Source organism: Heteronotia binoei, chromosome 19 (genome assembly GCF_032191835.1).
Source record: "Heteronotia binoei isolate CCM8104 ecotype False Entrance Well chromosome 19, APGP_CSIRO_Hbin_v1, whole genome shotgun sequence".
Classification (NCBI taxonomy): domain Eukaryota; kingdom Metazoa; phylum Chordata; class Lepidosauria; order Squamata; family Gekkonidae; genus Heteronotia; species Heteronotia binoei.
In genome coordinates, this window is record NC_083241.1 from 2,073,864 (window position 1) to 2,184,939 (window position 111,076).

At 49.9% G+C, this 111,076-nt stretch overlaps 3 protein-coding genes across 3 annotated transcripts; 1 reads left to right on the forward strand and 2 right to left on the reverse strand.

The window, feature by feature from the left end:
* Positions 1-9,701: 9,701 nt before the first annotated feature.
* On the reverse strand, positions 9,702-29,544 carry LOC132587741 (uncharacterized). Its single transcript, XM_060260097.1, has 4 exons — positions 29,452-29,544; positions 23,597-23,634; positions 17,471-17,537; positions 9,702-11,066 (listed from the first exon to the last, which is right to left on the reverse strand). The coding sequence occupies exons 1-4, from the start codon at positions 29,525-29,527 to the stop codon at positions 9,844-9,846; spliced, it is 1,404 nt and encodes a 467-aa protein (XP_060116080.1). The 5' UTR covers positions 29,528-29,544; the 3' UTR covers positions 9,702-9,843.
* Positions 29,545-38,239: 8,695 nt separating this feature from the next.
* Positions 38,240-71,388, forward strand: ANP32A (acidic nuclear phosphoprotein 32 family member A). The gene is made up of 7 exons (XM_060260140.1): positions 38,240-38,507; positions 58,029-58,178; positions 58,298-58,420; positions 64,712-64,913; positions 67,351-67,448; positions 68,006-68,066; positions 69,780-71,388. Exons 1-7 carry the CDS (start codon positions 38,454-38,456, stop codon positions 69,839-69,841), a joined length of 750 nt encoding a protein of 249 aa, XP_060116123.1. The 5' UTR covers positions 38,240-38,453; the 3' UTR covers positions 69,842-71,388.
* An 8,390-nt stretch (positions 71,389-79,778) lies between these two features.
* Positions 79,779-106,584, reverse strand: LOC132587947 (coronin-2B-like). Its single transcript, XM_060260360.1, has 11 exons — positions 106,569-106,584; positions 104,084-104,229; positions 95,879-96,028; positions 91,032-91,196; positions 88,818-88,934; positions 87,959-88,063; positions 87,006-87,102; positions 85,730-85,842; positions 82,898-82,988; positions 81,227-81,366; positions 79,779-80,120 (listed from the first exon to the last, which is right to left on the reverse strand). The coding sequence occupies exons 1-11, from the start codon at positions 106,582-106,584 to the stop codon at positions 79,983-79,985; spliced, it is 1,278 nt and encodes a 425-aa protein (XP_060116343.1). The 3' UTR covers positions 79,779-79,982.
* Positions 106,585-111,076: the final 4,492 nt, after the last annotated feature.

Consider the following 111,076-nt stretch of genomic DNA (forward strand, 5'->3'; position numbering starts at 1 on the left):
CACATAAGAACATAAGAGAAGCCCTGTTGGATCAGGCCAATGGCCCATCCAATCCAACACTCTGTGTCACAGAAGAACATCAGAGAAGGCATGTTGGATCAGGCCAGTGGCCCCTCCAGTCCAACACTCTGTGTCACATAAGAACATCAGAGAAGCCATGTTGGATCAGGCCAGTGGCCCCTCCAGTCCAACACTCTGTGTCACATAAGAACATAAGAGAAGCCATGTTGGATCAGGCCAGTGGCCCATCCAGTCCAACACTCTGGTCGTTTTTGCACTCACCTTAATCAGCAGCGACAACCCTCTTCACCGCGCAGGATCTGCGCGGATTAACAGAAACTGGTTTTTGGCGGTTTCCGTTTGCGCCGCAAAAGCGCCGGGACTTTCCGGCTCTTCTGGGTGCTCCACGGCAATTAGTGTGAAATCCGCGCAGATCCTGCGCGGTGAAGAGGGTCGTCGCTGCTGATTAAGGTGAGTGCAAAAACGACCTCTGTGTCACAGAAGAACATAAGAGAAGCCATGTTGGATCAGGCCAGTGGCCCCTCCAGTCCAACACTCTGTGTCACATAAGAACATAAGAGAAGCCCTGTTGGATCAGGCCAATGGCCCATCCAGTCCAACACTCTGTGTCACATAAGAACATAAGAGAAGCCATGTTGGATCAGGCCAGTGGCCCATCCAGTCCAACACTTTGTGTCACATAAGGACATAAGAGAAGCCCTGTTGGATCAGGCCAATGGCCCATCCAGTTCAACACTCTGTGTCACATAAGAACATAAGAGAAGCCATGTTGGATCAGGCCAGTGGCCCATCCAGTTCAACACTCTGTGTCACATAAGAACATAAGAGAAGCCATGTTGGATCAGGCCAATGGCCCATCCAGTCCAGCACTCTGTGTCACATAAGAACAGAAGAGAAGCCATGTTGGATTAGGCCAATGTTCCATCCAGTCCAACACTCTGTGTCACACAGTGGCCAAAACAAACAAACCACCAAGTGCGATCAGGAGGTCCACCAGTGGGGCCAGGACACTAGAAGCCCTCCCACCCCACTGTGCCCCCCCCCAAACACCAAGAATACAGAGCATCCCTGCCCCAGACAGAGAGTTCCAACAATACACTGTGGGTGGCTAACAGCCACTGATGGTGAAAGGTGAAAGATTTCCAGGTGAAAGAGGATGTGAAAGACCACTGGAGACCTGAGATCCATTACAGTTCCTGCCAGTACAGTCTGAGTAGGCAAGATGGATCAAGGGGCTTTGCTCTTTGCCCTTCGTTTCTTGTTCAGGATATTTCCACCCCACCTCTCATGAGATCTGTCCAGAGTCATAAAAATACTCAGCAGCTAAGGTTAATGATCGTGTGATCTTGGATGCAGATGGAAGAAACAGAGATTCCCTGGAAGTCGCACTCTCTTCGCATGGCTGAAGTTTCATCACTTGACGCCTGAGGTCCTGAGCAGATGCCGGCTCAGATAGCCTGCTTGGTTAGAGGGCCAAGTTTGGCAGGGGCTCCCAATCGTTTTGATCTTGCAGGCACCTTTGGAATTCCAGCACTGTCTGGCAGGCATGGCCACAAAATGGCTGCCACAAGAGGTGCTGCCAGCCACAAAATGGCTGCCACAAGTGGTGCTGCCAGCCACAAAATGGCTGCCACAAGAGGTGCTGCCAGCCACAAAATGGCTGCCACAGCAATGCATTTAAAAATCTCCACAGCCCATCAAAGAGAGCCAGTTTGGTGTCATGGTTAAATGCACAGACCCTTATCTGGGAGAACTGGGCTTGATTCCCCACTCTTCCATTTGCAGCTGCTGGAATGGCCTTGGGCCAGCCATAGCTCTCACAGGAGTTGTCCTTGGAAGGGCAGCTTCCGGGAGAGCTCTCTCAGCCCCACCCACCTCGCAGGGTGTCTGTTGTGGGGGAAGAAGATAAAGGGAGATTGTAGGTCACTCTGAAATGCTGATTCAGAGAGAAGGGTAGGATATAAATCTGCAGTTGTCTTCTCCTTCTCCTCCTTCTCTCCAATAGCTAAAGAAGCCTGCTCTGTTCAATGGCGACAGTTGTAGGTTCACTCATCCCAGCAGCAGGGACTCCAGCGTCACAACCCTCTGCTGGTCGGTACCTCTCTTGCGAGGCCCTTAACCACTGGGCACCACTCTCCTTAGGAGAAGTCCTGCTGCCTCACAGAGTTGACGTGACCAACTCTGTTCCATCTTTACCTTTAAGAATCAACTTTCCTCCTCTGTGATTCCCAGGCGGAAAATGGCCGCCCTCCTTTTGCAGTAAGCACAACGCTTGAATGCTTTAAAAAAAAAAAACACGCCCCTTTGAGCTCACAAAACCTGATGACCTTATCAAGATTGGATCGCGTCCCGCCCATGCAGCCTCAGTGTCCTGCTGGGCCTTTGTTTGGTCATCAGAAACATGGGAGGCGGCAGAGTGGGGGGGAAGAGTGTCTCTTTTTTGGTGACAAGACCTTTTCAGAAATCTCTGAGCAAATCCAGCTTGTCAGGCAACCCTGTGGGTGAGGTCGTACTGCAAAATTGGGGCTGGGGTTGCTATGGGAATGTCAAAACCAGACGTCCATTTGCATTTTGCACTTCAGGGGGCAGAAGCGAGCGCCAGACGCAGGTGCCAGCTTGGCATCGGAAGGCAAGGCCACTTCAGCCTGATTCATGGTGAGAAAGAGGTGGAGTGTGGGGACGGGTGCTAGAGTTTTAGCCAGGGCTTTTTCTGAGCAGGAATTCACAGGAACGCAGTTCCAGCTGGCTTGGTGTCAGGAGGTGAGGCCTAATATGTAAATGAATTCCTGCTGGGGGGGTTTTCTACAAAAAGCCCTACGTGAAACAATGGTGATATCAGGGGTGTGGCCTAATATGCAAATGAGTTCCTGCTGGGCTTTTTCTGCCAAAAAAAGCCCTGGTTCTAACACAAGAGACCTGAGTTCTAATTTGTGAAAAACCCTAGGTAAGGGCAAGGCTGCCTCGGTCTCAGTCTAACATGCCCAGGAAGTTTGCAATGGCCACAAATAAGAACTATAGCACTCAGCTCACTTTTTAAAAAAGCATTCAGGAAGGCATATATGTATAGATAAGACAAACTGGAGAACCGGTAGAAACTGAAAGAGTGTTTAAGATAACTTTCTTGCACAGAACAAAGTTCGAGTCTAAATGCAAACGGCTGTCTGGTCTTGACATTCCCATAGCAACCCAACCCACAGTTTTGGAGTACGACTTCACACCGGGTTGCTTGACAAGCAAGATTTAAGACAAGCAAGATTTAAGTTTTATCCCTCCCAGGTATAAGCTTTCATGTGCCTGCTTACTTTTTCACACAAAAGCTCATACCTTGAATAAGAACATAAGATAAGCCATGCTGGATGAGGCCACTGGCCCATCCAGTCCAACACTTTGTGTCACATAAGAACATAAGAGAAGCCCTGTTGGATCAGGCCAATGGCCCCTCCAGTCCAACACTCTGTGTCACATAAGAGAAGCCCTGTTGGATCAGGCCAATGGCCCCTCCAGTCCAACGCGCTGTGTCACATAAGAGAAGCCCTGTTGGATCAGGCCAGTGGCCCCTCCAGTCCAACACTCTGTGTCACATAAGAACATAAGAGAAGCCCTGTTGGATCAGGCCAATGGGCCCTCCAGTCCAACACTCTGTGTCACGTAAGAACATAAGAGAAGCCCTGTTGGATCAGGCCAATGGCCCATCCAGTCCAACACTCTGTGTCACATAAGAGAAGCCCTGTTGGATCAGGCCAATGGCCCATCCAGTCCAACACTCTGTGTCACATAAGAGAAGCCATTTTGGATCAGGCCAACGGCCCATCCAGTCCAACACTCTGAATCACATAAGAACATAAGAGAAGCCATGTTGGATCAGGCCAACGGCCCATCCAGTCCAACACTCTGTGTCACATAAGAACATAAGAGAAGCCTTGTTGGATCAGGCCAATGGCCCATCCAGTCCAACATTCTGTGTCACATAAGAACAGAAGAGAAGCCCTGTTGGATCAGGCCAATGGCCCATCCAGTCCAACACTCTGTGCCATACAGTGGCCAAAAAAATTACACACACACAGACACACACACATATATACACACACACACATACACATATATATACACACTGTGGCTAATAGCCACTGATGGACCTCTGCTCCATATTTTTATCTAACCGTCTCTTGAAGCTGGCTATGCTTGTAGCCACCACCACCTCCTGTGGCAGTGAATTCCACATGTTAATCACCCTCTGGGTGAAGAAGTACTTCCTTTTATCTGCTTTAACCCGACTGCTCAGCAATTTCATTGAATGTCCACAAGTTCTTGCATTGTGAGAAAGAGAGAAAAGTACTTCTTTCTCTACTTTCTCCATCCCATGCATAATCTTGTCAACCTCTATCATGTCAACCCGCAGTCAACGTTTCTCCAAGCTAAGGAGCCCAAAGCGTTTCAACCTTTCTTCATAGGGAAAGTGTTCCAACCCTTTAATCATTCTAGTTGCCCTTTTCTGCACTTTCCCCAATGCTATTACTCTGCATTTAAGGACCCCTCAACAAGACCCCGATCGGAAGATGGGAGGGGTGTTGCAAGAGAGGGAGCCCGAAGGTGTTGCAAAGAAGGGGTGTGCCCTTTGCATCCTGACCTCCCCCTCTTTGCAATGCCCCTCCCACCTTGAGACCTCAGGGGTCTCCATGACTGCTTCTGTCTGACCAAGGAGGCTTTGTCTCTCTCTCATACTCCCGAAGCCTTGTGGATCTTTAAGATGATACTGAACACAACTCTTGCTCTGGGTGCTGTTTTTCCTTCCAGCCCTATAATGCACTGCAGAGGCTCTCTGCTGTGACGCAAACTGGGACATGGATTGTGTAAATTGTTCCATGGGGGGTGGGGTGGGGGTGGAGGGCCAGAATGCCCTTTCTATCTAGCCTGTTAGGGATGCCATCCTCCAGGTGGGACCTGGGGTTCCCCTAGATTTACACGTCATCTCCAGACTGCAGAGATCAGTTCCCCTGGAGAAAATGGCTGCTAGGGAGGATGGACTGTGCGGTCCCCAGGCTCCAGCCCCAAATCCCCAGGAGTTTCCCAACTTCAGTCTGGCAACCCCCCCTCCCTCCCCCATGGCTGGAGGGCACCTGGCAGCCCCACCTAAAGTAGGCGACACATCTTTACTGTTTAAAGGCAAACTGCTTAATGGCTGCTTCCTCTCTTGCAGACAAACAAAGGGTTGCAGAACATGCAAGCAACTGCGCAGAACATCAACGCATTTCTTCAAGCAACATCTTGATTGGCCAACAGAAGGGTTACAAGACCATTTTGTTTTACTGATAACGGTAAAAAGGTAGTCCCCTGTGCAAGCACCGGTCATTTCCGACTCTGGGGTGACGTTGCTTTCACAACGTTTTCACGGCAGACTTTTTACGGGGCGGTTTGCCATTGCCTTCCCCAGTCGTCTACACTCCCCCCCCCCCCCCAGCAAGCTGGGGACTCATTTTACCGACCTCGGAAGGATGGAAGGCTGAGTCAACCTCGAGCTGGCTACCTGAAAACCCAACTTCTGCCGGGGATCGAACTCAGGTCGTGAGCAGAGCTTGGACTGCAGGACTGCAGCTGACCACTCTGCGCCACGGGGCTCTTCATTTTACTAATACCTCCCACAACTTTTCCCAGTCTAACTGAAGTCTACCTTAACTGGTTACAAGGTTAGCTAGGTAATTTCCTGCTTACTAACAACAACAGTTAACTCTGCAATGACTGAAGGCACAAGCAACTTGTAAATACCCCAACAGGTCTCCATTCCTACTTGTTCTGGATGAAGGGCGCTGGAACCCTCGAAAGTGCAGACCCCAAATATCGTGTTGGTCTCTCAGGTGCTGCTGGGCTTGATTCTTCCTCTTCTGCTCCAGACCCAAACAGCTCCAAGACACACCACCTGCAGAGGAAAACAAACATCACCCCACCCCACCCCAATGTTACCTGCCACTGTTGTTCCAGAGGCTTCTGCGTCCAGCCCTGAAGACGCTATTTCTGGAGCACTTTAGAGACAGGAGGCCGTTCCAGTCAAGACAAGAGCCCCGGAACAGGTGCTGCTGACAAGCGGTCTGCCGGAAGTCGTGCGGGACCACGGCACAAAAAGCAGGGCCGCTGCCTTGTTGCTGGGGGAGAAGATCTCATTCCGCCTTTCCAGCGCAGCTTTCTTCCTAGGACCAACCCATCCGGTAGTGTTTCATCTATCCTCTGCCTTCATTGTCCCGCTCTGGGCTTGCCACTGTGCTCCGTGAGATGATTAGACCGCTCCAGATTAGACTACTGTAGCGTGGTCTGCAAAGGGCTGCCTTTGAAGGCACTTCAGAAACCTCGGGCAGTCCACAATGTGGCCGCTACACTGCTGACGGGGTTGCTCTGGTCAGCACATAAAACGTTGACACTTCGGCACCTGCGCTGGCTTCCGGTCAGTTTCCACTGCCAATTCAAAGTGTTGGTTTCGATCCCCGAAGCCATAAATGGCCTGGGATGAGACCAACTTACCTGCGTGGCCACCTCTCCCAGTATGACCCCCTCTCCCCCCTTGCCTCCTTCGATCATCGTCACAGGGCCTCCTACAGGTTCCTGGCCCCCAAACTGGGGGTTGACAGGGCCTATTTGGCAGCTGCCCCCTTTTTCTGGAACCAGCCCCCGGGGGGTGTTTAGGCTCAGGGATCTCCCAGCATTCTGTGGGACGCGCAAGGCTGCTTTGTTTCATGCAGCCTTTGATCAACGTTATTGACCGGGAGTGGGAGACTGGCCACGATCCTTCAGATTGGCCTGTTGTTTAAGTGGATGCTTTAATTGGCTTTATTGTATTATACTTATTTGTTTTGTATTTGAGTTTATTCAGGGGTCGTTTTGTAGAAAAAGAGGTGGTGGAGCTCATCCAGGGATTGTTATGCAGCTGCACCTACTATTCAATGGACAAGGAGGTGAAACTCTCAGAAGGAGGAACTCTCAGAAAGGTTCAGGAGCTGTGCTCCTGTGAGCTCCCACTGAATCTGAGGCCGGAGTTTATTGCATGTTAAATGTTGTAAGCAGTCCAGAGTTCCCTGTGGGAAAAGGGTGCAGGGCATTAACCAACCAACCAACTAAATGAATCCATTTTCCATTCCCACATTGTCCACGACTGCTTCATGTATTGCACAGTTAATTTACCGGGTGTGGGGGGGTGTTGTTTTGCTTTTGCTTCAATGAACAGGGCTGATTTCTGCAATACAAATCCACAGGGCTTTTCTTGGTAGCAGGAACTCCTTTGCACTTAGGCCACATCCCCTGATGTAGCCAATCCTCCTGGAGCTTACAGTAGGCCCTGTAAGAAGAGCCCTCTAAGCTCTTGGAGGATTGGCTACATCCGGGGTGTGTGGCCTAATATGCAAAGGAGCACCTGCTAGAATTCCGTCCCTGGGCCACACACTCCTGATGTAGCCAATCCTCCTGCAGCTTGCAGCAGGCCCTGGAAGAAGAGCCCTGTAAGCTCTTGGAGGATTGGCTACATCCGGGGTGTGTGGCCTAATATGCAAAGGAGTTCTTGCTACACGCACAAAAAAAGCCCTGCAAATTCCTCACATTCCCACAAGGGCTTTGGACCACCTGTGCGCTGAGAGTTCCAGGCTTCTCAGGCACCAGAAGTCCAATCCTGATCGTTCCCAAGATGTCTATAGAGAAGGGACTTGTGCTTCCCCTTCCCTGGAGCCATTTTGCCATACCTGCTCAGGGAATGCAGCATTTGCCCCGCGGGGAAACTTAGATGTCGTTATACGCGCTTTCCCCCGTGCAGCAATCAGCAGCCGCCGGCGCTCGTTTCCAGATCAGGAAAACAACACGGCGGAGAAAGCATAAACACCTTCTCCCTGCGTGCTCCCAGCCTGCTCCCCCCCAACTCCCAGCACACGTAAGGTCCTCCAGGGTCCTTACGGTAGCCACAAGGAGGACTGTGTACCAGGTCAGCCTGCAACGATCAGCAGCAAGACTGGCCCTTTCGGTTCCTGGTTGGCTGCTACCCTGATGCCCAGAGGCAAGTTGAGCCGAGCCCCAAAAAGCAGTGCAGGGGCTGTCCACGAGCACCAACAATGGCCACGCATGCTGGGTCACCCATCACCTCCTCCTGCGTCACTGCTGGCTGGAAAGAGGCCGAACGGCCCCGTGGGAATTCCAGTCTGGAGGTTCCTTTCGGCTCAGCTTGCACCCGGGATGTTTTAACATCTGGGTCTGTCCCAGCAGTGATGACCACAGACACAGATACAGGTGACTTCCCTCCCCAAAGGACAGAAAATGTTCGTGGAGGATGGGCCTATCAACATGTCAGAAAAGGCAAGAGGGGAGCCTCCACCTTCAACAGCTGGGCAGCTCTGGTCCCCAGGGAGACAAGGGAGAGCTAATCCTGCTGGGACCACTTGTGAACTTTCTAGAAGTTCTAGCTACCTGCTGGGAGTAGAATCTTTGACTCAGATGGGGATAGAGTTGCCAAGTTCAATGCAAGAAATATCTGGGGACTTTGGGGGCGGAGCCAGGAGACACTGGAGTGGACTGAGTATCAAGGTCGTGACAAGCATAACAGAACTCCAAAGGGAGTTCCTGCCATCACATTTAAAGGGACCGCGCACCTTTTAAATGCCTTCCCTCCGTTGGAAATAATGAAGGATCGGGGCACCTCCTTTGGGGGCTCATAGAATTGGACCCCCTGGTCCAATCCTTTTGAAACTTGGAGGGCATTTTGGGGAGAGGCACTGAATGCTATGCTGAAAATTTGGTGCCTCCAGCTCAAAAACCAGGCCCTCCCAGAGCCCCAAATACCCACAGATCAATTCTCCATTATACCCTATGGGAATCGGTCTCCATAGGGAATAATGAAGTGCCCAGCGGACATTCCGCCCCCTGCTTTCTGATGACCCTGAAGTGGGGAGAGGGCCTCCAAACCAAGGGATCCCCTGCCCTCATCTGGGGATTGGCAACCCAAGATGGGGAGGTGCAGTGGCTCAGTGCTTGGCATGCAGAAGGGCCCAGATTCACACCCGGGCATCTGAATGCATTAGGCAGGAGGTGATGTGCCAGATTCCTACCTGGGGCCCTAGAGAGCTGGTGCCAGTCTGAATAGATGCCTCTGATTCAGCAGAAGGCAGCTTCAAGCGTGTGATGACAGGACTCTGATGCCTTCACATGGTTGAGGCCAACCTAGGAGGTAGCCTCACCCAGGGGTGGCCAAACTGTGGCTTGGGAGCCACAGGTGGCTCTTTCACACATTTTGTGTGGCTCTTGAAGCCCCCACTGCCCCGTCGGGCCACTTAGAGAAGGCATTTGTTTCTTTAAATCACTTCTACAAGCCAAGCCAGCCAGAGTCTTGGTGAATGCATTTAAAGTTAAAAGTTGCTTTCTTTCCACCTCTCACTTCCTCGCCCTCCCCCCGTCTGTTTGTTTTCTTTCCACCTACCTTCCTTCCTGCCTTGTGGCTCTTAAATATCTGATGTCATGTTTTGCGGCTCTCAAACATCTGACATTTATTCTACGTGGCTCTTACATTAAGCAAGTTTGGCCACCCCTGCTCAAACGCAAGACTTTTCTCCAACAATCTTTAACGATGTGCTTCAGTAATTTACACAAACGAAGTGTAAATTCCAACTATAAGTCTCTCAGAGATCAGTTCAACCGGAGGATGAAAAATGAAAGAGAGGTTTTTATTTATAAATAAAACATTTAATTCCAGACCTGGAAATGCCTACAACGCCCAGGTGGGCTGTAACAAAGGGGTCTCTGATCAGACGTACGTTCGATGAGAAACAGTCACACTGCCAAGGACCAGACGGATCTTTCTTCTTAATGGACTCTCTTTCCCTTCGCCTTCATGGCTTGGTTCATGAGCTCCATGTCTTCCTTCAGCAACTGCTTTAGGGCTCTTTTGCTCTGAGCTTCTTGACTGTTACAGAAAACGCTCTTGATGGCATGGAGGACCCCCAGGGCTCTCTCGACGATGTCCTCCGCCACTTTTTTATGGGCCGTGTTCTTTGTGAATGAAGTCAGATGGGGACTAAAACCATACAGCAAGTTAATGAACGCTTTTAGCTTTCCCATTTCCTCTTGAGCGTCTTCGGCCTTTTCGGCGAGAGGCTCAGGAGGAGGTGATACCGGATGGACAATAATGGTCGGTGCAGGTAAAGGTTCTGGCGCAGGTGTGGGCGGGAGGAGGATCTCCTCCTCTCGTGCAGGTGGGGGGGTGGAAGGCAAGACCGGGTGCTCCTCTTGAAGCTTCTTCTCTGCTTTTTCCGTTAACTCCAGAGCCTCTTTGATGTAGGTTTCTGCTGTCTGAATGTACTTGTAGAGGTTTCGATCTTCTTTCACAAAGGAAGGGGTGCTCTTTAGGGTTTCGATCAGATTTGCAATCAAGCCCAAGATATCTCCTGCAGCTGGTTTCTCCTTCGGCGCCTTACCAGCTTTGCTTTCCGGATGCTCCGCTTTTTTAGTGAAGGTATCGAGTATCCCATTCAGTTTTTTAACATTTTCCAGAGACTGCTCCAGATTCGATAAGGCTCCGTTGGTCAGCTGATCAAAGTTCTTGACGCTTTTCTTGGTCGTCGTCTTTTCTAAAACGAGGGAAACACTAACCAACGGTTCTTCTCTGGTGGTCTGATCAATATGCAGAAGTACAGGTTCACCTGTGGCATTTTTAATTTCTATAACGTGTGCTGGGCTGGCAGGGGTAATTGGGTTGGTCACGACAACCGTTTCTGACGTCTCCGATTCTTCCTTAGGTGTTGGGCTCAGGCTGACCTCAACGGTGTGAACCATTTCTGGCTGGGAAGGCTCTGGAGCGGTTGTCATGACTACCGGTGGTTCTAGGACGGTTGTCACAACCGCCGGTGGTTCGGTTGGCAGGGCGATGGTCGGTAGGAGGATGGTGTGGATGGGGTGTTGTGCTTTCACTGTTGGGATGTCTTGCACCATGTCTTGCAGGACGCCCACAAGGTCATGCAACGTTTTTTCTTCCTCCTTGGCTTCTGCCTTTTCCTTGGCTTCCGCCTCTTCTTCTGATTGGGAATTGTCTGTAAAACATAGATCCTAGAATCATAGAGCTGGAAAGAACCTCCAGGGTCATCTAGTCCAACCCCTGCACAATGCAGGAAATTCACAAAAACCTCCCCCTAAATTCACAGGATCCTCATAGCTGCCCGATGGCCATCTAGCCTCTGTTGAAAAACCTCCAAGGAAGGAGAGCCCACCACCTCCTGAGGAGGAAGCCTGTTCCACTGAGGAACCGCTCTAACGGTCAGGGAGTTCTTCCTAATGTTGAGCCGGAAACTCTTCTGATTTAATTTCAACCCACTGGTGCTCCAGCCCTTTAATCATTCTAGTTGCCCTTTCTGGAGAAAGTCCAGAAAAGGGCAACTAGAATGATTAAAGGGCTGGAGCACTTTCCCTATGAAGAAAGGTTGAAACGCTTGGGGCTCTTCAGCTTGGAGAAACGTCGACTGCGGGGTGACATGACAGAGGTTTACAAGATAATGCATGGTATGGAGAAAGTAGAGAAAGAAGTACTTTTCTCCCTTTCTCACAATACAAGAACTCGTGGGCATTCGATGAAATTGCTGGGCAGACGGGTTAAAACGGATAAAAGGAAGTACTTCTTCACCCAAAGGGTGATTAACATGCGGAATTCACTGCCACAGGAGGTGGTGGTGGCCAAAAGCATAGCCAGCTTCAAGAGGGGTTTAGATAAAAATATGGAGCACAGGTCCATCAGTGGCTATTAGCCACAGTGTGTGTGTATGTATAAAATTTTTTGCCACTGTGTGACACAAAGTGTTGGACTGGATGGGCCGTTGGCCTGATCCAACATGGCTTCTCTTATGTTCTTATGTGACACAGAGTGTTGGACTGGATGGGCCACTGGCCTGATCCAACATGGCTTCTCTGATGTTCTTATGTGACACAGAGTGTTGGACTGGAAGGGCCACTGGTCTGATCCAACATGGCTTCTCTTATGTTCTTATGTGACACAGAGTGTTGGATTGGATGGGCCATTGGCCTGATCCAACATGGCTTCTCTTATGTTCTTATGTGACACAGAGTGTTGGACTGGATGGGCCATTGGCCTGATCCAACATGGCTTCTCTTATGTTCTTCTGTGACACAGAGTGCTGGACTGGAGGGGCCATTGGCCTGATCCAACATGGCTTCTCTTATGTTCTTATGTGACACAGAGTGTTGGACTGGATGGGCCATTGGCCTGATCCAACATGGCTTCTCTTATGTTCTTATGTGACACAGAGTGTTGGACTGGATGGGCCACTGGTCTGATCCAACATGGCTTCTCTTATGTTCTTATGTGACACAGAGTGTTGGACTGGATGGGCCGTTGGCCTGATCCAACATGGCTTCTCTTATGTTCTTATGTGATTCAGAGTGTTGGACTGGATGGGCCGTTGGCCTGATCCAACATGGCTTCTCTTATGTTCTTATGGTTCTGGTCCGACCTTCTGGGGCCACAGAAAACAATTCCACACCCTCCTCTAGACAGCCCTTCATGTCCTTGAAAAAGGTGACCCTATCACCTCTCAGCCGCCTCCTCTCCAGGCTAAACATGCCCAGCTCCTTCATCCTTTCCTCATAGGACTTGGTCTCCAGACCCCTCACCATCTTCGTCGCCCTTCTGGGAAGCCAAGAAAGCCAAGCCCTCTTGAAAGCCAAGAGCATGTGCCATCTCCTGCGGCCTGGGGCGGTGGGGGGGGGGGGGGCGCAATGCATGACTCATTAATTAAAATTGGAAAAAGTGATTTTCCCCTTACCCTAATTAATCCTCCCCGCAACTGCTTTAGCTTCGAAGCGGCCAGAAGTTTACGGCATCCTGAATGGGATTTAGCCAGGGGATGCAGTCCTGTGGGAATTGTCTCATCGTGTTCCCAGTAACCTTTCCCGTTTCTCATATTTCCCCTGACTGGTTTGTCCGCTCCTTGCAGGGGGAAGCTCTCCAGAGAGGCGTAGCTCATTCTAGGCCCATCCTTCCTTTCAGCCTCTGAGCTTCTTCATTGGGTTGGAGGTGTGAATCCCACCACACCCAATTTCTTTGCCAAGCCTATTTCCTCGCCAATGGCCATTCTCCCCAGAAGTGGGAATAAGACTGCACTCCCATTTCCAGGGGAGGGGTGGTGCCTTAACCAGCCCGTTAAAAACCCCATGGGACAGGAAACCCACCCGTGGCACATTTCCTGTGAAGCTTGGAAAGGGAGTGTCCTAATCTGAGTGCATTAGAATTTCTTTATTCTGGAAGCTGTTTGCAAGTCCACCTCTGTTCTTGCACTCAATCTCGCCCTCTCTTTCTTTCAGCCTCACCCCTCCTTTCTGGCGATCCTTGGGTCCTTTAATCAGCAGTCTGAAGCCCTTCTCTTTCTAAATAAAATTGGTTCCACCACCACCACCACCCCAAACCCTGACTACCTTGGTCACTCTGTGAAAATCACAGCTGCAACCAATGTCCCCTCAAAGCTGAGTTAGTGAGCTAGCTCACAGATTTTTAGCCTCCAGCTCACAGAGTTTTGTCTTCACTCAGGAAGGAGGGCCCCTGAGCACACTAATGGGTGCAGGAGCTCACCACTTGAATGCCAGCAGTTCACAAAGTAGGATTTTTGCTCACAAGACTCTGCAGCTTAGAGGGAACATAGGCTCCAGTCTGGGGTGTATTTGTATGCGGCCAAAAGAATGCAAAAAAGGAGAACAGAGATTGACCTGTCGAGCTCCTTAAAGGACTGCAAGGAGACAGGCTGGTGGCAGCAACTGGAGGGTGCTTTGTGCGGGCGCATCCCGCTTATTAGCAACCACAGCTCGGTGAAGACTGAGACAGGCGGGTAGCAAGCTGGAGCTCCCTCTGCACCCCCCTCCCCACCTGTATCTGACCCAATCACAACAACCCCTCGCTGGCATGGGCACCCTCCTCTGCAAGAGGCTCTTCCCTTTTTTCTGTAACCGCTGTTCACCTGCCTGGAGTGCTGCACAGATCCTGGAAGGCGAGAAGCACGGCTAGTGACTACTGGGCCTTTAGTTCTCTCTTTAAAAAAAAATTCAGAACCATTTTTTTTAGCATATTGGGAGTCTCTGAGTATGCAGAAATCCCTCTCTTGTCTCTCTTAAATGCCCCCCCCCAGCTACACCAAACTGGTGTAGAGATTAAGAGGGCAGACTCTTATCTTGGATTCCCCACTCCTCCACTTGCACCTGCTGGAATGGTCTTGGGTCAGCCATAGCTCTGGCAGAGGTTGTCCTTGAAAGGGCAGCTGCTGTGAGAGCCCTCTCAGCCCCACCCACCTCACGGGGTGTCCGTTGTGGGGCAGGAAGGTAAAGGAGATTGTGAGCCGCTCTGAGACTCTTCGGAGTGGAGAGCGGGATATAAATCCAATATCTTCATCTTCCTCACAGGGTGTCTGTTGTGGGGCAGGAAGGTAAAGGAGATTGTGAGCCGCTCTGAGACTCTTCGGAGTGGAGAGCGGGATATAAATCCAATATCTTCATCTCCCTCACAGGGTGTCTGTTGTGGGGCAGGAAGGTAAAGGAGATTGTGAGCCACTCTGAGACTCTGAAATTCAGAGTGAAGGGTGGGATATAAATCTGCGGTCTTCTTCTCCTTGTCCACGGACAGTCCTGATTTAATGTCCTGCTGATAAGAAGGACCATCAACGTTGCTGTTTAGAAGGAACAATAATGAGCTAATCCAGGTCCCAAAAACATTCTCCTCAACCTTCAATAGGGCCACATTGAATCTCCTTACCCCAGTTTAGTACCTGCAAGTATTTATTTCTGTTTAGTTCACAAGGAGAATTGCAAAGGCCAAACAGGGCAGTGCGACTGAAGGCATCCGGTCTTGGAGAGAAGGCGAGGAAGCTGAAGGGAGGGGTGTGGTCTTCCGACGCATAGAAGAAGGGGGGGGGAGAGTGGAGCAGGAGGGAGGGAGGAGGAGCAGGAAAGTCCAGCAGGGAAATGCGGCTGTGCAGTGGAGGTGGCCCAGCTGCAGCCCAAAGCTGGAACAAGCCACTTCCCAGAACTTCCACGGAAGGGAGGCACTCTCTGAGGGAAAGGTCTCTGGCTGGGGGGTTTTCAGTTTGGAATTTATTCCTTGCCCAGAGTGGGAAAGCAAGGAATGGCCATCAGGAGCTCATTTGCATATTAGGCCACACCACATGGCCTTGGATCACATGACTGCCACATGGCCAGCCCAGGGCTCCGGCAGAAAAAAAAGCCCTGCCGCCGCTACGTTACCTAAACAAGTTCCCTACAGAGAGGAATCAAGTACCTTAAATGGGGTCCCCCTCTTGTTCTTCTGCTCTTAGGATCACAGGTAAGACCCAAAAGTGTCCCCTGAAAAAAGAGCAATCATTGGTATCTTCCTTCTTGCCAACAGTCTGGCTTGGGTAGGATCCAAGAAGTTCCCTGAGGCAACGTTCCCTTTACTTAGTCCTGCCCGCTAACCACACGCCCTGACCCAAGGCCATTCCAGCAGCTGCAAGTGGAGGAGTGGGGAATCAAAGCTGGTTCTCCCAGATAAGAGAGCTCTGGCTGACCCAAGGCCATTTCAGCAGCTTGCAAGTGTCGGAGTGGGGAATCCAACCGGGTTCTCCCAGATAAGAGAGCTCTGGCTGACCCAAGGTCATTCCAGCAGCTGCGAGTGGAGGAGTGGGGAATCAAACCCGGTTCTCCCAGATAAGAGAGCTCTGGCTGACCCAAGGCCATTCCAGCAGTTGCAAGTGGAGGAGGGGGGAATCAAAGCCGGTTCTCCCAGATAAGAGAGCTCTGGCTGACCCAAGGCCATTCCAGCAGTTGCAAGTGGAGGAGTGGGGAATCCAACTCGGTTCTCCCAGATAATAGAGCTCTGGCTGACCCAAGGCCATTCCAGCAGCTGCAAGTGGAGGAGTGGGGAATCAAACCCGGTTCTCCCAGATAAGAGAGCTCTGGCTGACCCAAGGCCATTCCAGCAGTTGCAAGTGGAGGAGTGGGGAATCCAACTCGGTTCTCCCAGATAATAGAGCTCTGGCTGACCCAAGGCCATTCCAGCAGCTGCAAGTGGAGGAGTGGGGAATCAAACCCGGTTCTCCCAGATAAGAGTCTGCACACTTAACCACTACACCAAACTGGGATCACCATAAATCAGCTATGACCTGACAGCAAGAAAAAAATCGGCCAAACAAAAATCTATGTTTAAGATGTGCCTGTAGCCAGCTGACCACTCGGCTGACTCTCGTGATGCTCCATGTGGTCTCCTACCCCCACCTAGGTGTATCCCAGAAGAATGGTCCATGAATTACATTAAAACCACTAGAAACATGGTATAAAGATATAAAGAAGGGTCACCGAAGATCCGCGTATCTGGCAAATATTACTGTGTACAAACTTAGATCAGCATTTCCAGCTCTGCGGTTTCAGACCATGCCAACAGAATGTCTCCTGGGGCGATACTCTAAAACACCTCAGGAACAGCATATTTGTCTATGCAAAACTTCTGTGGAGGACCTCTTCCATCATGTTATGGTTTGCCCACTGTATTCAGAACCTAGACGCACGTTTCTGACTGAAATAACAGATCAATTGTATATGGCTTCTAATAAGGATTAACTAATATTTCTGTTGTCAGATGTTGCCTCTACGGTCTCTTATAAGGTAGCACTTTTTGCTTTGGCTGCTAGGAAAATCAGGGCAACGGCAGTACCCAGGTAGACAGTAAAATGATGTGGTTAACTGGACAATTAGAGCCTGATTATGGAATCACGGGGACGCTGTATGTAACATGGGAATAATCTAAATCTGAATGTGTTAATTTTAGAGTCCTTGACTGCTTTTAACTTGTAAATTGCTGCAATCGTAATGGCCAATGGCTTTGTGCAATAAATGTTACTACTACGCTAGAAACATGATGTCCTGTATAAGAGGCTTAACAGATGCACCTTAACAGAAGGGGGGAAAGGGCAGAACTAAGGCAAACGCCACAGAGGACTAATTCAGCCCCCATGATGCAAGCAGGGCTGCCCCACTGAAGCTCAGCACATTACACCTCTTGTTTTGGACCCATGGAAACAAATACATGGGTCCGTCGTCCCACCAATTGGCTCCTTGTACTTCCAAGAAGAAGAATTGCAGATTTATACCTCGCCCTTCTCTCTGAATCACAGACTCAGAGTGGCTTACAATCTCCCATACCTTCTCCCCCAACAACAGACACCCTGTGAGGTGGGTGGGGCTGAGAGGGCTCTCACAGCAGCTGCCCTTTCAAGGACAACCTCTGCCAGAGCTCTGGCTGACCTAAGGCCATGCTAGCAGATGCAAGTGGAGGAGTGGGGAATCAAACCCGGTTCTCCCAGATAAGAGTCCATGCACTTAACCACTATACCAAACTGGCTCCCACTAAAGGCCCTTAAGTGCCAGAAGCTTCATAGCTGATATGGAAAGGTGAAAGGAGAATTCTTACCCTGATCCTTGGGGCTTTCTTCTGTATTTGATGAAATCTGCACGGCCGCAGTCGGGCGCATGGATATCTGAAAAGGAAAATGCCTTGCTCAGGGAAGCAGCCAGTTTCTCATCACTTGGCATATATCTAAATTAAGTTTAAAAATTAAAATAAATAGTACCAGGGCAAAATAAATTACATCCAAATGAGAAGAAAATCAAAACTATGGCCATGTTTTAGAGAGCTCATTTACAAGTGCCCAGCACAAAGATTAATATATTTTCCCTCTGCAGGGTGAATATGGGATGGTTTACATTCAGATGAAGACTCCATGTAGCTTTTGGCTCATTCATAGAATCATCGAGTTGGAAGGGACCTCCAGGGTCATCCAATCCAACCCCCTGCACAATGCAGGAAACTCACAAACACCTCCCCCTAAATTCACAGGATCTTCATTGCTGTCAGATGGCCATCTAGCCTCTGTTGAAAAACCTCCAAGGAAGGAGAGCTCATCACCTCCCAAGGAGGAAGCCTGTTCCACTGAGGAATCGCTCTAACTGTCAGGAAGTTCTTCCTAATGTTGAGCTGGAAACTCTGTTGATTTAATTTCAACCCACTGGTTCTGGTCCTAACTTCCGGGGCGATGGAAAACAATTCCACACCATCCTCTATATGACATCCCTTCAAGTACTTGAAGATGGTGATCATATCACCTCTCAGCCATCTCCTCTCCAGGCTAAACATCCCCATCTCCATCAACCTTTCCTCATAGGACTTGGTCTCTAGACCCCTCACCATCTTCGTCGCTCTCCTCTGGACCCGTTCCAGCTTGTCTATATCCTTCCTAAAATGTGGTGCCCAAAACTAAATACAATACTCCAGGTGAGGTCTTACCAGAGCAGAGTAAAGCGATACCATCACATCACGTGATCTGGACACTAGACTTCTGTTGATAAAGCCCAAAACTGCATTTGCCTTTTTAGCCACTGCATCACACTGTTGACTCATGTTCAGCGTATGATCCACTAAGACCCCTTGATCCTTTTTGCACATACTACTGCTAAGACAAGTCTCCCCCATCCTATAACTATGCACTGGATTTTTCCTACCTAAACACAGAATTTTACATTTATCCCTGTTAAAATTCATGTTATTGATTTTAGCCCAGTTTTCCAGCCTGTCAAGGTCATCCTGGATCCTATTTCTGTCTTCTTCTGTGTTTGCAACCCCTCCCAATTTAGTATCAACTGCAAATTTAATAACCATTCCTTCTATTCCTTCATCCAAATCATTGATAAAGATGTCGAACAAAACAGGTCCCAGGACAGATCCTTGAGGCACTCCACTTGTCACTCCTCTCCAAGAGGATGAGGAACCATTCACAAGCACTCTTTGGGTGCGATCTGTCAACCAGTTACAGATCCACCTAACGGTAACAGGATCCAAACCACATTTTACCAACTTGTCAACAAGGATAGTATGTGGAACCTTATCAAAAGCCTTACTGAAATCAAGTTAAATGATGTCTACAGCATTCCCCTGATCCAGCAAGGTAGTCACTTTCTCAAAAACAGAGATCAGGTTAGTTTGACACGACTTGTTCTTGAGAAAATCATGCTGGCTCTTAGCAATCACATCCATTCTTTCTAAATCTTCCAGGACTGACTGTTTGATGATTTGTTCTAAAACTTTTCCAGGTAGACGTCAAGCTGACAGGTCGATAGTTACCCGGATAGTCTTTTTTCCCCTTCTTGAAGATGGGGACAACATTTGCACGCCTCCAATCTTCCAGCACCTCTCCTGTTCTCCAAGAATTCTCAAAAATAATAGCCAGAGGCTCAGAAATTACATCCGCAAGCTCTTTTAGAACCTTTGGATGCAATTCATCTGGCCCTGAGGACTTAGTTTCATTTAAAGAAACTAGGTGTTTATGTACTACCCCTAGGCTGATCCTAGGTTGGAACTTCATACCTTCCTTATATGTTCTGTTTTTGCCATGTTGAGCACCGTTTCCCTTAGAAGAGAAGACTGAGGAAAAGTAGGAATTGAGCAGTTCCGCCCTCTCTTCATCACCTGTTACAATTTCACTTTCTTGCCCTCGCAATGGGCCTACCGTGTCCTTGCTCTTTTTCTTACTTTGAACATAAGAAAAGAACCCCTTTTTGTTGTTTTTAGCATCCTTGGCCAGCCTAAGCTCCTACCGAGCTTCAGCTTTCCTAAAAGCCTAAAAGCTTCATCCACTTCCAGTACAGAACTGCTCTGTCAGTTGTTTGCTAGCAAGCTTCAATTAGCTATTCAGGCTCTGAGCTCCCTATTGCCAGTCATCAACCAGCACCAAGAACAGAGTTACTATAAATAAATCCAAAACGTTAATCAACATGGCCTCATATTAGGATCCTGATGCCTTCCTAAAAGGTTCCAGCAATTCGCATTCCATAATTGTACCCTGCTTTCTATGGCAGAGCAAAGCAAGAAGGGTAAAGAGCATGACAGTGTTTCCCTCCAGTCCCAACCAGCGTTCCCTCTAAGTTGAGTTAGTGCGAGCTAGCTCACAGCCTCCAGCTCACACATTTTTTGTCTTAGCTCAGGAAAAACAGCCCCAGAGCACAATAATTTATGCAGGTAGCTCATGAAGTAGAATTTTTGCGCACAAGCCTGCAGCTTAGAGGGAACAGTGGTCCCAACCAATTTGTAACCTCCCTTTAGTCTCAATGAGAAAGGGGGGGGGGGTCTGTGAATTAAGCAGCTGAAAGAAAACAGGAATCTTCTGACTCGTCTGCTGGGTCAGGCCTGCAGAGGCTATTTCCACCTTCTAGCCTTGCCCAGGTGAAAGTGGTTTGTGGAGCTGGGAGAGGCAGAACCTGCAGTAGAAGGCAAGGGGAGAGACAGTTTCCTGGGGCTTCAGTGAGTGCAGGCAGACAATCCATCCTCCCCCAGTGTCTGCCTCTCCCAAGTCCAGCTGCACAAGCACATCTGGCCTGGCTGAGTCTAGACAGAGTGAGATGCAAACTATTCCCCTCTAACTTTGCCTACAGACAGTTCCATTGCCCTCCAACAACTTGCCCAGACGGGCTTGAACTTGAAACTTCCTGAGAGTGGCTTTGTGAAAGATCAGCGTGGTAGGCCTTTTCCATCCCAGGATGGTTTTAAACCACTGAATATATGTGGGGGAATAATTTCAGACAGCATCCTGTCTATCCACTGCCCCATTTTAATTCCCAAGAAGCTCAGGGTGGTACACATGGCTTGCCTGTCCTCCATTTTCTTATCACAACAACCCTCCAAGGTACGTCCAGCTGAGAATAACTTCCCAAAGTTATCCAGTGAGCTTCATGGCTGAATACTGGTTGGACCCTAGATCTGTGAGGTCGTAATCCCAAACTCTAACACCACTACATCCCTCTCACACCCACCTTTCACCAACAAGATTTTCAAGGTATAAGCATTCGAGAGTCAAAGCAATGGACAAAGGGAGTTCTGTTTGACAAAAGCTCAGACCCCAAAATTCTTGCTGGTCTATAAGGTGTTACTGGGCCTGAGTTCTGCACATAAAAACATAAGAATATAAGAGAAGCCATGTTGGATCAGGTCAATGGCCCATCCAGTCCAACACTCTGTGTCACACAGTGGCCATAAAAACCAAGTGCCATCAGGAGGTCCATCAGTGGGACCAGGACACTAGAAGCCCTTCCACTGTTTCTCCCCCCAAGCACCAAGAATACAGAGCATCACTGCCCTAGACAGAGAGTTCCAACAATAAGCTGCGGCTAATAGCCACTGATGGACCTCTGCTCCATATGCTTATCCAATCCCCTCTTGAAGCTGTCTACGCTTGTAGCCACCACCACCTCCTGTGGCAGTGAATTCCACATGTTAATCACCCTTTGGGTGAAGAAGTATTTCCTTTTATCAGTTCTAACCCAACTGCTCAGCAATTTCATGGAGTGCCCACAAGTTCTTGTATGGTGAGAAAGGGAGAAAAGGACTTCATTCTCTGTCTTCTCTATCCCATGCAGAATCTTGTAAACCTCTATCATGTCACCCCACAGTCGACATTTCTCCAAGCTAACGAGCCCCAAGTGTTTTAACCTTTCTTCATAGGGAAAGTGTTCCAACCCTTTAATCATTCTAGCTGCCCTTTTCTGCACTTTTTCCAATGCTATGATATCCTTTTTTGAGGTGCAGTGACCAGAATTGTACAGAGTATTCCAGATGAGGCCGCACCTACCCTTTGAAGAAGAAGAATTGCAGATTTATAACCCGTCCTTCTCTCTTAATCAGAGGCTCAGAGCAGCTTACAATCTCCTATATCGTCTCCCCCCACAACAAACACCCTGTGAGATGGGTAGGGCTGAAAGGGCTCTCACAGCAGCTGCCCTTTCAAGGACAACTTCTGTGATAGCTATGGCTCACCCAAGGCCATTCCAGCAGCTGCAAGTGGAGGAATGGGGAATCAAATCCAGTTCTCCCAGATAAGAGTCCACGCACTTCACCACTACACCAAACTGAAGCTATCACTCAGCTCTCAGCACTGTCTAAAGCAGTGGTCTTTAACCCATGATGCAAGACCCTCCGGTGGGTCACAATAGGGTTGCCGGGTCCGACTCAGGAAATATCTGGGGACTCTGGGGGTGGAGCCAGGAGACTTTGGGGGTGGAGCCAGGAGCCAGGGTGTAACAAGCATGGTTGAACTCCAAAGGGAGTTCTGACCATCACATTTAACAGGAAGTGTTTCCTTTAAATGACTTCCTTCCATTGGAAGCCGCCTCGGTGGGGAGGGCGGGATATAAATCAAATAAAATGAAATGAAATGAAATAATGGAGGATGGGGCACTTTCTTCTGGGGCTCACAGAACTGGAACCCCTGGTCCAATTTTTTTTTGAAACTTGGGGGGGAAGGGGATTTGAGGAGAGAAACCAGATGCAGAAAATTTGCTCCCTCTACCTCAAAAGACAGCCCCCCCCTGCCCCAGATACCCATGGATTGATTCTCCATTATACCCTATGGGGACCAGTCTCCACAGAGTATAATGGAGTGCCCAGTGGGCATTTCCTTCCCCACCCTGCGTTCTGATAATCCTGAACTGGGGGGGGGACCTCCAAACCAGGGGATCCCCAGCCCCCACGGGGAATGGCAGCCCTAGGCACAAGCCTTTTCAGAGCTGCCGGGTTTTGGAAGGATCTCTTGCAAGTGTGCGTGCATCAAGAGCAACAGCCCCATATTACCTCCCTTTGTTTGCGTGCATGCATATGGCCTAGGACCTGCCTACCTTAGGGACCATCTCTTCCCATATGTTCCCCAGAGAGTACTGTGATCTGGCTCTCAAAATCTCCTTGTAATCCCCGGGCCAAAGGATGCCCGGTTGAAGTCAACCAGGGACAGGGCCTTTTCAATCACAGCCCCTTGCTGGTGGAACCAGTTACCGGAAGAGGTCAGGGCCCTGCGGGATATTGGACAGTTCCGCAGGGCCTGTAAGACAGTCCTCTTCCGGTTGGCCTATAACTGACCGCTACCAAAATACCAAAATACTGAAGGAAGTCTATAGATAGCACACTGTTGGACTGATGTATTGATTTTAATGTTTTAATTATGTATATTGCTATTGTATTTTAAAATTTGAATTTTACTGTTACTGTTATGTTGTGAGCCACCCTGAGCCCGCTTCGGTGGGGTAGGGCGGGATATAAATCAAATAAATAAATAAGCAGATGGACAAGGTGCGGCAGAAAAGGTTTTTTCATATTGACTCGTTCCTCACGACTATACATCTCCTGGTTCCTTCCTGTCCCCGCCTCTCTTGGTCCACTGCCCATGGTTCCGGCCTCAGAACGAGTGAGGTCCCAACTCTGGCTCTGCCTGCTCAAGCATCACATGACTTCCTGTCAATGACTTCCCGTCTGCCCCCAAAGTCTTACTGGTCTCTAATGTGCGTCTGGACTCAGATCCCACTCTCCTGCTGGAGGTCAACACGGCTGCCCCTTAAAGCATCTTATCAAGAAATTACTTCCTCTTCATTACACTGGCAGAGACAAATGAGCACTAAAATCCACTTTTGCCTTCAATCCTGCTCAGAAAACGCCTTGCATTAAACTAGACAACTTAAGAAAGATAACCCAGTTCCGAGTTCTTAAAAATAAAAAAGGTACCTGCAATACTTTAACATTTTCGTAAGTATGCTGCACACCTAAAAACAGAGAGAAAGAGAGAATATCAGAAACTGTCACACAGCATAATATTCTGAATTAACTTTACATTGGGTGAGGCAGACAGAGGGTAGCTCCCGGCATTTCATATTTCATATCCAGTGTAAGCCTTTGAGATGGAGAGACACAAAAATTCTCACAAACTGCACATTTTTGGCACCTGCTGTGAAACAGGTTTGCAGGTCTCCAGGGCACCTCTGCCAAACTCTCAAAATACTGACAGATAAATTGCAATCTCAACAGTTGTGCTGCCCACAAAGCCACAAGAAAATCACAACTAAACTGACAACCTGCAGAATTCAGTAGCGTTCTCCAAGAACGGAACAAGAATAATGGTTTGTACCACCGAGTTGTTTTGAAATATGAAAAAAAAAAAATTTTCAGGTCGCAACATCCTCACGTTGGACTTTCCAAGCAGAAATAAAATAAACAAAATTCGAAGCAAAGTTTTATAAACACTGGAGCACCCGTGGTTTGGTTTTGGGTTTTTTTGCAGTAAAAAAAAAGAATAGATCTATTTTGTCACAGTGCCCTTATACATTTCTTCAGAAAGGTCTATAAGAATACAAATAAAAACAAGAGCATGTGAAAAGTGCATAAATATATACAGAGCCAAACAGGTATACACCGTACACTGCCAAAGGAACTTTGTATGCCTTTTAAAAATTGTTTCCATGAGATCCGGGCAGAACACAAATTCCATCCAAGTAAATAAAATAATAAATAACATGAGCTTTGGTCTTCAATTTCATTTTATATCTTTTCCAAGTATGCTTAAAAGATACAAAAGGCTTAGGATTTTGAAAAGTAATGTGATTTGTTCTGTAATCTCAAGGCCTCTGGCAAATTTTGGAGCCACAGAACAACCATTTTGGTTTGGTTAAATACTCAGCAGAAAGGTCTTGGGGAATGATACAAAAACAGGCTGGTGTAAAACAGTCTCTTTTAAAAAAAGAAAATCCATTCACACGGAGTTGGCAGGAAACACTCACAGACAACAGCAGCTGTCAGTGAACAAATTATCTCATTTCATCCTGTAAAGGGTGCAATATATAGCAGCACCTAGAGCAGGGGCGGCCAAACTTGCTTAATGTAAGACCCACGGAATAAACATCAAATGTTTGAGAGCCACAAAACAAGAACAAAGATTACACATCTGTCTTTACTAAAACTCTTAATACTTTATTTGCACACAAAGATAAAATACTTATGTATGCATTTTATGACATGACCAAACTAGGATACTTAAAAAAAAAAAACAAGCTGGGAGTAACAGGCCCCAAAAGACCAGCATAGGGAAAGGTTAGGGAATTATTTTTTTGTGCCAGTGGGAGAAGGAAACACACATGTACCATATAAATCACTGACCACCGTTCGCATCATAATGCATTTTTCTTTGCTTTGACACCAAGGCAGCAAAGGGTAAGCAGTTTATAATCTTTTAAACTTTCCCCCAAAACTGTTACAAAACAACAGATTATGTTGGAAGGACAGACTGGTGGGAGACCTCCTCCTCCTTCCTTGTACAGAAAGCTGATGTATGCCATGAAACAGCAAACAAGGTCTTACAAAATAACAGGAAGGAGCCTTGTTTCTGAAAACAAACAGCACCTTTAAACTTTTTAGGATGATTAAAGAAGGAACAAAACTGTGCCACTCCTAAACCAAAAATGACTTTCTCCTAATGGAAACTGCGCTGCCATTCAACTGAAGTGGTGTAAAGCTTCCTGGTTTTCATTTCCCTTACTTAACCCTGAAAATATTGTGCAAGCAGACAAGTTCTGTAGGCAACATATGCTTAAATCACCACCTTCAGACAGATCACCAGCCCTTTTTCTTCCTTGATGTGGTTTTGTCAGCCTAAACTAAACTGCGACAGGAAAGCATGGCTTTTATTTATTGCACTTATTCAAACTGTTTATCTTGCTTCTCCGTGAGGATCAAAACAGCTTATAAAACTACACAGAACATATCATTTATCAAAATTACGCAGAAATAATTAAGCTGGAATGGGGTGGGGAATCACAACAGACCAAGCCAAAGTTCAACATGTAGAAGAGTGGGCATTACTGAATTCCAAAACAGCAAAAAAACCCCAAAGAATTTCTTCAGAAAGTCATCCCTGAAAGCAATGTTCCCTCTAAGCTGCAGAGTCTTGTGAGCAAAAATTCTATTTTGTGAGCAACTGGAAGGCCTTGAATTCAGCAGCAGCTCACAGGAGCAGTTCTTGAACTTTTCTGAGGGTTCCCCCTCCACCTCCCCACCTATCTACCTTTTGCATTGAATAGCAGGTGCAGCAGCATAACAACCCCTGGATGAGCTCCACCACCTATTTTTCTACAAAATGAATGCCCCCTGGCTACTGGCATTTAAAGTTGTGAGCTTACTGCATCAATTATTGTGCTCTGGGGTCATCCTTCCTAAGCGAAGACAAAAACGTGTGAGCTGGAGGCTAAAAATCTGTGAGCTAGCTCCCACAGCCTCAGCTTAGAGGGAACACTGCCTGAAAGGTAGCCAGCTAAAGTTACATTAAAATCAGGGTAAATCCACAAATAGCAACTCAACCAAAAGCACAATGGGACAGAACATTCCTTCATCTGGAAACTAACAGCAAGGGAGGCAGGCAAATCCCACAGAGAGAGAGAGAGAGAATGCCACAAATGAGGAAGTCACTTTGAAGTAGGTCAAAACAAACGGGAAGTTGATCTGCATCTTTTAGCGCTGGGCAGGGCATATTTCTAGGATGGAAAACCACCGCCTTCCCAAGATTGCCCTGTATGGCGAACTCTCCACCAGCCATCGAAATAGAGGGGCACCAAAGAAGAGGTACAAGGACTCCTTGAAGAAATCCCTTGGCACCTGTCGCATCAACCATCACCAGTGGTCTGACCTAGCCTCAGATCGCAAAGCATGGAGGCACACCATCCACCAGGCTGTCTCTTCCTTTGAGAACGCACGCATAGCTGGTCTTGAGGACAAAAGGAGATTGAGGAAGAATCGCACTGCTACAGCACCAACCCCAAATCAGACTTTTCCCTGCAGCCACTGTGGCCGGATCTGCCTGTCCCGCATTGGTCTTGTCAGCCACCAGCGAGCCTGCAGCAGACGTGGACTACTGCACCCTTCTTAAATCTTCGTTCGCGAAGTCAAGCCGAGAGAGAGCACAGGGATCACAGGGTTACTTGTCCCATGAGCCATCAACGCTGGCTGCAGTGCTGGGGAACTGCTGGAGTTTCTGAATAGGTCTTCAAAGACAGCCTCAACACACAGCATTTCACAGTAAATCAGAACAGTGTGGTTCATCTCAAAGGTCTAATTTTTCCCCCAGTAAGGGAATCCACGTGGGAATCCAAATACAGAGCAGCAAAAGTCTTCATCTTGTCCACACACAGCATCAGTTTGTTCAGCCTGCCTCTGCCTCCAGGTACCTGTTTGTCCCCAAATGCGCCCCGTTTGACTAAGAGGCAAAGGGGAAAGAGCTGAATGTTACCAGAATGGTAGCGGCCAAAGTGAAGGCACCAGACCCCAACAGCCACTGGCTTCATGAAGGTATCAAGAAGCACACAGGACAAAACAGGAGCCTGCAGTACAGGTTAAACTGAAACCTTGATCTCTACCTAGGAGCAGAACTAATGTAATCCTGTGCCCCCTGCTATACTGCCAATAGATCTGGACGGATGAACAGGATAGCACTTGTTCTCTCTCTCAAAATATAGGCTGTTGATTACATCCTGACTTGGACAGTTCAGGCAAGCCCAATCTTATCACATCTCAGAAGCTAACCAGGGCCAACCCTGGCAAGTATTTGGATGGGAGATATTCACTCTCATGCCAGACTCACCTTGTGAATGTGAAGCACAGTGCTGTGAAAAAGCGGAAAGTGTACTTATTGAGATTTTTGAAGCCGGAAAAAGCTTATGTGCGAAACGGGACATTAAGCCGGTTTTGCCTGTAGCTGTACAGGTTGAGTGGAATTAAAAAAAAAACTGGATGTCACTTGGAATTTATATTACTACCTTTGGTGGAATATTACAAACGTGTCAATTGTAATTTTGTCCTTTTGAAGTAATACCTGTGTGCCTGGGCACACTTTGAGAAGTAAAATTCTATTATTACATTGGAGAACTTTTGTGCATCACTGGAGTATTTGTTTGACATCGTGAAGAGGCATTTGCACACAGAGCCTTTGGAGTTTTAGTTTCGAACATCCAGGTGGAGCCTGCAGAGCACCTGGAATTGCAGGAAATCTCCAGACTACGGAGCACTGTTCCCCTGGAGAAAATGGCTGCTTTGGAAGGTAGGCTCTACGTAGGGTCGCCAAGTTGCGGGTGGGGGAGCAAAGAGTTGCTAGATCCAGACGGGAAATTCCTGGAGATTTGGGGACGGAGCCTGGGTTGGGCAGGGACCTCAGCGGGGTGCAATGCCACAAAGCCCACCCTCCCAAAGCATCCCTTTTCTCCAGGGGAACCGCTCTCTGTCCCTTGGAAATGAGCTGTCATTCCAGGGGATCCCCAAGTCAATGTTCCCTCTAAGCTGTAGAGTCCTGTGAGCAAAAACGCTACTTTGTGAGCTACTGGCATGAAAGTGCATCGATTATTGTGCTCTGGGCTAAAACAAAAAGGTGTGGAAAAGGAAAGGTCCCCTGTGCAAGCACCAGTTGTTTCCGACTCTGGGGTGATGTTGCTTTCACAACGTTTTCACGGCAGACTTTTTACGGGGTGGTTTGCCATTGCCTTCCCCAGTCTTTTACACTTTCTCTCCAGCAAGCTGGGGACTCATTTTACCGACCTGGGAAGGATGGAAGGCTGAGTCAACCTCGAGCCAACTACCTGAAAACCCAGCTTCCGCCGGGGATCGAACTCAGGTCGTGAGCAGAGCTTAGGACTGCAGTACTGCAGCTTTAACACTGGCTGGAGGCTAAAAATCTGTGAGCCGGCTCACGCTCACTCAGCTTAGAGGGGATACTGCCCCAAGTCCCACTTTGAGGTTGGCATCGCTATACATTGAGACCCTTCCACTCCACCCGCCCCCCAAGAAAACCCAACCCTCAGTTTGCAACCCTCGAAACGAATTCCTGTCGCCTGGAGACGGATGGTCCTTCCGGGAGATCTCCAGGTCCCTCCTGGAGACTGGCCAAAGTAACCCCCAGGCCATGGGGAGGCAGCCTGGCCCCTCTCAGCCAACCAGCCCATGACTCCCTCTGAGGGTTGCAAAGTACAATTCAAGAAACATCTGGGGACTTTGGGGGTGGAGCCAAGAGACTTTGGGGGTGGGGCCAGGAGACATTAGGGGTGGAACCAGGAGACTTTGGGGGGTGGAGCCAGGGGACATTAGGGGTGGAGCCAGGAGACTTTGGGGGGTGGAGCCAGGGGACATTAGGGGTGGAGCCAAGATGAAGGCTGTGACAAGCATAACTGAACTCCAAAGGGAGTTGTGGCCCTCACATTTAAAGGGACCGCACACCTTTTTCAATGCCTTCCTTCCATAGGAAATAATGAAGGATAGGGGCACCTTCTTTGGAGGCTCACAGAATTGGACCCCCTGGTCCAATCCTTTTGAAACTTGGAGGGCCTTTTGGGGAGAGGCACTGGATGCTATACTGAAAATTTGGTGCCTCTACCCCCCAAAACAGCCCCCCCAGAGCCCCAGATACCCGCAGATCAATTCTCCATGATTTCCTATGAAGATAAATCTCCATAGGGGATAAGACATTCCCTTCCCCTCTGCCGGCTTCCGGGCGACCCCGAGGCGGGGGGAGGCCTCCAGACCGGGGGACCCCCCCTCCCCCCCTCACTCACTCTGGGCCCGGGGGGCTCCCGGGTGGAGGAGGCCGAGCAGGGCCCAGAGCAGCAGGAGGCGGCGGCGCCGGCCCATGGAGGCGGCTCGCGGAGACTGGCGGCGGGAGAGAGAAGCAGCAGCAACCGTCGCCGCCCCCGCGCGCTTCCTTCCCCCCGCCCCTCCCCGCCCCTCGAAGGGCCTGCGCGGCCTAGCCCAGCCCCGGCCTCGCCTGGCCCCGCAGCCCGCCTCACAGGCGCCGCTCCCCGCTCCGCTTTCTGCGGCACTGCCGGCCTCCCGCTTCCCTTCCCTCCCCTCCCCTCCCTCAGCGGGCTTCAGGGCCGGCGCTGGGCCAGAGTCCAGCAGCGGATGTTATTGTGCTCTAGGGCCATTTTTCCTAAAACAAAAATATGCGAGCTGCAGGCTAAGAATCTGTGAGCTAGCTCACGTCAACTTAGGGTTGCAAAGTCCAATTCAAGAAATATCTGGGGACTTTGAGGGTGGAGCCGGGAGACTTTGGGGGTGGAGCCGGGAGACTTTGGGGTGGAGCCAGAAGGCTTTATGGGTGGAGCCAGGAGACATTGGGGGTGGAGCCAGGAGACTTTGGGGGTGCAGCCAAGAGACATTAGGGGTGGAGCCAGGAGACTTTGGGGGTGCAGCCAAGAGACATTGGGGGTGGAGCCAGGAGACTTTATGGGTGGAGCCAGGAGACATTAGGGGTGGAGCCGGGAGACTTTGGGGGTGGAGCCAGGAGACATTAGGGGCGGAGCCAAGATCAAGGCTGTGACAAGCATCATTGAACTCCAAAGGGGAGTTGTGCCCATCACATTTAAAGGAACGGCACACCTTTTCAATGCCTTCCTTTCGTAGGAAATCATGAAGGACAGGGGCACCTTCTTTTGGGGCTCATAGAATTGGACCCCCTGGTCCAATCGTTTTGAAACTTGGGGGATACTTTGGGGAGAGGCACTAGATGCTGTACTGAAAATTTGGTGCCTCTGCCCCAAAAAACAACCCGCCCAGAGCTCCAGATACCCCGGATCAATTCTCCATTATTTTCTATGGGAATAAATCTCCATAGGGAATAACAGAGTTCCCAGCAGCCATTTCCCTCCCCTTCCCCCGCTTTCTGACGTCCCTGAAGAGGGGGAGGGCCTCCAAACCGGGGGATCCCCTGCCCTCACCTGGGGATTGGCAACCCTACGTCAACTCAGCTTAGAGGGAACACTGCTTGAAGGCCTTTGATTTTTTTGGGGGGGGGGGCAAAAATACCAAAAAAAACCCAAAACCCCACACTGATGGGCCTGCCCATGGAAGATGGTTCTTATTGTGTTGTATTAAGTGCCCTAAGGGTCTATTTTGGGGAGGGGTAGACCTTCCTTCCAGATAAAGGAGACAAGAGCCAGAGTCCAGCATAGGGTTGCCAAGTCCAATTCAAGAACTATCTGGGGACTTTGGGGGTGGAGCCAGGAGACTTTGGGGGTGGAGCCAGGAGACATTGGGGGTGGAGCCAAGAGCAAGGGTGTGACAAGCATAATTGAACTCCAAGGGAGTTCTGGCCATCACATTTAAAGGGACTGCACATCTTTTTAAATGCCTTCCTTTCATAGGAAATAATGAAGGATAGGGACACCTTCTTTTGGGGCTCACAGAATTGGACTCCCTGGTCCAATCTTTTTGAAACTTGGGATGTATTTTGGGGAGAGGCACTAGATGCTATACTGAAAATTTGGTGCATCTATCTTAAAAAACAGCCCCCCCCAGAGCCCCCGATACCAGCGGCTCAATTCCCCATCATTCCCTATGGGAATCGTTCATGGAGGTGCATGATGGCTCTGGGGGTGGGGCTTCCCCCGCCGGCCAGCTGGCTGGGGGAGGGGGGAAGCCTGTAAAACCGGGGGATCCCCCTCTGGGACCTGGGGATTGGGAAGCCTAGTCCAGCACCTCCTTAAAGACTAACAAAATTTGTTGGGGTGGGTGGGGGGGAAGAGTACTACTGGACTCTACTATTTAAGAGGAACATATTTAAAGAAAGGTTAAAGCGCTTGCGGCTCTTTAGCTTGGAGAAACTGAGGGGTGAGGGGATAGGGGTTGACAAGAGTATACATGGGGTAGACGTCCTGCTTTGCAGAGGCTGCCAAGCTATTCGGCCTAGAAGTTAGTCTGAAGAAGACAGAAGTTCTCCACCAGCCTGCACCCCAGGAAGATTATCACCCTCCCTGCATCACTGTGGGTGAATCAGTACTGAAGACAGTCCAGCAGTTCAGCTACCTGGGGTGCATCATCTCCTCAGATGCTAAGATCGACAAGGAGATTGACAACAGGCTGGCAAAGGCAAACCGTGCCTTTGGCCGACTGCACAAAAGAGTGTGGAGCAACAAGCATCTGAAAAAAGGCACAAAGATCAATGTTTACAAAGCGGTTGTGATGACAACCCTCATCTACGGCTCCGAATCGTGGGTTTTATACCGTCATCACCTGCGACTCCTTGAGCGCTTTCATCAGCGCTGCCTTCGCACCATCCTCAACATCCACTGGAGTGACTTTGTGACCAACACTGAAGTCCTCAAGCGGGCGGAGGTTACAAGCATCGAAGCACTGCTGTTGAAGACGCAGCTGCGCTGGGCAGGGCATATCTCCAGGATGGAAAACCACCGCCTTCCCAAGATTGCTCTGTATGGCAAACTTTCCACCGGCCATCGAAATAGAGGGGCACCAAAGAAGAGGTACAAGGACTCCTGGAAGAAATCCCTTGGCACCTGTCGCATCAACCATCACCAGTGGTCTGACCTAGCCTCAGATCGCAAAGCATGGAGGCACACCATCCACCAGGCTGTCTCTTCCTTTGAGAACGCACGCATAGCTGGTCTTGAGGACAAAAGGAGATTGAGGAAGAATCGCGCTGCTACAGCACCAACCCCAAATCAGACTTTTCCCTGAAGCCACTGTGGCCGGATCTGCCTGTCCCGCATTGGTCTTGTCAGCCACCAGCGAGCCTGCAGCAGATGTGGACTACTGCACCCTTCTTAAATCTTCGTTCGCGAAGTCAAGCCGAGAGAGAGACATGGGGTAGAGAAGGTAGAGAAAGCATTTTCCCCCCCTTTCTCACAAGAACTTGTGGACACTCAATGAAATTGCTGAGCAGTCAGGTTAGAACTGATAAAAGGAAGTTCTTCGCCCAAAGGGTAATTAATACATGGAATTCACTGCCACAGTAGGTGGTGGCACCTATATGGATGGTGTCAAGAGGGAATTGGATAAACATGGTGCAGAAGTAGCTATTAGCCCCACAGTATAGATGGGACTGTCTGGGGCAGCGATGCTGTATATTCTTGGCGCTTAGGAGGGGGGCAACAGTGGGAGAACTTCTAGCATCCTGGCCCCACTGGTGCATCTCATGACAGTACCTGGGTTTTTGGCCACTGAGTGATGGGCCATTGGCCCGATCCAACATGGCTTATGTTTATTATTCTAACCATGTTCGTTTGCTTCAGACCGACAGCTGCCCACCCAGATCTAATGAAATTTGTGTCAGGGTAGGAGCTTTTGGGAGTCACTGCTGGCTTCAGATAAATCTTGATGGCTCTGTCAAGTCTGTCTGTAGCAGTAGAAAAGAGTGCGAATCCAGCAGCACCTTCAAGACTACCAAAATTCGGGACAGGCTTTTGGGAGTCACTGTTCACTGCTTTAGAAGTGAAAAAGCAAGCAGTGACTCATGAAAGCTCCTACAATGCCCCAAATTTCGTTAATCTTGACGGTGGTGCTGACCTCTTGCTCTCATCCACAACTTTATTTCAGAAGCTGGCAGGTTTCATTTTTGTGCCCCGTCCCCAACACAGACCCTTAGGGCACTAAATATGATAAAACCAAAAATAAAACCATCTTCTTCTTGCAGGCCCACCTATGTGGGTGACAGGCTTCAGGGTTTTTTGTCACCCCCATCAAAGACTCAAGTAATTTAACACAATGAAACTGAAAATTTATTATTAAGGGATGAATGGGCTTTCCCAAAAGGTAAGAGCGTTGCCTTTTCATACATGGCTGTTAGGCTTCTGCTGCTTCCCAAAGCGTTCCATAACTGCAGAATTGTTAAAATTAACAGAAATGGGAGGGGATGCCATTAAATGAACAGGATACCATTTATAGTGGTGAATTTGCAACCGAAGCGAGAAGCATTTTGCAAGGACCTCGTGTTTCCTTGAATTGCTGCTGGATTTTACTTCTAAATTCAGCATTGCTTCTTTTGTTTACACGACTTCTCTTTTTCACGAAGACTTCTCATCCTCTGTGCACATTGCGTTGCATACGTTAGTGCTAACGGTGCTAAGAAGGGAAGTCTAAAAACCCAAAGAGAACTAAGAAACATTACAATAATATTAAAAACCAACGATGCACAGCGTCATCTCTGAAGTCAAGTTTATTGCGAAACGTCAGTGAGACCTTCTTTAATAGTTTTTTTCCAGAAATGGATTGGTATGCTCTTTTGAGGAGGGCCTCCCAACAGGCCTCGCACCATGACCACTTGTAAAGTCAGTAAGGTCCACAGCGACATCCAGTACCACATCCACTCAGTGACCCAGTTCTGCTGGAACAGGCGCATGTTTGCCGGAGACCCCAGTGAAATGGAAAGAGAGATGGAAGCAGCACCCACAAGCTACTCATTCGAAGATGGAAAGACATTAAGTTGGATCCAGGTAGATTTCTTTACCTACCATAACTGCCTCCTTAAATCCCCTGGTACATATGGCTTTTGTCAAGACAGGTGTCACAATTTCCCACCAGTAATTGTTTTTTTGGGAGAGGTGTGTGTCAAAGGGCACTCTCACCTGTCTGATGTAGCAGTTCTGGGAGAGTTCTTTCAGCTCCACCTACCTCACAGGGTGTCTGTTGTGGGGAGGGGAAGGGAAAGGAAATTTGTAAGCTGCTCTGAGTTGCCTTTGGGTAACGAAGGGTGGGATATAAATCCAATCTCCTCCTTTTGCACAAACAAAAAAGCTGGTTCAACCCAGGCCAATATTGAGATCAGCTGTTAGAACTATTAACTGTAATAATCTAAAGGGATTTGACAATTAAAACATTCCTTATTTTTCATGATGGTTATATATTAGACTGAAAGATCTGAGATGTTCTGTTAAAAGAGGTGGAGTGCATGTTGAAATATGGGTATTTTAGGAACCAGTCACTTGGGGGCTATGTCATCATGCATATTTTGATTCTGAATTTGTGTATGTCTTTTCCTTAACAGGACTTCTTATTCCTACTGATACAATTTATTTTTCTTTTATATGCCATCTGTCCAGTGCCCTCACATGCTAAAACATTCCCCCCTTTGACATCAAACACAAGAAAAATTCTCCCTGGCTATAAATCATCTCCATTCAATTGTGCTTAGAGAACAAGCTCTTTCCCATTCTCCTCTTGCAACTTGAAATGCATTAACGATTAAGAAAGAGTAAATGCACTTGTGTTTTGGGGTACCCAAGATACAGTGCCAAACTGAGAAATATGTGCTGCTTTGTAATCCCTGCAACAGCCATTTCCATTTTGATTATTGCTCACATTCTTATAGAAGCCTTTTGCATCACTGATGGCACAAACGGCAAAACAGCAGAATCCGACTTGCACTGCAGTTCCCATGTGTGACTAAGACAGAAAACTTCCCCTCCCTACAATATGCCACATACCGCAACAGTTCTGCAAATACTAACACATTCCAGCGATTTAATGCCAATACGTAAATTTCATATTTAAGTGCTGTAAATATTTAAGCTTTCATTCCCAACTGCTGAAGTGTGTAAATAATTTTGCATGCTTCAAATCAATACAGAGCAGCAGTAATCTTACGAAGTTGCCTAGCATTCTGCACAGTAGAGAATCTCGGCACTGAACAGAGAAGATGGAGCCATCCATGGCTACTGGGTTAACAATGTCATCCTAAACAGAGCTATACCCTTTGGAGTTCATTGAAGTTAGTGAGCTTGAACAGTGCAACTCTGCCTAGGATGGCACTGCCATCTCAGTATCATCACTGAATTATGCATCTAATCTACATGGGAAAAATCTCTTCATTCTGGAATCGGGGTTCTGATCTGCCGTTTGTCAGCACAATACAAAGTGAATAACTGCATCCCCAAATAATGTACATTCATAGACATGGAGTACATCAACAAGTATTAACTCCCTTAGACATCCCCCCTTCCTGGAACGATCTCAAATTTCTTAGTCCTTTCTCCCCTTTTCTTTGACTAGTCTGGCCACCTAAAGGCCATGGACCAAAGTCTTTAGGGAAGTCTTATGCAGGGGTTTTGTTCAGCTTTAAAAAGTTCACCCTGCAATTATAAGAGAAAAACTCAATACCCTAAAATTCTTCCAGAATTCCCCAATTTCCTAGACAGGAAGTGCTGGAATACCCAAAATCACTTCCCGCTGCCTGAACCATCTGCATAGTCCACTGCCGAAATTCTCTGTGCTTCCTGTTACGAAGTCAAAGCGCTGATGTCACACAACTAACTTAAACAGCCTGCATTCTAGTCAATGTTCCCAGCACCAAGGGATAGCCCTGCCCACAAGTGAAAAAAAAATAGAAAGCAAGCCCTCTGCTAGAGCTCAGAAATTTGTACCACTGATTTGGCATCTCTCTCTCTCTAGTTCTTCGTGTCTAATCACGACTCTCCCTGTTGCAAGATGGAAATTTCAGGCCTCCACAAAAGAGCCTTGAAAATCTGTAACAAAATCTGTAACATTACTGCTGCAGCAAAGGAGCTGCACGACCACAGCATGTCCGAGTTGGCATGCAGTGCTTCTGTGCCGACCTCTCTTCTAATGCAGCCCTGGATTCTCTCCAATGCAAGTGCCAGGCATTCCTATTATAAATACCTGTGACCAACAGGAGGCCTCTTCCCCACTCTGAGAAACTGCCAGGAGGGGCAGAGAAAGGAAACGCTTGACCCTGCTTGAAGAGCAAGACATCTGGCTCCACAAGGGTGCCCATGACAGTGAGCCCCAAGGGACCCAGAAAGAAAGGACTGTCTACTTTTTATGTCAAGCTGCCTTACCTCTGCTCAGAACTTGAGCCAGGAGCACGGTCGCTATGGGTTATACTCCGCCAGTTACCTCGACCCCGTTTCCTTCCTCCAGACAGAAAGGAAGTTCACCAAAATAATTCTATCAGACATCAGTATGCACACAGATTAATTATCTTTCTGCAGCAATCCCCACTCTAGAGCCCACCCTCGGTGTAAGCATTTCAGTCCCCAAATGCTGCCTTTTATTCCATAGCAACACATGCTTCACATTCAGCTGGTATTATTCACTCAAAAAACACACTCCTTTATTCTGCTTGCTGGCCCTGTGTTTCTCCATCCACCAGGAATTCTCCTTAGCTATTTCTGTTTCATTTCAAAGCTATGCTGTATTCCTACCCTAAATGAGCTAGCTCTCTGAATGTCACCACTGAAAACTTTAAGGTACTCTCCCCTCTTCCCACACTACTAGCAGATGCCTTTCCTTCAAGGGCTTTACTTGAAATTCTGGAGATCCTGTGTCTAAAAACACTTTCACAGGTGCCCCATAAAGCCTCTTCTTGAAACATTCTGGGGGGAAAAGTGTTGTTCCATGATCTTCCTTGACAGCTTGCTTCCATTGCTGAATTGCTCCCGTGAAGTTCCCCCAATATACAATCTACCATCTTGGAAGTTTTCTATTACTGTTTCTTCTGCTGTCCTTGCTAGACAGGAAGAATACATTATCTCTGCTTTTCTTCCTCAGCTGCTTTTGCGTATTTTATGAAAACTGTCAACATATCCACATTTCAGAGCACACAAGTTCCTTCAGCTTTTTCTTCCAGTATCAGGCTTTGCAGACTTTATTCCATCCTGGCATCAGCCTGCAAGCAGCTCCCTTCTGTTCACAGCCAGTTTCCTCCTTCCAGGGACCAAAACAAACTCCCCTGCAGCCGGGGAGGGGAAAAAAAGGGGTTTGAACTCCTAGGACACAAGCATCCCATTTCCAGATGCAAACCTAACCTCTAGGCCCCTTCGGCGAAACACGTGTTCATTTCCCAGCTCGGAGGCAAATGCCCTTGAAGCCAATTCTCTCAGGCAGCCCTCCTGCCCCGAACTCCACGCCCCGCATGAACTCTCATCCCATCCAAAAAATGCAACACCGCCCCCGCACCAAAGCGTCTCCCCCCGGATTCCCACAGCTCCGAAGCATCCCTAGCCTGTCTAGCACCCCAGGCAAGCCTAACTTGTGGCAACCCACCCCCCCTGCACTGATGATGTCACCGAGTCACATGGGGGCGCCCAATTCAGCGCTTCCAGAAGGCCAGCGCCCTAGGCAATAGCCTAGGAATCTAGAGCTCCCTCCTCGCTCGCTTTGCGTCGTCCTCCGCCCGTCGGGATCCCTTGCAGGGCCTTCCTAGCTCTAAAGCTCGCCGCCTCCTCCAACACCCACCCCCGGCAGGCGCGCCCACTCCCACCCCTTTCGGCGACCCCCGCCCGCGACGGCCAGCGCTTGCACCCCCGCCCCCTGCTCCGGCCCGGCCAGCTCCGCGCGGCCAGCAGCGGCTCCCAGCTCCGCTCCCCCCATCCGTCGCCTTCCGCGACCAGCCGGGACTGCTCCACCGCTCGCTGCTTCCCAGCCGGGCAGTGCCCCTCGGCCAGCCGCGCCGCGCCCTCCCATTGGCTCCCTCCACCCTGGCCCGCCTCACATTGGCTCCTGCCAGCTCCACTCGCCCGCCGGTTGGCCGGCTCTCCCCGTCCGTCACGGGGCGGCTTTCCCCCCCCCCTCCCGTCGCCGAGCGCCCGCCTCCGCGGCGATCAGGCTAGTGTGCGCGCGTGTTGGCCGCGTTGGGGGATTCCGAGGCGAGCTGGTTGAGCGCTCAAAGTGCCTCCTCGCGCGCTGGCTTTGGTCGGGGGGGCGGGAGGGGGGGTCTCTCGGATTGCTCCGGTGCCCGTACAGGAGAGGGAGCCCAGCGCTGCTGCGCCGCGAGACGGAGCCAGCCTCCTCCTGCGGAACCGGGGACATGGACATGAAGAAAAGGATCCACTTAGAGCTGCGGAATAGGACGCCCTCCGACGTAAGCCCGCCGTGCAAGGAGATCTGGGGAGGGGGGGGGAGGGCCGGCCAGCAAGCGGCCCGCGGGGAGGGGGGGGCGGTGGCCGCGGAGAGCGGGGTTGGGGGGGGCGCCGTTTGTGCCAGCTGCCCTTGAAGGTGCCCACGGCGGTGGGCGCGTGGGGCGCCTCGCGAGGGTGGCGGTGGGTGCGCGCGCGCATCTCCTGGCTGGAGGGGCGCCCACAGGTGCACGCCTTCCAGCCTGACCCCCGGGGCTGGCGAGAGGGGAAGAGCCCCCTCGCCTTCGCCTTCTCCTCCGGGCGGCGGCAGGGCGAGAGGCGCGGCGCCAGCCCCTGGGAAGCACGACCGTCGAGCGGGCCGGGCCGGCGGAGTTTGCGCCCGGGGGCCGGCGGGGAGGGCGCGCGATCGGCTTCGGCAGGGCCGGAGAAGGGTGACTCCTGCCGCCGCGGACTCCATGTTTGCAACTTTGGAGCGCTCATGAACGCGCCCTTTCTCTCCCGCCCGCCCTCCCCGCCTCCTCCCGCGATCGATGCCGCCAGCCTGGAGCGGGGTTGTTGTTTTGCGCCCGGGCGCGCCTTCGCTCTCCTCCCCCCCGGAGGGTGGCAGCCCGCGGCCCGCCCCAGCTGCACCGCCATCCCCGGGCCGCGCAAGCAAGCCGGAGGGGGGGGGGGGGGTCCCTTCCAGGCTGCGCTCGCCCGCCCGCCGCCGCCGTCCGGGGAAGCCCGAAACTTTGTCCGAGGAGGGCACCTGGCGAAGGCAGCCCCGGCTTCGGGGGAGGGCGCGCTCTGCCCTGGCCTGTGCCGAGTCCGGGGGGGAACGACCCCACCCGGGTGGAAAGCGCGTTACGTAAGGCTCGAGAGCCGCGAGGGGGCCCGGGGGCGGGGAGGCCTGCGCCGCCCTTCTCCCTCTCCCCGCAGCCGGGCTTGTGGGGCCGCTGGCCGCGATCCTCTCCGTCGGGGGGCCGGCGCTGTTTTCCCGCTGGCCGCCGCCGCCTTCGCCGGGTCTCCTGGTTTAGCCGCCCCTGCGGCAGCCGCGCAGGCCTCCCGGCGCGCCTCTGGCGGGCTGCGGCTCCCAAGTAGGACACGGCGCCATCTTCGCCGCGGCGCGCCGAGGCTGGGCAGGCCTGGCCCCATCCACTCGCGGCTGTGCGTAAAGCAGGGCGCGCGGGGAGCTCGGGGGGCGCTCGATCCACGCCCAGGAAGCCTCCCAGGGGCGAGCCAGGCGCGCCATGTTCCTTCTGTGCCGGGAGCGCCTGCCTCTTGCCCGGCCCGGGGGGGCTCTCCTCCTCGGCCGGCGCAGGCTGCCATTTTGGGGGGCCCGGGGGACTGGGCAGCGCGGGCCTGGGGAGGGGGGCGGCCGCGTGCGCCCAAGCTGGGCTCGTGGGGCCGGGGAGGCGCCTGCCGCTCAAGATGGCTTCGCGGGTTCTGCTGCCGCGCCTGAGATGGGGGGGGGGGAGGGAGAGGAGGACGCGACGCCCCCCCCCCCAGCAAAAGGCAAGGCGGGTCTGCTCTAGGGTTGCCAAGTCCAATTCAAGAAATATCTGGGGACTTTGGGGGTGGGGCCAGGAGACATTGGGGGCGGAGCCAGGAGCACGGGTGTGACAAGCAGAATTGAACTCCAAGGGAGTTCTGGCCATCACATTTAAAGGGACCTTTTCAATGCCTTCCTTCCATAGGAAATAATGAAGGATAGGGGCACCTTGTTTTGGGGCTCGTAGAATTGGATCCCCTGGTCCAATCCTTTTGAAACTTGGGGGGTATTTTGGGAAGAGGTACTAGATGCTATACTGAAAATTTGGCACCTCTACCTCAAAAAACAGCCCCCCCAGAGCCCCCGATACCCGTGGATCAATTCCCCATCATGCCTTATGGGAATTGTTCATGGAGGTGCATAATGGCTGTGGGGGTGGGGCTTCCCCCGCCGGCCAGCTGGCTGGGGGAAGGGGGAAGCCTGTAAAACCGGGGGATCCCCCGCTGGGACCCGGGGATTGGGAAGCCTAGTCTGCTCCGTTCGCCTCGGAAGCGACAGGCTTGCAACATGGAGCCCGCCAGCTCGCTCGCTCCCCCGGGCTCTTTGGAGGAGGCGATTCCTTCCTTCCGTTCGGCCGGGCTTGCAACGTCGCTGGTATCCGACGCGCCTCTTTTGCAAATGCCTCCCGCGTGCATCGGGCCCGCCTGGTTCGTGCTTCGAGTGGGTGCTGTTTTCCCGGCAGGTGGGGGGGGGGGTTCGTTTTGAAGGCGCTGGCAGAAGTGCAGGTAGAGCGGAGAGCCTCCTTGGGGCGAAAAGAGGGGAGGGGGGGGCTTCTCCGGGAAGTTCGCTTCCTTGGAACGCCGTTCTGTTGGAGGAGGCCCGAAACCATTGGATGGAGCAGAACTCCCCTCCGCTTGTGGATTGGCACCATTGTTCTGTAGGCTTCTTCTGTAACCTTTTACGTGTGGAAGTGTTGAGTACGGAGCCACAAAAGCGGGTTGTGCCGGGGCTTCTAAAAGGGCGCTCTTGAAGACTGGCAGTGCCGTGGTATAGTAGCTCAACTGCATTTGGACCCTGAGACTCTTGAATTCCATCACTATGAACATATGAAGCTGCCTTATACTGAATCAGACCTTTGGTCCATCAAAGTCAGTATTGTCTTCTCAGACTGGCAGCAGCTCTCCAGGGTCTCAAGCTGAGGTTTTCCACACCTATTTGCCTGGATCCCTTTTTGGAGATGTCAGGGATTGAACCTGGGACCTTCTGCTTCCCAAGCAGATGCTCTACCACTGAGCCACCGTCCCTCCCCAAATAAAACTAAGCGGTTTATTTCAGAGCCAAGAGAGGACAAATGTGCTAAAGAACCCATTCCCCCTTCCTGAGCTTATAGCTGTGCAGAGGGGGCCGGTTGTACCCACCAAACAGTGAGCGGGGTGGGGGGGGGGGCACAGTTATTTATTAGTTTGTTTGCTTGCCTTATTTATATCCCTGTGAGGTAGGTTAGGCTGAAAGAGTTTGTGACTGGCCCAAGGTCACCCAACAAGCTTCCATGGCAGAGTGGGGGTTCGAACCTGGGTCTCCCATGATCCTAGTACAACGTTTGAACCATCACACTCGGAGCCAGATTATGGGCCCCCACACCTTTAGGGGCCCTCCTGTTTGCAGCCCTCCCAGCTCGCACACGCAGCCGGCAACTGAGCTGCTGTTTGCCTGGTGCAGCTGCTGCTGCCGTCATCGCCAAGTTTGCCTCTCTCTGCCTCTCCCCTGCAGCTTAGTCAAAGGGGCTTTTGAGAAGGGGCCTGCAGGCTGCAGCGGGGACTGTGGGCAGTGGGGCGGGCGCTCAGACTCTGAGATGATTTGCAAGGGGGCCCCCAAGATTTCAACTGCCTAAGGGCCTCCACAGGGCTTAATGCGGCACTGATCTCACTGCTCTGGCACCTTGGAAGGAGACAAGGATACACTTCTGAGCCTGGTGTAGAGAGGGTGGGGTCGTCTCTGGCCATGCCCTGCCCTTGGGAGGTGGTTGGCGTGTCCCCGAAAATCTGCTCCACGTTAGAGGAATCTAACAGGCTGCCCATCCTGGTGTAGGGGCGACTGCAGGTTTTTGGCTGGCTACCAAGGTCAGCCAAAATGAGTGGAAGTCTGCTTAAAAAAGGGCTGATCAAAAAGTGTTGCTGTGTTGGTAGTAATCCCCTGTGCAAGCACCGGGTCATTACTGACCCATGAAGTGACGTCACATCAGGACGTTTTCTTGGCAGACTTTTTAACGGGTGGTTTGCCATTGCCTTCCCCAGTCATCTACGCTTTCCCCCCAGCAAGCTGGGGACTCCTTTTACTGACCTCGAAAGGATGGAAGGCTGAGAAAACCTGGAGCCGGGTACTTGAACCCAGCTTCCACTGGGATTGAACTTAGGTAACAAGCAGAGCTGACCACTCTGTGCCGTGGGGCTCCTTGCCATGTTGGCACCAAATGGGAAAATGGTTATAAGTAATAGGTTGGATTAGCTTCATAGCTCACCTCTCATCTCTCGTGTGGTTTGAGGAGACTTGTTGGGGGGAGGGGCTCTTTTCTGACTGATGAGACCCAGATCTCCTTTGCTGCAACAGAAGTGCTTCATCGTGGGCCTTTGGACCGTGTCATGAGATAGCACGACAGGCATGAGATCTACCCAGCTCTTCACTGGTATAATTAGGAGCCTGGCATAAATTTCCATGTAGGCAGCTCTCAGAACCTTGTCCTGTTAAGTAACTGGAAGAAATTTGGAAATATGTAAAACAGTATTTATTTTGTTTTCATTTGAAGGATGGATTTTTTTTTTTTTTTAAAAAAATTCATTTGCAGCATTTCAGTGTAGAGGCATTAAGGAGACCTCTTTGTGAAATAAGAGGCCCAGGATCTGAAACGATAGCAGAGCCTCGTGACTTGAGTTCAGATTCCAGGCCACACATGGGACTGATAATTTTCCTCGTGGCATTGATGTGAGAATAAAAGGAAGAGAAATGACTGCAGTGAGTTTTGTTCTTCTTTTGGAAATGCCCTCTCACGAGGCATGGCCTCAGAGCATCTCGTTCCAGGTCTTCCCTGCCTCCGGGTGGCAAAAAAGAAAGACCACGGGAGGGGTGGGGGGTGCATGTGCTTGCTTTGCTCACCACTGGGACCAAGGAAGTGTGGTGTGTGGCCCCCAACAAAGACCCCCTCCATATTTCAGAACTGGCCCTTGCCCATATTATGGGCAGCCTGTTAGAGTCCTCTTTTGAAAATTTCTGAAGGAGAACTGATGCAGAAGTAGTCCTGGTTTTTATGACTGCACTCTGGGCTGTGGTAGAATACACACCCAAGGGAATTCCGGAGTGGTAGCCGTGTTAGTCTGTTGTAGCAAAATAAAGTGAAAGTCCTGTGGCATAATGCCCAGGACGGCACACATTCAACCCGTGCTGCACCAGCTACACTGGCTTCCGGTTGAGCTCCAAGTCAGGTTCAAGGCTTTCGTTATGACCTTTAAGGCCTTGAGTGGTCTGGAACTGATGTATCTATGGGACCGCTTCCTCCGCTATGCCCCTGGAAGAGCATTGCATTTACTGGTCAAAACTTGCTGGTGATCCCTGACCCCTCAAGAGGCCTAGCTGGGCCCGATGAAGGCTGGGACTTTTTCAGTCCTGGCCTTGACCTGGTGGAACTCTCTACCAGAACTCTCTTATCTGGGAGAACGGGGTTTGATTCTCCACTCCTCCACTTGCACCTGCTAGCATGGCCTTAGGTCAGCCAGAGCTCTCTTATCTGGGAGAACTGGGTTTGATTCCCCACTCCTCCCCTTGCAGCTGCTGGAATGGCCTTGGGTCAGCCGTAGCTCTGGCAGAGGTTGTCCTTGAAAGGGCAGCTGCTGGAATAGCCTTGGGTCAGCCGTAGCTCTCTTATCTGGGAGAACGGGGTTTGATTCCCCACTCCTCCACTTGCACCTGCTGGAATGGCCTTGGGTCAGCCGTAGCTCTGGCAGAGGTTGTCCTTGAAAGGGCAGCTGCTGGAATAGCCTTGGGTCAGCCGTAGCTCTCTTATCTGGGAGAACGGGGTTTGATTCCCCACTCCTCCACTTGCACCTGCTGGAATGGCCTTGGGTCAGCCGTAGCTCTGGCAGAGGTTGTCCTTAAAAGGGCAGCTGCTGGAATAGCCTTGGGTCAGCCATAGCTCTGGCAGAGGTTGTCCTTGAAAGGGCAGCTGCTGGAATGGCCTTGGGTCAGCCATAGCTCTGGCAGAGGTTTTCCTTGAAAGGGCAGCTGCTGTGAGAGCCCTCTCAGCCCCATCCACCTCACGGTGTCTGTTGTGGGGGAGGAAGGTAAAGGGGATTGTGAGCTGATCTGAGATTCGGAGTGGAAGGCGGGATATAAATCCAATACCACCACCTTCTTCTTCTTTCAGGGCCCTGCAAGATCTTTTACAGTTCCGCAGGGCCTGTAAGGTTTTTGGTTAGGAACAGCGATGGTTGTGGGCTGGCACCTCCCCCACCCCTCGGGTTCCCTACTGCTGTGCCCAGAAATCTGGCTTGGAAGAAAAATTAATAGGATGCCATCAGATTTCGTAATTCTTATTATAATCATTTTCCTGGTTTAAACGACGTGTTTGTAAAGTATGTTGTACATCGCCCAGAGCCCGGCTTTGGTTGGGGTGGGGTGATTCATCAAGTCAAAGGTATAAATAAAGAGCCCCCAGACTTTTGATGTGTCCCCTTGCCCCGCTGGACCCTTGAAAGAACAGCCACCCTTATTCCAGCCGGAGGTTTCACGAGTCGCAGCTCACTTCTTCAGGTGCCCGAGGGGGGCAGTGTGAGCCTTGCGGCAGGCATCGGAGCAGAGAAGAAAGAGAGTGCGTTTTTGGAGCTGCTGAAGGAGAGAAAGGTCACGGCTGCTCCCAGGGTTTCTCATTAACCTAAATTGAATAGAAGGCAAGGAGCATCGTTTCGCCAGCCTGCACCTTCCTGAGAAACTCTTCTTAGACGAATGGTTTCCAGCCCGCTGCTGCTCTGAAGTAGCCTAAGCAGCAGTTGCTTTTGCCCTTCAGAGGGTTCTGCTGTAGGGAGGGGGAGGCGAGCCCCCTCTTGGGGATGCCATCTTGGGCTTCTCTTCAGCCATTCCTCGGGGGTTTTCTTCCACCGCTGCAGCTGAGCGGCGCTGCGATGCCTGAATCCAGCGGGCGCTTGCCAGAATGCTGACCCCACAATATGAGGAATGTGCTTGGAAGAGCTTTCCACCTGCATAAACGACGTAGCATCTCCCGTGGCAGAAACGTCTCTGGGAGGGTGTCTAGGTGGGTCTGAGTCCAGGGAAAGCGGCGGGGGCACTCACGGTGCCTGGATTCCAACCCAAGGGCTTGTGTGTCAGGGGCGGAATCCTCTTAAGTCCCCCGAGATTGTGCCTCTGGCCTTGATCCTGTAATGGGCAAGCACTGCAAAGCCACAGCTGCTATAGTAGGGGAATGGCCTGCCTTTCTTGGCAGGCTTTCTGCCTCCTGCTGACCTGAGACCCTGGCCTAGATCAGGGGTCCCCAACCCCCGGTCCATGGACCAGTACTGGTCTGTAGCCTGTTAGCATCCGGGCTGTGATGTATTAAAATGTAATAATAATACACTGGGTTAATATCCTGCCCTCCACTCTGAATCTCAGAGTGGCTCACAATCTCCTTTATCTCCTTCCCCACGACAGACACCCTGTGAGGACAGCTCTGCGAGAGCTATGGCTAACCCAAGGCCATTCCAGCAGCTGCAAGTGGGGGAGTGGGGAACCAAATCCGGGTCTCCCAGATAAGAGAGCTCTGGCTGACCCAAGGCCGTTCCAGCAGGTGCAAGTGGAGGGTTGGGGAATCAAACCCGGTTCTCCCAGATAAGAGAGCTCTGGCTGACCCAAGGCCATTCCAGCAGCTGCAAGTGGAGGAGTGGGGGATCAAACCCGGTTCTCCCAGATAAGAGAGCTCTGGCTGACCCAAGGCCATTCCAGCAGCTGCAAGTGGAGGAGTGGGGAATCCAACCCGGTTCTCCCAGATAAGAGAGCTCTGGCTGACCCAAGGCCATTCCAGCAGCTGCAAGTGGAGGAGTGGGGAATCAAACCCGGTTCTCCCAGATAAGAGAGCTCTGGCTGACCCAAGGCCATTCCAGCAGCTGCAAGTGGAGGAGTGGGGGATCAAACCCGGTTCTCCCAGATAAGAGAGCTCTGGCTGACCCAAGGCCATTCCAGCAGCTGCAAGTGGAGGAGTGGGGAATCCAACCCGGTTCTCCCAGATAAGAGAGCTATGGCTGACCCAAGGCCATTCCAGCAGCTGCAAGTGGAGGAGTGGGGAATCAAACCTGGTTCTCCCAGATAAGAGAGCTCTGGCTGACCCAAGGCAATTCCAGCAGCTGCAAGTGGAGGAGTGGGGAATCAAACCCGGTTCTCCCAGATAAGAGAGCTCTGGCTGACCCAAGGCCATTCCAGCAGCTGCAAGTGGAGGAGTGGGGAATCCAACCCGGTTCTCCCAGATAAGAGAGCTATGGCTGACCCAAGGCCATTCCAGCAGCTGCAAGTGGAGGAGTGGGGAATCAAACCTGGTTCTCCCAGATAAGAGAGCTCTGGCTGACCCAAGGCCATTCCAGCAGCTGCAAGTGGAGGAGTGGGGATCAAACCCGATTCCCCCAGATAAGAATTTACGCACTTAACCACCACACCAAAATAAAGTGTACAATTGTATCATCCCAGCCCCCTCTAACTGATCCATGGAAAAAGTTGTCTTCCACAAAACCAGTCCCTGGTGCCAAAAAGGTTGGGGACTGCTGGCCTAGAGGATACTGGAGTTCTTCCAGACCCAGCTTGGCTTGGATACCTTTTGACTGGAGGAGAGCGCAAAGTGTGTGTGTGTGTTGTCGTTTGCTGCTCAGGGAGGCCAGCAGCTGATAGCTAGAACTCTGCTGTGTGTTTCTGTACCTTGAGCAGGGCGTTCAGTTTCTTGCCAGCCTGCGAATGTGGTTTGGTTTCTCTTGAATAACCTTCCCTTTTGCTGAGCCAGCAAGGAGTCTCCCCCAGCTTAGCTTAATGCGGTCCTTCAGCCATCTGGCCCCCGAAGGCTCGACTGTAGGGAGGAGTTCCTTCTGTACTCCTGAGGGAGAATCGCATTCCTGCCGGATGGGAGGATCACTGCTGCAGGTTTTTTTGTTTTTTTTAAATTTGATGCGAATTCTACACTTCCTGCCTGGTTGAGCAGAGCCTGCAAAACAGAGGTGACTCCTAACCGTGTTGGTTTTTGCTCAGCGGATAAGAAAATTGTAGGGGTGGGGAGTGGGATGTGGAATGCTTTCATTTACAAAGGAGCAACTGCAAACTTTGAGGATGGCAGGGGTCAGAGAGGCAGCAGCAATGCTCCCTCTAAGCCAGGGTTTCCCATTTGCAGGGTCACGACCCGGTACCGGGCCACGGAAGCCTCACTACCGGGTCACAAGAAATGTCAAAGCTAGCCCCGCCCCCAGCAAAGCATGACCTCTGCTCTGCTTCCTTCCTTCCCCCATCTCTCAGTTGTGCAGAGAAAAGCAAGCCTTAAAGACTGACACAGGCTGCAAAGCTGCAAAGCCTGAGCTCCATTTGGCTTCCTTCCTTCCCCCATATCTCAGTTGTGCAGAGAAAAGCTAGCCTTGAAGACTGGCACAGACTGCAAAGCCTGAGCTCCATTTGGCTTCCTTCCCCCATCTCTGTGTTGTGCAGAGAAAAGTTAGCCTTGAAGACTGACACAGGCTGCAAAGCCTGAGCTCTGTTTGGCTTCCTTCCTTCCCCTGTCTCTGTGTTGTGCAGAGAGGAGCTGGGCTGCCTCTCCTTCCTTCTCCCCCCTCCCAGTGTTTGAAAGAAAAGCTGGCGTCCACTGGCACTTTAAACCCATGAAGTGTTCTTCAAGGTATGAGCTTTCATGTGCCTTGCAGTATGTTCTTTTGGGGAGATTTTTTTTTTTTACCAAACGACCCCTGGGCAGAATCGTTGCTGGCTGGGGTCATCGGTGAGTGAGGCTTTTTTCTCCTTTGTCTCCCCCCTTCTTCCTTTCTTTCCCTGGAAGAGATGCTCTGTCTGTATTCTTGGTGCTGGGGCGGGGGGGAGGGAAGCAACAGTGGGAGAGCTTCTAGTGCCCTGGCCCCACTGATGGACATTCTGGTGCTTTTGGGGCATTGTATGAGAAAATTGATGGGATTGGTTTTATGAATATTGAATTGTTATAGGCTATTCCAAGCAGAAATTGGTAGGTTGGGGTGAAGAGTAAACTGAGAAGGAAGCAAGCCATTAGATTTGGCTTAGCAAGGTTGTAAATGACAGAAACAAAGATTAAAAAATATCAGCAAGGAACCCCATCGCCGGGGGGAAGTAAAATGACTCCAGGCGCTGCCACCCAAGATGCACTAGAGAAATTGCAGAAGAGCGTCACAGCTGGATTTAAGAAAAGCCATGAAACAATGGACGAACTAAGAACAGATCTGATGGGCGAGATAAAGAAGACAAATGATCAGCTGGTAGAATTTCAAAAACAAGTACTGGCCAATACGCAACAAGTACATGAATTAACCGCTAAAGTAGACAGAGTGGAAGAATGGAACAAACAGACAAGAGACATAGCTAGAAGGAACCAAACAGAGTTGGTGGAGATGGAAGACCGTCTGATGAAATTGGAAATGGAGAAAGCAGCAACAATTCTGCGGTTTCAAAATATACCTGAAGAGAGGGATGAAGACCTACCCAGTAAAATAATGGATATTTTAACAGTGGATGAGGTAGAATTACTAGAAGAAGGTCCAAGAGACATCTTATGGGCCAAAAGAGTCTCATCAAGCTACATAAGGAAGTTTAAACTCCCCAGGGAGGTCCAAGTTAAACTTTTGCGATCAGAAACAACAGAAAGAGTTCTGAGAAAAACTAGAGAGTGTGAAATTAATTGGAAGGGAAACAAAATAAAAATTTTGAAAGAGATACCCTGGAGTGTAAGACAGAGGAGGTTTAAATTCAAGAAATTGTCCACATGGCTAATCAAGCATGAAATTCAGTTTAGATGGTTATTTCCACAAGGCCTCTTTTTTACATTTCAAGCGAAGAGGTACAACATCACTACTGAGGCAAAGATGGAAGAATTTTGGACCCAATATGTGGAACGGAGTGGATCGGAGTCAGGGGGCGAACAACCAGATGAGGTTCAGGAATCTCCGGCGGGAGAATCCCCTAAGGAGAAACGTGACAAGATAAAGACAAGACTCCAGAGTAAGAAGGAATTCAAGATACCTGATAGTAAGGAACCGGCAAAATGAATCCTAAAGCAGAAACTAGAATACTCTCTTTGAACGTCAACGGATTAAATGAACCCGGAAAGAGGAAAAGAGTCTTTCAACAATTGCGGAAATCTGGCGCACAAATTATTTGTTTACAGGAAACTCATATTCGGAAAGATAATGTAAAGTACTTAGAAAATAAGAAATTGGGAGTCTTATACGCTTCATGTGACCCGCAGAAGAAGAAGAAGGGAGTAGCAATTTTTATTCCTAAACAGATTAATTCGAGATGCCTATATTCGGATGAGCAAGGAAGAATTCTTATCGTTGAAGTGGAACTAAATGGCCAGAAAACAATTTTGGGCAATATATATGCCCCCAATGAAAATCAGGAAAAATTCTATCAAGATTTGTATCTTAAGCTTAGAGAGATGAATTCGGATAGATACTGCATTATAGGAGACTATAACGCGATATTTGATGTGAAACTGGATAAAAAATATGAGGATGTTCAGAAGAAAAAAACGAAGACTCGAAATCTACTACCAAACTCCTTTTTGAAAATGGCTGAGGAACTGAACCTAGTAGATGCTTGGAGAACAAGAAATCCGAGTACAGCAGATTTTACTTTTTATTCACAACCACATAAGTCTTGGTCAAGAATTGACATGATTTGGATGTCGTTAGAAATGATACTGTCAGTTAATCATGTGGATATTCTTCCTCAATCGTATGCGGATCATAGTCCAATTTCGGTGGTATTCCAGGAACAAAAAAGAAATTTTAGATGGTCTTTAAATTTACAAATTTTGAAGGAATCTAAGTTTTTGGAAGAAGCTAAAAAAGAAATACAAGAATTTTTTAAACGTAATTTGGAAAAGGATACAAAGATTCCAATCATATGGGATGCATTCAAGGCCTTCTTTAGGGGTGTGGCTATCCGTTATTCATCAAGGAGGAAAAGGGAACAAAGGAAGACTTACAATGAACTATTGACAAAGCTGAATTGCTTTGAAAAGCAACAGAAAGCGGCGAACTCAAATGGGATTAGGACCAAAATTACAGCTACTCAGCATCAGATAAATACTCTCCTGGCAGAGGAAATTGAGAGGAAGTTAAAATGGACAAGACAAAATTATTTTGAAAATGCAAATAAAGTGAGTAGATGGTTGGCGTATAGACTGAGGAAAGAGAAGGAGAAAAAGATCATAAAGATGTTAAGAAATGAGGCGGAGGAGGAGACTTTCCAAAATTCTCAAATGAAATTAATTATTCAAAATTTCTATCGGAATTTGTATAAGAAACAGAAGATTGATCAGCAAAAACAAGAGACTTATGTAAAAGAAGTGGAACTGAAGCAATTAACAAAGGAACAACAAGTAAGTTTAGAGAGCCCAATTTCAATGCAGGAAGTAGTTGAAGCTATTAAAACTCAAAAAAGTAACAAGACGCCGGGTACAGACGGACTGCCGATTGAATTCTTCAAAGTTTTCGAAGATGAGTTGCTGCTGCCCTTTAAGAGAGTATTGGAAAATGTTTACAACACGGGGGAGATTCCGGAATCGTGGAAAGAGGCCTTAATTTCTCTCATACACAAAGAAGATTCTGACCCAGCAGAAATTAAAAATTATAGACCAATCTCTCTATTGAATAGTGATTATAAGATCTACGCAACAATATTAGCAAATAGATTGAAGAAAGTTATCAGAAGTCTAGTTCATGAAGATCAAACAGGTTTTGTCCCGGAACGTTTAATGAACCAAAACGTGAGACTGTTTCTGAATGCAATTGAATATTATAGGGAACATTCAGATAAAGAATTCGCGGCGATTTTGATAGACGCGGAAAAGGCTTTTGACAATGTCAACTGGAACTTCATTAAAGAGACATTGGCAGGAGTTGGATGTGGAGAAAGATATTGCTCAATGGTCGAAGCAATTTACACGAAACAGACAGCCAAAGCTAATTTTAATGGAGTAACGACGGATTCAATAGAAATAGAACAAGGTACAAGACAAGGGTGCCCTCTATCTCCACTACTTTTTATATTGACTTTGGAGCCGCTGATTAAGAAGATAAGAGAAGATTCCCAAATTCAAGGAATTAGAATAAATAATACAGAATTAAAGACGTTGGCATTTGCAGATGATTTGGTATTTATACTAGAACAACCTATGTCATCGATAGAGCGCCTTAAACAAAGACTGAATGAGTTTGGAGAAGTATCTGGATTTAAATTGAATGCCACTAAAACTAAGATTCTATTGAAAAATATGGAAAAGGATCAAATTGAAAGATTGGAGCAGCTCTCAGGATTTAAGAATGAAAAAAAGGTTAAATATTTAGGAATATTCCTGACTAATAATTTAAAGAATCTATATAGGGATAATTACGAAAAAATTTTGAAAGAGATCCGTAGGGATCTAATGAAATGGAAAGATCTACAGATTTCACTTCTTGGTCGAGTCGCTACAATTAAAATGAATATACTTCCGAGAATTTTATTTTTATTTCAAACGATTCCAATTGCATTACCCAAATCCTTCTTCCAACAACTTAACGAGTTGACTAGAATGTTTATTTGGCAGGGTAAGAAGGCCAGAATAAAAATGAAAGTCATGCAAGACACTAAGCTAAGAGGAGGATTTGCTCTCCCAGACTGGAAATTATACTATAAAGCGTGCTGCATTGCGTGGCTGAGAACTTGGTGTAAATTGGACAATAAAAGGCTACTGTCCATAGAGGGCGATGGTCTGGGAGAAGGTTGGCATAGTTATATGTGGTATAAAACTCCTACTAAAACCGGGCGGTTTCTCAGACATGAAATAAGAAGAGCTTTGTATGCGGTCTGGAGCGAAATAAAAGTACTGTATAAACAGACGCCAAAATGGATTTCCCCGATAGAGGCTTCGTCGCATCCTAAATTATATAATTGGGAAAATCAACAGGACTATGCTTATCTGTTAAATGACCACAATGAACTGATTGAAGAAGAAGTTTTAAAGCTATCTTGGTGGCTACAATGTCAAGTGAGATCGAGATTTCGAAAAGATAAAGAAATAGGTTTTGGGAATTCCGACTCTGATCTAGATTTGATTTTGGAGTCTAAACAAAAATTAATTGCCAAGGTATATGAATGGCTGCTCCAAGCCAAGATGCAGGATGAAGTGGTGAAAGAAGCCTGGATTAGATGGTTGAAAGACTTTGGTTACAATATAGATCTGGAAGAGTGGGAGAAGCTATGGAAGCAGAATATGAAGTTAATAAAACCAGCAGACCTCAAAGAAAATGTGTATAAAATGGTTTATAGATGGTATCTCACTCCAGACAGATTGGCAAAAATATATCCCTCTTACTCCAATAAATGTTGGAAATGTACCGAAGTCAAAGGTTCTCTGTTCCATATATGGTGGCATTGTAAAAAGGCCAGGAAATATTGGACACAAGTCAATATCTGGATTCAAAAAATTCTGAAAATACAAGTAAAGCATGTTCCGGAACTGTATCTCATAAACATTTGCAGACAAAATTTACCAGCGACCAAGTTGAAATTAGTGTTGTACATAGTTACAATTGCCAGAATCTTATATGCTAAGTACTGGAAGGAGGACAGAACTCCTAACAGAGAAGAATTTATATCTAAACTTTTTGAAACGGCGGAAGCAGATTTGATGACCACCCGATTAAGAGGTGGTAATGTGCAGAAATGTCGGGAGGAATGGGACCCTGTATATGACTGGGTTAAAAACAGAGGTTATGATATATGATAGGTTTTGATATATGATATATGACATATGTTATATGATATAAGACATATAAAAACAGAGTATATCAGGATAATGTATAGATGAAGCATTGAACTGTGTAATGCTTTTATGTTTAACCCCCCTATCCCTCTCCAGTGTGGGTGGTTGGTAGTTGGTAGGGGATGATGTGGTAGGGAGTAGTATGTATATTGTGTTGTGTATTGTGTTGTTTTTTATGTTATATGTTTCATGTTATTAGTGTGTTAGCATTTTGTTATGTTTGTAGTTGATTTTTAGTAATAAAACTTTAAAACTTTAAAAAAAAAAAAAAAAAAAAGAAAATTTTGGACTGAATGATCCACTGGCCTGATCCAACATGGCTTCTCTTATGTTCTTTCTTTCCATTCTTTCTTTGCCTTTCCTTCCATTTCATTCTTTCCCTTTCTTTTTCCCCCTTTCTCTTTCTTTTTTTTCTTCCATTTTTACTGGATGAAACTTTTCTGCTCATCATACTGTTCTTGCAGACATAGGAGCTCTGCCAATGAAAAGTTGGCACCCCCAGTTGTAGCCAGCTGGCCTTTCTATGAGATTTCTGTGTGAGTGAGAGTGAGAGGCGTGGGGCAGAAAAAGATTATTGGAGATTACTGCTGTATATCTCAACAGCACTGGAGAGCTGATGGTACTATGAACTTGGCACCATTTTACTGGTCCTGCTGCTAACAGCTATCTGACACCAAAATTAAACACCTCCTGTAGATATTAAAAAGGATGAAAGAAGTTCACTGGCTAAATATCTGCACAACAGCTTGCTTTTAAAAGCATTGGGAAACACAGCCAGTAAAAAGCTGCAAGCCCCTCATAAATATCCTTTTTGGGATAACTGCAGAAAAGCTTGTATGAACTTCATATAACTTGGAATTAATTCATTAATTGCAGTACAATTCTCTGCTACCTTTCACAATTTCCCAGTGTTTCAGTCAAGGAAAAATATGAAAAATAGCTGTCAAAAGATTTTCTTGAAACCAAGCAAGCTTGGTTGTAGTTTGAGGCAGAGTTCCAGTAGTAGCAGCTGAAGGAAGGGCCTACTAAATGTGTCAGCATATTTTGAGGTAGAGCAGCTGCCAGGGCCCAGTGTGGGTGGTACACAGTGCTGGCATTCCTGATGACAATGGCAACAGCTCTGCCAACTGCATATACTGGCCAGTGCCGTTGAAGGGGTGTATAGGTGGTACAGGCAATTGAACATGGGCTTGAAAGCTGGAGAACGCACACAAACAGATTGGTGCATGCAGGTGTGGGGGTGGAAAGAGGGGACCCTGTGAATGTATGAAAAAGTTGCAGATTGCTCACTTTCCACCCGCATTTTGGCTCAGCATGAGTTTCAGAGAGATTTTTCTGAAAACAAAGTTACTTCAGAAAAAGGGGCTGGTTGGGGGAGTGCCCTGGAAGTGACATCACAGGAAAAGGTGGAGTTTTGGTTCAGTGTGCCCCGGAAGTGACATCATCTGGCCCTTGACCTGGAAGTGACACCCATAGGAAATGACATAATTCCTGTCTCTTGGCTCCACCCCCAAAGTCTCCTGCCTCCACCCTCAAATTTTAGTGGGCCACGAAGGAGAAGTGTAAAAATAACTGGGCCACCGGAAAGAAAAGTTTGGGAAACCCTGCTCTAAGCTATGGAGTCTTGTGAGCAAAAATTCTACCTTGTGAACTACTGCCATTCAGGTTGTGAGCTCCTTCATCAATTAGTGTGCTCTGGGGCCATCCTTCCTGAGCGAAGACAAAAATGTGTGAGCTAGAGGCTAAAAATCTGTGAGCTAGCTCACGCTAACTCAGCTTAGAGGGAACACTGGTCAGCAGCATGATTTAATGACGTCCTTCACGGGGTACTGCATCCTGTTGAAATCTTCAGATACGACCTGCCAAGAAGGTCTTCCATTCTATTTCAAGGTGGATGTGCCCACCTGGAATCCAAAGGGGGGCTGCCAGTGGACTCATCCTGCTCTCATGCTGTGAAAATGATGCCCACCATGTCTTTCTCACATGGGCTCAGCTGACATGAGGCCCCTCAAGGTCTGGCTACATTTCCCCACCCCACCAGGATGTCAGATGAAGAAGAAGACTGCAAATTTATACCCCGCCCTTCTCTCTGAATGAGAATCACAGACTCAGCCTCAGCCTTGCAATCTCCTATACCTTCTCTCTCCCCCCCCCCCCGCAACAGACACCCTGCGAGGTGGGTGGAGCTGAGAGAGCTCTCCCAGAAGCTGCCCTTTCAAGGACAACTCCTGCGATAGCTATGGCTGACCCAAGATCACTCCAGCGGCTGCAAGTGGAGGACTGGGGAATCAAACTCGGTTCTCCAAGATAAGAGTCCACGCGCTTAACCACTACACCAAACTGAATAGAGAAGTGCTCAAAACATTTGTACAGTGATGAGCAGTTCTTGGGAAAAGGGGCTTTTAATAACCTGCCCTCTTCAAAGCGCTTCAAGTCAGATAGCGTAGCTGCGGCTCAGTGGCAGAACCTCTGCTTGGCATGCAGAAGGTGCCCTGGCATCTCCAGTTAAAAGGACAGAGCTGCTACCAGCCTAAGTACTGGCGCAAGTACTTGGATGGGAGATGTCCTTGGAATACCAGTAGTTAGGAAGGCTGGGGCAGGCTTTAATCAGTTGTCTCACTGAATATCCTCCAGACCCCCCAGTAGGGCATCGGTCACCGTGACTTACAGGTGAAAACACACAACTCTGGGGTGACGTCGCATCACGACAATTTTCACGGCAGACTTTTTGCGGGGTGGTTTGCCATTGCCTTCCCCAGTCATCTACACTTTACCCCCAGCAAGCTGGGTACTCATTTTACCAACCGCGGAAGAATGGAAGGCTGAGTCAACCTTGAGCTGGCTACCTGAACCCAGCTTCCACCGGGATCGGACTCAGGTCGTGAGCAGAGAGCTTGGGCTGCAGTACTGCAGCTTTACCATTCTGCACCACAGGCCTCTTCAACACACACACAAACCCATAAAACCACAAAAATACAAAAAAGGATTTGGCGAGGACTGAATGAAATGTCTTTGTGGGGAGAAATTCTCCTTGTATGCTCAGTGCTGTAGCCTGAGGAGGGGTATAGAGTCACTCGTGCAATGGCCAAGTTATTCCAGGAGGCCTAGGGTTCGACATGAGAGCAGGGAAGGCTGCGGATCTTGGCCCTGGGCTCTGGCCCATGGGAACAAAGGGTGGTTTCCGATCTGGCGATGTCATTGTGAGAGGGGAGTGGGGTGGGTGGAGCACTGTCGTGTGTGTTTGGAGCATTAGGAGATTGTGTATTTTGAAAGGCTAAAGGAAAGGTGGGACCCTCCTGGGGCAGGCGAGAGCAAACTTCCTAGAGCAGGGGTGGCCAACGGTAGCTCTCCAGATGTTTTTTTTTGCCTACAACTCCCATCAGCCCCAGCCATTGGCCATGCTGGCTGGGGCTGATGGGAGTTGAAGGCAAAAAAACATCTGGAGAGCTACCGTTGGCCGCCACTGTCCTAGAGGGAAGTCGTCACAAAGATCCGGAGGAACCTGTTTGGAAGGTGGCTTTCCGTTCAGTGAAAGAGCGACATGGTGGGTGGGTGGTGCCAGGATGCCATAGCAACCGGGGGCATGGCAGTTCACACTCAAGAGAGGGAGACAGCAGAGCCCGAACTGTTGGCAAGCAGGGCAGGAGGAGCCTCGAACCCCGCAGGTCCCAAAGGAATCCTTGAAGTATAGACTGTCGATCCTGGAGAAGCGATGGGGTGGGTGTGCATCCTTCTAATTTTGGCAGCAAGTGCCTGGAGCTCTCTCATTTCATTCTGCAAGAACCAGAAATGGGGAATCAAGAACTAGCTGTCTTTTACTGGGATCCTCAGCAGCCCGGCCAGTTTGGTGCAGTGGTTAAGTGTGCGGACTTTTATCTGGGAGAACCGGGTTTGATTCCCCACTCCTCCACTTGCAGCTGCTGGAATTGCCTTGGATTAGCCAGAGCTCTCTTATCTGGGAGAACCGGGTTTGATTCCCCACTCCTCCACTTGCAGCTGCTGGAATGGCCTTGGATTAGCCAGAGCTCTCTTATCTGGGAGAACCGGGTTTGATTCCCCACTCCTCCACTTGCACCTGCTGGCATGGCCTTGGATTAGCCAGAGCTCTCTTATCTGGGAGAACCGGGTTTGATTCCCCACTCCTCCACTTGCAGCTGCTGGAATGGCCTTGGATAAGCCATAGTTATTGCAGGAGTTGTCCTTGAAAGAGCCAGTTTGGTGTAGTGATTAAGTGTGCGGACTCTTATCTGGGAGAACCGGGTTTGATTCCCCACTCCTCCACTTGCACCTGCTGGAATGGCTTTGGGTCAGCCCTAGCTCCCGCAGGAGTTGTCCTTGAAAGGGCAGCTGCTGTGAGAGCCCTCTCAGCCCCACCACCTCACAGGGTGTCTGTTGGGGGAAGGAAAGAGATAAAGGAGACTGTGAGCTGCTTTGAGACTGATTCAGAGAGAAGGGCAGGGTATAAATCTGCGGTCACACAGACTCACAGCCTTTGATTCAAGGGGATGATAAGGGGGCGGGGTGAGTGGCAATGTCTAGGGAGCTTGAGACTTAATTATGCATGATTCTCACAACAACCTTGCGAGGTAGGTTAGGCTGAGAGAGTCATTAGGCCCAAGATAGCCCATTTCATGGTTTAAGCCAGGGTTTCAAAATCAAGATATTTCAATGATTTACTACAGTTCATTTCTTTTTTTTGTACATCAGGGTTTAAAAAAACACACACCAGGAAATAGGCAAAGGAATGTTGCAGTCATGTCCCAGCTGACAAGAATGGCATTGGTGCTGCCAGGACTATTATGGGTTGCGTAAATTAGTCTTTGCACAGAAACACTTCCTAGTAATATTTTTAGGGGTCAGTTAAAACCTAGCAAGCTGGCTGCTGCAGTCTTCTAATAAAGAGGAGGGGGAGGGAGAATGTTAATTTTTCTGTGATTACGGCTACAAAGAGTTATTTAGCACCTAATTTTGTTTTGGTTAAATTTCGATCCCCAGGTTAAGGAACTTGTCCTTGACAACTGTAGGTCAAATGACGGCAAAATCGAAGGCCTCACGGATGAGTTTGAAGAGCTGGAATTCTTAAGTACAATCAATGTCGGCCTCACCTCGGTTGCCAACTTACCAAAGTTAAACAAGCTGAAGAAGGTAAGTGCGGATGCCGTGGTCCCTGACGGTTTCTACGCATGAGAGGACTTTGCGCCAAGTAGTCTGGTTTCCCTTGTGGTCAAAGATTCAAACTTTGGATGAAACTTTCTCCCTCTCAGCTCGAGTTAAGCGACAACAGAATCTCAGGAGGGCTGGAAGTCTTGGCGGAAAAATGTCCGAACCTCACGCATCTAAATCTAAGCGGCAACAAAATCAAGGATCTCAGTACAATAGAACCGCTGGTGAGTGTGTGCAAAGTTGGCTCAATAAGGTGAACTCTGGGGCCAGAGCTTTTTTTTGGAGCAGGGGCTCCTTTGCATATTAGGTCACGCCCCCTGATGTAGCCAGTCCTCCAGGAGCTTGGAATTCTAGCAGGGGCTCCTTTGCATATTAGGCCACACACCCCTGATGTAGCCAATCCTCCGAGAGCTTGGAATTCTAGCAGGGGCTTCTTTGCATATTAGGCCACACCCCCTGATGTAGCCAGTCCTCCAGGAGCTTGGAATTCTAGCAGGGGCTCCTTTGCATATTAGGCCATGCCCCCTGATGTAGCCAGTCCTCCAGCAGCTTGGAATTCTAGCAGGGGCTTCTTCGCATATTAGGCCACGCCCCCCTGATGTAGCCAGTCCTCCAGGAGCTTGGAATTCTAGCAGGGGCTTCTTCGCATATTAGGCCATGCCCCCCTGATGTAGCCAGTCCTTCAGGAGCTTGGAATTCTAGCAGGGGCTTCTTCGCATATTAGGCCACGCCCCCCTGATGTAGCCAGTCCTTCAGGAGCTTGGAATTCTAACAGGGGCTTCTTTGCATATTAGGCCACGCCCCCCTGATGTAGCCAGTCCTTCAGGAGCTTGGAATTCTAGCAGGGGCTTCTTTGCATATTAGGCCACACCCCCTGATGTAGCCAGTCCTCCAGGAGCTTTGAATTCTAGCAAGAGCTCCTTTGCATATTAGGCCACACCCCCTGATGTAGCCAGTCCTCCAGGAGCTTGGAATTCTAGCAGGGGCTTCTTTGCATATTAGGCCACACCCCCTGATGTAGCCAGTCCTCCAGGAGCTTGGAATTCTAGCAGGGGCTTCTTTGCATATTAGGCCACACCCCCTGATGTAGCCAGTCCTCCAGGAGCTTGGAATTCTAGCAGGGGCTTCTTCGCATATTAGGCCACACCCCCTGATGTAGCCAGTCCTCCAGGAGCTTGGAATTCTAGCAGGGGCTTCTTCGCATATTAGGCCACACCCCCTGATGTAGCCAGTCCTCCAGGAGCTTGGAATTCTAGCAGGGGCTTCTTTGCATATTAGGCCACGCCCCCTGATGTAGCCAGTCCTCCAGGAGCTTGGAATTCTAGCAGGGGCTTCTTCGCATATTAGGCCACGCCCTCTGATGTAGCCAGTCCTCCAGGAGCTTGGAATTCTAGCAGGGGCTTCTTTGCATATTAGGCCATGCCCCCTGATGTAGCCAGTCCTCCAGGAGCTTGGAATTCTAGCAGGGGCTTCTTTGCATATTAGGCCACGCCCCCTGATGTAGCCAGTCCTCCAGGAGCTTGGAATTCTAGCAGGGGCTTCTTTGCATATTAGGCCACGCCCCCTGATGTAGCCAGTCCTCCAGGAGCTTGGAATTCTAGCAGGGGCTCCTTTGCATATTAGGCCACACCCCCTGATGTAGCCAGTCCTCCAGGAGCTTGGAATTCTAGCAGGGGCTTCTTTGCATATTAGGCCACGCCCCCTGATGTAGCCAGTCCTCCAGGAGCTTACAGTAGGAAGATTGGCTACATCAGGGGTGTGTGACCTAAAATGCAAAGGAGTTCTCGCTACAAAAAAAGCCCTGTCCGGGACCACCGTGGGTTGGGGGCGGAGCTGTATTGCCTGAAGCTTGATGAGACCCACATCTGTTTCGCTACAGTCTGGTTGCCCCTTCGCAATGAATCTTGGTCTTTTGCTTTGCCCCCCCCCCAAAGCCCCTTCTCTTTTTGCCAGCCTTTCTCGCTTCTCATTTGAGCCTGGGCCGTGAGAGGTGATCGATGAAGGACTGACCCTTCCCAGCCCTAAACTGCCAGGACTGTATCGGTGGAGAGACGTCGTACTAATAAACCCGCAGCTTTGCATGTGGTTTGATCGGTTGTCATTTTCCTGGCTTGAGACAAACAACAAAATAAGGGCGGTTTTTCAGCGACCCGCTGCAGATAGCCGAGGCCAGCTCCGTCTAATCAGACCTTGCAAGTTAAGCAGGGTCGGCCGTGGTTAGATGGGAGGCCACCAAGATGCCAAGGCAGGCAACGGCCAGCCCCCGCTCTTCGCCTCTTGCTCTGCAAACCCTGAAATGGGGAGGGGGGATTGGCTTAAGATGGCTGCAGTTTGACCGCTCCTGCCCTGACCTGGATGGCCCATTCTAGCCAGATCCCAAGAGATCCTAGAAGCAAAGCTGGATCGGCCCTGGTTGGTACTTGGACAGGAGACCACCGAGGAAGTTCTGGATTGCTATGCAGAGGCGGGCAAAGGCAAACCCCCCTCTGTTTTACTCTGGCCTGACCTGAATGGCTCCGGCTAGCCCAGTCTTAGCAGATCTGGGAAGCTCAGCAGGACCAGCTCTGGTTAGTAGAAGAAGAAGAACTGCAGATTTATACCCCGCCCTTCTCCCTGAATCAGAGACTCAGAGCGGCTCACAATCTCCCATGTCTTCTCCTCCCACAACAGACACCCTGTGAGGTGGGTGGGACTGGAGAGGGCTCTCACAGAAGCTGCCCTTTCAAGGACAGCCTCTGCCAGAGCTAATGGCTGACCCAAGGCCATTCCAGCAGCTGCAAGTGAAAGAGTGGGGAATCAAACCCGGTTCTCCCAGATAAGAGAGCTCTGGCTGACCCAAGGCCATTCCAGCAGCTGCAAGTGGAGGAGTGGGGAATCAAACCCGGTTCTCCCGGATAAGAGAGTTCTGGCTAACCCAAGGCCACTCCAGCAGCTGCAAGTGGAGGAGTGGGGAATCAAACCCGGTTCTCCCAGATAAGAGAGCTCTGGCTGACCCAAGGCCATTCCAGCAGCTGCAAGTGGAGGAGTGGGGAATCAAACCCGGTTCTCCCAGATAAGAGAGCTATGGCTGACCCAAGGCCATTCCAGCAGCTGCAAGTGGAGGAGTGGGGAATCAAACCCGGTTCTCCCAGATAAGAGAGCTCTGGCTGACCCAAGGCCATTCCAGCAGCTGCAAGTGGAGGAGTGGGGAATCATACCCGGTTCTCCCAGATAAGAGAGCTATGGCTGACCCAAGGCCATTCCAGCAGCTGCAAGTGGAGGAGTGGGGAATCAAACCCGGTTCTCCCAGATAAGAGAGCTCTGGCTGACCCAAGGCCATTCCAGCAGCTGCAAGTGGAGGAGTGGGGAATCAAACCCGGTTCTCCCAGATAAGAGAGCTCTGGCTGACCCAAGGTCATTCCAGCAGCTGCAAGTGGAGGAGTGGGGAATCAAACCCGGTTCTCCCAGATAAGAGAGCTCTGGCTGACCCAAGGCCATTCCAGCAGGTGCAAGTGGAGGAGTGGGGAATCCAACCCGGTTCTCCCAGATAAGAGAGCTCTGGCTGACCCAAGGCCATTCCAGCAGCTGCAAGTGGAGGAGTGGGGAATCAAACCCGGTTCTCCCAGATAAGAGAGCTCTGGCTGACCTAAGGCCATTCCAGCAGGTGCAAGTGGAGGAGTGGGGAATCCAACCCGGTTCTCCCAGATAAGAGAGCTCTGGCTGACCCAAGGCCATTCCAGCAGCTGCAAGTGGAGGAGTGGGGAATCAAACCCGGTTCTCCCAGATAAGAAAGCTCTGGCTGACCCAAGGCCATTCCAGCAGCTGCAAGTGGAGGAGTGGGGAATCAAACCCGGTTCTCCCAGATAAGAGAGCTCTGGCTGACCCAAGGCCATTCCAGCAGCTGTGAGTAGAGGAGTGGGGAATCCAACCCGGTTCTCCCAGATAAGAGAGCTCTGGCTGACCCAAGGCTATTCCAGCAGCTGCAAGTGGAGGAGTGGGGAATCAAACCCGGTTCTCCCAGATAAGAGCTTTGGCTGACCCAAGGCCATTCCAGCAGCTGCAAGTGGAGGAGTGGGGAATCAAACCCGGTTCTCCCAGATAAGAGAGCTCTGGCTGACCCAAGGCCATTCCAGCAGGTGCAAGTGGAGGAGTGGGGAATCCAACCCGGTTCTCCCAGATAAGAGAGCTCTGGCTGACCCAAGGCCATTCCAGCAGGTGCAAGTGGAGGAGTGGGGAATCCAACCCGGTTCTCCCAGATAAGAGAGCTATGGCTGACCCAAGGCCATTCCAGCAGGTGCAAGTGGAGGAGTGGGGAATCCAACCCGGTTCTCCCAGATAAGAGAGCTCTGGCTGACCCAAGGCCATTCCAGCAGCTGCAAGTGGAGGAGTGGGGAATCAAACCCGGTTCTCCCAGATAAGAGAGCTCTGGCTGACCCAAGGCCATTCCAGCAGCTGCAAGTGGAGGAGTGGGGAATCAAACCCAGTTCTCCCAGATAAGAGAGCTATGGCTGACCCAAGGCCATTCCAGCAGGTGCAAGTGGAGGAGTGGGGAATCCAACCCGGTTCTCCCAGATAAGAGAGCTCTGGCTGACCCAAGGCCATTCCAGCAGCTGCAAGTGGAGGAGTGGGGAATCAAACCCAGTTCTCCCAGATAAGAGAGCTCTGGCTGACCCAAGGCCATTCCAGCAGGTGCAAGTGGAGGAGTGGGGAATCCAACCCGGTTCTCCCAGATAAGAGAGCTCTGGCTGACCCAAGGCCATTCCAGCAGCTGCAAGTGGAGGAGTGGGGAATCAACCCGGTTCTCCCAGATAAGAGAGCTATGGCTGACCCAAGGCCATTCCAGCAGGTGCAAGTGAAGGAGTGGGGAATCAAACCCGGTTCTCCCAGATAAGAGTCCACGCACTTCGCCACTACTCCAAACTGGCTGTACTTAGATGGGTGACCACCCACCAGTCCAGGGAAGTCCAGGGTGGTTATGCGCCTCTGCTCCTCTCTTGCCTTGAAAGCCTGATGGACTTGCCATAAGTCGTCTGTGACTTGAGGGCAAAGGTAGATAAATAGACAGATAGACACCAGCTTGCAGTGAAACTCAGTTTTGTCAAACCGTAAGAGAATTTTGTGAAAGACATATCAGTTTCCTTAGCTTGGCTCCTGCCTCTCCTCAGCCCCTCTTAATGCTTTCCTCCCTGAATCGGAGGGCTAAGAATACTTTCTCCAAAGCTGGAGTCTGAGGGGGTTTCTGTGGATCGTGTAACGAAGGGCATCTCGTCTAGGCCAAGCAGCCGGTTGGCCACAGCCCCTCCGGCAGTCAGCTGAAGGACAGGAGCAGAGCACTGTCAGGGCAGCCAGTCTTTTATTTTTTAATTTTAAAGTTTTATTAAGTTTCTAGATAAGGAGGGGGGAAGGGTAGTAAAGAGATAAAGCATGATTAGGGTTTGTAGAATCTTTCGGGATCAAGTGCCGTGTTCTACTGGAGAAAGTTTTCCTTCCAGACGTTTCGTTCTCAGCTGCGGAGAACATCCTCAGTGGCGTTGCAGCCGGAGCAGGCACTCTGACCTTCTTGGCTGCTGTGCATTGAGTGGGGCCAGGGCTGCTGGAGAGCTGCTATTTCTAGGCTGGAGAGGGTGTGGTGAAAGGGCAATTGGTTTGTGGATGTGCCCATTGTTGTAGCCGCTACCACCTCCTGTGGCACATCCACAAACCAATTGCCCTCTCACCACACCCCCTCCAGCCTAGAAATAGCAGCTCTCCAGCAGCCCTGGCCCCACTCAATGCACAGCAGCCAAGAAGGTCAGAGCGCCTGCTCCGGCTGCAACGCCACTGAGGATGTTCTCCGCAGCTGAGAACGAAACGTCTGGAAGGAAAACTTTCTCAGTAGAACACGGCACTTGAGCCCGGAAGATTCTACAAACCAGCCGTGAAAACCTGAAATCTTAGATAAAGCATGATTCAACAATAACATAATACACTTCACATCATTATAGCATGAGATCAAACATGAAGTGTTTGAATTCATTCGACCTTACGTAAAAAAAAAGTATTGTAAGTTCTTACTTCATCTATTTTGGATTTTATTCTTGAACTATACATACGAATAGGTAATGTAAGTTCACATCAGCTAACCTTATTTAGCCTCAAAACCGTTTTAAGAATCTAACCAAACATACAATCGTTCCCAGTGTTTTCTTGCTTCTTTTTTAGATTTTCCAGCGATTAGCGAGGATAAGTAGTCCAGCTCTGCTGTTTCCAATATTTTCCCAATCCGATCTTGTTTTGTAGGAAGTCCCTGAAGCTTCCATTTTTGCACTAGCAATATTCTAGCAGCCAGTCTTTTCGATGGGCGTGTGAGATTCTCGAGTGGTCTGCCGTGCGGAATCTCCCGACAGCCACAGTTCCCTCTGCAGTGGCTTAAGTACCTTGGGAGTTTTCCTGTGTGAAAACCACAGTTTCAATTCTGTTTTGGGGAGCATACTCGTTTTGGGAAATGCCTCTCAGGTCTGGGGTGAACCTCCCCCTTCCTTCCTTTTGCTTCTCAGGAAAAACTAGAAAACCTGAAGAGTTTAGATCTTTTCAATTGCGAGGTCACTAACTTGAATGACTACAGAGACAACGTCTTCAAACTCCTTCCTCAACTCACATACCTGGACGGCTACGACCGGGATGACAAAGAGGCTCCGGATTCAGACGCGGAAGGCTACGTGGAAGGCCTCGATGACGAGGAAGACGAAGACGAAGACGGTACGATGCTTCATGGATCACTTCTGTCTTGTGGGGGGGTGGGATATCCTGGCAGCTTGAGAAACCCCATTTGAATCCCTCCTCAATCACGGAAGCTTGCTTGGGTGATCTTAGGCCAGTAACTCTGCCGCCTCACCAGGTAGCAGGAGGATAAAAAACGGAGGAGGGAGGAATGGGGTATGCCAGCTTGGCCTACTTCAAGGAATTATGAATTTAAAAAGCGATCAGTACTGTCGGGGTGGCTGAACAGTCTTGTAACTATAACAATATGCAGGCTTATCCTCCAGAAGGCATGCAGAATATCCACGTGGTGGAAAAATCAAAAGCATGCAGACATGGCCTGGCCCGGGAGGTGGGAAAGTGCAAATGAGGGAAGGGGCAAACCAGAAGAGCCTGGTTCCCTCCATCGATCTCGACAAAAGGAGAGCATTTCTGTCCAGATCTCCTCACTTCTTTCTGCAGCTTGACGTGGTCCCCAAATGCTGCTCCTAGGAGACAGGAGACCTACCCCCCCACACCCAGGAAAAGCATCTGGGAGAACTGGAGGTTGCCGGGGAAAGAAATAGATGAAAATGCCTCCCACAGTGGAAATTTAGTGTGGGATACAGCCCAGCAATGCTAACTAAAATGCACGATTGCCATAGTGAACTCCACAGTTGGTTTTTGAAAAGGATTAGAAGGCTAGTCTCCCAACAGATGTTAAACTCCAAAGCAAAATGGAACCTCTGTGCAGAGGGGCAAGCCTGCCTTTGGATGCTGGCTAATGGAGGATGAACAACCACCGGCGTGATGGGGCACTCTGTGAAAGTTTACAAAAGCGTCTGATTGGCTGCTCTTGTGGCTTCCCCCCCCAAGAAGGGCCTAATTCTGATCCAGTCAGGCAGCCCTAAGGTGGCATTCTGAGGCTCTTCAGCATGCCAAAGCCTGTGGATTTAATTGAACTCAGGCTAGAGAGACAAGCGGGGGTGGGGGTAAGTAACAATGAACAGGCATACTGAATAGGCAATTATTCAGTAAGCCAGAATTAAATTACTTTTGCAACATATTTTGCAGGTAAAATTTTGAAAGCCCACCAAAAGGCAGGCACCGATTTCTATTCCGTTCATGTGTCAGGGGGTTCCGTGGCTTATACAGGCCCTCTCTTGAACCACTTTTGCCTGCTCGCTCTTGACGGACGTGGACAGGATTCTGGCAGCTGTCCAGCTGATGACTTGCCCCCTTAGATCCCTGCCTATCCTGGCTGGTTAAATCTGGTCGTGATGTTGTGGGACGCTCCCAGAGAGAGACTGTGGATTTGTTTCTCTCTCAGGGCCACTTTCCCAGCTCTTTAAAGGAGGCTCCAGTCTGACCTGTATTGAAGCTGTTCAGTTACCACCTAGTCTCAAATCTGCTGTGTCTGGGGAAGGTAACTGAGAGAACGGTGGCTGGAATTCCTGGATGAAACTTCCGCATTAGATCCAGTCCAGTCTGGCTTCAAACCTGGGTGCGGAACAGAGACCGCAGTTGTGACCTTCAACAGCAATTGGACCATGGTGGATCAGCACTGCTGATTTTACTAGATTTTTTCATCAGCATTTGACACGGTTGACCACACAATACTGACTGACCGCCCCACCTCCCTGGGAGGCAGTGTACCATGTTTTACCTGGTTCTAATCTGTTTTATGTAATGTTTTTGATATGCTCATGTTCACAGAAATAGACCTATAAACAGTTCCACTGGGGAAGGCGGTTGATAAATTCAGAAAATAAATTCACCTAACTGCCTTTAAGCAGAGCCATTCTTGAGCACTTTCCAGTTCCCCTTGTGTCAGCCAGATCTGAGCTCATAAAAATCCCCAAAGGGCAGGGACTCTTTAGCAAAACGCGCTTGGGTGAGAAGAGGAGAGTCAGCCTGAAAAGAGGGCCTGCGTGGGGATGGGGGTGGGGAGGAACATTCTCAATAGGAAGAAGAAAGGAGGCTGTTGATGGCAGGGCTTATCTTCGTAGCAGGAACTCCTTTGCATATTAGGCCACACCCCCTGATGTAGCCAATCCTCCAAGAGCTTACAGTAGGCCCTGGAAGCTTTTGGAGGATTGGCTATATAAGAGGGGTGTGGCCTAATATGCAAAGGAGTTCCTGCTACAAAAGCAGCCCTGGATGGAAGAGCAAAAGGAGCCTGTCCGGTCTGAGGTTCTTCTGCACTGTAGTGGTGCACGAGTTGGGAGACAGCAGCCTGACATTAAGCGGGTAGACCGCCGTCTCCGTACCGGGAGAGAGTTTCCCCTCTAAGATACCTGCAGCCTGGGCTGCTGGCCCAAGGGCATGGGCAGAGGGTCAGTAACAGGCAGAGGGCGGCCCTACAGAAGCGCAGAGGAAAGCTCGACCGGCCCAGCCCAAGTGCAGGGACTCTGCTGGTGGAAGCCAAACGACTCATGATTTTGCCCGCTTCTTGCAGAAGAGGAATATGATGAAGATGCTCAGGTAGTAGAAGACGAAGAGGAGGAGGAGGAAGAGGAGGAAGGAGAAGAGGAGGATGTCACCGGGGAAGAAGAGGTAAGGATATTTTTTGCATTTTTGTAGGGGCTTTGTGTGTGTGTGTGTGTGTGTGTGTGCATGTGACACGTGTGTGTCTGCACCTGAAAGTCATGGCAGCCTCTGGTGACTGACCCCTACTGGGAGCCTGGAGACTATCCAGAGAGGTGGCTGAATAAAGCCTGCCCATGTCTTCCTGACTGCTGGTATTCCATGGAGGTCTCCCATCCAATAGGAGGTCTCCCAATACTCGCCCGAGTCGGCCCTGTTTAATTTCCAAGATGTGACGAAATCTGGCTTGCCTGGGCTATCCACGTCAGGCCGAGGAGGTAGGATTTTGATGTCCAGCATGAATATTAATTGAGCAGTAGCAACAAAACAACAGGGAATTTCTTGGGGTGGAGCAGAGACGTGTATTGACCAGGCCTATTTCTTTATGGTCTGGTGTAGAAAGATTATTTCCCCCACCTGCAGCAGATCTTTCCCCCTTTTTCAAGCTTAAGCATTTAAATAGCTTTGCCAGTTTGGTCGACGCCTGGATCAGAATGAAGCATGCCTTTTCTGCTTTCTCTCCCTAGGAAGATGAAGAAGGTTACAATGATGGTGAAGTAGACGACGAAGAGGAGGAGGAGGAAGCTGGTAAGGACAGACCTCAGACAGGAGGAATTAACCCCCTTCTTGTTAGCACCACAATGCTCTCTCGGCAATGCAAACCCAGAAACTGATGAGAAGATGCCTTCAGTTATGGGCAGATACGTCCGTCAAGTTCAGGCTTCTGTGCTAAAAAAAGGGGGGGTCAGTTCTGACTCTCTGGGAGGAGCTGCTTCACAGATCTTTGCTGGCCTCCCTGGCTGATGTGGCTTTCACACAGGGGCCCCTTCCTGCCCATATTCCTTTGGTCTTTTCTCGATCAGGAGGTGGTGGCGGCTACAAGCATAGACAGCTTCAAGAGAAGGTTGGATAAGCATGTGGAGCAGAGGTTCATCAGTGGCTATTAGCCACAGAGTATAGATGGAACTCTCTGTCTGGGGCAGTGATGCTCTGTATTCTTGGTGCTTGGGAGGGGCAACAGTGGGAGAGCTTCTAGTGTTCTGACCCCACTAGTGGACTTCCTGATGGCACCTGGGTTTTTTGGCCACTGTGTGTCACAGAGTGTTGGACTGGATGGGCCATTGGCCTGATCCAACATGGCTTCTTTTATGTTCTTGTGTATGGGGCAGTGATGCTCTGTATTCTTGGTGCTTGGGGAGGGGGCCACAGTGGGAGGGCTTCTAGTGTCCTGGCCCCACTGATAGACCTCCTGATGGCACCTGGGGTTTTTTGGCTACTGTGTGACACAAGTGTTGGACTGGATGGGCCATTGGCCTGATCCAACATGGCTTCTTTTATGTTCTTGTGTCTGGGGCAGTGATGCTCTGCATTCTTGGTGCTTGGGAGGGGCAACGGTGGGAGGGCTTCTAGTGTTCTGGCCCCACTAGTGGACCTCCTGATGGCACCTGGTTTTTTTGGCCACTGTGTGACAGAGTGTTGGACTGGATGGACCTGGTCCCAGTGTTCCCTCTAAGCTGAGTTAGTGTGAGCTAGCTCACAGTTTTTTAATCTCCAGCTCACACGTTTTTGTCTCAGCTCAGGAAGGATGACCCCAGAACAAGCTAATTTACGCAGTAGCCAAATTGCTCGCTCTCAGCTTCAATGCCAGCAGCACACGAAGTAGAATTTCTGCTCACAAAACTCCACTTAGAGGGAACATTCCCTGATCCAAAATGGCTTCTCTTACGTTCTTATGAATTGCTTATGCTGACACCTTCTTTATTCGTCCACTCTTCCAGTTTGCATACTTGAGGAAAGAAAAGCAGTGTAAAAACATCATTAAAAGAGTAGACTCCAATCACGGTGGCCAGACTTTACCGGAAAGCTCGGCCGGGGTGGGTGGGGGGTGGGGCTAGGCTTCATGGAGCCGCTCTGCCTGGGGCTGGGTTCAGAAAGAGAAGCCAGTTGAATTTGGCAGCCAGTTGTCCAGCAGGCCACTTTGCGGGACTGGGAAAGAGGGCTGACTGCCCCACCCCTTCTGCCTGCAAAGCTAGGCACTGGTCGTGGCTCTACGTTGCTGGGGGACTCAGCTGCAGGCCGGGGAGGGCTTCCTGTGCTCTCTGACAGCTGTGCAGAAAGAATTTCAGAACGAGTTGCTTCTCCTAGCATAAGTGTCGAACAACCCAACTGCATCTGTCAAAATTTTCCCTGCTGCGGAAGAAGCGATTGCATCTCAGCCAGCATCACCCCACCAGTCTTTGTGGAGGGGGGGCAGGCTGGCCCAGCAGACCCCTAAACCTCCCCTGTCACTCCCTTTTGCAGATGAGGAAAGAGGGCAGAAGAGGAAACGAGAGGCAGACGACGAAGGCGACGAAGAGGATTAAGCTCAAAATCACCTATCTTGGAAAAACCGGTTTCCTATTGTGATCTGACTGTTTCTATCCTGTACTCCCCTCCCCCCTCCCCTCCTGGACTCCCCCCCCCCCCCCCCGGAGTGTAATGTTGCTGTGGGGTCAAGAGGGAAGTGATAACTTGGCTGGGCGAGAGAATTAAAATACCGTTTTTTTTAAAAAAAAAGAAAAGCCCCCGCCACTCCTCCATTTTGTTTGTTTCTGATGAATTTCCTTTCGAGTCTGTCTTTGCTTCCTGTTTCTGCAATATCAGATCTAAGGCAAGTGGTAAAATTTTGTTTCTTCTCGGAGTGGAACAATTTTGAACAATTTTGGTTTTTTTAAAAAAGGAAAGGAAAAAAAACGTTTTTAAAAGATGAGGAAGAAGATTTACATGCGTGATGCCAGGTTAGTCTGAATGGAGACTGCGGTGAGATCTCTTGGGTCCTTAGAGCTGATGGCTTTTGCCAGTTTCTGAGCATATTGTAAGTAATTTCTCCCCCCACCCCCTTCTCTGGATGCAGCAAAAGCATTCCAGCTACAGCAGCAGGTATGCAAACAGCATCTTGATATATCAAGTGTTTTCCTTTGTCACCTGTTTGTCAATGACTGCCGTTTCCAGAAAGAAAATAAAAAAAACAACCCTCCCTGTATTTCCTGTAGGCAACTTTTTACTTTCCTGTTTGTAAATAGTGACCAAATATATATATTTTTCCTTTTCCCCCCCTTTTTATTTGGTTTGGGGGTAACTTTGGAAATCTCATGTGGGTTTTCCCCCCACACTTTCCCTTTCCCCCCATCTGTTGGGGAAGCGCCTCTTGTGCTGGAGGAAAACTTCACGAACCGTTTTCTTGTACAGCTGCCGTTTCGTTTTATTGGGTCTTGTGTGCAGGAGACGAGTCCCCAGCGGGTTTATGTTCACGTAGGGTAGCCGGAGCCCGTCCCCTGCAAGCGGCAGTCATTAAAATATCTATAAATATCTATAAAAAGTGTTTTCGAATTTTCCTGAGTTTAACTGGTGGACTGAATTTGACAGTTGTAATAAAAAAAAAAAAAAGGAAATGTTTGAACCTTTTTAATTAAGGTGTGTTCTATTTTGGTCTGTAAAATATGATATATAAATATATTAACACTTCCTTGATATTTTAAGTGATGCGAATCTTGTTTCCACTTGTGCTTGCTATACTATGCTGAGGATTTTTACAAACCTTTCAATGCCGAAGGGGGAAAAGGGGTGCATGTCGGGCCTACGGAGGTTTCTTTTCATACACAAGCACGGAATGCGAATACAAAAGTTGTATTTTCTTACGTAGTTGGGAAGCCAGTAAAGTTGACTACAAAGTTCCTAGTTGTATGTACAGTTTTAATTTCATATCCCTCTTCAAACGTAGCGCTAAAAGTGACTTTTCTGTCCTAGTCAGTATCTCATCTGTATAAATAAAAAAAACCCATTGCGACTTCCCCTCTCACAGAAAGCCAGACTTTTGAGTTTGATGTCTTGTTTGTCATTGATGAATTTCAATAAACCTTTTTCTACAATTCCCCCCCCCCCTTGGCTTATTGGAGCAAAATGGGCCATGTGAAAATCTGTTAGTTTTTTTAGAATAAGGATCTGTTTCTGGTGATTCTTTGATTACTTTTAGCAATGTTTAAATAACACTGGGAGTGTCTTTTCAGCTGCATGGCCATAATAGGCTGAGGCAAATGACATAGACAGAGGCAGTATATCTCTGTCAGTTTGGTGTAGTGGTTAAGTGTGCAGACTCTTATCTGGGAGAACCGATTTTGATTCCCCACTCCTCCACTTGTAGCTGCTGGAATGGCCTTGGGTCAGCCATAGCTCTTATCTGGGAGAACCGGGTTTGATTCCCCACTCCTCCACTTGCAGCTGCTGGAATGGCCTTGGGTCAGCCATAGCTCTCTTATCTGGGAGAACTGGGTTTGATTCCCCACTCCTCCACTTGGAGCTGCTGGAATGGTCTTGGGTCAGCCAGAGCTCTCTTATCTGGGAGAACCGGGTTTGATTCCCCACTCCTCTGCTTGCAGCTGCTGGAATGGCCTTGGGTCAGCCATAGCTCTCTTATCTGGGAGAACCGGGTGTGATTCCCCACTCCTCCACTTGTAGCTGCTGGAATGGCCTTGGGTCAGCCATAGCTCTTATCTGGGAGAACCGGGTTTGATTCCCCACTCCTCCACTTGCAGCTGCTGGAATGGCCTTGGGTCAGCCATAGCTCTCTTATCTGGGAGAACCGGGTTTGATTCCCCACTCCTCCACTTGGAGCTGCTGGAATGGCCTTGGGTCAGCCAGAGCTCTCTTATCTGGGAGAACCGGGTTTGATTCCCCACTCCCAAGGCCATTCCAGCAGCTGCAAGTGGAGGAGTGAGGAATCAAACCCGGTTCTCCCAGATAAGAGAGCTCTGGCTGACCCAAGGCCATTCCAGCAGCTGAAAGTGGAGGAGTGGGGAATCAAACCCGGTTCTCCCAGATAAGAAAGCTATGGCTGACCCAAGGCCATTCCAGCAGCTGCAAGTGGAGGAGTGGGGAATCAAACCCGGTTCTCCCAGATAAGAAAGCTCTGGCTGACCCAAGGCCATTCCAGCAGGTGCAAGTGGAGGAGTGGGGAATCAAACCTGGTTCTCCCAGATAAGAGTCCACACACTTAACCACTACACCAAACTCAGCCCGAGGTCACCTGGTTGGCTTCCGGAGCTGAGTAAGGGGATTTGAACTCGGTCATCCCAGGCCCTAGCCCGTAGCTGATACCCCCCATGAGCCCTCCTTGATTAAATGAAATGGGTCTTCAGTCTGACCCAGACAGGCTGAACTGCCTCATCCAGCAGGACTAGGGTGCTGAAGAGGTATCAAGGCCTCGCCCCAGAGCTGCTGGGGGGCGGGGAGATTTTTTGCTCAATGGTGGTTCAAGGAGAGGAAGCCCTGGCCCATAAGCCCTGCCAGGAAACAAAGGGGCACCCCTCTTCCTCCTCCAGGGGAGCTGACATCTCTCCGGTGCCTGCACCCTGAGGCCTGAGTTCCTCCTTTCCCTTTGTTTCAGATTAGAATAATAGAGTTGGAAGGGACCTCCAAGGTCATCTCCTGCACAATGCAGGAAACTCACCAACGCCACCCCCTAAATTCACAGAATCTACATTGCTGTCAGATGGCCATCCAGCCTCTGTTGAAAAACCTCCAAGGAAGGAGAGCCCACCACCTCCCAAGGAAAACTCAACATGGGTTCTGTAAGGGAAGATCTTGCCTCACTAACCTGTTACATTTCTTTGAGGGGGTGAACAAACGTGGACAAAGGGGACCCAATTGATGCTGTTTACCTTGACTTCCAGAAAGCTTTTGATAAAAGTTCCTCATCAAAGGCTCCTTAGAAAGCTTGAGAGTCATGGAGTAAAAGGACAGGTCCTCTTGTGGATCAAAACGGGCTAATTAACAGGAAGCAGAGAGTGAGTATAAATGGGCAGTCTTCGCAGTGGAGGACGGTAAGCAGTGGGGTGCCACAGGGCTCAGTACTGGGTCCCATCCTCTTTAACTTGTTCATTAATGATCTGGAGTTGGGAGTAAGCAGTGAAGTGGCCACGTTTGCAGATGGCCCTAAATTGTTCAGGGTGGTGAGGACTGTGAGGTCGCTCCAAAGGGATCTGTTGAAGCTGGGTGAGTGGGCGTCAACATGGCAGATGAGGTTCAGTGTGGTCAAGTGCAAAGTAATGCACGTTGGGGCCAGGAATCCCAGCTACAAATACAAGTTGATGGGTTGTGAACTGGAAGAAACTGACCAAGAGAGATCTTGGTGTCGTGGTAGATAACTCACTGAAAATGTCGACAGTGTGCAACTGCAATAAAAAAAAGGCCAACGCCATGCTGGGAATAATTAGGAAGGGAACTGAAAACAAATCAATTAGTATCATAATGCCCCTGTATAAATTGATAGTGTGGTCTCATTTGGAATACTGTGTACAATTCTGGTCGCCGCACCTCAAAAAAGATATTATAGCATTGGAAAAAGTGCAGAAAAGGGCAACTAGAATGATTAAAGGTTTAGAACACTTTCCCTATGAAGAAAGGTTAAAACACTTGGGGCTGTTTAGCTTGGAGAAACATCGACTGCGGGGTGACACGATAGAGGTTTACAAGATTATGCATGGGATGGAGAAAGTGGAGAAAGAAGTACTTTTCTCCCTTTCTCACAATACAAGAACTCGTGGGCATTCAATGAAATTGCTGAGCAGTCGGGTTAAAATGGATAGAAGGAAGTACTTCTTCACCCAAAGGGTGATTAGCATGTGGAATTCACTGCCACAGGAGGTGATGGCGGCTACAAGCATAGCCAGCTTCAAGAGGGGGTTAGATAAAAATATGGAGCAGTGGTCCATTAGTGGCTATTAGCCACAGTGTGTGTGTATCTATTTGGCCACTGTGTGACACAAGAGTGTTGGACTGGATGGGCCATTGGCCTGATCCAACATGGCTTCTCTTATGTTCTTATGTTCCACTGAAGAACCACTCTTAACGGCCAGGAAGTTCTTCCTCATGTTGAGCTGGAAACTCTTCTGATTTAATTTCAACCCATTGGTTCTGGTCCTGCCTTCTGGGGCCACAGAAAACAATTCTGCACCATCCTCTATCCACCTGACACAAAAGGTAAAAAGACGTCACCAGCGACCGGTTTGGTATCTTTAACTCTTTTTTTTATTATTATTTTGTCACTATTGGTGTGGCAGCATAAATACTAAGCGAGGGGGGGAGAGAGAGTGCCGAGGTGGAGCGGGGGGGTGGGTGTTTAGCTTTAGGCACGGAACACCATGTAAACGTTGTCAGGAGGGGGAGGGAAAGGGAGCCCCCTTGCCTGGGGACGGAGGAGCAGAGGAACGATGCCCTCCTGGCCTGTGTCTTGCAACCTGGGTGGAGAGCAGTGGCAGACGAAGGGGGGTCCAGGGACTGACTGGGACTCCTGGACAGAAGAGGGGAGGGGGCATTCTTGGCCCTATGGATCGTGGTGCTCCCATTTCTTCCACTTGGCCCCATCCGGTCATGACCCACAGGTCCATGCAGCTGTAATATTTGGCAGAACAGCAGCTGGGCGCAAGCCTGGCCTCTCGGTTCCTATGGTTTGGAGACAGATTTGTTGGCGAGGGGTTTCTCAGGTCACACTGTCTCCCCCACCCCGTTGCTGAGCTCATCTGATGCACATCGACCGGGAACCTTCTGGGACACAAGACCGAGGATTCTCTCTCGGGAAATGGCAGACAGGCAGTGTGGTCAATAGGCGATGTTTCCCGTGACCGTGTTTGCCTCCCACCAGGCTCCTACAGGGCTTTTTGAGCATTCAGAGTGCCTCAACAGACACGGCCTTCGTTATCCTTCCAACCCTCCTGCAAAGAAGCCTGTTCCTTCACCATCTGGCAAAGGAAGCAGTGGCCGGAGCACCTTGACCGAGGACCAGCTCGTGAGTCCGTGGCCCCGTTGAGATTTGGAGGGGAAAACCTCTTGGCCACGACCCCAGCATGCAGTTCCTTTATCGTTGCAACCTCTGGGTGCAATTCTGAGCTCAGTTGGAACCATTTCTTCTAGAACAGGGGTGTCAAACATGAAGCCCTGGGGCTGAATCAGGCCCCCGGAGGGCTCCTATCAGGCCCCCCCGAACAACTGGTTGTCATTTGCTTCCTTCTGCACAACAGCTTGCTTTGCAAGGCTTGCTCGGTCTCACAGGAACGACAAAGCAAAACCTCTATTTTTTTCCATTGGCTGAGGCTCCTCCCTTGGGAGGAAGGGGGGGGGAGGAATAGCTTGCTTTGCCAGGCTCTCAATCACGCAGCAGAGCTACTGAGTCAAGCCTCTCTTCCTTCTACTGGCTGAGGCTCCTCCCACTCCTGGTCCCCTGGGGAAGGAAGGAAAGAGCCAGAGCTTCCTTTGCCCAGTTCCCTGGGTCCCATGGGAGAGATACAAAGAAAGCACCTTTAAGACCAACAAGTGCTAATGTTTTAAGCATGGTTTAAGACTTTTAAAACCTAATCTTAAATAGGTACACATGGCCCAGCTCAACAAGGTCTAATTTATGTCAGATTTGGTCCTCATAACAAATGAGTTTGACACCCCTGTTCTAGAATGCTCTCCCCGAGAACTTCCCGCACACCAGGAATTCCAGGACTTGAAAGAAGAAGAAGAAGAATTGCAGATTTATACCCCGCCTTTCTGAATCAGAGACTCAGAGCGGCTTACAATCTCCTTTATCTCCTTCCCCCACAACAGACACCCAGTGAGGTGGGTGGGGCTGAGAGAGCTCACACAGCAGCTGCCCTTTCAAGGACAACTCCTACGAGAGCTCTGGCTGACCCAAGGCCATTCCAGCAGGTGCAAGCGGAGGAGTGGGGAATCAAAGCCGGTTCTGCCACATAAGAGTCTGCACACTTAATCACTGCACCAAACTGGCTCTCTCCAAACTGGAACCTCCCTCTTGTCAACTCCAGACAATTTTAACTGCTGGAATTCCACAGGGCAAAAACTGCCATGGCCTGATGTGTAACTGTACGGTCGGAGGACGAAGGTACATTGTGGAAGTTTCATTTTATCGGCGACCAGCAAGGAAGAGAGATTAAGGTGGATCACCATGTTGGTGTGGTCTGAAGCAGCAGAACAAGGTGAGAGTCCAGTGGCACCTAACCACGTTTTATTCCGGGTATAACTGTCATGTGCATGCATACCTACTAGGTATGTCTCTGAAGACGTGTGTGTTGATATCAAAGGTACCGCCGGATTCAAGCTTTGCTCAGCAAGGAAGAGCTGTGAAGCGCGCTCTACTGGCAGGAAGCCCTAGCCTAAGAAATGCGAGATAAGTTTGCTTCAGGAATGGACCAATCACATGTTGCCACAAATGCTCTCGGAATCTGACATCAGCATATGAAGCTGCCTTCTACTGAATCAGACCCTCGGTTCATCAAAGTCAGTGTTGTCTACTCAGACCGGCAGCAGCTCTCCAGGATCTCAAGCTGAGGTTTTTCATGTCTATTTGCCTGGACCCTTTTTAGTTGGAGATGCCGAGGATTGAACCTGGGACCTTCTGCTTATCAAGCAGATGCTCTACTACTGAGCCATCATCCCTCCCTAACATATATGAAGCTGCCTTCTACTGAATCAGACCCCCCCTTGGTCTATCAAAGTCAGTCTTTTCTACTCAGACTGGCAGCAGCTCTCCAGGGTCTCAAGCTGAGGTTTTTCACACCTACTTGCCTGGACCCTTTTTAGTCAGAGATGCCGGGGATTGAACCTGGGACCTTCTGCTTACCAAGCAGATGCTCTACCACTGAGCCACTGTCTCTCCCCTAAAGAATGGTGATGTCAGGGGATGTGGCCTACACATGAACATATGAAGCTGCCTTCTACTGAATCATACCCCCCTCGATCCATCAAAGTCAATCTTGTCTACTCAGACTGGCAGCGGCTCTCCAGGGTCTCCAGCGGAGGTTTTTCACACCTACATGCCTGGACCCTTTTTAGTTGGAGCTGCCGGGGATTGAACCTGGGGCCTTCTGCTTACCAAACCAATGCTCTACCACTGAGCCACCATCCCTCCCCTTCTTGGGGAAATACAGGACAGCATCTGGGTGGATGTAAGCACCTCACACAGCTTTGTGGAAGAGGCTTCCATTGAGTGAACCTGCAACAAGCGGCCAAAATTAAGTGCATCCTTCTTCCTCCAGCTGAATGCAACTGGGCTTGAAATATATTTAATTTGACACGGCTCATTTATGCAATACGTTCTCACTTTATGATGAGGCGATGTCCAGCTTGGAGGCTGCCTGAATGAAGCAGCCCCTTGGTTCTGGCCAGGGCTTTTTTGGTAGAGAAAGCCCAGCAGGAACTCATTTGCATATTAGGCCACACCCCCTGATGTCATCATTGTTTCGTGCAGGGCTTTTTTGTAGAAAAAGCCCCGCGGGAACTTATTTGTGTATTAGGCCATACCCCTTACAACAAGCCAGCTGGAACTGCAATCCCGTGCGTTCCTGCTCAAAAATACCCCTGGTTCCGGCCATCCATCACTCTAGCTTAGGGTCCTTAGCAGAGGACGGCTTTGCCCAATTCCTCTTCACCGAGCTCCTCTCACTGGCAATAGAACCTGGGGCTTTTCTGCGTGCAAAGCATGTGCTGTAAAATGGAATCCGATCGTAGACTCAAGAGTTTCTGCTTGACTTTCATACCAAGTCTCTTGGTAAAACTTCGACAACAGAGTGTGAGAGATCACAATGTCTCTAGGGCGGGGGCCCGCAGCCTTTTTGAGCTCCCAGGCGCCTTCTGGAATTCAGAAACAGGGCAGCGCTGGGCTCAAGCACAAAATGGCTGCCGCAGGGGGCAGAGCCTCCGCCAACCACCAAGTGGCAGGAAGTGAGGTCATGAATAACTCCGATTATAACTCTTCAACATTTCAGGCAGAAGCTCTGTTCTAACAGGATGCCTTTGATGCCTGCACAGCCAATTGGAAGCTCTTCTGGGCAAAGCCCCGCCCATGCATTCGCTAAAAGTAGTGTCGGTGGTCTCCGTGGTGCCCATAAGTGCCATGTTGCAGACGGATGATCGAGAGGAAAGACCCGGCTTATAGAGTAGCTGAACAGCCAGGGTGAATGGTGAGGCACTACCGCTACATCCAGTTTGAAAGGGGAAGTGACTGGTGAACACGGCTGTGTCCCTGCTTGCCAGTGGCTGCTAGCCATGTGTCTGAGAGGGAATGTCCACCTTCAGAAGCACTAAACTTCTGAATCCCAGAGGCAACATCAGGGGAAGGTCTCGCCTCTCTGCCCCATTGATGGCTGTCCAGAGAAACCGGTTGGCCACTGGGTGAGGCAGAATGCTGGATTAGTTGGACTACCGGTCTGATCCAGCAGGGCTCTTCTGATGTTACGAAGGCCTCAGCTTCTCTGTCCTGTTGTTGGCCCCTCAGAGGAACTGGTCGGCCACTGTGTGAGACAGGAGGCTGGACTAGATGGACCTTCCCTGGTCTGATCAGCAGGGCTCTTATGTTCTTCTCAGGGGAAGGCCTCAGCCTCTGCCCTGTTGCTGGCCTTCCAGAGGAACTGGTTGGTCACTGTGTGAGGCAGAAGGCTGGACTAGATGGACCTTCCCTGGTCTGATCAGCAGGGCTCTTCTGATGTTCTTCTCAGGGGAAGGCCTCAGCCTCTGCCCTGTTGCTGGCCCTCCAGAGGAACTGGTTGGCCATTGTGTGAGACAGGAGGCTGGACTAGACGGACCCTCACTGGTCTGATCCAGCAGGGCTCTTCCAATGTTCTTAATATTAAAGGAAGGCCTCAGCCTTTCTGCTCCGTTTTTGACCCTCCAGAGAGCCTGGTTGGCCTCTGTGTGATGTAGGATGCTGGACTAGATGGACCCTCAATGGTCTGATCCAGCAGGGCTCTTCTGATGTTCTTAGTGACTTTTTACAACACAGCAGGGCCAGCCTGACTGTATAGGCAACAAAGGTGTGTGTGTGTGTGAATACTTGTTGGGGTCAGCAGGGCACAATTTATATTGCCATCTACTTCTCCCTTCCCTTCCCACCCCACCCCACTCCAGCATCTTCTACAGCATTTCAAGCTTCTCTCTTCTTGGACTGTGCAGACCTTTCCGCCTTTCCCCAAGATAATCTGGTCTTTGCTCTTCCTTGTACTTGCCTCAGATTCCAGTTTTTCTACCCAGTGTGTGTGTGTTTTTCCAGTCACACTTTGCATAGGAAAGGGGGGGGGGGAATACTAGTAACAGATCCAGTTGTTTTCTTCAGGGTGTGTGTTCTCACACATCCCAGGAAATTTTAAGGTTTACAGTAAGACCTGTGCCCTTTGGTTAATTCCGTGACTTCCCCTCTCCCCAGCATTTAGAAACATTTACTCTTCTACTTACACCAAGAGAAACTCTGGGATGTAAATAGAAACCTCGTACTCTTTCATGCTTTCATTTTCAGCTAGCTCATGGGGGGAGTGGGGAGCATCTTTTTAGTGCGAGTTAAAGACCAGACAAGAAGCACAGCCTTTCCAGTGAACCCAGGGCTTGTCGCCAGTCTCTGTCTCGTTATCTTGTGTTACGTGAAGACGGAAGAAGTAAAGACTGGGTAGAAACACAGTTTGTTTGAGCAAACCGCCTCTAGAGTTCATTGTTCTTGGGGCAATTGCGCAGGTTTTTCAGCTCCAGCTGTAGCTGCCTGATTTTGATATCCTTCTGCGACAGTTCGCCCTTCAACCGCCGGATCTCGTCCTGTTGCCGGAAGAACATTCGGAGGAGCTAGAGGGGGAGGAGAAAGAGAGAAGTTCTGTCACTTCTGGGAGAAAGCGTGGTGTGTTAGTAAGCGTTCTTTCCTAGAAATTAGTCTTGAAATGAAAAGCTCAGAGAAAGCAGTTTGTGAAACGAGATGGGAGTGCCGACTCGCTGCTACGAAAGCTGATTTCATGGAAGGCTGAGCTGTGAAAACTGATTCTGAGGAAGACGGATATGAGACATTAGATGAACTGTGGATTCCCATCAGAAAAAGTAGAATACCCTTTGTGGACATTTTAAGTTTTAGTAATATATTGGGACTCCCTGTTCTTTGTGATTTGCATTGGATGTTCTTATATTTAGAAGTACTTTTGTATAAGAGAGTCATTTGGTGTATGACAGGGGTGGCCAAACTATGGCTCGGGAGCCTTATGTGGCTCTTTCACACATATTGTGTGGCTCTCGAAACCCCCACCACCACATCAGCCATCTTGGAGAAGGCATTTGTTTCTTTAAATCACTTATCCAGGCCAAGCCAATCAGCAGCTTGGAGAATGTATTTAAAGTTAAAGTTGCTTTCTTACCACCTCTCCCTCTCTCCCTTCCCTTCCATTCCTTCTTTCCTTCCTAGCAACTCTCAAACATCTGATGTTCATGTCTTGCAGCTCTCACACATCTGACGTTTATGTGGCTCTTACGTTAAGCAAGTTTGGCCACCCCTGGTGTATACGTATAGGATTTGCATTGAAATAGTTCTTCTACATCTTCAGGTGGTTGCATTTTATTTAGAGGCTGGTTGACATGGGAACATTTGCTTTGTTTATACCACTTCCGGGAGAAGGACAGCTTGGCCCACCGGAGCGAATGGTACTGCCCTTGTTGGCGTCTAACAGCAATCACGTGGCCATCCTATTTTCCCTTCCCTTAGCAAATGAGTCATTGTGCCTTTTGCAATGGGGAGAATGGGACCACAGGGGCGGTTGGCCCTGTGTCTTCTTAGACCTGCAAAGTCCTTGAAAATGTTCTCTCAAATCCCCCATGGTCAGCTTGGGAAATCAGGTGATTAGGACTGGGGAGGAAAAAAAATGTGCATTAGGTTGAACCGAGAGAGAGCACAGTCTTGAATCCCTTACCTCGTTCTCTGTACGGGGTGGTACATTTTCCAAGAGGTCTATCCCGTTCACGATGACGCTCTTTTTCTCCCTTACAGGCGCCTTGAAAATTGCTTTGGATGTTTTCTTGTAACCTTCTTTTAAAGACATCAGGATGGGATCTTTAAAAAAAAGAGATTTAAAAAATGTCAAAAGATGCTGCAAAGGGCAGGAAACTTTCTCTCTGCCTTTTCCTCCTGACTCAGATAGTTACATCTTCTGGGCTCAGGAGAAGAGACAGAACTTAGGTGGAGCCAGTTCTTGCTCATCTGTGCTGCCTGTTCTAGCTGGGCAAAAGCTGGCTCCTGTAGGGCAAGAAGAAAGCGTGCCTACTCTAATCAGTGCCTCTAGAACCAAGGTCCTTCAGTCTCCATGGCATCTCTCCAGGGGGCACTCACCCCTGTGCTGCTCTTTACTGCCACCATCACAGCTGGCCAGAACATGAAACTGCAACTCTTTCAGCCGTCCACCTTGCTGGAATACACCAATTTCTTTTGTGCGGAGAAGAATGTGACTAAAGGGGACACCGCAATGGCTAAAGGGAACTTCTGCATTCAGAGGCAGTAGAATCAACCAGGAATCCACATTTGGGGAAGTCTGTCAGCAGCCACGGTGGTGCCCGTACTCTAAGGCAGGGGTGGCCAAACTCGCTTAACGTCAGAGCCACATAGAATAAACATCGCATGTTCAAGGGAAGGGGAGGGAGGAGGGAAGGAAGGAAGGAAAATATATGGGGGAGGGAGGTGGAAAGAAAGCAACTTTAAATGCATTTCCCAAGCTACCAGCTGGACTTGACTTGGAAAAGTGATTTAAAGAGACAAATGCCTTCTCCGAGCTGGCCAAGAGCCACACAATAGGTGTGAAGGGGCCACATGTTTGGCCACTCTTGCTCTAGGAGAATGACCCGGTTTATATAGTACATAAACAGTGTTCCCTCTAAGCTGAGTTAGTGTGAGCTAGCTCAGTTTTTTAGCCACCAGCTCATGCATTTTTGTCTTAGCTCAGGGAAAATGGGCCCCAGAGCGAACTAATGTATGCAGTAGCTCACAACTTTAATGCCAGTAACTGACAAAGTAGAATTTTTGCTCACAAGACTCCACAGCTTAGAGGGAGCATTGGTTGGAAATTCCTTCCCTTCCCATCTCCCCCGTCCATCCACCCACCCCCAATCTTCTGCTTGTGGCCCTGAGATTCCAAGCATCACCTTTCCCAGGGCTTTTCTGTAGTAGGAACTCTTTTGAATATTAGGTCACTTCCCCTGATGTAGCCAATCCTCCAAGAGCTTACAGTAGGCCCTGTACTAAGAGCCCTGTACGCTCCAGGAGGACTGGCTGCATCAAGGGGGTGTGGCCTAATATGCGAATGAGTTCCTGCTACCAAAAAAGCCCCGATTCTTTCCCAAATCAAAAGGCTGCTAAAGGAAGGGAAATGGGGGGTGTGTGTGTGGAAGGGAACAGAAGGGAAATGGTGCATGTATCTCCCATTGCATTCTGCTAGTTGTTGGCTGGCTACAACTCCAAATTCTGACAAGTTTAAGCCTTCTGTTTTGATATCCGGAAGTTTCTGGAAACGAGTGGATCCTTCTTTGTTGCTCATTTCAGGCAGTGCATTTCTAAACGGCTTCCCAAGACAACGCGGTGTGGGCGCTTTCACCTCTATTGGTTCCGCTCAGCCATTCATCTGGGGTGAGGGCTGGTTCTGTCCCCGGAGTCATGGGATAAATATCCTCTTGGTACGTTTCTGACTAGAATGAGGAGAGAAGATAAAGGCATAGAGCGCGTCAAAAGAGGATTAGGCAGAGGAGAAGTCTATCAGCGTCTGCTAGCCACAGGAAACCGAGGGGGGGAACCTCCACACTCCGAGGCGCTAACCCCAGAGCCAGGAGGCAATCTCAAGGGAAAGGCCTCGGCTTCTGTGCCCTACCGCTGGCTCTGAGGAAGAGGTTGGGGCCACTGGTCTGATCCAGCAAGGTCACTCTGATGCTCTAACCACACTGGAATAGTTAACCACCAAAACGAAGTAGTAAGAAATATTCAGTGGGGTAGTCGTGTTGGTCTGAAGCAGCCAAACAAAGTTGGGAGTCCGGGGGCACCTTGAAGACCACACAAAAGCTCATACCATGAATAAAACTTGGTTGGTCTTAAAAGGCACCTGACCGGACTCAAACTTTGTCCTAGTAAGAAACAATCGAGCAAACCCCAAAAGAGGAGGTCTTCGCTCCTGCAGGAGACGGAGGTTGAAAGAAATCAGCCAGCACAGAATCAGCCAAGAACACGTTATTGCAAAAACAACCCAGTCAATTCACTCAATAATATACACTGTGGCTGAGTTAAACATGCCCCCCTTTAGTCGGCTGCAATCCCTCCTATTGGTCTCTCCAGGATCCTTCATTTGCATCTCTTTGTTACAAGTTGTTACATCCTGATTGGCCAGATCTCCCAGGCTTCAGGATCCTGATTTGCAAGGAGTGCCTATCTCAAGCTCAGGCAACAAGAACTCAGTGAGATGCAATATATAACAGAGGTCATCAGCTACAGCCAGTGTTCCCTCTAAGCTGAGTTAGTATGAGCAAGCTCACAGTCTTTTTAGCTTCTGGCTCACACATCTTTGTCTCAGCTCAGGAAAAATTGGCCCCAGAGCAAACTAATTCATGCAGTAGTTCAGAACTGTAATGCCAGTAGCTCACAAAGTAGAATTCTCGCTCACAAGACTCCACAGCTTAGCGGGAGCATTGGTTACAGCCCCTCCCTCATTCTCACAATGATGCCGATGTATGGCTTTTTGGATTGACTGGGCAATTCCTCCCCCCCACCACACACACACGCAATTGCCGTTTGGAATGCAAACAGTGCTAACACATCCTCAAGCGTCTCAATTCTTCCCCCGCCCCAAAGCTCTCAGTCCTGCAGCAGAGGTGGCTTCCCAGGCAGCACTCAGGCAAGAAAGGCGGTCACGGTGGAGATTGGCAGAGGAGGCCCAGGAGGGCCAAAGAGACCCAGGTTGAGCCAAATGAGCTGGCCTGCAAAAACTGACTCAGAACTGATAGCAGTGGCTCCCAAACTTTTTGGCACCAGGGACTGGTTTTGGTTTTGCGGAAGACAATTTTTCCATGGACCAGTGGGGTGGTGGTGCTGGGGTTTTTGCTGCCCTAGGCTGCCACTTCACCCACGCCTTGCCCTGCCCCCCCCCCACGTGGGGGTCTTTAAATGAGAGGTAGGTGAAGGTTGCTGCCGGACTGCCCCTTCTGCATGCCTGGGACCCGGGTGGATAAAAGAGGTGGTGCTTTGGAGCCAGGCCACACTGCCTCTTTCAGGGGAGGGGTGGTGGCCCAGTGGTAGAGCATCTGTTTGGTAAGCAGAAGGTCCCAGGTTCAATCCCCGGCATCTCCAACTAAAAAGGATCCAGGCAAATAGGCGGGAAAAACCTCCGCTGGAGACCCTGGAGAGCCATGAATGGGGCTGTGGCTCAGTGGTAGAGCATCTGCTTGGGAAGCAGAAGGTCCCAGGTTCAATCCCAGCATCTCCAACTAAAAAGGATCCAGGCAAATAGGCATGAAAAACCTCCGCTGGAGACCCTGGAGAGCCGCTGCCAGTCTGAGTAGACAAGACTGACTTGGATGGACTGAGGGTCTGATTCAGCATAAGGCAGCTTCATATGTTCATATGTCTAAGAGGAGGGATGGTGGTTCAGTGGCAGAGCATCTGCTTGGTAAGTAGAATGTCCCAGGTTCAATCCCCAGCATCTCCAACTAAAAAGGGTCCAGGCAAATAGGCGAGAAAAACCTCCGCTTGAGACCCTGGAGAGCCATGAATGGGGCTGTGCCTCAGTGGTAGAGCATCTGCTTGGTAAGCAGAACGTTTCAGGTTCAATCCCCGGCATCTCCAACTAAAAAGGGTCCAGGCAAATAGGCGAGAAAAACCTCTGCTTGAGACCCTGGAGAGCCATGAATGGGGCTGTGCCTCAGTGGCTGAGCATCTGCTTGGTAAGCAGAAGGTCCCAGGTTCAATCCCCGGCATCTCCAACTAAAAAGGGTCCAGGCAAATAGGCGAGAAAAACCTCCGCTTGAGACCCTGGAGAGCCATGAATGGGACTGTGGCTCAGTGGTAGAGCATCGGCTTGGTAAGCAGAAGGTCCCAGGTTCAATCCCCGGCATCTCCAACTAAAAAGGGTCCAGGCAAATAGGCGAGAAAAACCTCCGCTTGAGGCCCTGGAGAGCCGCTGCCAGTCTGAGTAGACAATACTGACTTTGCTGGACCCAGGGGGGGTGTGATTCAGTAGAAGGCAGCTTCAGATGTTCATATATTTCATCCACCTGGGTCCCAGATTCCAGGCAGGTGAAAGGGGTAGCAGTGCCTCTTTCTCACACCATGGCCCAGCTGCAAACAGGCCACAGACCGGTACTAGTTAGTGGCCTGTGGGGTTGGGGACCTCTGCCTTACAGGACCCACCCGGGGGCTGCTTTCAGTGGGGATCCGGAGTACTCACCCGCCTTGGGACAATCATGGAGATGGGCTCAATCAGCCCTTTCAGAGTAATGAGCTTGTAGAAGCGGAAGACTTCGCAGGTGGAAACGTCCAGGCCATGTTTGGGCATCACCCCTGCAAAAAGGGGGTTAAGGAAATGGGACTTTTTGCAGAGGAAGAGCCTTGGGGAGGGCTCCAACCCACAGCTGTTCTCTCTCCTTTTCTCCCCACGGACTCTTCTCTGGTGGGGTGAGAAAGCCCCTCCAGCCGCTGGAACAGCAGTTCATGAATATTCGAACTGGTGAGGGGAAAGTTCAGCCACACAGTGACTGACTGGGTAGCTGTCATCAGAGATGCTGGCTTTATGCATTGTCCCTTATGCAGGCTTCTTCTTTGCAGAAAAAGCCCAGCAGGAACTCATTTGCATATTAGGCCACACCGCCTGACATCACCACTGTTTCGTGGGGGGCTTTTCTGCTGAAGAAGCCCAGCGGGAACTCATTTGCATATCAGGCCACACCCCCGATATCGCCATTGTTTCACGCAGGGCTTTTCTTTTGCAAAAGAAGCCCAGTGGGAACTCATTTGCATATTAGGCCACACCCCCGGCACCAACATGGTTTTGCGTGGGGCTTTTTTTGCGGAAGCCCAGCGGTACTCATTTGCGTATTAGGCCACACCCCTGACACCACCATTGTTCCAGTGGGACTTTTTGCGAAAGAAGCCCAGCAGGAACTCATTTGCATATTTGGCCGCACCCCTGGCACCAACATGGTTTTACGTGGGGCTTTTTTGCGGAAGGCCAGCGGTACTCATTTGCATATTAGGCCACACCCCTGACACCACCATTGTTTCAGTGGGACTTTTTGCGGAAGAAGCCCAGCAGGAACTCATTTGCATATTTGGCCGCACCCCCTGACATTAAACCAGCTGGAACTATATTCCTGCGTGTTCCTGCTAAAAAAAAAAAGTCCTGCTCTTAAGCGTCTGTCTTGCCTTTCCTCCACGGACCTCCAGGCAGAGATGGGGGTGTTCTGGGGGGGGGGTGGTGGTGAATCTCCCTTCCAGGTGCTGACCCGACCCAGACTTGCTAAGCTTCCCCAAAGTGGCTGCATTCGATTTCATCAGGCCATCACCTGGCCAAAATTGGCTAAGGGGGAAACCCAGGAGTTCCCAGGGTGGAACGGGAGACTCAGGAAAGCAAGGGGCCTGAGGCAGAGGCCTGAAATGGAGAGATAGTGTTGGTGAAGGCCCCTCCCATGTTACAAGACCCAGCCCCATAACGCTCTCCTCCTTACCGAGGCCTTTTTGTGGGGCCGGGGAGCGGAACTCCATGAGATAGGTGAGGAATGGCTTCTCTGTGCTGATTTCATAGTAGCGGATGTTCCCGTCTCCCTGGGGAACAGAGCAAGAGGGGACACCATGGAACCGGCTGCGTCTCACAAACAAAACGGGATCCAGCCCAGGTTCCTGAGGCCAATGCTGTTAATGCTTCTCAGAGCATTCGACCCTGGCAGTCCTGTTTCTCCTCATGGCAGCCTCATGAAATCTTTCGGCCTTCTTCCCGTTTTACTGGTGGATCACTGAGGCAGGGTGACCAATTCACGCCCTAGCTCTACAGGCATTTACACTGGAGCAAGCCTAACAAGGAGACTCGTTTCCAAGTATGCACACTTGGGATTTCCGTTCTAGTATCCAAATTTTAAATTAAGAAGAATTGCAGATTTCTACTCCGCCCTTCTCTCTGAATCAGAGACTCAGAGCAGCTTACAATCTCCTTTTATCTTCTTCCCCTGCAACAGATACCCTGTGAGGTGGGTGGGGCTGAGAGAACTCTTCCAGAAGCTGCCCTTTCAAGGACAGAGTCTCCATAATCTCCTTTATCTTCCTCCCCCACAACAGACACCCTGTGAGGTGGGTGGGGCTGAGAGAGCTCTCCCAGAAGCTGCCCTTTCAAGGACAACTCCTACAAGTTGCAGGAAGTCTCTGATTAATCTCCCCCAAGGAACTGCCTCATGCTTTTAAAAGGAAGTCTCTGATTAATCTCCCCCAAGGAACTGCCTCATGCTTTTAAAATTACTAGACTGGAACTAGATTGGTTCGTTTCCAGCTCCTGAAGAGTAAATCTGGAGCAGTTTAGGGTGTGCCTAAATGCCTCTTAGACAAGGCAGCTCAGACTCCAAGAGAAGAGAAAGCTGCCTCACTACACCTTGTCCACCTCTGTACTAGAGGAAGGCGACCAACTACGCACCTTGCCGGCTAAATACAACATGTGTGTATCAGCATCGTAGAAAGGGAACAGGAGCCCCGAGAGACCATCTATCTCCTCTTCTATTAAGGGCATGGAGAGGTCTTCCTGTGGGAAGAAAAAGGAGGTGTCAGCACCTTGAGACATCCATTATGCCCTGTGGTCCCTTCCAACTCTATGATTCTCCAAAATTTTGGGTTACGATTTCAAGAAAACTGCAGAGACGTTCTTGCTTGGATTACAATTAGAAAAATTTCCAAAGGAAGACAGGACTCTAATCTGGTACTTGCTATCAGTTGCTAGGACATTGTATGCGCAGCTTTGGAAGCAAGAAAAAATACCAGAGAAATGGGACTGGACTATGAAAGTTTTATCGTGGAGTGAAATGGACAAACTAACTAGAACGCTAAGAGACTTATGATTTAGAGATATTCAAAAAGGAGTGAAAAAAATTTAAAGGATATATGGAGAGAGAGTGGAATATAAAAAGACATTGGACAATTTTTTAGCATTAATGGGGGGAAAAATATATATTTTGAACTTTGATCAGTTAGTAGTACCTTTAGTATTGAATCTGAATCTATAGCTTCGGGGAAGTCAACATTGGAGGGAGGGGGGATTGAAACGCCATATGGGTTAGTATTGAAAATTTATAATTAAGATTTGTAACCATATGGTATCAATAAATTGTTAAAACGAGGAGACATCCATTATGCCCTGTGGTCTCTTCCAACTCTATGATTCTATGATTCTTCCCAGAATGAAACTTCGTCCGTCTTAAAAGCGCCACCCGAGTCCTTCTGCTTAGCGTTCCACTCTCCCCCCCTCCCACACGTCTGTCTGTGCTTAGGAGCTTTCTGACCTGATCCCAGAGGGCGATCTGCCTGGTGTTCCACCGTGAAACTCCGGTCGTGAGAAGGCGCTTCAGGTTCCCGAGGAAGACCACCCGGTTCACACGATGGTTCTTGCAATTGGCTTCCTGCAAAGACCAAAGCGACGTCACTGCAGGAGACGGGCTTGTGGTCAGATCCAGCCAAGCAATTCTGTCCCCTTTACAGTTTAAACTGTTGCTGACAATGTGTTTGGATTCGGTTCTGAATATGCCTCCAGAATATTTTGGACTCCGATCGTCCTTCATCCAAGACAACGTCCCATTAATTAAAGAGGGGCACATTCCCTTCAGTTTTCTCAGGCTTGATTTTGATGACAAAGCTTTTGTTTGTGCATGAAAATGGTGGAATGAAATTCTTACCAAGTTGTCACAGTTTTGATACAACTTATTTTTCCACAAGAAGAAGAATTGCAGATTTATACCCCACCCTTCTCTCTGAATCAGAGATTCAAAGCGGCTCACAATCTCATATCTTCTCCCCTCACAACAGACACCCTGCGAGGTGGGTGGGGCTGAGAGAGCTCTTACAGCAGCTGCCCTTTCAAGGACAACCCCTGCCAGAGCTATGGCTGACCCAAGGCCATTCCAGCAACTGCCAGTGGAGGAGTGGGGAATCAAACCAGGTTCTCCCAGATAAGAGAGCTCTGGCTGACCCAAGGCCATTCCAGCAACTGCCAGTGGAGGAGTGGGAAATCAAACCTGGTTCTCCCAGATAAGAGAGCTCTGGCTGACCCAAGGCCATTCCAGCAGCTGTAAGTGGAGGAGTGGGGAATCAAACCCCGTTCTCCCAGATAAGAGAGCTCTGGCTGACCCAAGGCCATTCCAGCAGGTGCAAGTGGAGGAGTGGGGATCAAACCAGGTTCTCCCAGATAAGAGAGCTCTGGCTGACCCAAGGCCATTCCAGCAACTGCCAGTGGAGGAGTGGGAAATCAAACCTGGTTCTGCCAGATAAGAGTCCGCACACTTAACCACTACACCAAACTGGCTCTCTCAAACTCTCTCTCTCAACAAGCACTCCTTCTATAGAAATTTGCTTATTGAGAGATTTCTTACGGAAAACTTTATATTATTGGTTCAATAGGCCTAACGAGAGAAGAGAGTAAACAAGACTTAAAAATAACATGGCCAAGTTTTCAACTTGGGTTGAAAACTGTGAATTGGAAGAATTATGAGCATATGAGTTGGACAATTGCTATTGAGTCTACATTGTATATAGTATAATAATTAGAGAGTATTAATTTGTTTAAGAGCAAAGATATGTTTAAGGAACTGATACTTAGCTGGAGAAAGAAAGAAAGAAAAACTGAAATGTATTTTAAAATTCTCTTTCTCCAACCTTTTCCCTTCCTTTCCCCCCTCCCTATACCCTCTCCTTGTTTGAAACTTAATAAAAATGTTGAACGAGAAAACTTTATATTACTGGAAGGAGGGTGAGTGTATTCTCACCAACCCAGAGCCGTATTTTTAAAAGCCACTGACCTCTCCGCTCTCTGACTTACGTCCTGGTCAGGGGCCCATTTATACACCCAGCACTAAAGAAATTAAACACTGTAATGTGCAATTGAACATATGAAGCAAGCTTCTATTAAATTGGAGAATATACCCTGCTAGATTGCTATGTTCTGTTCTTCAGACATAGACAGGTCTCTTTCAGCCCGTGTTTTTCAAAGCAGAATTACCCGGTCTTGAACTCAGGTCCTCAAGCATGCCATGCAGCTGCTCTGCCACTGAGCCACTGGCCCGCTCAGTTGACAAGAAGGAACTGCACTGCCTTGCAACGTAGGCTAATATTCCATGCTTTCCTGGTTCTATTGCACTGCTTTTTAGAGGTCATCTCCTTTGAATTGCACAGATTTCTATTGTGCAACCTGCCTTAAGTGAGAAAGACCAGGACTGATTTCCCACTCGCCTTATGCCACTCTCACTCTCCTCTCCTCTGCGGGGCTTCTGTTGGATTTCACACTATCTGCCCCAGGGCGGCAACTCGCTCCGCCTCTTTCACACAGCAAACAGGATCCTCTAAAAACCGGTTTCTGTTTGCCGCACGAAAAAGGCGCAGCTAGTTGCAGCCCCGAGGCAGAGAGCGTGAAATCCGACGGAAGCGCCGCGGAGAAGAGCTTGAGAGAGGCAGAAGGCTAGTGGGGAATCAGTCCGGCTGTCAATAAGGTAAGTAAACGCACTTACTTGGAGGACTTTGCCAGACCGGGGCTCAATGACCCGGAGCTTCTTGTCCTTGCAGGAAGTGGCGAGCAAACTCCCGTCCGTGTTGAATGACAAGCAGAGGATGACGTCGGAGTGGCAGTCGATCATCTTCACGGGCTCGCCGATGTCCAGGTTCCAGATGAGAACCTGAGAACAGACGAAGATAAGGGGAACCCGGTTGGATCGGACCAGCGGACCACCTTGCCCAGCATCCTGACGCACACAGTGGCCAACACAAACAAGGCCCTCCCCTGATTCTGCCTCACGGCACTGGGTTCCAGAGGCTGACTGCCACTGCATGTGGAGGTTCCCTTTACTCACCATGACCAGTCGCCACCGATGGACATCTCTTCTGCGAACGCTCTTACCCCAGTTTAAAGGGGGGCCTTCACCACATCCAGTGACAGAGAATTCCGGAATTGAATTACTTGTTGAGTAAAAAGGGATTCCCTTTTGCCTGTATCAAAACTTTGGCCCATTCACTGGGGCCCCCTGGTATCATGAGAGAGGGAGAAAGGAGGAGGAAGTGCAAAGGGGAACCCCTCACCCCCCCCCCTTAGGCTTCAGAACAGGGCTTCGGAATGACTTATTGTTTGCCTTTCCTGCTTGTTCAAGGAGGTCACCAAAGCAAAAGCTCCAATGGACCAACTGGATTTAAAAACAACATTCCTCAAACAGCGTCTCTAGGGAAAAGATTTTGCAAAAAAGCCAACACGCTGAGCCGAATGAGGCCACCAACATCAGCAGGGCTTCCAGGGCGGGGTGGGAGGGGGGTGGGGAGCTGTGCCTTCATCATGCATTTATTTATTTCATTTACTTCGCTCCCCCCCCCACCTTGTTTCCACAATGGGGACTCAAAGTGGCTTCCATAATTCTCCTCATCTCCCTTTTATACTTACAATAGTCAGAAGAGGAAGAAGAAGAAGAAGTAGTAGTAGTGGAGGAGATTAGATTTATGCCTTGCTCTCCTCCACTTGGAGTCTCAGAGTAGCTTACCATCTCCTTTCCCTTCCCCTCCCCACAACAGACACCCTGTGGGGGGGGGGGGCTGAGAGAGCTCTGAGAGAACTATGACTGGCCCAAAGTCACCCAGCTGGCTGCACGTGGAAGAGGAGGAGGGGGGAATCAAATCCAGTTCTCCAGATTAGAGTCCACCGTTGTGAACCACTACACTAAACCGGTTCTCCTCTGAGGGGCAGGATTAGGCTGAGAGTGGCCCCAGCAAGCATTTGTGGCAGAGCGAGGATTCGAACCTGGACCTCCCGTATCCGACCCTCTAGCTAACCGTGACAATCCTCAGACTTTCCCATGGCAGATCGGCTTCCCTGAAAGGCTGGCCCATGCAGCCTCTGAGGAGAGTGAGAAATGTTCAAGGGCAGGTCTTCCGTTGGCCACGGCACACAGCGCACACCTCGAAGTGGTGTTTCACACATGATGATGTATTTTATCTTTCCGCACAAAGAAAGTATTATGAGTTTCAAGCAGGGCTTCTTTTGTAGCAGGAACTCCTTTGCATATTAGGCCACATACCCTTGATGTTGCAAGGGCCTACTGTAAGCTCTTGGAGGATTGGCTACATCAGAGGGGTGTGGCCTAATATGCAAAGGAGTTTCTGCTCAAAAAAAGCCCTGGATGGATGGAGGGCTTTTTAGTAGCAGGAACTCCTTTGCATATTAGGCCACTCCCACCCCCCAATGTAGCCAATCCTCTCAGAGTTTACAGGGCTCTTCTTACAGGGCCTACTCTAAGCTCCAGGAGGATTGGCTACATCAGGGGTGTGTGGCCTAACAGGCTAAGGAGTTCCTGCTACAAAAAAAGTTCTGGATGGATGGATGGATTGCAGGGCTTTTTTTTGCAGCAGGAACTCCTTTGCATATTAGGCCACACACCCCTGATGTTGCAAGGGCCTACTGTAAGCTCTTGGAGGATTGGCTACATCAGGGGTGTGTGGCCTAATAGGCTAAGGAGTTCCTGCTACAAAAAAAGTTCTGCATGGATGGATTTCAGGGCTTTTTTTGTAGCAGGAACTCCTTTGCCTATTAGGCCACGCCCCTCTGATGTAGCCAATCCTCCCAGAGCTTAGAAGGCTCTTCTTACAGGGCCTACTGTAAGCTCTTGGAGGATTGGATACATCAGGGGTGTGTGGCCTAATAGGCAAAGGAGTTCCTGCTACAAAAAAAGCCCTGCGTGTGTATAATATTTCTTCATGTCTTGCGGCTCTCAAACGTCTGCTGGAGAGCCAGTTTGGTGTAGTGGTTAAGTATGCGGACTCTTATCTTGGAGAACCGGGTTTGATTCCCCACTCCTCCACTTGCACCTGCTGAAATGGCCTTGGGTCAGCCATAGCTCTGGCAGAGGTTGTCCTTGAAAGGGCAGCTGCTGTGAGAGCCCTCTCCAGCCCCACCCACCTCACAGGGTGTCTGTTGTGGGGGAGGAAGGGAAAGGAGATTGTGAGCCGCTCTGAGACTCTTCGGAGTGGAGGGCGGGATATAAATCCAATATCTTCATCTACCTCACAGGGTGTCTGTTGTGGGGGAGGAAGGTAAAGGAGATTGTGAGCCGCTCTGAGACTCTTCGGAGTGGAGGGCGGGATATAAATCCAATATCTTCATCTACCTCACAGGGTGTCTGTTGTGGGGGAGGAAGGTAAAGGAGATTGTGAGCCGCTCTGAGACTCTTCGGAGTGGAGGGCGGGATATAAATCCAATATCTTCATCTACCTCACAGAGTGTCTGTTGTTGGGGAGGAAGGGAAAGGAGATTGTGAGCCGCTCTGAGACTCTTCGGAGTGGAGGGCGGGATATAAATCCAATATCTTCTTCTTCTTCTTATTCCATGCATCTCTCACGCTAAGCAGGTCTGGCCACCCCAGCCTTAGGCTGTGGGTCGCATTTGGATTACAGAGGCTGGTATTCGCTAATGAAGAGGCAGAAGCAAGAACTTGCCCAGGGAACCCTCTAATCCAGCCAAGACGGTGTGTGTTCTATTATCGAGGCAGAGATGCACTGGCTGGCATGCCCCGGGATATCCGCATGATCATTCTTCTGCAATGACTCAGACGGAAGGGCAGATGTTCGCAGAGCCAGGGGAGCTCCGGAGGCGGAGGCGTCTCTCACCCCGACTCCAGCAGGTGAAAAGGAGCCAGGCCAAGGAGAGCAGACCTGCTCTGTTGAAGCCACCGAAGGTTCGACATCGAAGGTGTGAGTTGCGAGGCCGGAGGCGGTCACCAGATCTAGACCCCTTCCCACCCCAACGCAGGGGGCCCAACAAGCTGTCTGGAAGCAGCCCCCCATTCTGAGGGAGCCCCAGGAGGAGAGCTCTGGGGGACCAAAGAAACCAACCCAGGTGCTTGCAAGGGGAAGGGGTGGCTGGAGCCCCCCAGGGGCCAGACTGCCCTATGCCCTGTGGGAAAAGCAGAAGCCATTAGTTGCTTCCTTCGATGGCAAATCCTGGCGAGGAGGGCAGCAAGTTCTTGAAGCCATCAAAAATGGAGCCCAAATTTGGGGTGCGGAAAATCCCCTCTAGTGGTCCACCGCATCATTGCAGGAAAACCCAGGCCTTGTATTCAGCAGGAGCTCACAGGAGCACAGCTCCTGAACCTTTCTGAGGGTTCCCCCTCCTCCTCCCCACCTACCTGGTCCACTGAATAGGAGGTGCAGCTGCATAACAATCCCTGGATTAGGAGAGAGGGCAGCTAACCAGCCACCAGGGGCTTTGACATGCTCCCAGCAGCCCTCATTAACCCCTGGAAAAGCCCACGTGATTTTGGGTGGCGGGTGGTTTGCTGGCTTTTTGACTTTGGGGTGGGGGGGGGCAGGTGGCCAAGGAGAGTGAGGCCTGCTTGGGCTGGCTAGATCTCTAGCCAGCCCAAACAGACCTCGCTTGCCCAGGGCTCTCCTATCTTGCATTGGGTTGCTTTTGGTTAGGGGGCTGGGGCAGCATATGCTAATGAATTATGCTAATGAGCTCCACCACCTATTTTTCTACAAAAGGATCCCTGGGAAAACCACATCCCCAAATTGAGTGTACCTGCACAGAATGTCCACGCTGGGGCTTTAAACCCCTTTTAACTGCCATTCTCCTCACTTTGCATTTTCTGAATCTTTGGGAAAGGCTGTTGGGCGAAAGGCCGAGACCGATCCCCTGATTCCCCAGGACGGCACTTTGCAAGAGATCCTGGGAGCAGATGGACTCAGTTTAGGGTTGCCAATCCCCAGGTGGGGGCAGGGGATTCCCCAGTTTGGAGGCCCTCCCCCCGCTTCAGGGTCATCAGAAAGCAGGAGGGGGGAGGGAGATGTCTGCTGGGCACTCCATTATTCCCTCTGCAGACCGATTCCCATAGGGCATAATGGAGAATTGATCTGTGGGTATCTGCGGCTCTGTGGGGCCTTTTTTTTGAGGTAGAGGCACCAAATTTTCAGCATAGAATCTGGTGCCTCTCCTCAAAAGACTCACCACGTTTCAGAAGGATTGGACTAGGGGGTCCAATTCTACAAGCCCCAAAAGAAAGCACCCCTATCCTTTATTATTTCTAATGGAGGGATTCAAAAAGTGTGCGGCCCCTTTCAATGTGATGGCCAGAACTCCCTTTGGAGGTCAATTATGTTTGTCGCAACTTTGCTCCTGGCTCCACCCCAAAGTCTTTTGGCTCCACCCCCAATGTCTCCTGGCTCCACTCCCAAAGTCCCCAGATATTTCTTGAATTGGACCTGGCAACCTTAACTCAGCTGCTTTGAACCTGGGCTCTTTCTGATCTTTCCTGGAAGCACACGGCTTCTTTAAAATCTGTGCTGAGCCGACCGACAGGGAGCCTTGCCCCCCGCCCCTCACCTTGTAGTCGTATCCTGCGCTGAAGAGGATGTTGTTGGTGGTCGGGTGCCACTCGATGAGACCCACGCGCCGGCTGTGGCCGTACAGCTCCAGAACAGCCTCTGTCATGTTGCGCTTCAACCCCCCATCTGGAATTTCCCATATCCGAACCTGGAAGGGAAGGAGAGCAAGAGGGTGTTAGGAGGATGGTCCAGCGCTGCCTGGAGACCCCTGTGCTCTGGGGTGGCCCCCTACCTGCCCCCCCCCCAGCCTACCCAAGGAAGTCAGAAAGGCTCCCACATTTCAGTTAGAGACTTGTTAGGTGGGCATCTTTACAAAGTGCATGGGGCTGTAGTATAATGGAATAGTTCAGAAACTTTGCTTTTAGAAAGAGAACAGTAGTCCGTGCCACTGAATGTGGCGTGCATTATCTGTTTATTTTATGTATTATGCTGCTCTTCCCTGCACCGTGTTCTAATTCTGCAAATTTCAAAAGAACATAAGAGAAGCCATATTGGATCAGGCCAATGGCCCATCCAGTCCAACACTCTGTGTCACATAAGAACATAAGAGAAGCCCTGTTGGATCAGGCCAATGACCCCTCCAGTCCAACACTCTGTGTCACATAAGAGAAGCCATGTTGGATCAGGCCAATGGCCCATCCAGTCCAACACTCTGTGTCACATAAGAACATAAGAGAAGCCATGTTGGATCAGGCCAGTGGCCCATCCAGTCCAACACTCTGTGTCACATAAGAACATCAGAGAAGCCATGTTGGATCAGGCCAATGACCCCTCCAGTCCAACACTCTGTGTCACATAAGAACATAAGAGAAGCCCTGTTGGATCAGGCCAATGACCCCTCCAGTCCAACACTCTGTGTCACATAAGAACATAAGAGAAGCCATGTTGGATCAGGCCAATGGCCCACCAATCCAACACTCGGTGTCACATAAGAACATAAGAGAAGCCATGTTGGATCAGGCCAGTGGCCCATCCAGTCCAACATTCTGTGTCACATAAGAGAAGCCCTGTTGGATCAGGCCAATGACCCCTCCAGTCCAACACTCTGTGTCACATAAGAACATAAGAGAAGCCATGTTGGATCAGGCCAATGGCCCCTCCAGTCCAACACTCTGTGTCACATAAGAACATAAGAGAAGCCCTGTTGGATCAGGCCAATGACCCCTCCAGTCCAACACTCTGTGTCACATAAGAACATAAGAGAAGCCATGTTGGATCAGGCCAATGGCCCATCCAGTCCAACACTTTGTGTCACATAAGAACATAAGAGAAGCCATGTTGGATCAGGCCAATGGCCCATCCAGTCCAACACTCTGTGTCACATAAGAACATAAGAGAAGCCCTGTTGGATCAGGCCAATGGCCCATCCAGTCCAACACTCTGTGTCACGTAAGAACATAAGAGAAACCATGTTGGATCAGGCCACTGGCCCCTCCAGTCCAACACTCGGTGTCACATAAGAACATAAGAGAAGCCATATTGGATCAGGCTAATGGCCCATCCAGTCCAACACTCTGTGTCACAGAGTGCAAGTGGAGGAGGGGGGAATCAAACCCGGTTGTCCCAGATAAGCGTCTGTGCACTTAACCACGACACCAAACTGGTACTTACTGTTAACACAACCAAAGTCCTAAACAGCAAAAGCTCCAGAAAGACCCACCACTCCTTTCTGCAACCTTCCAAGCTCTGAGTAAGGGGGACATATTTTCAGAGGGGAGGGGAGAGGGTGGCCTGTCACGCCACAAAGCGGGGGCGGCAGATGGCCGTGGCCCCCCCTCCTTCGGCCCAAGCCAGTCCTCCCTGTCTGCCAGCCCCTCCCCCTTCTCTCTGCTGCAGGGATGCTGCTGTCGCCGTCGACCTTCTGAAGGTCGGGAGAGAGTCGCAGCTGCAGCAGAATTAATGCAGAGAGGAAGGCAGACAGGCTGCCCGGCCTCTCCTGGCATGCAAAGCGGCAAGGGAAAGGAGTCTGGCTGCCAGCTCTGGGTTGGGAAATTTCTGGAGATTCAGGGGTGGAACTACAGTGGGTGGGGTTGGGGGAGGGGCCTCAGCAGGGGTGCTCGCCCTCCAAAGCCGCCACGCCAGTTGGCAAAGTTTGGTGTAGTGGTTAGTAAGTAAGTAAGTAAGTAAGTAAGTTTATTTTTATATCCCGCCCTCCCCCGCCAAAGGCAGGCTCAGGGCGGCTCACAGACATGGAAACCACGATTTAGATCAAATACAATGTAAACAAGAGTTTTAAAATACAATTCAATTACACAAATTAATTAAGATAGATAAAACAGGTACTATAAGGTGCTATAGGTCACAATCATACATAAGATGGCTAGATGGTTACAGGTCAGTTCCAATTCCAATTTAGCCGGGTTCTATCATAAAAGCAAGCTGGAAGAGAAAAGTTTTGCAAGCCCTGCGGAACTGATTCAGGTCCCGCAGGGCTCGCATCGTCTCTGGGAGTTGATTCCACCATCGAGGGGCCATTGCTGAGAAGGCTTGCTCCCTGGTTGCCTTCAGTCTAGCTTCTCTTGGCCCAGGGATTTTTAGAAGATTTTGAGAGCTAGATCTCAGCGCTCTCTGGGGGACATATGGGGAGAGGCGGTCCTTAAGGTAGGCAGGTCCTCGGCCATATAGGGCTTTAAAGGTAATAACCAGCACCTTATAGCGAACACGGTACATAACCGGCAGCCAGTGCAGGTCCCGCAGCCCAGGCCGCACGTGTTCCCACCGAGGTAGTTCCTCCAGCAGCCTGGCCGCCGCGTTCTGCACTACCTGGAGTTTCCGTGTTCGGTATAAGGGCAGCCCCATGTAGAGGGCATTGCAGTAGTCTAATCTCGAGGTGACCGTTGCGTGGATCACAGTTGCTAGATCGCCGCATTCCAAGAAGGGTTAAGTGTGCGGACTCTTATCTGGGAGAACCGGGTTTGAATCCCCCACTCCTCCACTTGCACCTGCTGGAATGGCCTTGGGTGAGCCAGAGCTCTCTTATCTGGGAGAACCAGGTTTGCTTCCCCACTCCTCCACTTGCACCTGCTGGAATGGCCTTGGGTCAGCCAGAGCTCTCTTATCTGGGAGAACCGGGTTTGATTTCCCACTCCTCCACTTGCAGCTGCTGGAATGGCCTTGGGTCAGCCATAGCTCTCATAGGAGTTGTCCTTGAAAGTGCAGCCCTCTCAGCCCCACCCACCTCACAGAGTGTCTGTTTTGGGGGGAGAAGATATAGGAGATTGTGAGCCGCTCTGAATCTGATTCAGAGAGAAGGGCTGGGCATAAATCTGCAGTCTTCTTCTTCCAATCTTTTTGAAACTTGGAGGGTGTTTTGAGGAGAGGCACTGGATGCTATGCTGAAAATTTGGTTCCTCTGCCTCAAGAAACAGCCCCCCCCCTGAGCGCCAGATACCCACAGATCAATTCTCCATTATACTCAATGGGAATCAGTCTCCATAGGGAATAATGGAGTGCCCAGCAGACCTTTCCCTCCCCGCCCCGCTTTCTGATGACCCTGAAGCGGGGGGAGGGCCTCCAAAGCGGGGGATCCCCTGCCCCCACCTGGGGATTGGCAACCTTATTTTTAAACCTTGCCTGGAGGCAACTTTGGTAACTTCCAAAGTTTCCTTTCTTGCCCTTTCTCCCGTTGCAGCGCCAGGGGTCTCCAGCCCCCTCCTCCCCTTTCTGGCACTTTCCTCCTGGGGCCACGGAGACGCCTGGTGCATTTCGGAGGTTTGGGCATCATTGGCAGGCGTGCGTCCCAGGGAATAATCACAACCATCCGCACCCGTCATTCGCCAAACGAGAACGCACATGTTCCTCCACATGAATGAAAAACGAGAGCCTCGTTCTGAGGCCACCAGGAACCGCGAGCCCAGGAAGGAAAAGTCAAAACATTCTGAACGTTCACAGCAGCGCAAAGACGCCGTGTGACGCAACGTGTTTGTCAGACAAGGACATCTGTTTGCCACTCATCACCTTCCTTTGTCTGACTTCTGATTCAGAGCTCCGCGCGGCCTCCTTGGAACAGCATGCGTCTGATATAGAACAGCACATTTTGTAGCGACAGTACGGGAGGGAAATCTCCCACCTGGACAGTTTGCAGCCAGAGGGAACGGCTTTCGCTTGGTCTCTGCTGCTCTGGAGCGCCACCCTTGCAGATGGCCAGAAGGGGTACTGTGGCTTTGGAACCCTGGAGGATCTGTGAACCAATCAGATCTTTTCTGGGCTTCTATTTACTAATTTCTTTGGCCCATTTACACCCCATCTCTCCAGACATCTGCTCAAGCAATCTAACACAGGGGTGTCAAACTTAATTGTTATGAAAAAGGAAAAGATATTGGATTTATATCCCGTCCTATACTCCGAATCTCAAGAGTCTCAGAATGGTCACAATCTCCTTTACCTTCCCCTCCCCCAACAGACACCCTGTGAGGTAGGTGGGGCTGAGAGCTCTTACAGAGCTTCCCTTTCAAGGCTATTCCAGCAGGTGCAAGTGGAGAAATGGGGAATCAAACCGGGTTCTCCCAGATAAGAGTCCGCACACTTCACCACTACACCCAATTAAGAGTCCATGCACATAACCACTACACCAAACCGGCTCTCTGAGGGCAAGATCTGACATAAATGAGAGAGCCTCCGGAAAGAGGTGCTCCAAATGTGTCATGACAGCAAGCTATCGGGGCACTTTGGGTATGTAAAAACCCTGCATCTAGTAAATAGACAATTTTGATGGCCCTTTATGAAAAAAGACATCTCCAATTATGTGGCTTCTTGTCCAATATGCTTGATGGCTAAGAGAAGGGGGGGGGAACCCCCAGGATTATTACAGCCACTGGAAACGGCCACTAGACCGTGGTCGATAGTCTCGTTGGATTTCATTGTAGAACTTCCCCCTTCTCATGGAAAGACCATAATTCTTTTAGTAGTGGACGCTTTTTCTAAACAAGCCCACTTCATTCCTTGTTCTCAAATACCCACGGCTAAAAAACTAGCTCAACTATTCTTCCAACACATGGTGAAACTACACTCATTCCCGAATAAGCTAATTAGTGACCGAGGAGTCCAGTTCATTGCCAGCTTCTGGTGGGAGTTTGGTAAACTAACTGGGATTGAACTGGGCTTGAGTTCCGCGTACCATCCCCAAACAGACAGCCAGACGGAACGGGTAAATGCACTACAGGAGCAATACTTAAGATGCTTTGTAAACTATCAGCAATCGAACTGGGCAGAATTGCTCCCATTTACCGAATATGGATATAATAACAGCATACACAGCTCCACCAAGTCTTCCCCCTTTTTGGTAGTGAATGGGTATGAAGGGAAACATTTTCCGCTACTCCCGGGGGGAACGATGCCTGCAATACCTTCAACTTTTCAGCAATGGTGGGGAAAGTTGGGGAAGGCCTGGAACAACATCCAGGAAAATCTGGAATTGGCTAAAGAGAACCATAAAAAACATTACGATAAGCACCATTCTCCTGCTTGGGATTTTAAAGTGGGAGATACAGTGTTCCTTTCTACCAAGAAATTGCCTTTACCACAAACCTCTAAAAAACTGGCATACAAGTTTTTGGGACGGTTCCGTATTAAATGAGTAATCAATAAAGTGACTGTAGAACTTGAATTACCCAAATCGTTTAGTAAGATAAATCCAATCTTTCATTGCAGTTTACTTCGAGGGGATCCTGGAGACACGCCTTGGCACCCCCGACCCCAAGCTCCTGAGCCTATACCAGTGGAGGATCAGAATCACTATTAAGCAAAAGAAATCTCAGATGCTAAACTGAAGCGGGGTGTATTGTATTTTCTGAATAGATGGAAACATTTCTCAGCAGCACATGATGAGTGGGTAATTAGCTCCAATGTGAGAGTGCCAGTGCTAATTAAACAATTGTATGCTAAATATTTTTTAAAACCCCGGAGAGGGGCTTGGGGGGGGCAGTATGTCAAGCGCGCTTATTTCTGTGACATAATGGGTTCTCAGACACAGAGCAGATCTCCCACTCTTTACTGCTCCCCCCTTCTTTATGACCATGGGGCAAGTAATAAATTCATCTGGCCCAAGGATGTTTATGCTACAGCCTGGCTGGTACCGCTTTCAAGTTGCCTCTCCCACAGGTTCACACAGACAGCTCTTGTCTTCTGCTAGAGAAGTGTGAGAATGGGAGATGTTTTTAGTAGCCTAAATTCCTTAGTAAGGAAAGAGATAGTGTTTAGCAGCCTTTGAACCCGTGACTCAAGTATGCATCTGTAATGTAACCTTTGAAGATATCCTATATAGCAACTGTGTAACTCTGTAATTGCTATTACTCCCAAGGCTTGTGTCCTTGGTACAGATTCTGAATTTCTAACAATAAAACAGCTTTGCTTTAAAACAAAAGACTGCTTATTGAGAAATATTGATGCTTGACACAGGCCCTACCTGGAGCCTGGCAACCCTACCTCACGCTCATGAAGAACTGCAGCAGGCTGGATGGGATGGACAACACCAACCACAATAAAGAGAAAGAGATCCCGCTACAGGAAACGTGCAGGACCCAATTATTATCATGCAGTCCGCAATGAAACTGCAATCCTCTCTGTGCCACGTCTTGAGCTCACACAGATTATAAAAGGGCTGGCTGCTGTTTGAAACACGTCTTCTTTTTGTCCCTTTTGCTCTCGGAGGTAAATGCATTTAATTTCTTTTGCCCTTCCTGCAATTAATTGTCCTGCAGTTTAAACCGCCTTGGGGAGGGAGGCTGCAGGTGATACGAACATGCAAAATCTTTCCAAAGCTCTTTTTTTTTTTTTTTAATCTTATCCCCTCCAGACATCCCCCAAGAACGCTCCTGGAAAGGGTAAGCCAAATGCCTGCTTCGTGATGCCTGGCTACCGTTTTGTCTTAGCACCAGCAGAGGTTTTTCTACAGAGTTAGAAACATTCCTAGAGAATGTATTTCCCCCTCCCCGCCCCCACACAGACACACGTAGCTTTAAATTTAGGGCCCGAGTGTTCCTCCCTATCCAGGGTCAGTTCATATGAACATATGAAGCTGCCTTCTACTGAATCAGATCCTCCTGGGTCCATCCAAGTCAGTCTTGTCTGCTCAGACTGGCAGCGGCTCTCCAGGGTCTCCAGCGGAGGTTTTTCACGCCTCCTTGCCTGGACCCTTTTAAGTTGGAGGTGCCGGGGATTGAACCTGGGACCTTCTGCTTACCCAGCAGATGCTCTACTCCTGAGCCACCGTCCCTCCCCAGTTCAGACTGTGATACTTTCAGGTCATTCATTCTTTCTCACAGTTGCTCAAACAGAATCAATTTGCTCAGCATTTGACCATTTCTCAAGCAATTGGAGACTCACCTTTAACTGGAGATTTCACTGGGGATCAAACATTAAGTCAGGGGTGGCCAAACTAATATAAGAGCCCCATTGAATAATTGTCAGATGTTTAAGAGCTGTAAGACATGAACGTCAGATGTCTGAGAAGGGAGGGAGGGAAGGAGGAAGGAAGGAAGGAAGGAAGGAAGGAAGGAAGGAAGGAAGGAAGGAAGGAAGGAAGGAAGGGAGGGAGGGAGGGAGGGAGGGAGAAAGGAGGGAAGGGAGGAGGGAATGAAGGGAGGGAGGGAGGGAGGAAGGAAGGAAGGAAGGGAGGGAGGGAGGGAGGAAGGAAGGAAGGAAGGAAGGAAGGAAGGAAGGGAGGGAGGGAGGGAGGGAGGAAGGAAGGAAGGAAGGAAGGAAGGAAGGAAGGAAGGAAGGAAGGAAGGAAGGAAGGAAGGAAGGAAGGAAGGAAGGAAGGAAGGAAGGGGAGGGGAGGGACAACAGAGGGAGAGGTGGAAAGAAAGCAACTTCAACTTTAAATGGTTTGGCTTGGAGAAGTGATTTAGAGAGAAATGCCTTCTCCAAGTTGGCTGACAGGGCAATGGGGACTTAGAGAGCCACATCATATGTGCGGAAGAGCCACATGTGGCTCCCGAGCCACAGTTTGGCATTAAGTAAAGCAATGCAAACATTGCCAGAGAGGCTATCTGAGCTGGTGCCCAACCAGCCTCGTTGTTCATCCGATTCCACCCCCCGTCCTCCTCCAGTGCAATGCTAAAGCTCCCTTGCGCTGAATGCGGGGCTCCTACTTCTCAGAAAACTCTGTCAGCTCAGCCTGATATGTGTTGCCTGCTGGGTTTTGAGCATTGTGCTTTCTTGGTTCTTTCTAGGCAGGCAGGTTCTTTGGCACCTTTCTACTCACCGAGGTGTCTTCGGAGCAGGAGGCAATGATGTTCTCCACGAAAGGGTTCCACTTGATATCAAGCACGTTGCCCTGATGGCCACAGACCTTGGGGTAGTTGGGCTCAATCCGGCCAGTCTGTTTACAAAAAAAACGAAAGCAAGAGACTAAGTGTGGGGGGGGGGGGAATGGAATGACAAAGCAACAGATGAAGTCCTATATCTGTTGCTGGCTATGAAGAAAGCGCTGTAAGTCCTTAGCTGAGAAATATTTTTATTGATAGCAATTAAGGGACTCTTTTTCTATATTAATAAAAAACACCACCCTGTTATTTCGCTTATGAGATGAGAGAATCCTTGAGGGAGATCTTAAAATAAAACCACATTGCTTTCCTGATGGCCACCAGGGGGCAGAGTGAAGCCCTTTTGCAGCTCCAACAAGGGGATTTAAATGAGGGGGGAAACGGAGAGTTTTGGAAGGGGCTGCCCAATGCATCAGAATGCTTTGCAACTATTGAACAAACATTAGCGTTGCCAGGAGTTGGCTTTGCTGGAAGTCTAACACTGAGCAACAGTCTGCAACTTCAGCTACCCAGATCCTATCTTAAGGAGTGAGCAGCGACTCATGAAAGCTTCTATCCTGACACAAATTTTGTTAGAACCAAATGGGCAGCCGTGTTGGTCTGAGGCAGTAGAACATCAAGTTGCACCTTTAAGACCAACAAAGTTTTATTTAGAACGTAAGCTTTTGTATGCAGGCATAATTCTTCAGACGAAGGGATAAGGTAAAGCTGTGAGTAGAGGAGTGGGGAATCCAACCCGGTTCTCCCAGACAAGAGAGCTCTGGCTGACCCAAGGCCATTCCAGCAGGCGCAAGTGGAGGAGTGGGGAATCAAACCCGGTTCTCCCAGATAAGAGAGCTCTGGCTGACCCAAGGCCATTCCAGCAGCTGCAAGTGGAGGAGTGGGGAATCCAACCCTGTTCTCCCAGATAAGAGAGCTCTGGCTGACCCAAGGCCATTCCAGCAGCTGCATGTGGAGGAGTGGGGAATCAAACCCGGTTCCCCCAGATAAGAGAGCTCTGGCTGACCCAAGACCATTCCAGCAGCTGCAAGAGGAGGAGGGGGGAATCAAACCCGGTTCTCCCAGATAAGAGAGCTCTGGCTGACCCAAGGCCCTTCCAGCAGCTGCATGTGGAGGAGTGGGGAATCAAACCCTGTTCTCCCAGATAAGAGAGCTCTGGCTGACCCAAGGCCATTCCAGCAGCTGCAAGTGGAGGAGTGGGGAATCAAACCCGGTTCTCCCAGATAAGAGAGCTCTGGCTGACCGAAGGCCATTCCAGCAGCTGCAAGTGGAGGAGTGGGGAATCCAACCCTGTTCTCCCAGATAAGAGAGCTCTGGCTGACCCAAGGCCATTCCAGCAGGTGCAAGTGGAGGAGTGGGGAATCAAACCCGGTTCTCCCAGATAAGAGAGCTCCGGCTGACCCAAGGTCACACCAGCAGCCGCAAGTGGAGGAGTGGGGAATCAAACCCGGTTCTCCCAGATAAGAGAGCTCTGGCTGACCCAAGGCCATTCCAACAGGTGCAAGTGGAGGAGTGGGGAATCAAACCCGGTTCTCCCAGATAAGAGAGCTATGGCTGACCCAAGGCCATTCCAGCAGGTGCAAGTGCAGGAGTGGGGAATCAAACCCGGTTCTCCCAGATAAGAGAGCTCTGGCTGACCCAAGGCCATTCCGTCAGCTGCAAGTGGAGGAGTGGGGAATCAAACCCGGTTCTCCCAGATAAGAGAGCTCCGGCTGACCCAAGGTCACACCAGCAGCCGCAAGTGGAGGAGTGGGGAATCAAACCCGGTTCTCCCAGATAAGAGAGCTCTGGCTGACTCAAGGCCATTCCAGCAGCTGCAAGTGGAGGAGTGGGGAATCAAACCCGGTTCTCCCAGATAAGAGAGCTGTGGCTGACCCAAGGCCATTCCAGCAGCCGCAAGTGGAGGAGTGGGGAATCAAACCCGGTTCTCCCAGATAAGAGAGCTCTGGCTGACCCAAGGCCATTCCAGCAGCCGCAAGTGGAGGAGTGGGGAATCCAACCCGGTTCTCCCAGATAAGAGAGCTCTGGCTGACCCAAGGCCATTCCAGCGGCTGCAAGTGGAGGAGTGGGGAATCAAACCCGGTTCTCCCAGATAAGAGAGCTCTGGCTGACCCAAGGCCATTCCAGCAGCTGCAAGTGGAGGAGGGGGGAATCAAACCCGGTTCTCCCAAATAAGAGTCCGAGCACTTAACCACTACACAAACTGGCTCTTTTAGTTTGGCCACTGAACTCAAACTTTGTTCTTTTCCGGTGTAGCTCTTCAGCAAGAGATTCACCAGCAGAGGGCGCCAAGGCACCCAAAGATGAGTCTAGATGGACTGCTAATACTATCACTGGAGCCTGAGCCCCGATTGCTCTGAATGGCATTTGGGCGGCTAATTCTAAAAGCAGCACTCTGTGAGCCTTTGTCCCACAAAAGCTAACCTTTCTCCTGCGTCATCATCAGATCCAGAGAGCGTGATTTCTCCTCTGGCGCTCTGAACGCGCACAGTGAATGGCTCTCTTTGTCTCCACAAATATTTATTACTTAGCGCATTTTTATAACATCCGTTCTCCAAGGATCACAGGGGATGGTGCACTTCCTTCTCCTCTGTCCTCCCTTCCATTTTATCCTCACGACAACCCTGAGAGGTCAGTTAGGCAGAGCACATGTAAGTGCCCAGCAAGCTTCCACGGTGGAGTTGAAATTCGAACCCGGGCCTGCCAGATCTGAGCTCAACACCCTGGCCACTTCACCAGGCCAACTTGGAAGGGTCATTCCCACTTGGGCCTAGGAGGGTGACCTGCTCTAAGTCACGCAGCTGACTACAGAGCTGACCGAAGACTGGAACCTCTCAGGCCAAGGTCAAAATCTACCCCCCTCTGACATAGAACTGATGGCCGAGTTCCCTTGAGATACCCCTGCAAAGGAAGACTGAGCCCCCCCCTCCTTCTGCACATAAGGGGCAGCCACTTAAATCACCACCCACTGTTTCCGGGCTAACTGGGGTTTCCAGACCCATACACCTCCCGCGAAGCAGAAGCAGCAGCAGCAGAAGACTGCAGATTAATACCCCGCCCTTCTCTCTGAATCAGAGTCTCAGAGCGGCTCACAATCTCCTTTATCTTCCCCCACAACAGACCCCCTGTGAGGTGGGTGAGGGCTGAGAGAGCTCTCCAGAAGTTGCCTTTTTCAAGGACAACTCTGCGAGAGCTATGGCTGACCCTCGGTCAGCAGCGGCAAGAGGAGGAGTGGGGAATCAAACCCGCTTCTCCCAGATAAGAGTCTGCACACTTAACCACTACACCAAACTGGCCTCAGAGTGGGCAGGGGACACCCAGAGCTGGCCCTAAACTGTCCGGCACGCTAGGCAAAGGCTAACTTTTGGTGCCCCCTCCCTGCACTGTTGACATCCCCGAGTCACACGGGGGGCTCCCAATTCAGCACCCTCAGACGGTCGAGTTTTGCTCAGTAGCAGGGTCAGTCCTGGGTGCGCCCACAAAATGGCTGCCGCAGGAGGCGGGACCACATACACACAGGGGGGAAGTCCAGCTGCAGGTGAGAGGAGGGGTCATTTTAAAATGCACCGGGAAAGAAGGGTGTGGGGGAGAGAATAAAACAAGCACGCTGCGGGTAGCGGCTGCCCACCGAAGCAGCTGTTTTCATCTGCATGGCCAGCCCATTCGCTGATGGCCAATCGGAAGGTTTACTGAATAAGAGCCCCGCCCACTTTCTAAAAGCACTGAATGGGCACCAAACGAGGCACCAGCGGGTATCACCATGTCGGGGACCCCTGTGGAAAGTGCCAATTTCACAAAGGAGGCAGAAGAAGAAGATATTGGATTTACATCCCGCCCTCCACTCCGAAGAGTCTCAGAGCGGCTCACAATCTCCTTTCCCTTCCTCCCCCACAACAGACACCCTGTGAGGTAGATGAAGATATGTCCCGCCCTCCACTCCGAAGAGTCTCAGAGTGGCTCACAATCTCCTTTCCCTTCCTCCCCCACAACAGACACCCTGTGAGGTAGATGAAGATATTGGATTTACATCCCGCCCTCCACTCCGAAGAGTCTCAGAGCGGCTCACAATCTCCTTTCCCTTCCTCCCCCACAACAGACACCCTGTGAGGTAGATGAAGATATTGGATTTATATCCCGCCCTCCACTCCGAAGAATCTCAGAGCGGCTCACAATCTCCTTTCCCTTCCTCCCCCACAACAGACACCCTGTGAGGTGGGTGGGGCTGGAGAGGGCTCTCACAGCAGCTGCCCTTTCAAGGACAACCTCTGCCAGAGCTATGCTGACCCAAGGCCATGCTAGCAGGTGCAAGTGGAGGAGTGGGGAATCAAACCCGGTTCTCCCAGATAAGAGTCCGTGCACTTAACCACTACACTAAACTGGCTCTCCAATGGCAATACTCCCTTGAAGCTGCAGAGTCTGGTGAGCAAAAATGCTACTTTGTGAGCAACTGGCGTCAACGTTGTGAGAGACTGGCATGAAAGGTGTGAGCTGCTGCATCGATTAGTGTGCTCCGGGGTCATCTTTCTTGACCTAAGACAAAAATGGGTGAGCGGGAGGCTAAAAATCTGTGAGCTGGCTCACACTAACTCAGCTTAGAGGGAACACTGCTCTCTGGCGGGGTGTGGATGGCGTGACCCAGAAGGTCGAGGAGGAACAGTCTTTATTTAGCAGAGCAGATCGGTGGTCTTTGCATTCTCTTCACAGATGCAAGGGAAGCAGAACACAATGGGAAGCATCTGTCGCAGGCTGGGGGGTGGGTGGGTGGGGTGGAGTGGATTTCTGCCGACTGCATTTTGCGTTCAATTGCAGGACGCCGATGAAGAGCGCGGCTGACCTAAGCAGACACACAATCTGCCGCCAATGGCACTTTCCATCTCTGCATGCGCCTCCCTTCTTCTCGGTCACTGCCCTCCAATGTCACGGTGGAGAGAGACATGCCGGGGGTGGGGGGAAGGGGGCAGAGAGGAGGCCTGGGGGGGTGAGTTTCTCCAACAGCACAAGGCTGAAGTTGGCCCCCAGTTTTTTACTTGTAGTCTCTTATTCATGGGGTTGAATAAGGAGGATCTGTGATGGCCCCTAGTGGGGCTGACGGGGTGCGTGTGTCCTGCCTCACTCATCTTTTCCGTGTTTCCGACTGGAAAAGCGGGAATACAGGCACAGACAGGAAAAAGAACCGTCTGCAGTTGGTGTTTAAGTTGCCCCCATAAAGACTGGCATTTGGAAAGGTATTCGCCACTACTTTTTTTAGATGATGATGATGATGATATTGGATTCATATCCCACCCTACACTCTGAATCTCAGAGTCTCAGAGCGGCTTACAATCTCCTTTACCTTCCCTCACAACAGACACCCAGTGCAGTAGGTGGGGCTGAGAGAGCTCTCCCAGAAGCTGCTCTTTCAAGGACAACTCTTGTGAGAGCTATGGCTAATCCAAGGTCACTCCAGTAGATGTATGTGGAGGAGTGGGGAACCAAACCCGGTTGTCTCAGATAACAGTCCGTGCACTTAACCACGACACCAAACTGGCTCTCCATTCTCTAATTCTGCACAGCTATTTTACGTGGAACTCACCCTCAGCGCTTCAGCTGTCCCCCTGCTGTTCTGCAAGGAGGTCGGAGAGACGCTGACGTCAGAGCGACAGGAATATCGGCTGCCCAGGTCCCCTTCAACGGAAACTGTGGCTCATGGAACGATGTGGCAGGCTGACTTCTTTGGCACGACTGGGGTGGGGGAAGCCTTCCTTGGGAGCCAATCCTGATTTTGTGCCTGCCTGCGTTGGCGCTTGCCTCAGAGAAAATGGAGTGTGCCTTCCCAGTTCTCTGGCTGCTGTTTGTCGCCTGACGTTTTTGTCCTGGGACAGACCTCTGAGGGCTTCTCGCATTCTTCCTATGGCAGGGCCAGCTCCCTTCTCTAATTTCTGTCCCTTCCGCCACTTGAACACTTGGGCCCATGTGTCTCTAGGGAAGAGTCCTTGAGGAGGGCTTTTCCAAAAGCTTGGAGAGTTGCAGAGAGCTGGGGGCGCATGAAGCTGTCTGTCTGTGAGTCAGGCACGCCGTCTCTCACCACCAGTATTGTCTGCTCTGACTGGAAGGGGATCTCCAGGGTCTTCAGGAAAGGTCTTTCAATTTGGTGCAGTGGTGAAGTGTGCGGACTCTTATCTGGGAGAACTGCGTTTGATTCCCCACTCCTCCACTTGCAGCTGCTGGAATGGCCTTGGGTCAGCCAGAGCTCCGGCAGTTGTCCTTGAAAGGGCAGCTTCTGTCAGAGCTCTCTCAGCCCCACCCACCTCACAGGGTGTCTGCTTTGGGGGGGGGAGATAAAGGAGATTGTGAGCCACTCTGAAACTCTGAGATTCAGAGTATAGGGTGGAATATAAATCCAGTAAATCCAATACCATCATCTTTCATGTTGCCTTCTTCTTGGTCCTCTGAACTAGAGGTGATGCCAAGGGATATTATTTCATTTCCTATGTTGACAGCCTGCTAAGACTCCAGACGACTTATGGGATAAGAAACAGTGTCATCAGACAGGGTACGGCAACCAAAAAGCAACAGACTCAGTTTACGGAATTCGAGAAGAAAACCAGCAAGGATCCTGTGAACACACAGAGAGTGGGATTACCAAGTCAACACTGATTTTTTTTTGGGGGGGGGGGGGTGCCATGTTGGGCTGAAGTGACAGAACAAAGTTTGGGTCCAGTCAGCCATCTTGTAAGACCAACCAAGTGCAGTCGCAGTTGCCTCAGAGCTCTCTCAGCCCCACCTACCTCACAGGCAGTGTTCCCTGTGAGCTGAACAGGACCAGATCTACATGCTCTTTGAGGCCTTATGGGCCATTCTACCTTATGGTCCCATAGAATACAATGGACTCCATACCCAATTTGGTGCCCCCCTCCCCCCCCCCCGTCGGCACCCGGGACAAGCACCCTCCT

Excerpts from the sequence above, each read along its gene's own strand:
- LOC132587741 (XM_060260097.1), bottom strand. The coding sequence starts at position 29,527 with ATGGGCCGGCGCCGCCGCCTCCTGCTGCTCTGGGCCCTGCTCGGCCTC. Across the intron at positions 23,635-29,451 it reads GGGAGCCCCCCGGGCCCAGA|GTGTGCAGCATACTTACGAA; the intron begins GTGAGTGAGGGG and ends CTCTGTTTTTAG. Across the intron at positions 17,538-23,596 it reads AAAATGTTAAAGTATTGCAG|ATATCCATGCGCCCGACTGC; the intron begins GTACCTTTTTTA and ends TTTCCTTTTCAG.
- ANP32A (XM_060260140.1), top strand. The coding sequence starts at position 38,454 with ATGGACATGAAGAAAAGGATCCACTTAGAGCTGCGGAATAGGACGCCC. Across the intron at positions 38,508-58,028 it reads GGAATAGGACGCCCTCCGAC|GTTAAGGAACTTGTCCTTGA; the intron begins GTAAGCCCGCCG and ends TTCGATCCCCAG. Across the intron at positions 67,449-68,005 it reads ATGTCACCGGGGAAGAAGAG|GAAGATGAAGAAGGTTACAA; the intron begins GTAAGGATATTT and ends TTCTCTCCCTAG.
- LOC132587947 (XM_060260360.1), bottom strand. Across the intron at positions 88,064-88,817 it reads AGATCGCCCTCTGGGATCAG|GAAGACCTCTCCATGCCCTT; the intron begins GTCAGAAAGCTC and ends TTCTTCCCACAG. Across the intron at positions 82,989-85,729 it reads CCATGATTGTCCCAAGGCGG|TCAGAAACGTACCAAGAGGA; the intron begins GTGAGTACTCCG and ends TCCTCATTCTAG.